The sequence below is a fragment of the Buteo buteo genome, chromosome 11, assembly GCF_964188355.1.
Source record: "Buteo buteo chromosome 11, bButBut1.hap1.1, whole genome shotgun sequence".
Lineage (NCBI taxonomy): Eukaryota > Metazoa > Chordata > Aves > Accipitriformes > Accipitridae > Buteo > Buteo buteo.
In genome coordinates, this window is record NC_134181.1 from 20,626,778 (window position 1) to 20,770,956 (window position 144,179).

At 38.7% G+C, this 144,179-nt stretch overlaps 5 protein-coding genes across 21 annotated transcripts; 2 read left to right on the forward strand and 3 right to left on the reverse strand.

The window, feature by feature from the left end:
* The first annotated feature begins 2,414 nt into the window (after positions 1 to 2,414).
* Positions 2,415 to 37,823, forward strand: SMPD3 (sphingomyelin phosphodiesterase 3). The gene is made up of 7 exons (XM_075040332.1): positions 2,415 to 3,752; positions 16,032 to 16,107; positions 23,470 to 23,625; positions 29,138 to 29,227; positions 30,092 to 30,155; positions 35,550 to 35,712; positions 37,207 to 37,823. Exons 1-7 carry the CDS (start codon positions 2,415 to 2,417, stop codon positions 37,306 to 37,308), a joined length of 1,989 nt encoding a protein of 662 aa, XP_074896433.1. The 3' UTR covers positions 37,309 to 37,823.
* Positions 25,736 to 75,857, reverse strand: PRMT7 (protein arginine methyltransferase 7). Of its 16 annotated transcripts, none has more exons than XM_075040327.1 (24): positions 75,779 to 75,857; positions 75,065 to 75,234; positions 74,186 to 74,222; positions 72,728 to 72,877; positions 70,948 to 71,056; positions 70,496 to 70,608; positions 68,456 to 68,697; positions 68,136 to 68,313; positions 66,879 to 67,006; positions 65,344 to 65,485; positions 64,777 to 64,860; positions 63,487 to 63,534; positions 62,190 to 62,279; positions 61,354 to 61,515; positions 58,920 to 58,994; positions 57,999 to 58,159; positions 56,786 to 56,882; positions 56,055 to 56,209; positions 54,810 to 54,906; positions 30,497 to 30,572; positions 30,012 to 30,106; positions 29,710 to 29,833; positions 29,049 to 29,200; positions 26,733 to 28,248 (listed from the first exon to the last, which is right to left on the reverse strand). In XM_075040327.1, the coding sequence occupies exons 2-19, from the start codon at positions 75,157 to 75,159 to the stop codon at positions 54,876 to 54,878; spliced, it is 2,097 nt and encodes a 698-aa protein (XP_074896428.1). In that variant the 5' UTR covers positions 75,160 to 75,234; positions 75,779 to 75,857; the 3' UTR covers positions 26,733 to 28,248; positions 29,049 to 29,200; positions 29,710 to 29,833; positions 30,012 to 30,106; positions 30,497 to 30,572; positions 54,810 to 54,875. The 16 variants fall into 16 exon arrangements, with proteins under 16 accessions (XP_074896418.1, XP_074896428.1, XP_074896427.1 ...); XM_075040326.1 differs by having other exon boundaries at positions 29,710 to 29,835; positions 30,014 to 30,147; XM_075040317.1 differs by adding an exon at positions 25,736 to 26,315 and having other exon boundaries at positions 28,110 to 28,248; positions 29,710 to 30,572.
* Positions 75,857 to 81,890, forward strand: SLC7A6OS (solute carrier family 7 member 6 opposite strand). 2 transcript variants are annotated; one of them, XM_075040334.1, is made up of 5 exons: positions 75,857 to 76,054; positions 76,940 to 77,317; positions 79,196 to 79,396; positions 80,284 to 80,413; positions 80,885 to 81,890. In XM_075040334.1, the coding sequence occupies exons 1-5, from the start codon at positions 75,896 to 75,898 to the stop codon at positions 81,004 to 81,006; spliced, it is 990 nt and encodes a 329-aa protein (XP_074896435.1). In that variant the 5' UTR covers positions 75,857 to 75,895; the 3' UTR covers positions 81,007 to 81,890. The 2 variants fall into 2 exon arrangements, with proteins under 2 accessions (XP_074896435.1, XP_074896436.1); XM_075040335.1 differs by having other exon boundaries at positions 75,862 to 76,054; positions 79,199 to 79,396.
* A 1,271-nt stretch (positions 81,891 to 83,161) lies between these two features.
* On the reverse strand, positions 83,162 to 113,679 carry SLC7A6 (solute carrier family 7 member 6). Its single transcript, XM_075040333.1, has 10 exons — positions 113,594 to 113,679; positions 106,687 to 107,259; positions 103,297 to 103,422; positions 101,343 to 101,487; positions 98,677 to 98,800; positions 87,787 to 87,890; positions 86,640 to 86,736; positions 86,243 to 86,392; positions 85,343 to 85,526; positions 83,162 to 83,915 (listed from the first exon to the last, which is right to left on the reverse strand). The coding sequence occupies exons 2-10, from the start codon at positions 107,216 to 107,218 to the stop codon at positions 83,836 to 83,838; spliced, it is 1,542 nt and encodes a 513-aa protein (XP_074896434.1). The 5' UTR covers positions 107,219 to 107,259; positions 113,594 to 113,679; the 3' UTR covers positions 83,162 to 83,835.
* A 13,475-nt stretch (positions 113,680 to 127,154) lies between these two features.
* Positions 127,155 to 143,495, reverse strand: LOC142036763 (receptor-interacting serine/threonine-protein kinase 2-like). The gene is given in 13 exon segments (XM_075040336.1): positions 127,155 to 128,422; positions 128,425 to 128,676; positions 130,005 to 130,157; positions 131,066 to 131,234; positions 132,026 to 132,094; positions 133,664 to 133,749; positions 134,506 to 134,667; positions 135,803 to 135,852; positions 137,682 to 137,830; positions 137,973 to 138,128; positions 138,344 to 138,497; positions 140,765 to 140,926; positions 143,454 to 143,495. Coding segments are annotated over 12 exon segments (1,620 nt in total). The 5' UTR covers positions 140,917 to 140,926; positions 143,454 to 143,495; the 3' UTR covers positions 127,155 to 128,354.
* Between the last annotated feature and the right edge of the window lie 684 nt (positions 143,496 to 144,179).

The following is a 144,179-nucleotide window of genomic DNA, read 5'->3' on the forward strand; positions in this document are numbered from 1 at the left end:
AGATTTTTCAGACTAATGTTTGCTTGCTTGCCCCCAGATTGCCTTTCACTTCTGGGAAGAAATATCTGCAAAACAATCTTGTCTTCATCTGTTCCTTTATTAAAATTTTCTTTGCCATGGTGCCTACCAAAAATGTATGGCTGCAGATCTGACATGCTGTGACCACTCTTAGTCTTGCTGATCAGGAATCTAGACTGAGGGAAGAATTTTCTTATCGTTAATGAACAAAAAATATGTGTGTGTGGTAAAGAGAGAGCTAGTTAAGCCATGTATTTTAATGCTTTACTTCTGACCTGTACAGTATACTCTGTATCGGCAGTCTGGTGTTGCATGTGTACCACAATTAAAACTATGCTGACGGTAGCAACATAAATCTGTTGCAAGGGCTTGGTTTGAAGAAACAGAAATCTAAAAGGTGACACAAAACTGAAGAATTGCATTTTTATTCTGATTCTAAAGCAGCATTGCTTTGTAAAACTGTATCTTTATCTTCTATGTTCCATATCATTGTTTTATTTGCTATTAAATAGAAATACAAATGCCCTCTGTCTCTGGGTGCCCTGCAGAATGTTTAAAATACACATTAAACTACTATTTCCTTAATTTTGGCTCCCTGAGAGCCCCAAATTTTAATTGAACTTATGCTGTTAAATATTCTCATGTAATTTTTGTCTCTCCAAGATGTCAAAAATAAACATGGGTTTTGAGCATAGTCCAGTGTACATCCTCTCTTTTGCTTATTTGGTGAATGGTTTTTATCTAGTGCTGCTTAATATTATTTACATTCTAGGTTTGAAACTTGAAACGTTATAAATGGGAATTCTGCCTTCATCAATCATCTAGCTTTGCTCCTCTTGCTGGGTAACATCAGAGCTTCAGTTTATGGAGCATGACATTGCATTCATTGGTGATACCATTCGCAAGGTTGATAAAGTTTGATTAATATGAGTACTTGTTTTCTTAAAATAATTTACATTTCATATTATCAAAACCTGTGATAAAACCTCAATTTATTATAAGTTGTTAAGATGACTTAAATTACTTCAATAAATAAATAAAAATTAAGCTGTATGTATGTTGCCAAGCTTTTTTATAAGATCAGGCCCCTAACAATTTGATGGTTTTGGTTAATCATGACATCTGCTAAATACCTTAGGTCAGAATTTCCCAACTGGTGAGACAACTTCTGAAAGACATCATCTGTCTTCAGAGGAAAGATGTGAAACTGTTTTTCTTATTTGATATATTCAATTAGTATTGTTTCCTTCAAAGCTGAAAATTGGAATTTAAAAACAATAATGTTAATTATAATTAATTTATATTTTGCTTAATTGTTCACTATATGTAAGAAACCTTTACTAGGAAATCATATCACAAGTTTTTGTGGGCTGTAGCTGAATGAAATTGAACTGCAGCTTGAAATGAACAGTGAGTATTAAATACCTAAATATTAAAGTAGTTTGACTTATTGTTTTAATAAACTCAGAATGAAAAACTTGAACCCATATTCAACCATATGAAGAGTATTTTAATTTATTTAAATCAACCCATTTTGTTTTAAAGTGCAGCAAAACAAATAATAGTTTATAGCAAACAAATATTTTTTGCTCTTAAATACAAGGTGCCTTTATCATTGTACCTCCATCACGTCTTTTTTTTTTTTTTTTTTTAAGGACTTTGGCAATTCAAGCAAATTTAACTTCAGTGATAAAATACTAGATGTAATAGTCTTTTAGAGCAGCCTAGACATAACTGCTAAACACCATTTGCAAGGTTCTGAAAGCAGGTAATATAAATAAAATATTTGTGTGAGTGGATTATAAAAGAAAAGAAACTCCAAACTATATTTCTCAATGTAAGGCCTGAAATTCATAACAGAAATGTTTCATGACATCATTAGTCATGTGCATTAAATGATCAATGTACTGATTTCATTTGCAGAAATATCAGTCCCTTGTTGTTGGAGTTGCCCTAGATCCATAGCCTTTAACAGACTATCAAAAATGCTAAATTAAACAAAAAAAGGGGAAGTAATTTAGACTGTGAAGCAACATTCGTGTGAGAAAATCTGCTTTAAACTTTTAATAACTGTTACATATGTTTTGTGTCTTTTTGTTTTTACAGATTTCCTTTTTGCCTCCGGAGTGTTTCGTTATGGCAGCCTCCAGTGAACAATGACATCCTTTGACAAATATAGATGCCAAAAAGCCAGACGAAAACAGTGGCCTTGTTTCATTTTTACTGCAACACAGTGAAATGGTGCTCTTAAAGATTTGTTATTGACTCCTACTGGAAAAAACAAACTCCTGATCGGACATTTCTTCCCCAGCCCTTTCTTCCCCAGTGTTCTTATGGATGCTTGACACAGTGACATCATGTAGTAGGCCCTGAAGTGTTGTCATAATTAAGTTGCAATGGTTTTATACACTTCCCCATTTCCCAACAGCTTTCTGTCAGTTCTGCATTCTTTTTCCTGGGGCCTGATTTTCCCATGTTACTGGTTAGCAGATAGGCTTGTGGCCTCTTTTGTTCCAACCACCTATGAAAAACGTCAAAGAGCAGACGATCCATGCTATTTTCATGCACTCTGCATCATTATTACCACTCCCATCTACTTGGCACTGTTGGTAGCCTCTCTTCCTTTTGCTCTGATTGGCTTCTTGTTATGGTCCCCACTCCAGTCAGCCAGAAGGCCATATATCTACTCCAGACTAGAAGACAAGAACCATGCTAATGGAGCCACACTGCTCACTGAATGGAAGGCTGCAGGGAATGGGAAAAGCTTCTGCTTTGGCAGTGCCAATGTTTGCCTGCTGCCAGATTCTCTGGCAAGATTTAATAATGTTTTCAATACACAGGCTAGAGCTAAAGAGATTGGCCGGAGGATCCGAAATGGGGCAAGCAGACCACAGATCAAAATATATATAGATTCTCCTACCAACACATCCATCAGCGCAGCAAGTTTTAGCAGCTTGGTCTCCCCCCAGGGTGGAGATAGCACAAATCGTACTGTTAATGCTGGCATCAAAAGGACAACATCAATGGAGTATAAAGGAGACAATTCTGGCTCAAACAACAGTGAGGATAGTAGAGAAGATAAAGGTGGAGCTGGAGAGCCAAATGAGGGAGAAGAAAACTCTTGCATTGTCCGCATAAATGGAGAGGATAATGGCCACATGTCAGATGCAGAAACAGATACCATCAATGGCCAGGCTCATGCCAGTGGCCCAGCAGAACCCTCACTGGAAGGTGATGCAGAGATCTCAAAAACACCTAACCACAAACAGAAGGAAGGAGATTCTGGGAGTTTAGATAGCTACTCTGCCTCACGAGAGTCTTTAGTTAAAGTTCGCGTTGGAGATGGTACAGTGGACCAAAGCACTGTCAACAACAAGCTTCTCTACAAAGCTTCAATCATGAAGAAGACTTCAGTGCGGAAAAAGAAACATACAGATGAGACCTTTGATCATGAGATCTCTGCTTTCTTCCCTGCCAACTTGGACTTTCTGTGTTTGCAGGAGGTGTTTGACAAAAGAGCTGCAGAGAAATTGAAAGAGCAGCTTCATCACTATTTTGAATACATTGTCTACGATGTTGGGGTCTACAGTTGCCATGGCTGCTGTAGCTTTAAGTTTGTGAACAGTGGTCTACTTTTTGCCAGCCGCTATCCTGTTATGGATGCTGCCTATCACTGTTACCCCAATGGAAGAGGAACGGACTCCTTGGCTTCCAAGGGAGCCTTGTTTCTCAAGGTAAGAGCCTTTTTGAAGCCATAAATATTGACTCTATATATGTGGCAAGCTATAAAGTTACGTTATTTTCTCTCAGTCATTTCTGTTAGAGTTCAAAGAGGCAATATTCAGATCTAGATTACCTGATATAACCTACATATAGGTTTTGTGGCCTAGATACTGTGTTAAAGTGATGGATGTGCATGAAATAATGAGGGACTTTTGGAGGTAGAACTTGACTGTAGTTTCAAGTGTCAAAATTTGAAGTAGTTTGCATGAATTTTAGTTTATTTTTTTACAGAAATCTCTTCAATAAAATGCACAAATTCTAAGCTTCATAACAGGAGTACAGTACAATGGGCATTAGTGTTGGAAACCAGCTTATTATGCATGTTGTGTGTTTATGTGGGAATAAAAAGACAACCAAAAGTCTAAATGCCAGTAGAGTAACACTGAAAGAATCACAGTGAAATGATGAAATGTATGGGTATCCCTCTGTCTAGGTTGCAAAAGGATTGTTAAGGAGAGATGCGAAGAAGAGTAAACAAACAAACAAACAGTCTGGGACACTGGGGAGCACAGAACTTTTTTACTTTATTAACACAGTTTACTTAACTAATGGTAGTGAGAACCCCAGGAAGCCTGGGGTTATAAGTGTGTAAGTCATAGAAAGCAAAAGTGAAAGTCTGCATGCAATGATTTGCTTTTCCAAGACTAGTGGCTGTTCATGCTTAGTTCTTAGGAGAATCTGGCTGTGCTCTTCATAAACTGGAAAGCAGGCTCTTCTAATTTGTGATTAATCAAGAACCAAAACTTTGTGCAGAGATCCAAATATGTAGACCAAAACCTAGACAGATCTGAAAATCTCCTAGAATACTGGACTTCAGATTTTGTGATTTTGTCACAGTTTGGAATTGGTTTCACTAACTAAAACCTGAACTTCTTTCCTAATGCTAGGAAAATATATTAGGTGCTCAAATTATATGTACTTTCTAGCACATATGCTCATGAGTCCTCAACAAAAGTCATTAATAACTGTTAGAATCCAGATAGTTAATAAGGATTAGCAGGGGTTTTGTACCCACTGTTTGTAATTTGTAAACAAAGCAAAAAATTTTGGTATTGTGGCTTGCATAAAAAAAGCAGATATTAGAATTTGCAGTCTGATAATGGTTCAGTGTTTCACACACATTTGACATAAACAAAAGCCATAGCTGAATACGGGTTTCTAAAAATTGGGTTTAAACTTTCTATACTGTACTCTTATGTGTTTATAAACAGCTAAAGGGTTTTTTTTCAACATAAAGTGCTGCATGCAAAAAATTAATATGTGTTGTGCAGTATAAATATTACCAGGGTCACAAAAACTACCCTTCAACATATGTGTATATTGGGGATTAAGAGATTAAAAAAATCTGCTTTCAGCTGCCCATTGCTGAGTCATTGATTTTGCTACCCTGTTAGGCAGGCCGCAACGTCTCCATTTCTCTTGCAGAAAATTAAGCCTCTTTTCAAAATTCCACTGGGATGATGAACTTAATTATGGATTCAAGTTGTTAAATAATGTTACAGTTGAGCAGGGAATAGGGACCAATTATTATCAAGATTTGAAGATGACTACATTCTTTTAAATATGACAGAATTCTGGCCCAGCTACAAGACCATTTTTCCTAATGTCTGTGTCATTCTGACATACTGTACTTTATACCTAAAATATTTTTCATTCCCAGTTAAGCCTATCCTGATATGAAATGACTTTCTGTCTTAATTGTACATTAATTGATCATCGGTCCTTTCTTTCTTTGACAAAAAAAAAAAAGGTAGGAATGATCCTACTTTGAAACAAAGTAGGTTTGAAGGTTGTTTTTGTTGATGTGGTGCTTAATCAGCAACTGGGTGTGTGTGAAGTCTGAAGACAGAAGTTACAGTAAGTAAAAGCCTGGTTTGTTTTTGAAGTTAGTGAGAATAAATCCATTAACTTAAGGAGTCTTGAGGTCTTACACTGGGATAGCAGCAAGCTAGTAAAGTGTATCATAACTATGGTTGGAAGGTGTCATTCTAGCCAGTACTCTGCCATTCAAAATGGACATCTTCTATCGCTGCTTTTAGATACTTCTTTTACTGGCTCTTACAATATTTTATATGCATATAATGCAAGCCAATCCTACATTAAGAGTTTATCTTGGTGTGGTTTCAAAGATAGTAAGAGAGCCTTGCAGAACAAGAGTCTCCGAAGTGCTTTCCATTCAGCAGTGGCATGGAGTTAAGTCTCTCAATCCTATGCAGACTCTGTGTTTTTAAGTTCCTGGCTCTTGTGGAAAGCCTGGTGTTCCCATTTCTGAAGTAGAAAAGACACCAATTGAGTTTTGTTTAGGAAGTATACTTACGAAGACTGTTCCCCTTGCATAGCTTCCATTTCTGAGTAGAGGAGCGATTGCTCTCCATGTTGTTTTGGGGGTTTGGGGTTTTTTGGTTGTTTTTTTTTTGTTTGTTTGTTTTTTGTGTGGTTTTTTTTTTGTTTTTTAAGTTGTGAAAAGCAAGTGAGGGGAGAGGACTTGCATATTTTGAAAATGTGGATAAAGTCACTTAATATTTCCCCTCACTGGGAGGATGAAGCCTTTATTCAAACCTTTCTGAACCTCAGGAAAGACCCAACGTCCAAATTCAGAAGAATGTTCAGAGAAGGAAAGTGTTTCTCATTTAACAAGTACAGTTTGTCTCCTTACTACAAATGTAACTGCTAGGGAGATAAATTGAAGATCTCAGAACTGAACATTTAATGAACGTTGAATTATTTTGAACATAAAGGCAAAACTGTTTTGGGGGAGTTGTGTTACAAAACAGATCCCTGCTGCCAAGGTACAAGTGTTTCACACATTTTCTTCCTTTCAGAGTAGGTTCTGTTTCCAGTGAAGAGGAAGTGATTTTCCATTGCCCTCCTGTTCCCTGCCCTGCCTTCACCATCTAGATTGTAAAGTGCAGGTGGAGATTTGGAAGGATTTGAGAGACTTCCTTAGTCATACAGAATTATTTTAACTGAGAGACTTGCACAGCTCAAGGGTTATTATTAGTCATTAGTCAGTTATTAGTATTATTATTAGGTTGTTATTATTAGAAAGGTCAATATCAGCTTAGTAGAAGGAGAAACTAAAGCACAGGAGGGTAAAGTGATTTGATTGTGCCTTAACACCTGGGGCGTCACAACCAAGGAAAGAAGTTGGAAGTAAATTACAGAGGCTTTTAATGCTGCTTCATGCTACTGACTCCACGCTACCTAAGAGCTATTGGGAGACCTGTGCAAAGGGATTTTGCTAGCCTTGATCTGTTCTCTTCCTAAAGATGTCTGCCACAAAAGGTGCTGCTGCTGGCATTTTCCTGACAGAGATCACAGGCTGGTCCTTCCGTTTGTATGGGCTGATGCTTTCCAGGTCAGGATGAAGGCATGAGGATGACATGGTTGTGAGTAGTTATTGCATAAAGCCCATTTTCTCCGTAACTGGAGGACTAATTAACATTCAGCACTTTGATCTCTTCAAATTCTAGCAGCGTTTCTGTCTCCAATCTGAGGGTCTCATTGGGACGTAAGAGGGACACAGTCACAGAAAAAATAGCATATAAGAAGGGGGGAAATGTCACCTGCATCTAAGTGACAGTTTCATGTCTGAAGTGTTAAACCACTGTTCCTAGTTGCCACTAAAGACTCAGAGGAGAAGTTAGTAAATATATAAATCAGCCAATCCATTTTCATACTTTGACAGTCTGGGCCCTTGAGAGGCTCTGCCATGACTCTCTGTTCTAGCATTGCATTTCACATTAATTTAAAATGCCTAAGAAAAGAACTCTTGAGTCTGCTTTGTAGGTTTTATAACTCCAATTGTCTCTTACTGCTGCTCTGCTACAGATAGAGGAGGGAAGAGAGACTGACACAGATGCTGTCCCATGCTGGTGATTAAAAAGCTAACTTACATGTATCTGTATATAACATGATGCAGATTGCAGTGTTCTCAGTTAACTCTGCAGCTATTGGTTTGACACATACATAATTTTAATTCACAGTGGTTTTGACGAATTTAAAGGGAGTTTTAAGCTACACATCTGTTTCAGAAACTGGATGATGATTTTGCAGTCAAATCAAGTTTAAAAGGTATCAATGAGTGCTGAGCAGAAATTGTGTAATGCATTACCTGTTTGTGATAATTGGAAGGTTTCAAAATGTCAACATTCATCTTTAGATAGAGGGGTTAGTATGTAGCCTTAGTTACATGGTCTTTGAGGGATGCTGTGTAAGTTTTGGACAGTAGTGTAATAAAACCAGAAAATATCCTAAACTTGACCTGGTGAGTTACTGAATTGGAGAGCTTGTCTATGTATTTCCAGATGTATCAATCTAATAAAGACTGTCACTTCTGCTGACAAATTTTGCCTCTCTCTTACCCTTAAATTGAAATTGCTATAACTGTAACGTAAATCTAAGCCATACAAGACATGTAAATGCTTACTTAGGGGAGGGAGGTGAAGGAAAGAGGTATCATTCTCAAAATGGCTATTAACTGAGGAGAGGTTTTGGAGTGGTTTTCCTTCCACTGAGACTGGGAGATATGGAACTATGTTGCATAGAAGGCTATTCTTCCTACTGTTCTTAGTAAGAAATTATTCTGGTTTTTGGCATCTGCTGAGAGAGAGAACTTCAGAAAAAATAGGAATTGCTTAAAACACAGTATGTGAACATAGAGCAAAAGCAAAACTGCAGCCTGAAGTGGGTAGTTTGAACAGCTAATAGTATTCTAAAGAAAAAGGAAAAAATATGTCTTGCAGTTTTTGCTAAATTTCTGAAAGAACTTGTGTTTAATATTAATTCCTAAGCTTATTAACAGATTTACTTTTCAAATTCTCTGAAAATTAATGCTGTTCTCAGGAAGTACAGTAATTGTGCAGAGAACATGTTATTATTCATTGCTTTAAAGGAAACCTAGCAACCTTTGCTTTATGTGCAAAGCTGAACTTGTTTTCAAAAGAGCTGATACGGTGGTAACAGATGGTAGAAGGAGCAGTAGCTCTGATTGCAAAACTGCTTTGAAGCACAGTTTTTACTATTTGCTACTCTCAAGGTGCCTGCTTTGTATGATAAAATGAGGGTTCCCTGAATTAACCTCTCTGATCCTCCTTTTTGATATTACTGATGCAGATACATTTTGCTTGGGTAATTTAAGCTGTCTTTCCTGTCCCATGCCAACTTTTGTGTGTTGTGGCTGAGAGTGAAGGGGCAACTTCTGCTATGCAGAACGGGAGCTTTTTTAACTAAGGATTACACAGAAAAGGGGAATGGCTGTTTTCTGACCCCAGTAAAAGATCATCTAGAGCTTTCAGTGGTGAGATTTTCTTGTCCTTGATCAGTTGTCCAGTATCTGCAGTTATCCCAAGATGTATAAAAGAAATGTCTAGTGCTGTTCGTGAATTTGTTTAGGTAACTCTAAAGCTGTGCCATTTAAGTCAGGAGGGTTACCTAAACATTTTCCCCATGTTCAGTTGCTGCTATAAAATGTTAATGCAGGAATTGGATCAAGTCCAATAAACTGCCTGAGGCTGTTTTAAAAAAGAAAACAAAGACCCTACCATGGCACTGTACCATGTTCCTTCACTTTGATATAATTAATGTTATTAATCACAGTCTTTTTCCCCTTCATTAATGGGAACAAATTAAAACTGTTGTGCAGAGTGAAATACAGGTTTGAGAGAATGTTGAGTTGTGGGCTTTATCCTCTTCAGAAGAGGAACAGCCCTTCATTCATGGCACCAATTTACAGCCACTTTACCTCACATATAAGCTTAATGAAGCTTTGCCAAATAACTGATTCTCTGAGCTCATGGAACAGTAATTGTTGTCACGTGGCACGTGGGGAAAACCAGGATTCTGAAATAATCAAGTGCAAATGTGGCTAGAAAGAATTGCAGAGCACCAAAGAGAATTTTGAGCTGACCTCTATAACATTTTAAACTTATTTAATTTATTCAATATGCTTAAATAATATATTTATAATAATAAATTAGTAATTTAACTAATGCATCTTCTTTAGAAGCTGCTACATATCCCTGAAGGCAAAAGGCAGAGCTGTCAAAAGTACTAAAAATAAGATAGATCTTTTTACACAATGTCTAAGCTAACAAAAAAAAAACCCACTACAAAGAACAGGAATAAAATACATCTTTCTTGGAAGTTACCGCTAATCTAAGTAATCTCTGTGGGACAGAAATGCTTGAATTGTGAATGTGAGTAGTTGCAAGTTTTCCTTGGCATCTTCTCTTAACAGTAACAGGACTGGGGCACACAGTTTGACTGCCTATTCCCATCAGTTTCTTGGTGCCGACTCCCCTGTTTGTCTTGGAAAATTGCTCAAATGGAAAAAAATGTCCAGAAGGGGTTGATAATCTGGGAGATGTCAGAGAAGTTGTACTGGAAAGAAAGAGAAACTGTATTTTCCATTTCTTTCTCTTCTCTTCCTCACTCTATTGTTTGCTCATTATAATTACATAGGATGTCTATAATGATATTCCCACAGTAGTTGAAAAAGGGAGGTACAAACAGTGTATTGTTACTAGTATGTCTCAGAGCATCAAACCCAGGAAGTCTGAACCACGAGTGTGTGTGTGGAGATACCACTACTTGTGCATATACAGTTGCTTTATTTGGAGTAATTCAGTTGAATCTCATGCTCCTGTATTTTAATGGAGCTTCCCTTGAACTTAAACAATATTGGCTACATATGGTAAGATGAGTATTTCTGTGGGAGTAAGTCAGTGTTCCATCTACTGTGAAGTCTGTAGCCCTGCTCTTATTCTCTGTCTGGGGTGTTTTATTTCTAAGACAAACAGTAACTTGAGGCCCCTGCTTAGATGGTGCTCTTTACAAATGCAGTGTTCATGCTTTTGTTTTTAAGGAGAGAGGTTTTCAGCCTGGCTAGTTTTTCTTCATAATATGAACATCATTAGCTTGGTTCTTGGCATGACCGTAAATTTGTTTGCCGTAGAGCTATATACTTTGGAGACGTAGCCTCTTCAGAAGAATAATGTAGGAATCACTACTACAGTTCATATTTATGCCAATGGCAAAATTGATACCTTCACAGTCCACTAAGCTGATGCAGTGAATGGTTTTGCTCATTTACAGTCCAAGATGTGATTAAACCGTAATGGCTGAAGCTAGAGCTATTCTGTGTGGCATCCCATCTCCCTGAAGGAGTCTTAATGTTGCATTCAGATTATTTACCTTTCCCAGCTTTGGGTTTATTGGCTGCATGTAGATTGTGGGGTGATCAACTCCCTGGAGCAGTTTTTCCAGGAGCACACCAAAATTTTAGCTCTCTCTGGTCTACACACCTGGATTTGCTTCCCATGAAGGAAGAGGCAATGGCATATGCTTGGACGTGTATGTATACAAACCCTTCATACTGGAGGGTACACATTTAAGAAACTGTCTACTTTATTTAGGATTTTTTTGAATGGATTTTTTTGAATGGCTACCTCCTGGCAATGTGAAGCTTCTAGAAAATGTCACTAAAGGTAAAGTTCCCCTCATAACAAACCTTTTGTTTTTGTTCATTATTGGTCAGTCTTTGAAAATCTAGTTTGATTCTTTAATCAAGTGAGATTTCTCATGTATGGCACGGCCCAAATTTTTACGCCCTAAAGAACATTTCCTTCCAAGTAGCTGATGATCTATTAACACAGCAATGACATATTTGAAGCTGGTTTTTAAGCTGGTATTGAAATACCCCTGGTATTTAGGTAGCATTTCCCTGGTTTTTGCTTGAAGTATCTGTTGATGGTTTTCTTGACATCCAGATGTAATAGAACTGTTTTGCACTGCTGGGACAGATGTGTGTAAATATAAACAGTTAAAGACAAGATACTTGTCATGTTTGCAGCTTTGTATACATATTATACTAGAATGTGATAAACATGAGATGCGCAAGATTTTCCAGTTAGCTCAGAAAATTCCCATGATAGCAAGTAATGTAACTGAATTTAAAGTTATTTTGTTCACTCTAGCTCTAAAATCTCAACTATTGCTACTCGTTACATTTTTTTTTTCTTGTCAACAAGAATCTTTCTGCCATAGCCCTGCTGGCTTGATTTCTTTCATGAGCACTGTTTATTACCTGATACCAGTCTAATTAGAGGACATACTACTCCTTGGTCCACATAGGACAAGTTTTTAATACACAACTATAGGAATATACACAATTTTGCATACTATGGCACAGTATCAGCATGGTCTTTCCAACAGCTTGTACTAATGTGCTACGGCATAGAGATGAAATCTTTTAATAAAAAGTACTTGATGTCAAGTACTTTTGTATACTTGACACAGTCAGTCCTCTGAAAATAAAAATTCAGAGCTGTCAGTTTTGCACTTATTTAATTTACAGGCAGGGGACAAATGTAAATATGTAGCAGTAGAAACTGGCATTTTGAATTCCAAATACAACCATAGTAGGCCTTCCCCTTTACGGAAAAAAGCCTCTTTCTCATCTGTAATGAGCTTCTTATGCTCCCCACCACTACCAACAGCTAACAAAGTGTAATGTTCAGTGGTGTAACAGGGATCCGAATCCACTCCTAGCTTCCAAATGTTTGACTAGTTTGATTACTTAACCTTTGCAAATGTACTGAGAAGTGGAATATATTTTGCATATTTCTGCATAATGTTGAAAAATATTAATTTGTTTCTGTCAACATTATATCATTGGGACACTTTATTAAACCACAAATATGCTCTCTCTGTTTTAATTTTACCTCTAGGTAACATTAGAATTTAACAGGATATCACATACAACTTTTTCCTCTTGTAATTATTATGCTAATTTAAAGCACTGGGAACTTATAAATGTATTTAGATGTTACCTTCCTATAAATTTCTATAGACATAGAAGAGTAGTCCATGACGCAACTAAGACTATACAATGATTTTTTTTATAAAGCAGTATCTGAAGTAGTTCCCTATAGAAGGGTAATTCAATGGACGTGTTATTGATACAGAGCTACTAATGTAGAACAGTTGAGGTGAACTTAAGTCAGGCTTATGGTGAAGCAGCCACTCTGGCTTATCTGCTTACATATATTTTCTTTTAAAATGTGAATTTAGAAGTTTCTTCTGTATGAAGCAGCAAAAATTATATTTGTGAAGCACTGACTTGGTTTGGTGGAAGTGGAACTTTTCTGCCAAGATCCACGTTGCAGGCTGAAATGAACGCTCAGTGTTGTCTTCCCACAGGACTGCCACGTAGCTACTCAGGCCAAGTCACCACAATATAATATACCCTTGAAAATGGAACACTCTAAAAGTAGCTACTGTATTTGGCCACACAAAGGAATGTTTTTATGCAGAATTATAGGGCTTGTAATATTCCAGAGGTCAAGTAGTTTTCCTGTCTGCACATCCCATAGTCCCTGTCCATCTGTGAAATACCAAATTAGACCGAATAATCAGATTTTCCTTCCTATTTTATTTCAGACCATATTTAATATACTAGTGCTTCTACTGTGGCTGGGAATTGACTAGGAGGCTGCAAGAATATTTATTTTCTGTCCTAGTAGTTGTCACAAATATTTGCCTCCATGATGATTATACTCAAAATGACTCTGCTTGGCCATTTACATTAATAGTGCCACTCAAAAAAAACCCCAAACAAACCAACCCCAAAAGTCAAAAAAGTTGGAGGAAAACGTGAAATCTGGGAGACAAGCTGCTTTGGATGTACTTCCATGCTGGCACTTTCCATGGGAATTTTAATTATGTTAATGTCTTCAGATGTTGCTTTTGAGCTTTATTTTATTTTATTTTATTTTATTTTATTTTTTTAAATTAGCAAAGTGTTTATGAAAGCCCCTTTCCTTTTCCCCTCAGGGGTGGGTGTAAAGCAGCCAATGTTCCTAGCAAGTGCGGAGCCCTAGGGCACTGTCCCCCTGTGGTGGCAACCCCGAGGGGCATTTGTTGCACTCACCCACATGCATATAGCAGCAGTCAGTCTTTCTTCTAGGCCATTTCTTGTCATTCTTTGAGAGCGAAAGATCATGAGTCTGTTTCAGTATAGATCTGTGCACACAGGGACACTGTATGATACATATTTATTTATGATTAATGGAAACGAGTGTGAGCCTATGCATAAATTGGTTGATGAGGCCTTGTCAGGCACTCCATTAAGGCTGCACAGGAAATTCTAAAGCCAATTTGAGTTGACTTCGTTTTCTCAACTGACTGTAATTTATGTTTGGATGTTCAGCTTTTAGACTTAAATCTTTTATGCTTTTTGGATAGAGACACTGAAAATGATTCCATCTGCTTTAGTCAATAAGAGGATTATAAGCAGCACATTCTTGCTATAAGGCAGAAAACTTTATGCACAGTATTTTCAGTGTGGTTGCAGTAGATGGCATTGAAAGATATACGACATGCACACTTTTTCTCTGCAGCAGGAGACACTGCAAATTTGCAAACTAGTAGAGACTTTACAATATAGTTTTCAGCATTGAAGAGAAAATCTGATTTTGAGTTATTAAGTTGGAAAATGTAATACATACACCTGCCTGCCGTAGATAGTAAAGGATATAAACTAATGATTTTCCACTTCTCTATCGGAATGGCATACATTGCATAAGAAACTTGGAGAGAACGCTCCTTTTAATTCACCCGTGACACTGTGATACATTCAGACCAAGGCAGCCTGAGGGAGGAAGAAAGAGGTCTGTGTAGCGAAGCTGCTGCAGTAGTCACTAACAGGCATCCAGTGGATCAGCATATCCTTTGAGACTCTGCTGCAGTCTTGTGAGTTTAGGAGAATCCTCTGGCTTCTTAGGGGTAGATCCACCAGTGACTGCCATGTATTTTCCTTGTCTTCCTCTGCCTTCACCCTCCCTGAAGCAGTTTAACTGTGTGGGAACAGCAATAAGAACACCATCAATATCCATTTGGAAAACTGTCTAAAAGAGGACTGAACAGACCGAGGACAGAATAATGCAAGTCATATATTACACAGTTTTCTAGCTGGAAAAAACCCTGAAAGTTAAAAAGGCATTGTTGAGTACAAATCACTGCTAAATTCACTTACTGCAGAGCTGACTTTCCAGTTACCAAATGAATCAGATGGCTCTTGGACAGCTGAAAAACAAGAAAACCAACCAAGCTGACAAAACTGTGTCTGTATGAAATGGAGCTCCGCTTGTTATTTAGAGGTGTCAGATGAAATCTGAGCCTAGCCTTGTGAAGGAGAGTCACCCATGGTTTTGTTTTCTGAGCCCTGGCTACAGCTTTCCTCTGTGGGCATTTTTTTTCATAGTCCATGCAGTGTTGCCACGTTAATTATCAACAGGAAAACCATATACTCAAACTAGTCTCTTGCCTCAATCCAAATCTTGATCCTCAAATCCTTGGGAGTTTTGATTTGCAGCTGCAGAAGTCCTGAACTGCCAAAATGTTCAATAGGGTTGAAAACCTAAACCAGAACTTGATTCTAATTTGCTTGTGTGTTCACCACCAAAGATATTTTTAAGTAGAATATGATATAGATGAGGAATTATACTACATACCAGCTTCCCTGGAAGCCCTGCCTCTTCTGTGTGTAAGAGCAGGGGTGCATGTTGTGTTTTCATCTGGTGGATGGACATGGGGACTGCTGCTGTGAGCTGAAGAATGTAAAAACTTCGCTGAGACATAGCAAAAATCCCCAATACCTTTGTAGAAGAATGTGAAAAATCCATCAAAGTCCAAAACTTGCTGTGGAATGGAGAAAACATGGTCAAAACCAATATTCATTTCACATTTCATCATTTTCCCTAGACTTCTTTTGGCATTTTTTTCTTCTGCATTCTAGTCTTAACACAGATATCAAGAATTAGACTGCTAATAATATTAGTATTATATGGGACTTCAGTGGTGGGCCTGAATCTCGCATATAAACAAGAGCTGTGATGCAAAAGAGTGGCGACACAACTGGGACAGAGAACAAATGGGATTGCAAAGAGCAGGAGAAAGTAAAATTTTTGTGTGTGTTGGAGATCAAAATCGAAACATTGAAGCAGTGGTGATCAGGAAGAAGTCAGCGTGCTAGCAGCAAGTCGGACCCAGTAAACCCCAGTGCGTGTCTCTGGTGCTCTTTTGTGTGTGTGTGTTTTCAAGATGGAGCTAGATGGTAAGACTGGTGAAAAAGGCCAATATTGTGTACAAAGGCTGCACAATCAGGGTTGGAAGTGGAGTTGTATGAGCTCTTCCATTAATCACCTTTTTATTTCTTCCTTCCCTTCCAGGTGCAAGTGGGAAGTACACCTCAGGACCAAAGAATTGTGGGATACATTTCCTGCACTCACTTGCAAGCTATTGCAGGTACTGTCCAAATTTGCCTGTCTTAGTTTTGCACTGTTTCTAGGCCTGTGGTGGTATTTTTGTGCAAAAGTAGCAAGCATTGCTCCTTCGGTAGTTCTGACAAAGTGCAGTGTGCATAGCAAATAGTAGTGAAACAGCCAAGAATGAGGGATAAACAATTATATCGCCCAACTTTTACATTTTCAGTTTCAGAGTAATTAAGTCTTATAGGACACAAACAAAAAATATCCCTTGAGACCTTTCCTTCTCTTTGCTCCCTCTTAACCAAATACTGTTATTTTAGCAAATAAATTACTGTCATCATTACTCAACAGCATTTAACAGCCCATGCTGTGAGGATTGTCATATAAACTAAAATTTCTTTGTACCTAACTCGGGCATTATCAGAAGATACCAGTTAGGACAGTTTTTCCATCAGAAATCAGCACCTGGAATAAGCCCAAATTCTCTGGTTTTTTGACTTGCAAATTTCATACATAAATGGCTAGCAAGTTAATAAACTCATTGAAAAATTCTCTTGGTCATGTTTAAAAGCAGTTCCACTATTACATTTACTACAGCATGCTCTGTGTCTTTTGTTTCATGAAACAATATTTTCTAAGGTTGTTAAAGATAAGTAAAACACAGAAACTCTTAGCAGGGAATGGAAGGCTTTTTTTTCCTTTTTTTTTTTTTTTTAACTTTTCACTGAATTATCTTAAAAAAGAATGAGATGTTCTTTAATAGCAGATTTCTGTGTCTGTGAGATATGTGGACTCCACTGCTTCCCATAACCAGGCTGGAATTTCATGTAGCTCTGTCAGGTTGTGGTGGAGCCTGTTCCTCCTCAACCATCTTATGACCTTTTATGACTTTTTTTATGATAGTATCTCAACACTCAGCTCTTCTTTTTAAGATTAATATTCAGAACAAGACTGAGCTAGATGGGTGGCCTCATCTCCATTTTACAACCCAAGTCCAGAAAGCAAGGGGAAGAAGAGTTAGTAACTTCTGGTCGTTTTATTCCATTTTTAGTGTTCTGATGCATACATTTTGAAATCAAGACGCTTCACCATTTTAGCTGTTCGCCTGAACACTCATCAATTAAAATTGACAAATAATTGAAATTCTTGGAGATGTCTATGGAAAATATTCCATGTATATCTCCGATCTTTTGCATCAAAACTATCAGCTCTATACTTAGAATAGGTGTAGTAATAAAATAAAAGCCAAATCTACAAGCATTTTCATTGTGCAAGATCAGAATTTAATTTAGCCAGGGGGGTTGATATCCTTAGTTTTACTTGATGCAACTGCAATTCTTGTGCTCCTGAGGGCTGGAGAGCATGGCATAGCCCTCTTAGACTGCCTGAAGACAGCATGTATGCTGCAGACTGAGACAAGACAGTCAAGCATTATAAAAGGTAGAACTTTGAACCCATGTGCTACAGCATGTCTAGGTTAACCCAGTTGGGCAGCTAGCATTCATTCTACTTTGTCAGTGCTTCAGTTGCAGAGAGACTGACTTGGGAACAAAACTGCCAGTCCCTGAAGTACATTAGAGAGACTGGATAGTGCTAAGGAAGATTCATGAATTTTTCAGCTACATTTTAACAATGTAACATCCTTCTCTGGTTTTCTATTTTTAACTCTGGAATTATGATGATGTACTGTGAGATTGCTGATGTGGAGCTGAAATTTGTTGCTGTTCTAGTTTAGGTTATAAACCTCCATTTTTAGTCCTGTTCCTTTTTACTATCTAGTAATCTGTTCTCAGTTAGTCTTTGATAACCACATTGTGAAATCCCTAAAATATTAAAGAGGAAGAGGGGAGAGGGAAGAAGAATGGGGAAGTAATTTCTATTTTCAAAGTCAGCCTAAAGCTCCTTCAAGAGTAGAACGCAACCTTTCATCTTCCTACTTACGTTCTTGCTTTGTATTTTTAGGCTTATGTGGTTCAAGCTACATTCCAAATAGAGCAGACAATGATTTAAGAGTCTAACTGTCCTTTGATATATCACATTAGTTTATGTAATGAAATGGAAAACTAAAGTTCATAAGTTTGGCAGAGCTGTGCTTTCTGATTTGTATCATCTGATTCATAACATCTCACACATTTAAAAAATTATCCAAAAACCAGTTCAACCATGTAAATATGTGGTATCTATAAAAACAAGCACTGTTTAAAAGGTTAGCCATTTAAATCAGCTTGTCATACATGGCTGAGCGCAGTTTGGCTTCCTTGGCTTCCCTTCTAGGATACATAAACTTACACTTAAGAGTTCTGATACTTGTGTAAGTATAAAATGAAGGGATCCAACTGCTTATGGTCAGGGATGAACTACTAATGCTTTTTTCAAGAGATGTGCTGGCTGAACTCTGTTCTGAGCAATTACTATTTTTTCAGACCTGACATTCACCTTTTTCAATAAACCTTTAGAATTAGATGTAGCTTATCCTCTCAATTCTCTACCTATTACTGAATGGTGCTCTGAAGCAGTTCTTCACTTCCACTGTGGCAACAGCTGCATTTCAGTGACAAATGAAGGGATCCTTTAATGAGACTTGAATGTAATTCTTTTCCAAGGGGCTGTTAAGTTTACATGGTTCTTTTATGTCTTTCAATTAGTCAGTGATTAATGTTCTGGACAGGTTTTGCTGCCTAGAATCCACCCAAGTCCCTTTGAGTCATGCCATTTCAGACACCCTGCCAAGCCATCAAAACAGAGTAAGCCTGAAGTTCTTCCAGCCCAGGTCTAGATGATGTAGCGTGCTGGATGCTGTCTCATAATCTCATTCCCATCCCTGCTTTGCATTTAGTGTGAATTGAGTCATTAGCAGTACAGGTACTGGCAACACTAGCACCAGTTTCAGATTCCACAAGCCTACACAGAGCTTAAGCAGACCTCGGCTCAGGACTGAGAGATCCCTCAGAGTTTGAAATTCTGACCATGCAATCAGGAGTAACTTCAGTGCTGAGCATCCTTAGGCAGTGATTCCACATATGTTTCTGAAATAATAAAGCTGGTGTACCCATACCATGGCAGCTTGCCCTTGCCCCTTCCTCTCAGTTGTGCTAACACAGCTGTTGTAGGTTGTGTTGCACTTGACTAGGGACCTGACCTAGCTGACAAGTAACCCAGCAGAATAAGAGGGGTTTTATTGGTTGGGTTTTTTTTGGACAGTTTGTTTTTATTTTGTTTTCCCAGCGTATCCTGGATGAAGTATGTTACAAGTGTAGGAGTCTGCTTAATCTGTCACACAGCCTGCCTCATGGCTAAACTGAAGCCTTTGGCTGTGACTTGGAAACAATTTTTTCTTTTGACTAGGCTTTACATCCTACACTTCAGAAGCTTTTTTTGCTCATCTTCCCCAGGTTCCCTGCCAATATATCCCATAGCGCTTATCAGTGCTGAGAACTCTGGTTTTACAAACCTCCACTGGATCTTTTAATTTCCTCTGACTAGGCCTGTCAACTGCTTTGCTCAGGCAGCACAGTGCTCCTTCTAACATCTTTCAGAGTAGGACAAAACAGTCTTCCTCAGTGTATAGTACCTACCTGCAGTTCTAACTAAAGCTACGATTTCACTTAAGCATTTCTAAAGTGAATGGAAAGGGCAAGTATGATTATCCAGTAATGAACAAAGGTGAAGTATTTATTTATGCTGGTTGAGGTTTCCCACGCTACCCTTTCACCCTTCCACAAAATTTGAAGCTGAAGGGAACTTGCAAAGAATTCGGAAATGCTGACTGCAGGAACCGGTCACAACACAATTACTTGCATTTTTCCAGGCCAGTTACCGAGGAAAAGAGTGTAGAGCAATTAGCACAAACCTGTATTCTCTGGTTAATCACTGGTGGCAGTCAGTCAGATCAGTGATTCTATCTGAATGTTTAATTAGAGCTGAAGGCTGGAAGAAGTCGTTGAATGTTAGTTTGGGGAGTTACTACCTAGTTCTCTTCTGTTAATATTTATTGATGCTATTTCACTTCAGCAGAAGTTTCTGAAATGTCTGCTCCCCTGATAGTTCTGGATTCAGGTTTGGCTTCTCCTGTAGTTAGGTGTCTGATTAGTTCAGTTATCTCAGTCTCCAAAGCTCTTGCTCATTGGGAGCTGCTAAGACTGAGTCTCACTAGTAACTTTTGCATACAGATACACGCAGTACCTGCTGTGTAGCTGCAGTAAGCTGGGTACCATTAGCTTAATATTAATCTCAGAAAACAGTAATATTCAAGTTGCATTACAGGATCCCATCTTTTGTTATGGAAATGTAGCTCACAGTTCATTGCACACACTCCACATAGTGTACTGAAGTGCAATTACTTCTATGACCTCTAGTGGGGATAATCAGACATGCCAGACTGTCACAAGTTCTACACTTTTTCTAAAAAGAAATGGAAGTCATCTGTTTCTACAGTTCCAAGACTACTATTTTTCTGTAGAGCTCTGAGGTTATCTGGTGTACAGTGCTGCTACAAAGGCTCAGCATTCTTACCGAGGGAGATGGATGTCACTATGCAGTTAATGCTTTTTTTTAATAATAGCAATGCATGTTACCAGACACCTTTCACAATATCCTCCTAGAATGTTTCTGCCTGTGTTTTGTTTTTCTCAAGGGTTTTCTGGTTTGGAGAATTTTACCTTTGTGTGTTTCAGTTCAGTGGGTTTGCTATGTTCTTCACGCTGGTCTATGACAGGTTGCTGCCTGAGTTTTATGCTTGTATCATAATGGCTGCGTTATTTTATCACTTGTCCTAATGAAGCCATGCTAGAGGGATAATTCACAGCAAATGCAAAAAAAACCTGACAGTTCAGGGATGTAAACCCCAACATCTTAGACAATTAAGCAATTTATATAATAGGGACTTTGTGGGGAGCAAGACAAGTTACTGCATTCTTGTCAACAAGCACCATGCTTAAAAGTTATGAGGAAACAAAGGCAGCCCAGAAGAAAGTACTGGCCCAAGGAGATGAGATAGGATATAAAGATTCAGATGCTGCAGAAGGAGGACAGTCCATGAATTTGAATAAGCTTCACCAGGAATGAGAAAGCTGGGACTGTTCTGCTTCAGAAGAAGGCTCAGGAAGGATCTTATCAAAGTGTGTAAATAACTGATGGGGGGGGTTTAAGGAAGATGGAGGCAGACTCTCCTCAGTGGTGCTCAGTGACAGGATGAGAGGCAATGGGCACGAACTGAAATGCAAGAAATCCCATTTAAAAAGGAAAATGCTTTTTATTGCAAGGGTGACTAAGCACTGGAACAGGTTACCTAGAGGTTATGGAGTCTCCAACCATGGAGATATTCAAAGCCTGACTGGACATGGCCCTGGGCAACCTGCTGTAGGTGACCCCACTTGAGCAGAGGGGTTGGACTAGATGGTCTCCAGAAGTTCCTTTCAAGCTCATGCTTTCTCTGTATCTGTAATGTCGTCTGTATCTTTAGTTAAGCAGAATGTATACGTTAGTCACGCACACCTTTTGTGGTTAGTGTCACCTGCTCCAGGCTCTATTTATTCCATGTGACCTATTTCTTGTGCTTTTGTCTAGCTACATCTTCACTGTAGGGCTTTCTTGTGCTGTTGTAGCAAGGGGTTTTCCCGAGAATACATTGGGTCTGGATTTGTGTCAAGCTGTGTGATTAGGGTACTATGTGAACTTGAGGTACAAGTAACTAGAAACTGTAGGTTAGGGAATAGATCCAGGAAGCACTTTCATATTACAGCCCAACTGGTAGAGATTTGTTGGGAATAACACAAGTGGAATTATTTGCTGTTGGAATTACCAGTCTGAAGAGATTAGTCACTGTCAGAACCTACTTAAAGCTCTCTCTTTCCCTGGTCATGTTCTTTTCAATATTTCTTTTAATTATTTAAGGTTGTATCAAATCATGCTTGATTGAACATTTCTGATTCGGTCTGTATTTAACTGTTGTTTTAACACCCCCTCCATCACCACCCCCTGCAGTGTTCTTGAAAATCCAACCCTTCACAGGTTAAGAGTGTGGTAGGAAAGTGAAGTTCTAAGACCGAAAGTTTGTCTGTATGCTGACGTGGTTATAGTGTGCTGCGGAGTTCACATTTTAATAAACAGTGCAGGTGGCAGGTGGAGTTGAGACGAGTGATTAACAAGCTGTGAGGATGTGGACTTAAATATTGACAGTGGCCACTGAAAGCAGCTTTGGACATACATAACTGATGTTTCTAATTGTCTTGTACACCTTTAACAGCTAGCACAAAGTAGTAAATTAGGTTAAAATAAAACTGTAGTCAGACTAAGTAATTTTGGGGTTGCTGCTTTTCCTTCTGATTGTGGCATTTGAAAACAAATCTTTTATTTTGAAGAAAAGTAATGTTCTGACTTGACGTATCATTTCAAGTCCTAAGCAAAATTATAACCGTTAACTATAGGTACAGTGAAAACAAAAGGAAAGGAAAGACAATGTGGTAAACAATTGTTTCTAGAATGTGTCTCTTCCTGCTCCTTTCCCTGTATCAAGCTTTTGCTGTAATCATTTTAAGAGAGCCAGTAATTAATTTTTCTTAGCCTTCATGTCACCTAATATGCTTGAAATTGTGTGGTTAGTTGCTATAATTAAAGAGCTGTTTTGTGTGTCAGATGGTTTCACAAACAAAAAATATTTGGCAATCACTTTCATATCACTCCTATAGAACAGGGGCACATCCTCAGCACATGCAGCCTAGTGTAACTTTCCTGCAACTGGTGAAAAGGATCCGGTTCTTTATTTCTGAAGTACTGCCTACCTAAAACTTTATCTACGCATACCTTTTTAAATATGAAAAAAGTACTTCCGATTTAGGCATTCTTAACTGAGCACAAATAGAACCCTTCATTGGATGGACTACTACAGTATGAGTAAGTTGGATTTACCATTGATGTATATTTACTAATAATGCTTGAAAGTTAAATTTTTCATGTTTAAAAATTAGAAAGCAAAGCGAAGAAAGATGAAGTGGTTTACCCCAGAACATGCTGTCCAGTTTTGTCTGAAGTAGGATTTTAACTCTGAACTCCTGATTATAAATGTAGTGCATCAGATCATCTTCCTCCTGTGGCTGGAAACGTCACCATTTTGGCTGGTTGTCTGCAGCACAGATGCCTTGTCTTATTTCTTCAGATGTATCTAGTGTGATTGATTTCAGAAGGAGATATTTAAATCACCAAAAAGCATGGTTCCTAATGAACTTCATAGCGCTTAGCCCATTATGTACTGAGTATACTATTAGCCACACCTTTTTTTTTATCTTGCACCCTTTTTTTCAAGATGTCTAGCAACAGCTTAGCAACTAATAGGTTGCTGAGTAACATGCTAAAAGGAGGTCTTATTTCTTGTTTCAGTTGTTCGTTTGTCTGTTTGCTACAGGAGATACTACTGTTCGATGTGAGCAACTGGATATGCTTCAAGATTGGCTGTCTGAATTCAGAAAATCTACCTCCTCCTCCAGTACAGCCAATCCAGAGGAGCTGGTGGCTTTTGATGTAATCTGTGGAGATCTCAACTTCGATAACTGCTCCTCTGGTAAGACAAGGTTTTCCTTTTCCTGGTGTCTACCTATTCCAAAAAGGAGTAGGAAAGTTCTTGATTCTTGTGGGTTATAGCAGTATACTCATTTGTGACTGGCTTTTGGAAGGAAAGACTTAATTGCTACAGATACTTCTAAAATGGGTACTAGCCTTGAGATGAGCCAAAGAGAGTAGTTCATACTTAGGAGCTCTGCTGAGTTACTAAGCATGATGGTTTTTAAGGCACAAGGGGCAGTAATTTGTGACTTGTGGTAGCATAATGAGGACAGATTTAGTGGTTTAGCTTTACTTGCATTAGGTAGACACCTATTGTCCTACAATTTTAGTTACTAATGAAAGACATGTATGTTATATGGGATTTTTGTGGAGAAAAAGTAGTAAATTCATGCAGTTAAAAATAATTTGATAGTGCATATACACAGACAGAGGAGATTAATGCTGCAGAGAGAACTAAACATTGCTGAATCAGTCTTGGAAAAAAATAACTGCTGCTGTGTACTTCTGGTTTTTAAATTTTAATAAATTTTTAATTATTTTTTTTTTCTGTATTTGGATGCTGAGGGTACTAGAAAAAGAACTCCACAAAATCTTAATTAAAGGGTGGTGAGTTCACAGAGATGGTAGCCTTTTCCAAACATAATTATGCTCTGTTAACAGTTAAATTGCCAACATAGAGTGCAGACCATTGTGTTTGTGTATCCTCTCTGCCTCCCTGCTTGGTACAGCTCAGGCATCCAGCAGAGCTCCTTGGTGGCTTTACACAACAGCAATCAACTCTGCTGGCTTGGAGCTGGCAAATGGATCAGTGGCACCCAGTGGCCAGCTTCCCCTGCCAGGCTGATGGCTAAAAGGCCTTTTGCATGACTGGGCCAGAACGGAAGTACTGAGATAGAAAGAGCACAAGGCAGGTACACTGAAGGGGGGCTCATCAGAGGGCTTTCGTCTGTGCTGTGTTACCAGGGAGATGTGCGGTGTGCAGGTGAGCTCAGGCTGCAGCACTGAAAGTGGGATTGAGCAATTCAGACCAGAGTTTGTGGATTAACAGGTGAATTTGTGAAAAGCATCTAGTGTGAATTCTGTAGTCTTCATAAGAAGTCTAGGTAACTGAGCCCAAGAGCAACAACTGTACCAAAAATAATTTTAAGAAACAAAAAGCAAGCATTGTCTGATCTCAGAAATAATCAGTGTTCTCTAGTCTCATGACTTGTACCAGACACTTGTAATGGAAGATTTTAGCAAAGCTGGAGAAACGTTTTAATTGGGTAGAAAAGACCATCAACCCAAAACACAGCCCTTCTGTTGTTCATTTCTAGCTAATACGTACAAAAAATAAGTCACAACTATGTGGTTCCAAGTAAACTCAGAATGGTCCGAGAAGGTGCTGGCAAGTGCTCTGAGTGGTCAAAGAATCTGTTACGCACTGTAGAGGTGAACAGTTAAGTGGTAATGGCTACAGAATACTGTAGTTAAACAAACACGTATTAGGATAAAATATAAACAGTAGCAGTGGTAGTGAGATTTTTAGGGAAGGAAGGAAGAAATGTGGTCAATAACAGTTCTTCAGCTAGCCAAGCTGCTACACAGACGGGCTGAGGAAGCAATTGCAGCAGTCCCAATGAAGGGAGGCAGAAGCTGGGGGATACAAATGGACACATCTGCCATTTGGCTGTTTCACTTGCAATATTGTTGGATGGATGGAGTGGCCTGGACGCAAAGGTGCCCATCAAGGAAATAAACAATCTGCTGCACACCAAAGGAGAGACTGCCCAGTCAGATTGCAAATCAGAAGTGAGTGGGGTTCTGCAACATGAGGAGAGAGAGAGACGGGAGTGAAGCTGTGAGGCAGAACACCCGGTCAGTATTCTCTACCTGAGAAGTTCTGGCACTCTAACCAAGATCTTGCACAAGAAGCACAGAGCATAATTAATGCTGTTGTGACCTGTCTTCTTAAAGAAAAAGTAAACACAACTATTTGCTTTTGCAAATAATAGTTGCAAACATTGCAACTACTACTAAAGAGGAGTGAAAAGCATGTTATAAAATCCATTTTATTTTTGCTACCTCTGCCACTTCTTCACATCTCCCTCCCCTTTAAAATCCACTCAGCCTGGAAACGGAAATTAAGCTGGCTATTTCATTTTTTATTTTTAGATTGCTTTCTTTCCTTATGCGCTAAGCAAAATTAATGCAACGTTTTAAAGTTTTCTCCTCCATTTTTACATTACTCATTGTTTTAGGGACATTTGTTAGCATTACAGGGAATTGAACATCTTAATTTTTTTTTAAAGCAATAATCAGCCTCCTGTAATTCTGCATGCAATTTTCTGTATTCTTTCCCACTCCACAGACTGATATGGCAAGTAATTAAAGTTTCAGTGAGTATCAAGCTTCTATTCTTAGATGTATTGACAGTACCGTTTTCAAAGATCTCCAGGTCCATGAGTGACCTTAGCTTATGACAAGTTTTCTGCAACTCAATTTTCCCCTCAGCTTTGCAGAACATTATGACAACATTCATACAGTGAATTCACACTTAGTGGGAACATGATTAGAAAGTTACTTACTGTCAGGTTGCTTTTGGACTGACTTGTGTAAAAGTCTATTATGTTTTTAAAAAGATAAAAAGCCTTCCAGTCAGGGTTAAGTTGTCTCATCAGCTGTGACTTGTCACTGTCAGTGCCACAGCTGCAAATTAATCATGACAAAATTTTAATCATATCTTGGTTTTGAGGAAATTTTGTAGACATATGATATAACAAGGGAGAACTTGGAGAAATGAACAACTGCACAGACTTCATCTTCTACTTTTCCATAAACATTAAACAAACCAATGGGCTGTTCAGACAGAAAGAGCAATTCTCTGCCTTGTGTACCTGGCTAATCTTAGGGAGGGTCAGTCCTCCGATCCTCTGCCACAACTCCAGGATACCCTGGTGTGATGGGTAGACCCTGGCTAGACGCCAGGTGCCCACCAAAGCCGTTCTATCACTCCCCCATCCTCAGCTGGACAGGGGAGAGAAAAATATAACAAAAACTTGCGGGTCGAGATAAGGACAGGAGAGATCATTCACTAATTACTGTCACGGGCAAAACAGACTCAGCTTAGGGAAAGTTAGCTCAATTTATTACAAATCAGCCAGAGTAAGGTAATGAGAAATAAAATGAAATCTCAGAACACCTTCCCACCACCCCTCCCTTCTTCCCGGGCACAACTTCACTCCCGGATTTCTCCACCAAGCCCCCCCAGTGGCACAAGGGGGACAGGGATGGGGTTTACGGTCATCACACGTTATTTTCTGCTGCTTCACCTCCTCAGGGCGAGGGCTCATCACACTCTTCCCCCGCTCCAGCGTGGGGTCCCACCCACGGGGTCAGTCCTCCACGAACATCTCCAACGTGGGCCATTCCCACGGGCTGCAGTTCTTCACGAACTGCTCCAGCATGGGTCCTTTCCACGGTGTGCAGTCCTTCAGGAGCACGCTGCTCCAGCGCGGGTCCCCCACAGGGTCACAAGTCCTGCCAGAAAACCTGCTCCACGGGCTCCTCTCTCCGCAGATCCGCAGGTCCTGCCAGGAGCCTGCTCCAGCGCGGGGTTCCCACGGGGTCACAGCCTCCTTCGGGAACCCACCTGCTCCGGCGTGGAGTCCTCCCTGGGCTGCAGGTGGAGATCTGCTCCACCGTGGACCTCCCTGGACTGCAGGGGGACAGCCTGCCTCACCAGGGTCTTCACCACGGGCTGCAGGGGAATCTTCGCTCTGGCGCCTGGAGCATCTCCTCCCCCTCCTTCTTCACTGACCTTGGTGTCCGCAGGCTTGTTTCTCTTACATGTTCTCACTCCTCTCTCCAGCGGCCGTTTCTCACACTCCCAACTTTTTTTTTCCTTCTTAAAAATGTTATCACAGAGGCGTTACCACTATCACTGATTGGCTCGGCCTTGGCCGGCAGTGGGTCCGTCTTAGAGCCGGCTGGTATGGGCTCGTTCTCTCTCGAACACAGGGGAAGCCCCCAGCAGCCTCCCACAGAAGCCACCCCTGTAACACCCCCCGCTACCAAAACCTTGCCACATAAAACCAATACACCTGGCAAATTCATTTTTCAATCTCCCTGCAATTACAAGGATGTTCTCAAGATCAAGAGCTAGTTGGAGCAGGGGAGGTGGGAGGAAGCTAGAAAGATGTAATGAGACAGATCAACTGGTGTGGATGCAGTAGCTGAAGGACAGTCAGCTGTACTAATGACTATTAATAACAAAATGGAAAAAGTGCCTACAGCTATGAACACAGTACTACTGCACTCCACATGTGTGTTCTCCTTGCTTATCAGGGAGCAGTCAACAGCTTCTTCCCTTGGCAAGAACAGCATTTTACACAGGGACATCAAACTGTGATTCCTACAGTGTGTGAGCTGCATTCTCTCTAAGATACACAGCTCAAAGTTTTGTTTCTGATGTCCGAGGAGTCAGTTTTCATGCATACTTACATATTCTGTTGTCTTGGCAATAGACAGTGACAAATATGTTACAGCAGCAGTTCCAAACACAGGTGAATATTCTGCTGATCCCAAGAGAGAGCCTTCAAGTGTTGCTAAGAAGTTTTAACCTTGTAAAAGGTGTTAGGTGCTGCAAGAAAGAAAGTTATCAGGAGCTGTTGCCAGTTTCTTTGCCATTTAACAAAAATGGAATTGTAGCAGCTGGTATTTTCAAGTTATGGTTGTGCTTGTTTCCAAGGTGTAATGATTACTATGTTAAACAGCATGCACGGAACTAGAACTTGCTTATTTGTTCTGTGTCTGAAATTCTGATGTATACATTTTTGTAGGATATCTTACTAAATAATCCTAGAAGCCTGGTGCACTGTATGCTTTAAATGCAAGGAGCACAGTAGCAATTAGCAAAAAATTAATTTCAAGTTGATGGGTCATGCTGATTATGTTTAGAATGGCTTTAATGCTGCAGGTAATATCCCAAGCAAATTATGAATTGCCTGTCCTTTCTCTTATCAGTTATAGCTTGGGAAGCATTCAGTCAGTGAATTCTTCTGAAGCAAGTAAAGCACAAGCTTTTATCTTCAACTTACTGAGATGTGTATATACACCCACAAACAGCCATTTACATTGCCATTCTGAAGTCAGTCCAATTCTCCATTGTGTCATCTATCTCAGCAGAAGTTTTGTACTGGTGTAAGCAATGCTATGTCAATGGCAGGGTAAGGAAATATGCTGGAAAACTTTCACTTCAGTTTACAGCTAGAAACTACCAAAAGATGTATTTCATAGAAAGACTTTGTAGGAAAGCACTCTTATTAGCAACCATTTGTTGGAAGTTCTGATCTAGACAAGATACTGCTGTGCAGTAGAGCTACTACTGAACTGGTTCAAATCAACCTTATGTATGTATACCGAGTAGGAAGGAGGACTTGCCTTTTCCATTGTGGCAGAACACGCCATTGTCTGGAGGTTCACAACACGTAGCTGATGTGCCTTTTCTTGGGCTGGTTCTTTCCCTGCAGAGGACAAGCTGGAGCAACAGCATTCTCTGTTTACACACTACAAAGACCCATGTCGAATTGGTCCTGGGGAGGATAAACCGTGGGCAATTGGTAAGACCTTCTCTAGCCATCAGTGTCTGAACAGTTACTTGTCTGTCACTCATGACATCTCTAAGCAGCAGGTAGTTCAGCTAATGGGCAGTAAATTTGGTGGAGACCAAATACTTACAAGGGGTATTTCTGTACCATATATTTTATAAACCTTAACAGTGTCTTGTTGAATTATAATTAAAAACCAAACAGAGATCTTATTCAGTCCATGTTCTAGAACTTATGCATCAAGCTACTTGAATGCCTTCCCACACCTATTCTACTCTTAAAATAATCTCTAGATTACTTTGGGGTGGGGGGAAGCCAAATTATTGTTTCTGTACTTTCTGCATGCAGTGAAAGCCTGCAGCTTTTGATCAGAACATTCCATTTGGTGTTCTATAAATACTGTAACTTAGGATGTAACAAAGTAACTCAATAACTCTGTGAACTTGTAGGGTTCATCTTACAAAAGATTTAATGGAACTCCAAGATATTCATACCTGGTGAACCTCAGTTGAACTTGGTGAAGTTTTAGATCAGGAATTAGACTTTCTCTAGAGCAGCAATTATAAGTGTGAAGATGCTAAGCGTAAGAAGGTGGAACTGTTTAATAATGTGGCTTTACTCTGTTGTAACAGAAAAATAAAAAAATCAGAGACACTGGGGCTGAGAAACTGGAAGGGCAGAGGCAATGTTTTGAAAGGTGGGAGGCAGTAGGGAGATCTGGATAGAGGAGAAATGAACACGAAGTGCTCTCAGTCAGAGCGGTCCCCTCTCACCCACATGGATGCTGTCTTCACACACCTGTGCCCCCAGAAGCTTCCCAAGAGGCAAGTCACAGGAGGTATGCTGGGACAGTCACATCTCCCTTTCTGTTTGCAGGTACCTTGTTGGATCCTGAAGGATTGTATGATGAAGAAGTGTGCACGCCAGATAACCTACAGAAGTATGCAATTCCTAATCCTCCCACGTGCTTTAGACAATTCCTTAAAAAGCCACTTCACTGCTTGCTATTTAACATTTCACAAATAGAGGGGTGTTTTATGGACTGTAAAAAAAACCACCCAAAAACCCCAACAAAACAAACCAAAACCAGACATAAATTTTTACTCGGGTGTACTTGGGGAAGAGGAAAAAAAAAAGGAAGGAAAAGCGTCTGCTTTTCTAAGTCTAATAGAATTGGCTTCAATGGGTGAAAAGATGAGAGCAACGGCAGTCAGTGGTTTTACGCCTCTAGAGTTGATCCTGCCTGGACAGGCCCATAGGACAAGGAACTCTGAGCACTACCAAAAAGGGTACATGGAGTTGTCCTTTCTGCAGTCTGAAAGTCTTTCTGCAGGCAGCCAGTTCCATGGTCACGACACTGTAAAGGACAGCAACAAAAGGAAATGTAGTTCCCCTCAAATAAAAGACCCATGAAGTTTAAAACACCACCCCTAACCCAACAACTAATTACCCATTCTAGAAAGCTTGCAGAATTAGATACACCTAAACCAGCAAGCTCACAAGTATAGAGAGGTGTTAAATAGCACATCAGACATAACTAGGAATATGGCTTAATATCTATTAATGATACCAGTGCAGCATTACTTTTAGGGAGTGTTTGATATTGAGATTGAGAAACAGCTATCTCTGAGTGAGTGGACTTATGAGAAATACAATGAAAACTTAATTTGCAGACGTCTTAAGATAAATTTCTTGAATACCTGTACTGTTTGTTAAATAATATTGCAGTAGAGAGAAATTAATAAGCTTTGTACATTTTAGAGCAGCACTTAATGAATGTGATAAGGCTTTCTGCACCTTCTCTACCTTGAAGGCTAGTTTAATGGACTAAGTATGTTGCTATTGTGACTAACTACAAAAGATGTTCTAGCTGTTCGTTACCAAAATATACTAAAGAGGTAAAGTTACTTGAATTAATGAGTCTCCTTCAGTTAACACAAATAATGGAAATGGTACATACAGGCACAGTTTATGGTGGCGGTTTTACTGAGCACAGTATGCTGTATGGTATAGATGGACAGTTAAGTGTATTAGGTGAGGCTACCCCTTGAAGTCATCTTTGTATCAGTTTTGAACAAAGAAATTGAATTCTAGACATAAGGTCTGGGTTTAGTTTATATTCAAAATAAGGATTTATTACAGCAAGTCACACTTTGCACATTCAGGAGCCTGCAAAATTTCCAGGCATTTCTGTTCACATATTGAAAACATGAATTTGGTACATGTGAAAGGGATTTCTGGAAAGCAAAAGTAAGGTAATTTGGCCCTACAATGAAGTTTGCAAATGCAAATCTTTATGTGGGTGTAACATCTATATTATGGTTCCAAGAGCAGGCCTGGAGCTCTTTAAAAAAACCCTGAAAACCAAGAACCCCACCTGTGTTTTCAAGCAGCCTTTTGAGACAATCTGTCACAAAATTACTTTTGGGGTATTTTGTTTTATTCCCTGAAGAGTTACTTGTATTCAGCAATTAAGTTCCACTGACAAAGGCATGACTGATAGATAAAGAGCCATCGAATCATCAACAAAGATTTATGAGTATTACTTCTGCTACCTATGTGTATGTACAGCACCTCAATATGAGATAACTGGAAAATATTTTTGAGTGTTGGTAACAGAATATACATAAGACTTTTTGCCTACTAACTGTGGCTTTCAGTTTTCTGCAATACATTATAATTCTCTTAAACTGATGAAAAAACCTCTACTAGACCAGAATTTCCACTAGCTTTTTCTGCAGAGAAACAGGGATCTGCATATGTACGTTATATATTAGAGAAAACACCACTTCCACGAGAGGCCGAGAGAGCCTGTCCTTCCATTTCTGTGAGGGACTGGTAAACATAAAAATTGCCAGTAAGTTTAGCAAAATTTAAAGCCATTAATGGAATCTGGGCTTTAAAGACATTTAAATGTTAAATAGCCCAGAAGCTGTGGAGCACTGTCCAGCTAACAAGGATCACTCATCTACACAGCAAAACAGGGTACAGCCTAAAATTGATCCATTCTCAAATTTTTCAATAATAAACCTTGATCAAGCTTTACAGACATTGAAAACAGACATTTAAATTGGTAATGTAAGCTATACAGAGAATTATTTCTTCATCAGCACTCTTCCCTAGGTTATAAATAAAATGTAGTTCACATTACTAAACTAATTAGGCCATAAAAACAGCAGAACAACTAGTTCTTAAATATTTCTTTCATGTTAAGTACAGCATACATAAAACATCGGACTAGAACATACTTGGTACAAATAATGAGCAAGTCATTTATAAATATAGAACAATTAATAAGCTAGATGTTACAATCTGGGCCCTGTCACAGTGCTGGCAGCTGCACAAGCTTCTGCTCAGAAAGGCTGCATGAAATGCACGCAACCAACCTCATCTCACAAAGATGATTGTCACCTTCAAGCAAAGCACTGGAATAAGCCCTGAACAGAGTCTGGCACAGGACAGCACAGCTAAGAAACAAGATGTAAATGCAAATCTTTCCAATCGCCACTGCTGGAGTGTGGCTCGCAATTCTGGGTGACAGGCTGCAACACCAGTAAGAAAAGTCTTCCTTAACTCGGGTGCTTCTCGCCTGAATGAGAGATGGTCCCTCGAGCTTTTTGATGAGGGATTAAGTTTTGCTTTACAGCTCGCTTACATATACTGCTTTTCATGCTACTTTGTTCATTGCAGCTACGGTCAGCACTACAAACAAACCATCGGCCAGAGAGCTGCATGACAGAATTTCAATACTTAAACTTTAGAGTTATTTAGGACTGAAGATCTTTCAAGGAAAAAATAAAGTTCCAATTACTTTTTATCCTCCCTTTGTGTCCTATGAATTAAGACGATTATTCTGACAAAATTCAGGTTTAGTTGTGAAACTCAGTCATAATCAGTTACATTCACTTGAGTTGTTAGCATTTAACTGTTAGCGCCGCACAGCCAGATGTCCAGTACTTGTGTCTACTTCCTGTAGAGACAAACAGCAAACCATGGTGTATGAAGTGGTACAAGTTTTAGTCAGATGCATGCACGTTTACAATTAGTTTTCCTCATGTATTTGAAATTAACATTTCCCTTCCATGAGCAGTTGTGCCGCTTAAGTGAATACCCAGCATTCACAGACTTTTAAAAGGACATAACTAAAGCTAAAACAAATTCATCTTTTAAATTAATGCAAATAAGATTTTTTTGCAGTAGTACCGCAGCGCTAATCAGCAGTTTCTCCTACTTTGTTAGTTAATTAGCTTTGCCAAATATAAATACAATTTTTGAAAGAGGTCAGTCCCATCAAAGAGCTTGCTTTCTTGAACCTCTAGAAGAGAATTTCAGGGAAATTAATCATTTGCAGTAGCTCTTTGTAGAATCAGCTTGCAAACGGGGCGCAGACAGTAAGCTAATTTAATGCAAGCTATTAGATGATAGTCTAAAACTAATACATAAAGGAAGCTTACTTTCATAAACTGGTTACAGTAAACTCTAAGAACCTTCAATACCTCACTACATTCAAAGGGAGTTAAGGAAAGTTCTGATTAAATAACTGTAAGACCAGAATTTTGTCATTGTTATCTTTGGAAGGCACATAAAGTACTTCTTGTATGTATCAATTGATCTAAACTTACAGATTATAACACTACTGAGACCTAATCAACTGTAGCAAGTGCTGTGTCCCCCTCTGCCACCATTCAGATCCTTCCAAAGAGACAAAATCTGACAAAGAAACCATTTGAATCTCAAACATTAAAACACAGCACGGGAGTCTGGTGTTTGTCTCTTGTTCTTCCTTCATTCTGTACTCTCACGTGCATGCATTAAAAAATTTCTAAACCCAAGCCCATAAAACCCATCCAAAGCCAAGTCTTAAAAACTGGGTGATCAAAAATATCTTATTTTTTTCCAAGGTGAAATTAAAGGCTTTGTACCTGCTAGGACCCAAGTTCATGGCTCAGTGTTTCTCCTGCGACAGTTGATGATGTAGCTTAATGGCGTAATCAACTCTTACAAGGGAAACCACAGAACCTTGAGCTCAGGTTTTGGCAGGTAAGTAAAGGAAAATGACTTTCAAGGAGGTGGTTTTTAAAGTAGTTTGTTTGTGTTTAGAACCAGATAGCAAAACCACAACCTAATCTGTCCCTCTCTGCATTCACAGTTATCATGCCAAACAGCTGCGATGATTGTACTTAATATTAGCTGTCTGCATAATACCCTACACATGCAGTTACCGTGTGCAACTCCTACTTTTGTGTGCACAGTTGTGTCTGTTGCCTTTAGCGTTCCTTTGGTAGATCTTTTAAATAGAATACAAGAAAGTAAACCACGTTTCCTTTTAAATCCAATACAACAGCAAAACAATGGAGAACAGCAGAACAACAGAGAATTATTCTAAGAATAGAGTGACAGGGACCTTTGTGGATTATCTGGTCCAAAGTCACATTCAAAGCAGGGCTAACTTCAAACTTAGATCAAGTTGCTCGGGACTTTAATAGTCTTCTGTGTAAAACCTACTGTTAAGGTTTAAGCACCCAAACTACAAATTTTAATGGGAGAGCTGCAGGTTATTTGCCTGAACACAAGACTGGTACCTAGAAAACCAATTCTTAATTTTGACTGCTTCTGCGTATGGGCTTGGGCTGGGTAATCTCCACACAAGATGGGGGCAGTACTAACACACCCGCTGAGTAAGTCCATCTCTGTAGAGGAGTTTGAAGAGTGTCACATACAGGAGTCAAATAAATTAGGCTGTCATTAGTAGTGAAGTAAGAGCTTGAGGTCCAAGACACAGCAATCTGATGCTGGGGCTTGCTCAAAACCAACTACCCCATGCCCAAATGTGTGTTCCTGAAAACCATTCCTCATTCATACTCTGCCTGTAAAGCTGGCTGTCTTCATTTCAGAAGTAGTTACTCTGATGAGAATGGAGAGGTTTGTATCACAGTGTTCTGGTTTGTTGTGAAGCAATCCATGAAATAGTTTCCTCCTCTGCTAGATTCAACAACACTGGAAATCAGTGGAGGGGCTGTGGGCTGCAATATACTACAGAGAGCAGGCAAGCAAGGTCCTCCTCTCAGATGTTTGTTCTCCTGGCTACAAGGGTAGGTCCACCAGTACAGCACCAGTAATGCCAAACCTGCCGCGAGGCTTTAAGAGCAGTGTCAGCAGCTAGTACAGGTTTGTATTACAAAACACATTTGGAAGACGACGTGCTTTACAAGTTTAACAGTTCTTTTGGACAGGCATTACCCATACCAGGGGTTTGGAGAGAATCTAGTGTAATGCACAAAGGAACAGAATGAGCAAACATTTAAAGCACTTGTTTTGTTTTTTAATGAAATAGGGTGCTGGAAAGTGAAGAAGGAAGGAAAGGATACTTAGTCTATCCCACCAGCAAGAACCACAGTTCCAGTCAGAAGGGGAGGAAGGCATCATTGAAAGGAAACGGGAGGAGGATTGACTATATGCTCTATACAGAAGAAGGTCTCTACCTGGAATGGAAAGTGGTGAGTTTCAGAGTTCACAAAAAGAGCCATAACTCACACAACAAACTTGTCTGGATGGCACTGCAGCCTGTTCTGCTTGCGTTCAGATTCATACTGCACGGAGAACCTGCTGCTTTGCTATTTTTTACTTCTGCATGCAAGTACCAAGTTTGTAAACCTATTACATAAACAAACCTGAGTTTAAGGATTCTGATAGCAATGCTGGTAGATATGCTGCTCTTCAAAAACAAACAAACAAAAAACCTTGTTTCCATTCTTTAAACTTTTGCCAGACTAAGTGTTTTGGCTGATGCTTTCCATGCCAGCAGTATCAATATTTTTTAATCTTTTCAAGAGCCTGGATGTTCTTTTATTGTGCCTCTGAAAACCTACCTAAGTTACAAGTCGGTGATACACAGGCAGAAGTTGACACAGGCTAACCAGAATGAGAACTTGCGGTGCACTGTCTGCTTCCTGGTGTAGAACCTTGCCTTATACAGCATTCCAGGATGAAAATGAGAAACCAGTTCGCACTTATTTACCATGCCCCATTGCAGTTGCTGCAGAAGAGTAGGCAATAGAGCAGTTCAGCATAGCTTAGTGCACGATACCTCCATCTGTCTGTGCTGTTTGCATGCACTCTGTGGACACAGCAGTTTGGCCACTAAATTCTTTTAAGGCTTCCTGTTTCAGACACACAAATACCAATGGCGCATCTGTGTGGTAAACCCATTCTTATATTTTGCACAAACAGCAACAAAACCAGTATTTGAATAGATTTGACCCAGATTAGGTCTTGATAAGGCTCATGCTGGCAGCATAAAGAGAGCTAAAATATCTGCGCTTCCTGCAAGCAATTCACAAAGTACTGGCAAAGTAAGTATCTGGCCTGTAGGAGGGGACAACTGCATTGTATAAAGTAAGCATTACGGTTGCTCCATCCAGCTTTCAGAAGCTGGGAAGCATGCAGTATCTCCTACAGAACTTTAATTTGATCTTATGAAATGTTGCCAGAACAAAGGCTGAAATTCAGAGATGCAAGGAGCAGGGTTCCTAATTCCCTTAAGTTTCCATGAAGTTTATAACACCTCAATCTAATGAAGACAGGCTTCCTTTTTAGCTGCATGCCTTATCTGGTACAGTACGGCCAGCCCTTCCTCCCAGGTGAGTGCCTCCTTACACACATGGATTACCTACTGCAGCACTACAGATAAGCCTGTCTGGAACAACACAGATGCTACTGTAAATGGAAAGAAAAGGTACAAGAGATTTCATCCAGACTAGTTCATCTGTGTATCGTATAAATGGTTCACCTCATCAACTGCACCACACTGCCATGTCCTGTGTGACAGATAGTTTACCATTAGCCCAGCCAAGCTAGACTGGTCCCATACATCCACTAATACAGTAAGGTCGCTCAAAATAAACTAAAAAGAGGCATAAAAGCAGAGTCCTGGTGTGTGGTACAACAGATCAGTTTTCCAGTTCCTTCTTTCTTTTGTTTTCCTTCTGCAGGAAGTGGAAGAGTTCAGCTTTATTACCCAGTTAGCAGGCTTGACAGACCACCTACCAGTAGCAATGCGTCTCATGGTATCTACAGGAGAAGATGACCCTTAAAACTGACCAGCTTTGAGAGATTAGGAGGGAAACGTTAACGATACTAAGAAAATATCAGAGGATAAGAACGAACTATTCTGGTGCCATGTTAGGAAAGATGACCAGACCTGACCCGGGCTAATCCCAGAATGTACCAACAATGACGGATATAAAAAGGGAAGAAATGGAAGGGGTTGTGGCCAAAAGCCACATCACAAGTTGCTCAGGCAACAGGGCAGGCCTGTACTACAATGCTTTCACTGTGGACCGAACGGAGCCAAGATGGAAGTCCTAATTCCTTCTGAACCAGTGCCATTCTTACTAAAACATGTTTTTATACTAATATATAGCACAATTTAGTTTGTAATTAGTCTGTGAGTTAGTGCTGCTCAATGGTTTTTTGCATCATTTCTTTGTATAACTAAGAAGCTAAAGCTTTTTTCTTTTTTTAGCCTGTTAAAAGTTGTAGTAGCGTGCTTGCATCAGTAGCATGCGCCCGCACTGCATGCCACTCTGAGATAAAATAGTAAGATACCATGGGGAATATCAGAATGGAAGTGAGTTCAAAAATCAGATACCAGCCAAAGCAAGGCATTCTGGGACTGGCAAACCCTTCTGTCATGACAGATAGGCCTTCAAACAAACAGACAAAAACTCTATTAAATTTGCAGACCAATACTTTCCTGTCTGATTTAAGGATACTTAAAAGATCTGGAATTAAGACTTTAAGAACGCAGTTCTACCCTTATTCCAACTGTGTTCCCACTGAAATCATGAAGTGTTTTGTCTGAATAATGACTCCAGAATTGGGCCTTTAGCTTTCTAAGCGCAACTTATTCCCTTAAGAAGAAATATAATTCCCCTGTAATGTCTTTTCTTTCTTTCCCATACATGGGGCAGTTCTGAATTACAGTATGGGATGATATGTATGTTACAGTAGAGTGAATAGATTCCTGTAGTACCATTGGTAACACCAGAGCCAACATTCTGCCTTAGCTAGAAAGAGTAAGTGGGAAATAGCTTGTAAAATGCATGCTAGATATAGAGTTAAAATAAATGTAAGTGACATTTTGGGGGAAAAAGTGTAGAACAGCGTATGATTGATAAGGCAGGATAACCTAACAATTTTCTAAAGGAATCAGTACGCTTAAACGGAAAGCGTAGCATGGCTAGCTAGAGAGCAGAGAATAGAACTGTGACTCTCAGCCTTAGGTATCTAGGAGCAGAGGGTTTGCTTATATCTGTGAGACACAATTCTCCATTTGTTATGCACTCACAGACTTTAATAGGGGTCCTGCCATCTAATTTGTATGTTCCTTCAACCACAGCTCTTTAATGTGGGGCTCCCCTCTGCCATCTTATCCCTGTAACCTGACCTACCTAGCCTCTGTAACCTTAACAAAAATAATGAAAAGTTGAGAATCAGGTCCATAATGAGACTTGGCTTTTTTTTTTTTTAGGGATGTAAATTCAGAAGGGTTTGTGTTGCTGGGAGAACAATGAGACTCCTTGTGTTTTAACTGTTTCTTCTGCCTACTTCCTGTTCAATTTCAGTGTTATTTCCTCTTGCATTACAAATTCCCTGCATTAAAAAGAGAAGAGTTAATCTAATACACTTACTCCATTAAGTAAACTCTTTTAGTTACACTGGCCACAAACTCCTGAAGATGCTTTTGTTTTGGTTTAGTTTACACCTGCTAGGAATCAGCTTGAGCTAAATCAGAATAGATTTAAATCGGAAATCCAGTCTGCGCAGCGTCTGATACTGGCTCAATTAGCTACAGTAAACAGTGGAACTTTTACTTAGATCAGCCTGATTTTGCAAGTAGAGAAACTCTTAATCGCCATGAAAGTACTGGACTAAGAGTATTGGCTAATTCCAAGTAGGTAGTAGGTCACTGCTCACACTCTCCCACTGCACCTGGTCTTGACAGGTTTTATGCCTCATTTTCCAGTCCTGGCATCCCTTCAGCAGAGACTGCCTCTTAAAAGTGTTCTGTGCCAAACCATGGGGTAGTCTGCAAGTGTAACCCATGGGGACTCAAAAATGGAACCAGACTCAATTCCCCTTTTTGATAAAATTAGGAGTTCAAGTTTACAGCATCAGAGACTTTAGTGTACTATCCCAGTGCACCACCAGTTTGCCACTTTGTATGTTTCTCTTTATACAGAGGGTGCACGTATGTGCAATGTGTTTTTCTGGTTTCTTATCTCTCCACCCAATTCAGAAAAACTTGTACCTGAAACAATGCTTTTAATCCTATTTTCTACCTTGCTTGTATTTTATTAACCTTTTTAAAAAAAAACCAAACAGTATCAGTAGCAACTTGTGTGCTGTCCAGCAGCTAATTTCTCAGTAGTAAGATTAAATATAAGGTACAGTATTTTTAATAGCTTTCCTAACAATGTAAATTACAATTTGATATCAACTTCACTAAGTATCAGTTGCAGGAGCTGCATTTGACACTGTGTGGGATATAATCATAAAACTACTGCCAAACAATGTTACATTATTTACAGTAAAACTAACATGGTCTAAATTACTTTTAAATTAGTTCTGTGGCTTTGTGCTAACTAAAAACCAGGCACTTTTGTCAACTTTGAGATACACTGAGAAATATTTTTTCAAATTTGAAGTAAACTGTTTTAGATTTCTATGTTCTTAGTTTCTCAGTGACCAAGAAACTGATAGTTGTAAAATGTTCTCTCTAAACAATACAATCACATTTAATCAGTCTAGGTAGTTCTTACTAATTTACTGTCTTAAGGATCTAACTTTGCAAGAGTGATGCTGGGAGGTACAGCATTGTGGCACCACTGTACAGATGTTCCTTGCTTTTCTGCATTCATCCTGTGCCTTCTGATGCCTTGGTATGCTTGCAGAACTCGGAGAGGGTGTGTACCAGTAAACTGTAACAAACAGGCTTTCCTTTCCAGAAGAGTAACATCCTGGAGAAGAACGAGTTTTGTCTACACCACTACTACCACAGTTCATATACTATCTCACAGAGAATCATTTAGACAATGCCTGTACCAGCAGGATATCAGTCATTACAAGCCTTAGAGAGATACTATGTAATAGAATATTTGCATTTAAAAAAAGGGGGGGGAAGGGGGAAGCAGGGGAGGGAGAACATGCCCAGGAAATCAAACCCTGGATAGCTTTTTCAGATCTCAGTTCCACATCGCTTAAGGATAGCATGACCCAATTTATTAGTAGGAGGTTATTTGTAAGAAATTTGAGTTAAGCTTACTCTACTATGCTTACCCCACTTTGTACAGGAATTTCAGGTATCTTCAAGAAGTGGGTGATAACACTATGCTTGGTTTAATAACTGCCACTGAACAGGGATACTGTAGATGAAGCATCATCTGTTTTTATAAAAGCTAGATAACATCTTCTGTTTCTCATGTCCACTTTGCATTTTGCAACAGCACTTCTAGAACAAGTGAACAAAAGACACAAATAAGGACAGCCAAAAACTAAGAACTTCCAGAAGTTTCAAGGATGTTGGGTCCTTACAAAGTTGGTATCTTTAGATCACTTCAAAAACACAAACTATAGAACATAGTCTCTCAGGCATATTCAGATCCAGTTCATCTGTGCACTGTTTCTCTGAGGGATGCTTTACACCACAGCTCAGCCACTGAGGACCAGGGTAGTAGCACCTAGTGTATAGCTTTGTGCTATGTGAAAAAGCATTTACTATAACTAATTCAAGTGGTGGCCAGCTCGTTTTATCCCATCACAAACTGGATGCTTAATAGAAACTGTCGAAAGCAACCAAACATGAACTGTACCACAGACTGCCTCCAAGAGAAGCCTGCAGCCTGCTGAGGTGTAGCCTGCTGTAGGGAAACCCTTGAGAAAGCCATCTGGTATAACAAGTTTACCTATCTTGTGCTAGTATTACAACAACGTTTTGTCCCAGAAGCACTCTCAGCTAGCCCGGCTAGACCCTCAGTCCTACTTGTTGGGTAAGACAGTAAGATTTAAGGAACTTACAATTCAAATAAAGATTGTGGTTTTTTAAAATGGCCTTTGTTTGGTGGTCCAGATTAAGCCAATCTGACTGTCCCCAGCTTGGTCTCTGAGCTACCCTGGGATCACACAGCAGCACATCAGTGTCAGCACATATCATCAGCTCAAAAATGAAGCATTTTTACCTCCTCCTGCCACCATAGGTTGAGAACAGAAATACAATTCAAGCACTTTGAAAAACTCCCAGTTTTATCACCATTACAATGAGGGTCAAATTGTTACTGAAAGTCTCATTTTTCCATGCCGTCTTGTTTTAAATATAATCTTGATGCTTTTAAAAACTTGTATTATTGCTGAGGTTTAGAAATCCTATAAGAATAACCTTTTTTATTTCAATGATTTTTCGGTATTGTATCCTTCTGGAACCTAATGTTTTTATATGGTAAGCACACACCTTCTGACATTTTGTTATAAATGTATTAAAAAAATAAAAATTTAAATATTTTCATTGGTTTCTTTGCCTGCAAGAAAACCACAATCTCAGACCTGATAAAAACAAGGTATTTTGAACAATAGGGAGGGGTTTTTGTCTTTTATTGGTGCTGAAAGGAATAACTGGTTGATGCAAACAAGATAATAAAATTTCAAGGCTCGAATGATTCTGTGCAGTCCACTTTTTCTAGTTTTGTAATGTGGAGTCTGACGGCACTAACAGAAATCTGACTCTAAGGTGCAGTCTGGTGGGTGGCTCAAGTACAGTCTTACTGTGCTGTGCCTGTTCTAGTGAATCTGCAGAAAATAAAGGGTGAAAGAAAGGAGTGCTTTTAACTCACCCTCCACCTTGGCCTCTACTGCTCAAACATCCCCTGCACAGACACACCCCGCTCAGTTTTCAAGGCATGCAACCTTCAGGCAAGCATTCACAGTGCCTGTTGCAGGCTGCAAACCTGAACACCGCCTCTTGCACCAAGCCCATGCTTTAAGTACAAGGATATGCATTCTACTAGCATTCAATGTAAGACCACTTCACAAGAATGATTTCTTATTACGCAGTTGTGCATCTTGACATCTCAACAGTTACCTACTCCCTGAACTAGTGGAGAGCAGGGTTTTATCTTTATACTGTCAGTCAAAGATAATTAAAAAAGAAAACACGCCCCTGCCCAGCACACACATCCTTAAGAGATCCAGTGATTTAACAAAACAACGTCAAGTGAAAAGAACCCATTTTACTGGCTCAGTATTTCTGAAGAGGCCTCAAAGTCCTTTATAAAAGCCAGTAGGGAACCCCACCTTGAAGAATTTATTTTTTCCGCAAGCAGAAAGGAAGAAATCAGTGCAATGCAAGTGATTAAGGAAGAGTACAGTGCACAAGTTTCTTGTCATTAGCTCAGGAAGGAACCACTCCATCTTGTCAGACAGGATGTTAGACATGGATCTCTGCAGCTTTCTCCATCACTGCACAGGTGATTTTTGTCTGCATTCTGATGCTACCACAGCATTATACTTTGACAGACTTCATTTTCCAGTGGTGGATTCCTAATATGTTCCTCTCCTGCAATATCTGATCTATTTTTCCATTGTTACAGTTTGCATTATTATGTAAGCAGCTCATGAGTGGGTTCCCCTCTATGAAGTGCTATAGAGCCACAAGGTAAAACACAATAATTTCTTGTACAGTTTGCATCTTCCAGACATCTAACCAAGAAGAACAAGTACAGAAAATTGTAACTCTTTCCTGCTCCCTCTGCCCCAGGAGTTGTAGCGTAGTTTATTATGAACTCATGCCCACAGCTGCCTGTCAGTCAGCACTATAACTGCAATGCCATCTGCCTCTTTGGCTATTGTACAGATTCTCTTGGCAAAGCACCTATTAAAACACAAACCTCCCTATCCCACCAAAATTCCTGCTCAGAATGCTGCTGAAACTGTTACTCTTCTCTCCCTTTTCTTTGACTATTTAATACTTTGACATAACCAAATTCAAGCTGCTCACCTACATTTTCATGGCCTTTCAAAAGACATGCTTTTACCCTCTAGTGTTGTTTTTGACTACTCCAGATTTCCCATCTACCACTCCTCAAATCTGTAAGCCCTTCGTATTTTCTTCCATACTTTCCCTGACATTTAAGGAAGGCTTCAAGCAGCCATTTGTGACATCAGTGAGTGGGGCTTGCTAGAAAGACTGGCAGCTAAACAGCAATCCTCTTTCTCATCTTTTACATAATAGCAAATTTAACAAGTGCTCCTTACAACCATTAGATGTGAACGGGAAGAAATGTGCATTAATTGCTGGTAAGATTAGAAGAAAAAGAGAGGAGAAAAAAAAAGTATTTGAGAATTGTTACACATTGCGTCTGTGTACCTAAAAAGATCACGGAATCTCCATCAACATTTAGTCTGGGGCATATATTCATCTCGTTCCCCTCCTCCCTTGAACCCCCCAAAACCCCTTTACAGGTCTGATGAACATTTCATACTATTGCAAATCATACGAGCTGCTGAGGTTGTGCTCAGCCCTACAACATGCCGCAGTGCCCATGCCAATACCATTGCCTTTCACACTGATAGAGGCCTTTGCGACCTGTGAACCCAATCCACCTGCCTTCATCGTTTGTTATGTCCTCTCGCCCTCCTCCCATCTGACTCACAGACTCTTTGGGGCAGAACACCATGTCGATGTCCTCCTGTCTTTTATACAGCACCCAGCACTACACTGCAAAGGAAAATGGTTCCTAGGCACCAAGAACCATCTAAACAGTAAACTAATCAAAAGAGGAGATTAACCGTAGTAGAAAAATGCTACAGCCTTCTTTAAAGGACGAACTGAATATAATCCCCTAAAATAAAGGGATATTTTCCCAACGTTCCTATTAATAAACTAGCTTTCAGCTGGCTTTCCTGTCTGTAAATTGCATAATTCCTGGAAAACAGCATCTGCTTACTCTGTTCCTCTGGAAATGTCCATAAACTGATGCTTCACCTTCCCTCACTCCCCACATAAACATCTTGTACTCACCAACACACACTTGTGCAGTTTCCACCACTGCCAAACCCTCTCTTTGCTTTTTCTCTGTAAACCTTTGATGTCTCTAAAGCCAAACCCAGCAGAACAACTCCAAACCGCTTCAAGTGCCACGGTATGGTTGGTAAGCCAGGTGTGCCACAATACCCTTTATCCGTATAAACACTGCAACAAAAGCCTAAAGCTTCGCAATAGTTTTCACTGTTGTGCTATATCTGTTACAACAGGTTTTTTCCAAAGCTCTGCTAAAGCTCCTCATGTCATGGCAGCGTGTGTCCAAAGCAACCAGAAGCCTTAAAGCCCCATTCCTATTCGCAAATGTTTTGACTCTTGCAAATCCCAGCAACGAGATCATCAGCCTGATGAGCTCAATAGAAACCTTAATGTAATCCTGAATGCTGTACTGTCATTGGTAGACTGACTGTTGATATCTCTGACCGCTTTCCACCCTGCTAAAACGCAATTTGCCTCAGAGATAGTCACATTAAACACTGTATTAGCTAATAACTGATACAAATCCTTCTGCATTAATACAAAATGGAGGATGACGGCCAAGACATTGCAATGTTAGACCAGAGAAACAGAGCTGCCTGTAGAAAGGATAGTAGCGTGTTTGTAAAGCAGGGGGGGGACACACCCTACACATTTAAACTGTGAGCTGTGATTCCACAAACGCCTAGCACAATGACTCACCCAGAGTTCAGGATGCAACTATGGCAAGAACTCCTCTATTCCATAACAATACTTCTGTAATTTTAAGATTCTGGATGATGCAGTAAAAACAACTGAAGGGGTTTCCAATGCTGCCACAGCACCACATACTACAGCACCTGCATGGGCAGCCTCTAAAAACTTTGTATTTGAAAGAAGCAATGTGGGAGTTCAGAACCTGGAATCACCCAATGGCAGTATATGCTGAGTGGCTCCCACTGCAGTGAATGGAAAGAGATGAGCATGATGAGGGAAAGATGATGTCACTCCACATCAAATTAATGAGAACAAAGGTACCTGATAACAAGAGGTTCATGAACTTCTGAATTAGCAGAAGACTGTCAGCTTGAACACCCTGGACCTGCTACAATTTGGGTAACATCCTCACTACCTTATTGGATCTAACTAGGTATAATTGTTACCTTCTTCGTGTTTGGCTGCAACAGGTTCTTAAATACCTTTCGAATGCCAATCCAGAATTTTGAACACCTAGCAAAATACAGCTGGATCTTTCCTTACAATTAAAAACTTCTCCAGAAGTCAACTGCCACACTGTCACCAGCTTCAGCAAAGCCAAAACTATATGTTTTATATTGCTTAATAAGGACCTTCAGGATATCAAGGAACAAAAGGCAGTTGCAAGGTCCGCAAGACACCAACTGAAAAAAAATCCTAGGCCTAGCATGGTGCCAAGCACTATGCTAAATATATTTCTAATGAAAGGTGTATCACACAAGACAAACTAATTTTCAGTATGCATCCTGGTCCATTATCTCAGCCTCAAAATAAGACTGTTATGAAAGAGGTATTTAAACTCTATTTTCTGTTACTCCTTGGTTACATACAATTTCTCTTTTCCATATTTGCCGAGAAAGCTATTTATAGCCACAGCAAACTTGGACTTTTAAAAAAAACATGTCTTGTATGCCACAATAAGCACATAAGGAGGACTTCATGCTGTAGCTACTTCATTAATTATTAGATTAGTGTTCTTGGAACTCTGTGGCATTTTTGAACTAACAGTGCTTATCCTGGTGAAATTACTCTTGCCCACAGCTGACCTTGAGTGTCCTTCCACCTCACTGCAAAAACCCTTGGCCTCACTGTTCTGCATCTGTGTGTTCCAATGTTAGAGCAAATTAGAAGCTGTAAATGTAGCATTTACTATACCCTGACAGAAAAAAACGTCGAGTCTGGTTAAATGCTGGGCAGTGGCTCCATACCCAGTGTAAGAAGTCCTTGTCCAGGCCTGGAGTCCCAGCAGCTGACAATTAAAAGGTTTCTGACCACAAGACCAGACAAATTCAAAACCAGCTTCCAAATGACCACAATGGAATACAAAACAAACAAACAAAAATTCCTCTCCAAAACCCCACTGCTTTTAAAACAGTTTGATGTATTTTTAAAGACAGATTATATGCATGAGCCCTACTACAGCAAAGGACTATACAGAGCAACCCAGAAGGTCTCACTCAGTCCTATGTTGAAGACAGGGGAAAAGTACTGAATTTCTTCTGCTTCTGGGTAATGCTTATTTACAAGTGCAAGCATAATTATCTGTTTGGGACCTTCAGTTTATTATTTAAAAAAAAAATAATTGATATTTTTATTAATGTTTTAAACATGGACAGAACTGGTGCTTACTAGCAGAAACTCTTCCAAGTATGAATAGCTCCCTGTCAAGGCTCTATGTAAGAAGACTGACTTAAAGCAGGGCAGGGGGGAATAGAAAAAAAAGGAACGGAAGGAGGAGATACTCCATCTGCAGACACACTATAAAGATATGACAGCATCTAAAAAAGTAAGACCATTAAGAAAGATTAAACCAGCCTTAGTTATTTGGGAAACATTTCACAGTACAAACACTGCTGACTAGTTTTGTTGGTGGGAAGGATGACTACACCTTGCCTTTAGAGATACTTTTTTATTAAATCTTATTTTAAATATAGTTATTTGATTAGCTGTTGCCCAGCCAACCCAGGGAATGCAAATACAGACTGTCTCAAAAAGAGAGTCAGAGCTCTCAGCTTTTAAGGGGAGGTAAACAATGGAGCACTGTATCTAGTTCCTAGCTAGAAGCAGAGACACAAGCGGAATATTCTCCCCGTAAGCAAAGGGATCCAGGCAGCAGCATCCAAGAAAGCAGCAGGAAGCTGGCAGTGGATATAAGGCTTGCATCGACCTGAACAGATGATCTGCTGTGAGAAAATACCTTTATTTATTCAGGCAGACTACATGGCCTAGCTGACTGGCAGCATGACAAATACAAAAATGGCAGCATTCTAAATTGGGACTCATCCTGCCATTGAGGGAGGCTTCAAAGAAAAAGAACGGGCTAAACAGCACCTAAAAGGGCAATGTCACGTCCTTACTGCAAAACTCCTGTTGATACCTGATGACTGCCGCTGTAGAACACGGAACATACTGCTAACCAGACCTGCACATTAGCATATCCACAATGGATCATTAGAAGAGTTCAACTCTCCATAACCCAGCCCCGACACTAACCTGGTTTGGGAAGAACTGCTTATATGATCTGAGGTGCTGGTGCCCCTTTTGAAAGGGAAATGCTACTTATACCTCTACCCTGCTCTTTCATTCATATAATCTATAAACATCAAATAAAAACTATAGCCTGGCAGTGCAGGCATTGCACCCAAATACAGTAAGAGATTGGCCTTGAAGAGCTTCCTGTCTGTGACGAGCACAAAAGAAAACACACAGAAATTAAATGTTTTGTCAGTATATACTCATGAAACCCGTGGAGCAGAGTGCCCTGCTACAACAGACATAAAGCCTATTTTGTATTGAAATATGAAGACATAGTCTTTCCTAGATTTTTCTCTGCCTTCTTCCCTTTTTGGGGACTCTTTTGATGTATATTGCAGGGTATGTGCCAAGACGACGCAAGAAAAGGTGAAAACATAACATTTAACATGGAAGTTGACCTTATGGTTCATTTATTCTGCTGTGCAATATAGAGGGAACTGATAGTTTTTGTCGAGCGCTAGTCTACATTATGCAGAAAGAGAAGGGTGGGGCAGGAGAAATCTAAAAAAAAAAAATGATTTAATGCATGAAGGAGAAGAAATGCAACTTCCCTAACAGTTTCATACAAAACAGAAACAGATACTAAGCCATCATAATACAATATAGCAGCATAGTTTTCACCACAAGACCATAACATGTTAATATGCTGCCTCCACCAAGATCTTCATCCTATGCCTAGAGACTCAGGATTAGTGCTCTCTAATGACACACAGGCTTCACCAGATAACTTTGCTGTAATCTTACCACACTTTCACCATGCCTCATCAGTGCCTTCAGATAAAGTTTTGGTTTTATGCTTCAGTTCCAGAAGCTTAAACTTTAGGTGAAACATTTCTGTATGCAGAAACAGCTTTTGCTGAAGAGAAATGCAAGTCCCTTTCTAATTCTGGGAGACTTCCTGGCTTGCTTTTCTGTTAGCCTCTGAAACCTCTGCTTTGCTTTCGGGATAGACTGCCTAGTCAAGAGGGCACAAGGGAGGTTGGAGGAATAAAAGCGATTGCCATTGATTTTAAGCAAGAACGAGGCTTAATGAGGAGCAGTGCCAACAGGGTCACGTAAGGGACCACCACTTAAAATCTCCTGACAGAATGAAACTACCAGATTTGGAGCACAAAGACCATTTTAACCACTCAGATGAGAGCATGCTACTGAAGACACAGTGACAGAGATAGCTGTATATGTAGGCAGCTGAGGCTAATCAGTGTCACTTAACACAGGAGGTATGATAAAGCTGCTACGATCATTTGTTTTTAAAATGGAGGAGAAAAAAAATGTTTTAAAATGAACCAGGGATGACTAGACTTTTACATAAAGAACCCTTCCCCTAAGTCTTCAGCCTTGCATGTATAGATTACAACAGAATTAACACTGAATTTAACCCAAAACTGGGCTTGGCAACTAATATTTTCCTTTTATCCCCCATTGCTCTCTCCCTTCTTCCCGCTAGGGCAAGGAAAGCTATGATATAAATGCTAGCCATAACACAAAGGTATCATAAGGGGGGCAGAATCCACAAAAAACCCTTACTCTTTGCCTTTTTGTCAGTCAGCACGGTTTGAAAAAATAGCTGTTTAGACTTAGTGTTTGTAAAGGTATATCTAGAAGAAAAAAAATAAAGTTTACAGCTAAATTAGACCTAAAAGCAACTGAACTTCAGTGTTACTAAAACAAATGAAAAAAATGAAGCCTTTCATTTTATACTTCTAAAGAAAGAGGCTATGTGCGTTCAAAACATTTTTTGCTCTTCCTAAGCTTTCCACCAAAAGGCCACAGGCCAGAGGCTCCACTTACAGGAAACAGTCTATGAGAAGTATTATGGAGAACTCTTACAACAACATCAGCTGAGGAGATAAGAGACCCTAAGCACTACTGCTGTTTTAAAACACCAGGGGCATGAACATCCAATACTAAAGCCATTGGCTTAGTCCTCATCTTACTCACTACTTGGTACAATGTCCCAGCATGCCAGGATACACACATGGCAAGCAGCAAGCAAAATTATACACTATCAATGTTCTTCTCATACCAGTTCATTACCTATGTGTGTCCTTGGTTTCCTCAGTCTGGAAGTACAGAAGCACTCAACACATGAACTTTTGTTTCTGAAGTCCCTCTATTACTTCTAAAACAAAGCAGGCCTCTAAGCCGGCCAAAGTTTGCTCCCTCGTGCAAACCTGTGGACTGGAAGCAGGTAGTGACACAACTTATTTTATATAGGAAACAACCAGGCTCCCTGGGAGGTGCAGACCCGCCGGAACAGCAGGGCCGGCGGGTGCAGCGAGGTCAGCCACAGTCCGGTAGGAAGGGCCACCGCGGCGAGACGGACGAGGGCCCGCCCGGCGCGCCCCACGACGGCGGCCCGCGCCGCCCTGACTGGAAACCGCTCCAGAGCTTGACGCCCAGGGCCGCCCGCCGCAGCGCAAACGGCTCGCCCCCCCCCCGCAGGACGACACCTCCCCGGCCCGGCTTACAGCGGCCTTCCCGCGGCGCAGACACGAGCCACGGCGGCAGGAAGGGTGGGGGGATAGAAGGAGAACATGTCTGCCCCCTCCCCTGAGGCGGCAGGAGGCCAAAATGGCGGCCGGCCGCCCGGCCTGAGGAGCGGGCTCGGCCAATCAGGAGCGGGGCTCGCGCCCCGGGCGGGCTGTGGGCCGGCGCGTTCCCGAGAGAGCGGGGGCGCGCGGCCGCGGCGGGCCCGGGCGAGGGGCAGCGGCGGAGCCGCGACGCTCCTGTCCCCGAGACCGGCGGCGCCGGGAGGGGGTGCCGCCAGACGCGAGGGGCAGCCCTGGCCGAACGGCCGCCTGCCTGCCTGCTGCCCCCTCACCTTCCGCGTTGGGAGGCTGCAGGGGAGTCGGTTTATTGCTAGTGGGTTCTGGATGCGCTCACGGCCCTTTCCACCTGAAGCCAGGGATATGAGCGTCAGCCCCTCCTTATAAATGACTCTGCAGTCACCTGTGAGACAACCACATGTAGACCTACAGCACAGCCACTTCAACCCCTCCTAGAACTACTGCAGTTGAGAAGGAATAGGACATTTTCAGGTGCTGCAGTGAAAGGCATTTGTCTCTCCCTCCCACCCCATTCACTGCCGCAGTTTGATTTATTTGCAGATTCTCAGGGTTGTGAATAATTGGTTTCTTAGGCACTCCAACATGAAGCAAGTAGTCACTTTATGGGAGTACAGATACAGCAGGATCCATCAGCCTTGAGAAGCAGGAGTCCACCCAGTGAAATGCAGCACCCACTCTTTCTTCCAAAGCACCAGTGCAACGCTTCACCCAGAGTGACGTGCAAGGCAAGAAAGAGCAGAGACTGCGGAAAATAACATGGGTGAGACAAACCCCACAGCAAACAGGCTGCTGCTGCAGTACATTATGGAGCTGCACTTCAGCAAAACCCAGAGGAAGAACAAGAGGTTACGTGGCCAGTCTCCTGTATGTAACTTCAGAGGTAAGATACCCTGGGACTGTGCCCGCACCGCTGCAAAGAGCAGCATCAGCCCTGCAACTGCAGGGCTTTCCCTTTGCACAGAGGAAAATAATCAGCTCTCATTCTTTCATTAGTGCCCTTGTCGACAAAACAGGCATCTTTAGGGCTCTCAAATCCTAGACAGAATCCTGCTGGGGAAAAAAAAAAAAAGAAAAAAAAAGAAAAAAAAAGTGGGTAATTTCCATGACAGCATTTCAAAACAAAAACAAAGCCCTACAGCCTTGTAAATATATATAAAATACATATATTAAAATATAATTTATACATAATATATATATTTTATATATGTGTGTTAAAAACCCCATGGTTGTAATTACTGAGGTATGCAAGGATTTGCTGCCTCTGAGCCTTTATCTGCTGTATCTCGGTCAAACCTCATAAGGCTGCATTTGAAATCACACTGCACTAAGGAAACAAAATGATTAAAGCAGAGCAAGGGAGTCAGGGGATTAGTTTACTCTGCATGGCCTTAAGCAAGTCATTTTTAGCTCTGAGGCCCTAATCTTATAGTGAGCCTGGGGCAGATGAAACACTTCAACACCCACACAAAGCACACTTAGTTTTTTTCTCATCTGAAAAATGGGGATGACAACACATACCTCTCTCTGAGAAGCATCTTAACCTCCATTAAGAGCCTGGAAACGTGAAGTTTTAAAATGATTAAGTACCAAACCAAATTAATATTCTGCAATGCCACTGGAGTCAACAAGGTAGAATGACAAGACAAGCACCCATTGTATTCAGCTCACAATCGTCACTGGAAAAATCTAACACTGGGAAGCTGTAATAGTCTCTTCCCTTCCTAACAACCAGCTGTAACTACAAATAGAATACAAAAGATGAGTGACTAAATGAATTAGTCCCGAGCTGCATCCTCTATCTGGTTAAATGCAGGAAGCCTACACAGAGCAGTTTCAAAGGGACTAATGAAGGAGAAAAGCAAGCTCTGGGATCTCAGTCCTTGAATCGCCCAGCCTTCAGACAAAAGGTACCAGTTCTGCAAATAAAGGAACAAACTTGCAGCTGCCACGACTTAGAAAACACCCTTTAAAATGCAGGACTTGTCCTTCATTAAGACCATGACAATTTCACTGTCCTAAGAGTATTACTCATTCTGTGTATTCAGCATGAGATGCTTTGTTGCCTGCCTGCTTTTCATGGTAGGTGCAAGTCTGTATTAGTCTTACTAGCAGTTGTCACTTTTTATACTAATTTTCCATTTCAGTGCATGTATGTACAGTGTATCTCATAACATCACAAGTGTTTTATTTGCACGAGGCAGGTGCATTGCAAGTCTGTGCACTTTTCCTTATTAGAAGTAAACACCATCTGAAAATGCACTACAAAGTTAGAAGTGGATTCTCAGCACCCTCTTGTGGATTTGTAGAGTGATAACCACCAATTATTAGTAGAACTTTCATGACAATTCAGAGCTACAGAAAAGTTATTATTTTTGCAGCAAAACTACAACAGGGAAGTTAAAGGTGAATGGCAAAACTTTGTAGTTTATGATTATTTTTAATACCTGAATAAAACCTATGTCTTTAGGCAAAGCATCTCTTGTGCCACATTAAAAAAAATCTGCCAGTTATACACTGGCTCTCAGGCAATATATGAACTGTAATACTGTTAGGTCAGTGGTGGCAGGGGATCCTGTTTCTATTAAACATGCATCTATGCCTGCAGGCTAGTCAGGATCAAAGCTCTTGTCATTTAGAAAAAAAATTGCCTGTGGTGGCCACAAAGAATAAGTTACTTCCAAGAGAAAATAAGATTCTTGCTCTGCTTATTAGGATGCCAGTAGCCAGAAGCTCTTCCAACTCAGCACATCATCGCAATGCTTCTATCAGGTCTGGGAACAAATAGGAGTCTGAATGCTGCTACTGGGTAGATGTGTTTTTCTGATAAAGTGGCTTTCCTCCCCCATGTGTGTGCTTGCAGTAAAATCCCCTGTGGAAGAGGACAAAGATAGAAGTACTTTTTTGTTTTGTTTTTGCATATGTGTATGAGGAATGGCCAGTATCCCCCTATAAGCAGCTGTTTTTCACGATTTACAGATCACACTGGATTTTTAAGTCCAACCTGAAGAATTCACAGAAGTCAAGGAAGACTGATACATACACTGAATACTCCTAATTACACATGAACAAACCTCTTCGGAGTCACCTAGATTCCTATCAACACAGCTATGTTTTTTATGTACCAGAATTTAATGAGTGGTGTGACTTATGTGAAAACATTCAAACCACACATGGGGTAAGGGTTTAGCTTCAACCTAACAGCTTCCAGCATGTTTTAACCAAATCCTCAAAGCAGTTTCAGTGTCTGTCTAAATGCATAAGCATAACAAGCAAGCATTAGTGATGTTGATCACACTCACAGTGAATTAAAACATGCACAAGGTTTCTTGAGAACATCCACCAGACTTTGTTCCTCTAAGGAACCCACAGGTGCTAAAATATGCTCAGCATTCCAGCTTTCCAGCCTTTTTATTTTTTTTGGACAGCTGCAATGCAATTACTGCTCCAGGTGTATAAAAATTTAAGATTGTTTTTCCTCACATGCAGATAATGTGATTCATATTAATTGTCACAGTTCATTCTGGAAGCACAGTTCTACAGATATGCTAGCTACTACATATAGCCTATGCCCTTCACTCTCACTACACCCACCTCTAAGAATGTCAATAGTCCCAAGTCTCACAATACCAAAGGGGTTTAAAAATACCTCTCAGTCACCATGCCTAGTATCTACCTCAGTGCCCACATATCTTCAACATTTGTAACAGTGATAACAAAATACAAATTCCCATCAATGTAGATTCCCTCCCTTTGGCATTTTAGCAAATTTATCTGTGGGTTTTTTTCGGTTTTTTTTTTTTTTTTTCCTTAGAAAGTATGATTCAGGCACATACATAGACAGTTATCTTTGAGAAAGTTAACACTACACATTAAAATACTGTAAATTCAGTTGTGGTTTTGTTCCATCTTACTTTTATTTTTAAAACATAAAAATTCTAATATATTGCTGTCTATTAGTTCTGTGTTCCCTTCGGAACACTATAGGCTTCTGTTAAATACAGAATCATGTGTGCAGTTAAACACAAAGCACCTTCAGCAGCTATTCCTACTGCAGAACAAGAACAGCAGCTCATGCTTTCTGTGTCAGGCCATGAGCAAACACAGGAGGCAGCATCTAAGTTTCTTCTGCTGTGTTACCTCCTCCAGGAGATGAGAAGCTACACAATGCAAGTCTTATGCATTCAGACCTGCACAACTGTCTCTGTGCCCTTTTTTTTTTTTTTTTTTTTATTATAAAGGGCCAAGCCTTTACCATTTAGAAGGCTTGGCCATATTATTGTTTCCTTTACAATGGTACAGCTTATGTTCCCAACATATAACAAACAGATTTGTACCACCATACTTTCTGTGGGCTAGGCACAGTGTATCAAAATTAGGAACAATTGTTTGATGAACAGTAACCTATATATTCCAGAAAAGTTTGTAAGAAATGAGAGTCTGAAGTTAAGCATCTTACAAGTACAGTATTGAAAAGTGAAATCCACAGATCTCAGTATGAGCTTCAGGGTTTCTGTTCTAGTGAAAAACATTAATCATGTATTTCATTGCTGCCTTACATCCATTAAGTGTAAAGGCCTTTGTCAGGAAAATAGTTCTGAAAAATTGAGGAATATTTCAGATGGCTTCCAGGTCTACAAATATGATCACACTCCTAGGAAGAGAAAGAGGAAAAATTCCTACTCACCAGAATTATTTGTCATGGTGACCAGGAAAGCAAAGTGGAGTAGGCTCCTGCTCCCTCATGGCTTCTTTATGGCATTCCTTTCACTTTGCTGAAGTCACTGCTCAGGGGAAGTAGGAGTAGCTTTGGTAAGCAGTTATCCCTGCAGCTGGCTGGCTGACATAATTTAGGACAGGCAGTACATTGATTTTCTAATTCCCTTAATAGGTCACACATACAAAACGGATACACCAATTGACTGTTCATCTAAAGCAGAATTAATTGCACACACATGGTCACACACTACAATGTCTGCCAACGTGATTTGGAATGCAACTAAGAAAACCTCAGTTGTGGACATGTGCTATTGCAGAACAACACACAACTTGGCTAATCTGGCAGATACTATTTAGACCTCTAATCGAATGAGTATAAGGCCGCATTTTTGATCTTATAATGCATATTACATATCTCCTAAAGATTTGCAAGTTTTTTAGACTACAGCTCTTTCTTTTGTTTCTGGTCAGGCAACCATCAGGTTGTCACTTCCAATTAACCTGAATATGTACATTTTCTAATTTCCAGTTACACCTTTCCAGACTTCGGTCACTGTTTGGCAAATGTCTCTTCAGAAATGCAGCATCTCAGACTCCAGCAGAATGTCAGTGCAAAAACAATGTCACTTTAATTCACTGACCATTTCAGTTTAATACTAGCCACAACTTACACAAGTCTGCAAGCAGCTAAACTGTTTCCTTCTCCCTATTAAGTGTACAAATATACATATGTAGCTTGACTTGGGATTTCTTTTTGTGCACTCTGAAGATTATTTCCCATTTTACAGTGACAAGACCAAAGCCTAGAATTAGATGAGTTTAACTCACTTTTATCTAATGCTAGTGTAAGGTTTAGGGTTTTTTTAGTTTTTTACCCACAGATATGCCATGCAATAGTCAGTAAGTCAACTGTTTTGTAGCTCCGTAACATTTTTCAAAACCCCCAAATACCAGAGTTTTACTAAAACAGATAATAACAAGTATGTGTATATATGTACATAAACCCTGTCAGGAAAACCTGCCCTTAAGAAAAGGTTCCTCTCTACCTCCCCAACTATATATTTTGAAAACAAAACTAAAAAGATTTCAAGTACATTTCAGAACAGACAGTTTGCTCTCTGAGCACAATAAAAAAATCCCTCTGCCATACAAAAAAAAATACTATGTGAGTTTAATACAATTTAGGAATACGAGTAAGAGGAAAGTATTTTACAATAGCTTAAAATCCATGGCAATCTCTCCTGTCTTTGTGTCGAAATTTATAGCATACGAGACAGCACTAGGAAGGTCTGACAGAATTTCTGATTCAATAACAGAACTGAAGAAATAGACAGCTTGCTTGCAGTGGGGATTCCATTCACAGTTTCCCTATAGGAGAGAGTTAAAAGTGAAAGCAGTCAGAACTCTATGATATTATTACTAGACAGTAATAATACAGTAAGAGTTCTTGTTCCCAGTTCCGATACAATGATCAGATAGTTATCGCTTTCATTGCCATCCATTCATTCCATTGCAGGAATACATAACTTGAAATACCATATGCTACACTGCACAGTGACACCGTAGAGGAAAAAAATTGATTTGGTCAAAGAATATTTAGAGTACTGAAAATAGTTACTCCTTCCCCTCAAAATTTTTGCATTTGTTAAACTGAGAAAAGGAATTTGTATGAATAAATTCTACTTTGAGCAAGCATCATATTTAAGTTCTGAATGTGGTTCCAAACTATGGAAGCATTTGGATCCAATTCAGAGTCTCCCATTTTAAGGTACATCTCCTGCTCCTCCCAAAACCATGAACAGATGCCTCTACTAGTTTTGTCTACATAGTATTCAAACAGTGTAACAAAGAGCACTACATAAACCAAGCATGCCCAACAGCGACCCATTTTTCAGCACTGTAATCCTATAGACTTTGACATAATAAATTAGACTAAAGAAATACCTTTTCATTTGAAATTTGCATCAGTCCTGTACTAACAGAGATATCAGCAGCAAGATGATATTCCATCCACAGAACTGCTCCGTGGCTCTTTCCTTTTCTGGGGAGAGGTGGAGAATCAAAACCTGTTACTTTATACAACACCGACGGCTTAAACACTACATCCATTCCTCACATAGTTTAGGTGAGAGCTGTAAAACCATGAATAACTTGTTTCTTTGAAAAAAAGTTGAAGAGCTGAATGATTTGGTAAATGGGTAGCAACTTTTAAAGTATTTGCAGATATGAAATCTAAAATAGACAAGGAAAAGGAGAATATGTTGTAACTAAATCTGCTCAGAACCACAGTCATTTAACAGGCACTCAGTAACATGGCATAAATTATATGGCATATTTGGAGAGTACTTCCTTCAGAGACCCCAGCTCCTATTGTTTCTGAATTTTGAGGAAATATTTACCACACATACCATCTCACTTCCAAGTGTCTGCTCCACAAGGAGCACAGAGGTCATGCTAGCATGTTGCCTGTAAATACAACAATGGGTGCAAACGCACAGAGACCCCATGCAGATGGTTCTGGATTTTGTGAAACCTTGAATTTTGTTTCATAAAGAGAATCATATGATTACAGCACTGTTTGAGTTACATAAGCTCTAGATTGTTAAAAATAGCTTTCCCATTTTTTAATTCTTAACAGCATTTCAAGTTTGAACAGAATTAAGTACAATCTGTAGTTAGATTATAGTGAAAAATATCTCAGAAGACATGACAAATATCAAGATGGTCAGAATTATAGTTAAAAGGAAGAATAGCATACACTTTAAAGCTATTAAACAGAATAATTTGGAAAGCTAAATAGGAGCTTTTTCTGCAAGAACTCAGCAACAGGGAACAAATGCAAAGATTAAAAACATCCAGACAATCGTTTATCTTCTCTAAACTATAAATTAATCTATTTAAGTTTTAAATCATGGTAACATCTAGAAAAATGTTAGTTTTTAAATACATGGATATTATCTAAGAAATTACCCTTATTGTTATAGCTTATTGTGAATGGCCACAGGAAATTTGTGTCAGAGCAACTTCCACAACTTTAGGTCACATTATTAAATGTCAAGTATGTTCCCACTAGTTAACTGTAATACACAAAGAGCTTGAATATGAGGTAAAAAAAATGGATGATGACAAGAATATTTATTGCAATGAGAAAACTCACCGTAAAAGATTTACAGAACCCTCTGTGCCAAGACCATGTTGTGGTACAGTCTTTCTGAAGTCAAATGTCAAAACTTCCTGAGGGTCAGAGAGTGACTTGCAAGGATATTCCCACAGAGGGTGAGGTTCTGCTTCCCTGGATTCCCTAAAATTCAGAGAATTCTGAAGAAAGAAATAAAACTACCTGAAAACAATCCAAAGGCACACAGTCCTTGTTTTCAAATTAATTATGTGTCCTGAACCCTGAGTATTTAAGCAATAAAGCTGCAAAAGGACAGGATTGCACTTCTTAGGCACAAGGAAAATATGTACTACATGCATGAACTAATTGCTACAACTATGGTCCTCAGTAGTGAAACAGGCACTTTCAAAATACAATGCATTTAAATTTTCTTCTCCGTTGACATGAATTCTACTCTAGAACTGCCTATACTCCTCCACAATGACTATAAAGGCAATCTAAATGGTTAACTCAAATACAGATATCAACCATACAGCTCTAGAAATTGATACAAATAAATCTCACTCTCCACATCTATTTCTCAGGAGTCAAAAAGCCTTTTTCTCTTTCAAAAGTACCTGCAAGGGCAAGTAAGGGCAGCAGGATTTGTCTATGAACAATTCCCAGATGATTTGATTTCAAGATCAGAGTAAAATTTTGAGAACTGTATTTTTCTTTCTGAATGAAGTATCTTCAAAACAGTGTGAAGTACTGAAGAGCTTGACAAATGACAAGAAACATACAACCCCAAAACCCATACCACAGAAGTTACTGTTTTGCAAGAACAGTATTGCTATTTAGCCACCATATTTATGAAAAACGAGAACAATGGTGTTCTGCCTAATGTATAAATTTTTCTACAGTCATTAAATACTTTTTTTTAAGCCAAGGTGAGTTTTGTTATGTTTTGCTGAAACTTACTTTAATCATATCATCCATAGTCTGGACATCGAAACCTTCACAGGTGCCACATGGACTCCGGATTCTCCATAAGTCCTAAAAAAAGAAAACAGGATTTTGTTTGGTTTTATTAACGTAAAAAGAATAATTTTAGCTGTAGATTAGACCTTTGGTAACAAGCCAGATAAAGACTCTTTACTATCTATACATTCCTAAACAATTAGAACTACTGCAAGAATCAGAAGACAGTGTAATTCTGGGAAAATATTTTGCAAGTCAGTTAATTCTTTAGCTAGTTAATTCTTAGTTTTCAACTGCTCTAAAGAATGTGCCACATTTCCTACCATCTCTATGCATAGTTTACTTTAGAGGAGGTATGGATTTGCCAAGGTTAAATCCTTACAGCCCCCCCATTTCCACTACCCAGCACAGGTATGTGCTCCCAGTTGCATTAAACATCTTACAGCCTATTGGACTACCACACTTCCCTTTAGCACTCTAAAGATTAGTAAAATCATTTTAGGCACTTCATACTATGCCTCTCATTGACTTTAGCAATCCACTGGACAGACAATGATTCAATACAACTTTTGCCTTTCCTTAGACTGCATTAATTATCTCTTAATAGAACAAGAGCATTAACTAGCTGTGGATATATACATTTTATTACCTGCCTATTGTTGCACTTAGCAACTTCAAATGTTCCTGCTTTCCAAGATGGCAGCAGGACTACTATAAATTTAAATAAATGCTGTTACAATTTATGCCTGAATACAGCATGGACTAGGATCTCTGAATGGTATGCCTGACAGAACTATCAAATCAGATAGGTAGCATCCTGCTCCCTAAATGCAATTATGGACTAAACAGGTTTATAACTGAAGTAACGTCATTCAATTCTTTCTCCTGGATCTAGCTTTTGCTAATTGCTTAACTGTAATGACATATCCCTATTCTGACAAGACAGAACAGCCTACAGAACCAGTTCTGCAGAATACCTTACAACACGTCTCTTCCTTCTGTCTAACCAAGAACTGGTAAATGCATAGGTTATTTAAAAAAACCCACAGATGCTAGTCTTTGAGTCTAGATTCTCCACTGAACAGAGGAAAATGTGAAATTAAAGCAATAGCTTTTGGAAGAGCTTAATGGAACTAAACACAGGTTAAATGTTCTACCAAAATAACTATGTGGAATCATCTCTGAACACAAACCTGTACATAAAAGTGTAAAACAGAGGTTTGGGTGACATGAATGTCACTCTACATTCTGCTACAAGATTGCTAAATAATCTTAAAGTCATCACTTGGCAGGCTTCAGTTTCCTCAACCAGGACATGAAAAGAATAATGCTTACTTCCTTACAAAATTCTTTGAGTTCTAGGGAAGCAAATCCTCTAGATAAGAAAGCATGGAATTAAAATTAACTGCTTATTTCAATCTGATTACTGTTGATTAGTCTTAAACATCTGCTTTCAGATTTACATTATTTACTCAGTATAAATTTAAATTCTCTAAATTTTTGCAGAAAGCAAAAAGGTATGTAAAAACATGCAGCACAGTTGATTAGTCCCAGAGGGAAAAAGAACGTACATATTTTCACATGCACAAATCAAAGGCAGAAGTAAGAGAACAAGGTTAAAGAGCATTTGAATAAGGAAACGGTTAAGGGCTCAGACACAAAACTATGCAGCTAGTGAAGCAGAGGGAAGAAAAGAGAGAAAAGAGCTGGCATTTTTAACAGATAAACTGAAGGTTATGTTTATGTGAAAATACATTAGATTATAGGCTGGTTTTTAATTTACAGATATGTACAATTTAGTTATGCAATTTCAGACTAAAGAGTTCCTTCACTTAAGCTACTGGACAAAAACTCTGCATATTAATTATGAAAGTACTTATTTCCATTGTTATTGTAGGTGAACTCCACAATCTTTACTGACCAAGTCCTTAATAAATGCAAAGAAGTTTATACCTTTGTACAATTTCTGGAAGATGACTTTTCAAAGTATTTTTAAGATGTGACCCATATTATGCTCAAATTTAGAAATGTGCACAGCCTCAAGTGGTTAAAAAAAAAGAATATGCAACTATGAATCCTGCCTAGTCTTATAAAGCATCATTTTAAAACCTGTTATTTTGCAGAATATCTAATTTTATAAATAATCACAATTCTCACATGCTTCAGCAATATCTCTCTAATCTAAAGAACTATTTAAAAACATTCAGCCCTTTCATTTAAAATGGTAAAGTTATTCAAGTTATTTTTCTGACAAGAGATGGCTGAAATAGCAAAACTCCTCTTCAAGATGACAAATATTCTTTTCTCACGTGGCAAGTGCAAAACATATTGACGTGAATAGTATTAAGACAAGATAAACTTGTCGTTAAAAAATCCTGGCAGGGTACTCAGTTTTAAGTGAATCTGTGTAATGGATAGCTCTGAACAATCTCACCTGAAATTCCACAATCATCATGTGCAAAGACGCAGATTGAGGTAGGACGGTGACGTTGTTGGTAAGGTGACTGGTCACAGCTGTCCTAGCATACCAGAAATACAGGTTATGCCACGGCAACAAACTTGTAGTAAAAAATGGCTCTCCCACAAGAACAGAAATCTTGGCAAAGAAAGAAGGAGATAAAAAGCATTAAAATAAAGAACAACGACTCAATAACACAGGCTGTTTGTATCTTCAATAGTTGAAGATGCAATATAGCAAGTGAAGTCAGCTAGATAAAAACTTCTGCTGTTCCATAAGGATTTAATTAATGCATACTGCATACACTGCACAACAGACATATTTTTGTGGTTTTAGTTAGCAAATTTTAAAATCAATTTTCCCACAACAAAGTTTGAGAAAATATTGCAGTTTTAGGTTGGAAGGCTTTGTAGTAAGAGTCATAGAATTTTGGAGTTTTTAATTTAAGGTTGTTAGTACTTCGAAATAGACTGCAATCTTCTGAGTGGCTTGAGAAAGAAGAGCTACAGCCTAGTAGAACATATGGAGTTAAACCAGTTTAACTGCCCTTACAACTGGTATAGATTATATGCAGGAAGGGAAAGTCATACCCTTTCAAAAACGAAGTGAAAACCCTCCCACAGTCTTTACACTAAGCTTCATTTAGTTTCAGTGGGACAAGGTATGAACCATCTACTCATTACACTTTATATGAGCTGGGATATAATGGGATTCATTGTGGTTACAGTAGCACAGTAGGAAAGCAAGATTCATCTTCACTTTCCACTCCCCACTACCCCACTGCAATTCAGTATTGGACAACTGTAACATACCTTTTTGTCTTCCAAATGAGAAGTCGTCAGCAACTCGGGACGTGCTTCTATTATTTTAATTTTATCATCAAGATGATTTGCTTTAAAAAACTGGGAAAGAAAAAAAAAAAAAGTAGTATACTGTCTTTGTCAAAAGCTACAGCAGAGACTCAAACCCATACTAAACTAATTATTTTATTAAAATAAACAAAAGAGAAACCAATAGCCCAAAGAGATTTTTGAAAAACTGCCTACCATAACTCACCAGGATGATACAAGTCTATTCTTGAAGGGTGCATTGACTTAGAGCCAACATGTCACACCTAGTGAACTAAAGTGCATGCCCTACGTATTCCTTCAATTAAGTACATAAAAAGGCAGGTAACACAGAAGTTGCCTCATCTTCATTCATGTGTACTTTGAAGCATATGGGAAGGACAGTCAAGAAAGATAAAAATTACTTCAACCATGAATACATTGCGTATTTGGCTTCTGTTTGAGACCAGGTTTGCATCCTAATTTGCCTACCATTAATGTTTTTGTACTCCTAAGCCACATGCTGAGATACACCTCTTTCAAATATATAGTGCCAACTAAAACACGACACAGATGAACGAAGACTTCGGGAAGCTGCTTCCAGTCACTTCTTAGGTATCAGCTGCCTCTCCCGAACAGCCTCCACTCCACCAGCAGGGCCTTCTGTGCTCTGCCCCAAGGAAGCAGCTGAAACATCACTTGCAGTTAAGACCCACTGCTTGCTGTCTCCTAAGAGCCAAACAGCAGAGCAGGCATTCCCAACTTGTCTCAGCTGGAAGACACAACTGCTAGATGCCACTTCCCAGGTAAGACTGGTGCCAGCTACGGGATGCTCTCACATTCCACTAATCCTCAGAAACAAACAGCTTGGCTTTTATCACCAATGCAATGAGGGCAGCAGAGCAGTAGCTTAAGCAGACAAGCCGACAGGCATCTGCAAGGAGAGATCAAGCACTGGCAACCATAATTCCCGCTACTCAGCTCAACTTCCCCAGTGGCTGATTCAGCTTGTGGCTAAAGCTATGAGATTGGATATATCTCTGACAGGATGTATTCCTCCAAGTATTTGCATACAGCTCCGTACAACTACTTGGAAAAAATCAGAACTCTTCCCCCCAACATATCCCACCTCCCACAGTCTTGTCAAACTGTATGATCGAATACATTTGTTAAACTGATTTAACCTCCAAGCAATTGATGCAAGGACAATCAAAGGCATCAGCTGTGGCCTTAGAAACGCCATGAGTTCATTTACTGCTTTAACAGAAAACTGAATACTCACTTTTTCCATGACAGAACAGGCCACAGCAGAGTTTTCTAATGTAAACACCTAAAGAAAATACACAACAGTTAGTCAACTAGCTTTATAATTTTTAGTTGAATATGTACACAAACAATGAAGGAACTATTTTGATGGCCTAGTGAACATAATTCATAAGAACCATGCATCTATTCCACAGCTCGCTGTCATGTACCTTTTTAACAACAACAAAACCACCCCCAATAACTATAGGCTAAATAATGCTCTTTTCACAGCCATACGAGAAAAAACCCAACAGAATGCAAATATTTATTTTCCATTTTTAAGATGCACATAGCATATTAACATTTGCTCTAGGCATATATATACTTCTTAACAAATGCAAGCATATTGCCAGTGTGCTTAAATCAACCTCCATTAGTGCTTACTCCTTGTAAGCATTGTTTAACATGATCTGACTGTATCAGCTGGAAAGAGCTCAGATGTACAATGCAGCACATCAGCCTTTTGAACTTAGAAAAAAAAAATTGGGTTTTATTCAAAATCGGTGAATAGTTAGGCAATATGCTGCTACAGGGCTAGGAAAATATTATTGAAGTCTTTGTGTATGCCCTTTCATTTCCTCTCTCCTGGTCATCTGTGACTAGCCACTACTAAAGGCAAAAATACACGGGCCATGGATCACTAGTTTAACTCAGCATGTTTGTTTATTTCTATGAATTGCCAAGCATCTTCCCCAGGATTATATTACATTACACATTCCCAGATATTCAGTCCAACTATAATAGATTTTAGTTTGAAGAGCCCTGTAAGAGAACACATCAAGTATATACATAAGTGAGACAGCCAGGTAGCTCTCATTTACACACAGGCTCAGTATTCTTACTGTTTCCTATCTTGCTGTTACCGACCTTCCATTTCAGACTAGATAATAAATGCAGTTATGGAACTGGAACTATACAAGCAGACAAAAAAACCTGCCAGACATTTAGATCGGCAGAAAGAGTATTTCCAAAAGCACCAAGATCCAAGATGGCAAACAGGAATCAGTGGGGAATGAGGAACACCACTTTTATTCAAGGCTACACATTGGTAAACATAAAAACTGGTAATGATTATCTCCCTAGACTTCAGCTTGATCAGAGATGAATTTAACCTCCACTTCAACACAATGGGAGGCTCTTTCTCACTTGTCACTGTAGAGGCACTGGAAATAATTAAATAATGGGCTGGAAATGCTGAGCTATATGAGAGAACTAAAAATAGCAAACTAAAATGCAAAGATCAGAAAAACAGGAAGAAGTACTATACCTGCTTTGCTCCAAGATAGTGAGCCAGCACAGGCAGTAGACTGCCATCACTGATACAGAGGCAAACACTATCTGTTTTCAGAACCTACAGAAATTAAACAGTCATTGTTATTCCTATTCCAGATGAAAAAGTTCTCCAATTCTAGACATTTTGGTGGCATATTTTCCAACTTCATATGCTTCCATATCAAATAAAGACTGGGAGATACAGTGATTAATATAACCACTTCAAGCAGAACAGAATAGTGTAAGAAACGTTCATGTAATCCCCTTGTTTTAGGTCAGAAAAAGTTTGCATAAAAATGTATTGGGTGTCTTTATTCAACTACTAATACTTCTTCTAACAAATACACAGAGCTGCTACAAATTCCTATGCAAAAATGGCTGCTTACAATACCAAAGTTTTCATGACAAAATATAACTTATATCTGCTGATGTAAATAAAATCTACTTTGTCAGCAAAGTCCTTTAGCAAGGGAGAAACAAATTCCACAAATAATTACTGCAAATAAAAAAATACATGCATCTATCACAAAAGCCAAAAAAACTACAGGCAACATGCACTCACTTTCATCAAAGACTTGATGTATTGGGATGTTCGGTTCTGATCATTTAATGCCCCAAAGCGCGGTCTATTCCAAAGAAGATGAGCCTGACATCTACAAACAGGACTCTCAACACAAACATCTGCTTTATTCTCCTCTGCTCCTCTGCAGAAAAAATGTCAATAAATTGTATTGCATCAGTAACATGTTTTTGCAAACAGGTACATTTATGCATTTTAGCTAGTATGCACATCAGTGTATATGGAGTCCACTGTTGTTCAAATTTACTAGTTCTGCAGGGACCTTTTTTTAGCTTTGCATTTCCAAATGAGAAGAAGGGCAAATTTTCACCTTTTTTAAAAAACAAAACAAAGAACACCCCCCCCCCCAAACTTTCCCACTGATTGTGATGGTTAGGTATTTTAGGCTTTGACTTTTTAGAAAAAAGTTACTCATTTGGATTCCTAAGTAAAAAAGGCACACAAAATTCAGGCATTAACTTTTAAAGCTGGCATTGATTTTTAAAGATGTTGGCTGCTATTGTAATCACAACCAACATGATTAAGCTCCTTTTAATTTGAGCAAAAGGCATTAATCTCAAAAATACAGTGCTGACTAAGAAAATAGAAAATGAAAAGAAACTGAATGGCAATTATTTCACTCCTTTACTTATACGCCAGCTCAGCTGAGCTATATTTCAGGATTTCCAGGAACCTGCCATGAGTGTTTTTTGTTTCTCTGTCACAGAATGCCACCAGGTATAAGGCAGGAGCCTGCAGTCCAAACCTCAACTGTTTTTATGCATCATGTGTTTTTTTCACCTGTGCATTCCCCATTGTCGTGGTTTAACCCCAGCTAGCAACTAAGCACCACACTGCCGCTCACTCACCTCCCCCCCACCTCCCCGCAGTGGAATGGCGGAGAAAAATCGGGAAAAGAAGTAAAACTCGTGGGTTGAGATAAGAAAGGTTTAATAGAACAGAAAAGAAGAAACTAATAATGATAATGATAACATTAATAAAATGACAACAGTAATAATGAAAGGATTGGAATGTACAAATGATGCACAGTGCAACTGCTCACCACCTGCCGACCAACACCCAGCTGGTCCCCGAGTGGTGATACCCCCCCCCCTTCCCAGCTCCTATACTAGATGTGACATCCCATGGTATGGAATACCCTGTTGGCCACTTTGGGTCAGCTGCCCTGGCTGTGTCCCATCCCAACTTCTTGTGCCCCTCCAGCTTTCTCGCTGGCTGGGTATGAGAAGCTGAACAATCCTTGACTTCAGTCTAAACACCACTTAGCAACAACTGAAAACATCAGCGCGTGATCAACATTCTTCTCATACTGAACTCAAAACATAGCAATGTACCAGCTACTAGGAAGACAGTTAACTCTATCCCAGCTGAAACCAGGACACCCGTGAAGTGGCTTTTAATAATTTTCTAGTCTTTAGGTTCTTATCTTGCTCTTCTACAAAACAACTGCTCTAAGAGCAGCAAATACTTGAGCTTGGAATAAAACATCACCTGTTTTCACACACACATATTGTTACCTGGCTTTCTGCAGCTTATACCACACGGAGTACTCATCACGACAGGCAGTCAGGTATACCGTCTCACCCTGGAGAACTGGCTCCTCATTTGGAAGAAAATACACACACTGCATCCAGTGATCTCTCCACTGAAAAGGGTTGATAAACAAAACCTTTAGAATTAACTCATAAATAGTAAATGGAAAGTAAACAAATAGCAGGAAATCAATTAGTAAAATGGGCATAACTTTGAAGCACTGATGTACAACTAGTTGAAAGAATCTTGTTCACGTCAGCAAGGCTGAATAAGGACTAATATCATATGTTGAATAAATGTACTTTATATAGATTTCTTACAACAGAATAAGCCTGAGACCACTGACTTGCTGACTAGCTAAGCTTGTATTTTAATCAAATGAAAAACAAATCCAAAATAGACTTTGCATTTATTAATGCAGTGTCACCTCTATAGTTCACTTATGTTAGAAACCTGTACTGAATTGCTGACAGTGACCAGTGGTTGGAGCCTCATGCATCAAATGAGGTCACTCAGTGTCACTCTGATATGACAGCACAACTATTTTGTGTTTCAAAAAGCTATTTTCTGCACTGCAAATATTCAAAGCTGATTGCTCATTCCAAGCTGAATGAGTGCCCTAAAGCTTGATAGTTTCAAATTTTATTCTCAAACACAGTAAGTGCAATCATTTTGTAGCTTCCTTTTGACTAAGTTGATCCTACTAGTAAATACATTCATACAAAAACATGTGAATCTGATTTAATAGTGATCTCCTATTCTTCTAAATATCCAGTACCAACCCAGCATTTTCCCACACCAGCCTTTTTTATGGGAGGATAAATATATTACCATAAACTTAACACTTACTTGAAAATTTAATAGAAGAACTACATGGAAGCAAACCAGAGACTAATATTTTGACCAGGGATAGAGACTAGTTAAGAAAAATATGTGAAAATCTTTGTTTTATTAAAATAAAATGAAATTAAATAAAATGAAGTGTCTGGAAGAGAGCTTCAGGTTTTAAGCTTTATATTAAAGCTTAAATGTAAGTTTTACATTAAAGAAAACCTAAAACAGGTGCATACTAAAGATAACATTTCTATGCTTTGCTTGTTTAGCATCTTCCAATACATAAAACATTAGCAAAGTTCCTATACAGTTTAAGGGACAGCTGCTTAAAACACCCAGTATGGCCTTTACTCAAGATAATGACTCGTAGTCATCTGATGATAGTATCTGAAGGCTCAGTATTTTACCTGGAAAGCAGAAGTGGATTTTACCCAGTATGGAGCCATTGTGCAATTTATCTTCCCAGACGGGTCCATGTCAATATCCCACCAGGAAAGTACGATTTGTGCCTTGCCAGATTTTACAGGCTCCAGCTGCACTCTATAGTAGGTAGAAGCACTCCTTACTGGCTTACTGAAATCCACACTGCAGAGAAGGATCAAAATTTTAAAAAGAAATAGTTCAGCATTCTGCAGAAATTCTCACCAGCTTCCTAAGCTGACTACACAACTTATATAAAAGGCTTAACAGGAAAATTTTGTTTTGAACAAAACAATGCCTACCTTACCTGAACATTGTCACCACATCACTAAGGATAGTGAAGTCATTCGATGGCATCTGGTTCAGCTGGATATCACAAACAGAAGGAACACCTGGACAGTTCTCCATTTCTGAAGGGGAGACAATAATTTTTTCACCATCCTCTGCTTCGACATGAACAGGCAACAATTTGTTCCAGGACCACATTCTTTTGGATTCCACTAATTGGACGTACACTGTTGCCCTGTGAGGCACTGCCTCACATCCTTCCTGAGTGTTCAAAACAAAGGGTAAATGCATTCAACAAATTTAACATATTAATATGCATGAGAATTAAATAAATTGAAAAAACAAAAGTTGGACTGGGAGCTTTGAAATCTTAAACACAAATTATTTCAGAGACTTCTGTAACATCAAAGCACTTTCACTTTGTCTCTATCTGTAAAATATGATACATGTATCTATCCTGTTCAGTGTGGTTCAGCAAGGCCAGATTACTTTATTAACCACGCAACAGTATCATTTTACTAGCCTCAGTTAAACATGTATTTCCATTCTCCTTCTGAGATGAGATCTATCTTGAGCTTCTCAAGGCAGATAACTACTAAGCTATCAACATCAAAACAACTCTGTGATTGCAATGAGTAAATAAGAAAAATAATGGCTCAATTATTTATTCAATAACAACTCTGTATCCATGTTTAAAGGGTTGAAAACACGTAAGTTGGTCTAAAAAAGCACTGTGAACTAAGAGCTAACTGTGAAGTCCAAGAACAATGCTTTTACAAAAAAGACTAATTACAATTTAGAGTTGAAAGCAGTAAAAAGTTATAGAGTACTACTGTTTATATATGTAAAACTGGTGAAATGAAACTTAGAAACCTAAATAAAGTTTTGCCATCCACATTTTGATTAAAGGAAAAAATTAGAAAGGGTAAAAGAGAAAGCCCTAAAATTATACCCAGAGATTATGTGTCAAAAAACCCCAGTGGATATTAATTTGATTACAGTGTTTACAGTATTTCCACAATGTTGTGGTTTAGCCCCAGCCACTAAGCACCACACAGCTGCTCGCTCACTTCTCCTCACCCAGTGGGATGGGGAAGAGAGTTGGAAAAAAAAATGTAAAACTTGTGGTTTGAGGTAAGAACAGTTTAATAGAACAGAAAAGAAGAAACTAATAATGATAAGGATAACAATAATAAAATTACAATAATAATAAAAGAATTGAAATATACATAACAAGTGATGCACAGTGCAATTGCTCACCACTCACTGACCGATGCCCAGCTAGTTCCCGAGCAGCGATCCCCTCCTCAGCCCAACTCCCCCCAGTTTATATACTGTGCATAAGATCACATGGTATGGAATACCCTGTTGCAGAGTTTGGGTCAGCTGCCCTGGCTGTGTCCCCTCCCAACTTCTTGTGCCCCTCCAGCCTTCTTGCTGGCTGGGCATGAGAAACTGAAAAATCCTTGACTTAATATAAACATTACTTGGCAACAACTGACAACATCAGTGTGTTCTCAAATTCTTCTCATACTGAACCCAAACATAACACTATACCAGCTATTAGAAAGAAAATTAACTCTATGCCAGCCGAAACCAGGACACACAGGCAAAAAACACGCAGAGTAAAAAAAAAAAACCCAAACAATCAGTGACTGGGAGGTGAAGCCCCTCAAATTTAGAAGAAGAAAAGAAAAGAAATTCATTTTTTAAAACATCTTGGGAATTATTTGTCATTGGAACAGACTACTAAGAAAAGCTCCAAATCAGAACTGGATGCCTTTCCGAAAGACATTTGTTAACCAGCAAGTTACTGGTTTTAATACAAAGAAACGAAGTGTAATTTCAGAGCCTGTGATTTATAATATGTACTCCAATAGCTTTATTCTAGGAATGAATCAAGTAAATTATTCACTGAATAAGAAATTAGCACAGCTGATGATGTATTTATAAATGATATAGAAGCCTAAATCAAGTATAATCGCTATGCCACTCCAAAAATGACAGAAGAGTTTCTCTAGGGATAAATCTGACACACTACCAATTCCTGTTTTGTTACCTGTACAAGGTATTTATGTGCATGCTCGTAGGTTGGCAAAGCTCCTTCTCCTATCAGCTCTGTATCAAATAATTCTGTTACCAGGATGTTTGCACGACACTGCATATCTCCATCTAAAAGACACAATTTCATATTGTAAAATTAAGACTTTATGTAAGTTTTTCAAGAAGATGCTACACTGAAAACACAAGTCATTCAAAAACTTTTTCCTGTTAGAAAACCTGCTGAAGACTGCAAATTATTTTCCTTCAGAAGTTTACTATGAAATACAAATGACTATTGAAATACTATTACAACACTTCCTTTTGAAGTAAATTTCCAGTGTTACTCTCTAGAGAGTAAAGAGTTTGCTTGTTTTAATTAAAAACATTTGGCAAGTAAGAAAAAGACATATTCCTTCATGGTTTTGAGGTACTTGCTAATTTTTTTTAACCCTAGCCTATTTTTCTCACCTGGCCCAACTGTGACTTCAGTGGAGTGCTTGTTGATTACCTTGATCTTGTCACGAAAACCATTTTTCTCTACTATCTTCACAGCAGCATTAGCCATGGGCTTGAAAACCTGTAAATAGCAAGAGTGTAACAAACTAGTAAGCTAACATTAGCTTTCAGAAATGAAAGGACACCAACACAAAACGCAGCATATCTAGTCCTGCAAAAATTTTAACATCTTCTGTATCTTTTCCTATGTTTGAAATTCATTACCATGAAACAAGACATCAAGCCTCACTTCAAAAGTTCATAGAGCTCCAATGTCACTGTTACAATCAGCTGTCTCCAAAAGCTTCTCCAATTTAACTTGTGAAAGACAAGAATACCCATTAAGAATATTTTAGCGTTTACATTAAACAAATTTGTTATTTTAAAAAATAAAGACATATATGCATCAAGAGAGGCCCCAAGAGACTTATATGTGCTCAAGCTATAAAACAAATAATTACATAAAATAAAAGAACCCCAAATAACCAGCACTGACATGGTCACTTAAGCATGCCAAAAATCTGCTTTCAATAACAGCGTAACCGTGAAGAGAATTTTTATTTAATTTAGAACGAAGTAGAGAAAATATCTAGCTTGAAAATAGCAGAACAATGAAGAATGTGGTGAAAGGGCTTAACATCCAAATCCAGTTTTTAAACTCAAAAATTTTAAATATTCTACTCAGCCACACAGCCTGACTACTTAAGAAAAGAAATTTGTGGCCACTCTGAAACCTAGCCTAAGTTCCAAAACTGGAATAATGTATTGCTATTAGAATGCCAATACAGTAGCTCTCAAGACTTTTCAGATTAGGCTTTTATTTTCCATCATGGGCCTCCCTTCCTCCCACAAGCTAGTGATCCTCCTCTGCCAGAGTGGTCAATAAACTACTAAGCAGAAGACAAAAGACCCCTCCTACCACATCACTTCTGACACTGCCTCTTCCCTACGACTGGCTGTGAACAAATTTATTCTGGAGCTTATTGCTTCCTCTGCCTCTATGAAAGATGACTGTCCCTGAAAAATGATCATAGGATAAAATCCTAGATTAAAAAAAAAAAAAGGTAAATTTTTACTTGGATATAAATCACAGTGCACCCTTTCAACTATGACCTACAGACAAATGAATCTTCTCTTTGTTTTTTCAGATGTGTAAAAAAAAAAAAAATTTAACTGGCCAAAATGTTCCCATTATCCTTAATATAAGTAATGATGGTTAATGACCATCAGGATGTTTCTTTTAACTGCCAATACAACAGGAGATGCTCTAGCTAATCACAAAGAAATGGAAAAATAAGTTTGAGACAGTCTCTTCATTAAGATGGGGTCCATGTTATGACTAAGTGGGTCTGAGAACCCATCTCCAAGAGCTGAAACTTATGAAGATCAGCAATGTAGTTTGAGAATACTCACATTTTTCAAAAACATTAATCAAGTTTTCCATATTACACTTGAGTTTTGATAAGTAGAGAAGACAGAACACTATAAAACTCAACTTAATAATGTTCATCTGTACATTTGCAGAAGCTATCCCAAGAATGAAAAATGTATTGTCTTTTCAACCATACTCTTGTAAGATCTAAGTCTTTTTCACACACATAAAAGCATCAAACTCACACTTCAAAAACCACAATACAAAATAGCAAATGCACCCACAGCACTGATCATTCAGACAGAACAACTGTGCTAAAGCTCTAAAAAGAGGTTATGAACATGCATGCAAAAGTATGTGCAACCAGTAACAAATGCTTACCTCAACTGCATAGCAGAAATCTGCACCTGCTGAAGCTGCCATCATAGACAGGAGCCCTGTGCCAGTCCCTATGTCTAGAACAATTGCTTTCTCACCTCTTTCTTTTACTCTGTTCACTGCAGCACGAATACCTTGATAATACTTTGTATTCTGTGGAGGAAGGGGGGAAGAGATCAGCAACCTTTTATCTATTTATACTTCTAACTTTTGTGGAGAAATCTTGTATTCTCAGATTATGAGATTATAATCAGAAGAAAGCCTACAGGCATTCTTTATGCTATAGTCATACCAAAGCCATTTTCAGCAAAAGCAAGTGTTTTTGGAGGGATCAGTCCACTTAAAGCATGTCAATTTTTATCACACTATTCACTCATCATTGATCAATCAGCTACTTGCAGTGCATACATAATTTACAAATGCAAAACATTTTCTAGATATAAAAATAATAGTAAGATCCATGTGAGATATTACTGGTTTTCTCATTATTTTTCCCCTGCAGCAGCACTCAAATAGTCACACAGTGCTTATGACAGCAAAAGAGCTGAAGTATCTTGGATTTAGATTCCCCTCTCCATGTATTGGAAAACATTAAATACCAGCTTTTGGTTAAGTGCCATTAAGTAGGGCTACATGCATACCAGCAATAACAACAGGGAAAAAACCAAATCCTGCCATCTGTCAGCTACAGTATATTTATTGAAATATATGCTTATATTTACTCCATAACAGTCTATTGTATGACACTCCTTTCCAAATAATACACTATCTTTGGACCTTATAAATTTGGAAGGTCTGCTGGATTCCTCTCCAAACCATTCTAGTTAACACTTTTGATACATAATTCCAGTAGAGTTGTTTTAATTACTTAGACACAACTTGCTGTCTCTACATGGCTTATTAAATACCTGATCCCTCTGGCATGTTTCAACTCAGTATGAATTCAAGACTCATAGTATAGACACCATAAAAGTCTTTAAAAAGGTTATTGACTAAATGGTTGACTAAATGGCTAGAGCAGAAAGAACATTTAAACCATTCACTCCAAACTTTATCATGCCTGAACATATGGTACCACAATTTTCTCAATCCTAAGCAGTAAATAAGAGCTAAAAATACCACAAAATAATAAAGATAGACTTTACTTACATTCCTATAAGAACTAAGAAGCCTAGATTCACATTTACAGCCTTTGAAATTTCATCTAATGAGCTCTCTGTCAAAAATGTCAAACATAGAACAGCAAAAATCAGCTATTGATGTAAATATCATGTTCTGCCATAAACAACAGAACACTATAATCAGATGTTGGTCTAAGAACAGGTCTGGTATCTTAAAGGGTACAAATGTGATCATTTCATCTTTCAGAGAAACCTGTATAATCATGCAGTGACAACTATTCAAGAGAAAGGAAATGCGTATTTTCTCACCATTCAAAAGTTTTTTTGCTCCTATACTTACTCTGTCTTTATCATGAAGCATATCTGCATAGCGTGACCTACAAAAAAAAAAAAATTCAAGTCAAATGCATTACCTACTGCAAAGCACAACAAAACTGCTAGATCTTATATAGCCTCCTTCGTTTTCTCTTATTAAGGCACCTGGTCCCCATGGCCCATAAATGCACAGAAAACTGACACACTCTGAGGATCTGAACTGTTTCCCAAATTTAAGGAATAACATCATTTCAGTGATATGGTCATCAGCATATAAATGAACTCATTAACTGCTGGCATATATCCTCTCTTCAGCAATGGACCCGATACATGAACCTATGGACAAAGAGCTGTAAAATAACAGCTGGGACAGATGGAGGTTCATTCAGAGCAATACATAGCAATGAAAGACAGCCTAATAATGGTCTATCATTTGTTACCAAGACTTAAATTTCTTTGGTTCCCATTTCTACATGGGTTGCACTACTTAAAAATACCCCAAAATCTAATCTTCCCAATTTATCTGGGTGTTACATTAAGCTCTGAAAAAGTCACTACAGGAACAGAAAACTGGCAGTTATTTGTTGTACTTGGGATTTAAAAGAAATTTAGTCAATGCATTTTGCCACAACTCAGTCACTGTCAGCATTAAGATAACCACCTCGGAAAACATTTAAAAAAATTGAGAAGGAAACTACTTGGAGAGTACTGTACAAAATTCTACATTTACAGTTCTGCCCTGTACAACACAGGGCACTGTAACATTTAGACCGTCCTACAGTCTGTTCATCTCGTGCCCTTGGAGCTTCTACAGAGACAAACCCCAAAACTGTCATAAAAACAAGTTGGGTTTGCTCTTTTTCGTAGATTTAGTGGAACGGCAAGCTATTTTTTTCCAGCATACCTTGCGATTTCCTGATGGTAGTCATAGTTCTCATCCTCTTCTGACCACTCCATTGCACCAGTGGTTGGATTAGCTCTTCCACAAAAGGTCTTCATAATCAATCTCAGTTTGTGTTATTTATGTATTACGTGTGGTCTTGCTGCTTTGGCTTCAGTGTAATACCCAAAATACTAGCGGTGGGAAAAAAAACAAACACAAAACTTCAAGTGAAAACAACAGACATCACTTCATCTAGGGCAAACCTGTCACCCAGCCCTGTTCAGGAACTCAGCCCAGAAAAAAACGCCACCGGTCAATTCTCAAGGAAAAACATCTGTCCCCAAGGCGACGCACGTCGGGGCGGGGGAGGCCAACCGCCCCCTAGGGTGTCAGGAGGGACCCGCAAACTCTGGGCAGCGGCAGAGCCGAGGGGACCGGCGGCCGCAGTGCCCTCCCCGCCGGGACCCCGGGCCGCGGAGGGGAGGCCCAGGCCGGAGCCAAGCACCTGCTCGACGCTCCCCGCGCCCGGGCAGCGGCAGCTCTGCCGGGGCCGGGCGTCGCCTCGGGACGGGCCCGGCCGCGAGCAGAGCAGCCTAGGCCCGGACCGTCCCCGCCTCAGGAGGGAGCTGCGAAGGGAAACGGCGAGCGCGTTCTTCGCTCTCCCCCGCCCGAAACCGGCGCCGCCGCCTCACCTCCCCCTCGGGGCCCCCCGCCGGCGCGGCCACCGCCACCTACCGCCTCAGCCCGCCGACCGCCACCCGCCCGGCGTGCACCGCGCGGCGGGAGGGCGGGGGAGGGGGCAGGCGAGCCGCCGGCCGCGCCCGCCCCTTCCCGCCGTGCCGCGCGGGCGCCATGGAGGCGGCGGCGGTGCTGCGCGTCAAGCGGAAGCGCGGCGGGACGGAGCCGGCCGAGGCCCTGCTGCTCGCCTGCAAGCGGCTGCGCACGGAGTGCGGCGGCGCCCAGCCGGTGGAGAGGAGCCTCTTCAAGCTGGTGGCGACCGTGTCCTCCAAGGTACCGCGGCCGGTGTAGGGGTAGGCCGGGGCCGCGCCTCAGGCGGGCGGGGGCGGTTTGATGCGGCCGGGACGCTTCGTCGTGCTCCCGCAGGGGCTTTGGCCAGCAGCCCGCTCTCTCCGGGTTTACGGTGGCGCTCCGCGCGCCTCTTTGCGGACCCCCCGTGGCTGCGAAGGCCTTGCTCGTAGCCGGGAGAGCAGCGTGTCGATGCGAGGTGCCGTCCTGTGCCGCTCCAGAAGGGCACGGCGGCCTCCCCTCCCCTACTCTCTGACCGGCCGGTTGCGCAGCAGCAGCGTACCTGCGAGCAGAGCAGGCTGTTAGAAGGAACGTAGCACGCAGTGACCACCGGGAAGAGCTGTGCTCAACACTGACCTTTCTGTACTTACCACAGAATAGTAAGCGAAGCCTCAGTTTCTGCTGTTTGAGGTGCTGAAGCTCATCAGCCCTACAAGGCTAACTTCCATCCACTGTACAGCCTTTTATGCTGAATAAAAGTGGTCGTTTCTGGGAACTGGTCTTTATAGGAGACTGTAAAGGATATTTAGCCTTAAATTTAGGACCATCACAGTCTTCCAAAGGCACGTGGTTTTGTTTGGAGGGTTATTCTGTACCACGAAGTATATTGTTTAAAAATCAAATTGAAACAGTCTTAAAATTTACAAATATCTTACACTTTTTTTTCCCCCATATCAAGAGAATATGATGATAGTTGTGTTGCTTAAAGCAGTAGTAGAAGCTACTTGAATGTTGTTAGGAACGTTGGTACCGCAGTCCTCAAATAGGAAGCACCAGTAATAGCAGTTACGAATCACTTCTAGAAAGGAGTGTGGCTTACTGTGTTGATGGTGTCATTATATTCCTCCTTCTTTTTGTTCCTCTACCCAGAATGAACCAGTTCAGAAATATGTTCAAGAAGTGATCACTCGAGACAAAGCGGCTCAAAGTCTGCAACCCTCTTTAGGAAGCACTCAGCGAATCATACAGGAACTCCGCTCTTCCAAGCAAGTGAGAAGGAAGGAAAACCGTTATCGTGTGATAGCCAGCCATCGACCTAACTGTACTGAAACAGTTGCACCTGTCATAAATGGCGAGGCATCCATTGATGGTGATAGATCAGACTCTGAAGCAACGGAAGATGCTTCACAAAAGGAGAGCGGTGCTGTTGATAAGCAATCGGACTGCTGTGGGAAATTCCAGTTGTTTGATATTGAACAAGAAGAGGAGGTGGTGGGAGACTCCAGTGTAATTGCTGCAAACCCACAGGTCAGCAAACGAACTTAGTGTAATTGAAGTACTTTGATATCACTGTTGACTGGTACATGTGGGCAGACTGACTGCTGTGGAAGTTTTTTTTGCATTGTAAGTATTCCACTATTTAATAGGAGCTTTAACTAGATATTTGCAAGTTGGAATATTGTACAGGGAGTAACTTTCATGACGATTCTTAAGTGCACTGACGTTGAGACAGACAGCTGTGTGGAGTTGGCTGCTACAGGAAGGGCTTGTACCACCCCATTTTTTCTGTGCCATGTTCTGATGTATAATTTCTCATGTTCATCTGTCAGGTGGATCTCTGAGGTTTTTTTTATTAACTTCTCTAACTAGAAAAGAAAAAATCTAATTCAATGTCTTCTCATCTACCAAGATGCCTAGGAGTGTCACTTGTAGGCAAGATTCATTAAAGGAAAAGATATTTTAGAGCCTCCCCTTCTCATTATTCCCATATAAGGTTTTACTGTATATTTTGTTTTTAGCAGAACTCTAGGTGTTTGGCAGGCTGCTTAAGCCCCTACATCCTGTTTTCATTGGTATTAGGAGTTACGTGTGTTTTCAGTTGGAGGAGCATCTGCTCAGTATCTAGCATGGTTTTAAGTATGAAGAAGCTCTGCCTTCTGTGTAGGGTTGCCCTGCAGACAGAGTGTTAAGAAGATTTTATATTAGAGACTCGTAACCATATGGAAAAGAGGGTAAGAGGGTGGTGTATGCTTTCTTTAGTAGTTCCTTCACTGTATGTAAGTACAGATGGATGCTTTACTTATGCAGCCCATCACAGCTCTGAGGAAAACTTCAATGCTTCATGTTAAAGAAGATAGCCGGGTGAGGAAGAGCCCAACCAGCTGTCAGTCTTCAGTGTTTCTTGTAGGTTATTTCACGGCTTTGCTCTCAAACTTTAGTATGAACTCTTGCTTTCTATGAAGCAAGTAGCTCAAACAGATCTTTGAGATCTGTTAACTTACCTATCACTCTGCTGATTAGAAGAACAGAAATGAAACTGACGTAGCATCAGAATTTTCCTCTTACTTTTTTAGAGCTAGTCGTAACCGCTGAAAGCAAGGAGTAAGCTTTGTTTTTCATTCTGTAAGTGAATGAAAGGCTGGTGTGTAGCTGTTCCTCAGAATTACTTGAGTAGTTTGGGAGACACCACTGTGGATTGGACAAGATATTCTGAAAAGCTCTAGCAGAGAAAAACTGGCAGCAAAAACCTGCCTGTGTAGACCTTCAAGTGCAGGTCACTAAAGCAAATAAGTACATTTTATTAGGAAGGAGAAAGCCTGAAGAAATTTCTTCTTGTGTTAATGTTGAAGTGAGGAAACAAAGGAAATAAAAAGTGTATCTGTAGGGCCTGTCAGCCTTTTCCTGTTAATCTGTCACATTTTCATTGTTTCTTCTGCACACTTTGTATACTGTAGTCTGCTTGCATATTATCCATGGTACTGTATGCACATCTTTCCTGCAGTGTTGCAAGTGTAATGCTCTACAAAGCACAGGCTGTCTTAAAACTTGTCTTTTCAACAAACATGTCATCAGAAACAGACGAACAGTTGTACAGGATTAGTCATACCCCCTTCAATAGTTTCTAATGAACTTGTCTCAGAAGTTTTCTCCCATTATCTGAAACAAGGCGTGGCAGCACAGTACTACGGTAATTGGAAAATTCTTTGGCGTCTTTCTGTTCTAGGTTGCTAATGTTCCAAGTATCAGCATTCCAATGGGAAAGTCTTTCGGTCTAAGATTGCAGAATGTCATCCTTAGCTAGGTGTTGGCTACTGTCTACAAAGAAAACTGTTGGCTGTAACTAAGACTTCATGTGCATGGCTTCAGTGGAAATATGCATTTTTTTATATTTTGTTTTTTCCTCAGCAGAAGACTGATCCAGATGTGATTCTCTGCAATGCAGTAGAGATGATACGTGAGCGTTTAAATGTTTCTGAAGATGGTAAAGAAGAACACCATGAGAAAGAAGATGAGTATGTTTATGACATCTACTATATGGAAACATCAGCCCCTGGTTGGATCCAAAATATCCTTTCTGTACAGCCCTATAGAGAAGAATATGAACTGGTAAGGGTGTGGGAAAACATCTTTCTTAAATAGAAAGGTCACAAATAAACATGCTTAAAGTCCTATCATCAAAAGTTGCCATGCCAAGAAGGATCCTTTGAGTTACTACATGTATACGCAGTGACTTCTGTGTTAGGCTTTTTGTAACTGCCAGTCCTGTGTTCTGCAGGTTACTACTGATTCAAACAAATTATGATATGACAATGAAAACTAAAGGGATAGTGCTCGGGTACTCAGAAGAATTTTTCTGGCTTCAAATTGCCAAATAAATTTTGGCACACAAATGTAAACTTAAGTAATTCACATCTCACTTGTGATTAGGAGGCAGCAATTAAAATGTAGTTGTAAATACAGTTGAGCGAAAAAAGGAGCAAGGGGACACACACACCTTTTTCAATATTTGAGGACTTGACTTTAATCTTAACACAAGATACTTTCTTGTAGTAGAACTGTCCTTCAGTGACTGTGGAGTTAGGAAGTTAAATGTAAGCTTTTGTCTTTCATTGTATTGGTACTGTGATCAATAGACTTGCATATTGGGAACCTGAAGCTACTTTTTCTTTTCCTTGATCTATTACACTACTGCTGAAGTGAGCAGTATTAATTTAGACATTAACCTTAGCATTTAAATGCTGAAGTGGAATGTGTAAATGCATGACTTAACTGATTTTTCACCTAAAGCAGATCACTATGTTATGGTGAATATAGTAACAACACAAATCTTTCTGCAGTTTGCTTTGTGCAACTGCAGAATTACTTATGCAAGCAGTAGATAAGTATCTCTTGGCTCTGTGTGATCTGTGTAGTACTGTATAGGTAGATGAAAAACCGCTTAATGCCAAGTGTCTGTATTTACAGTGAATGTTATGTTTTGTGTTGACATGCAGGTAGATGATGATCATGTTCCAGGGGAAATATATGAAGATGAAGATGATGAAAATGATGAAAATAACTGGCGTAATGATTATCCTGATGAAGACGAATTCTTACCCGAGGAAGATGGTGATGGAGAAAAAGGTATGCCTGTCATAAATACTGTTTGTTTTCATGCTGTGCACATATAAATCTCATCCATTTTACATGCCATTTCTAAAAAAGCAACTAATTGAGCACTACTGGGGTAGTGTTCTGCTCTTATAATGGGTTAAATCTGCTTAGAAAAGGATCATCTTTCTTGGAACTACAAAAGATCTTAGTGTTTTTGCAAAGTCAAAATTAAGAACTCCATTTCAGGCTGCTGCAATTGCAAAGGATTGCTTGTTTTGAGAAGGAATAGGTGGCTGGCTCCATACGCTTGTGAAATACTGCCTCTGCTTTCTGAACTCCCCATCCCAGTGCACTCCAAGCACAATTCAAACCTCACCTAACAGAGAAGTTGTTTAGACTTTGTATTTGTTAGTTACTCAAGAAGCTTAAAATAATCTGATGAACGTAATTGTTTAACTAAAAAGAAGGGATAATTTAAAAGTGTTGATGCTCTCTCTTTAGAGTCTGAAGAGAGTTTCAGTGATGAGGACCAATGTTACAGAAGAAGAACATGGAACAAATACCGACAGGAGGTTCTACAGGAATTTGGATATGATGAGATCCAGGATTTGGATTCTGACTAACAGCCCTTTTTTGAAGATGAAATGCACACTGAAGATGAAATTCTACTGTTGCAGTAGAACTGAAAATCTAGACAACTGCTGATGGCTATTCATAAAAATGTTGAACTGGAAAAAAAAAAACAAACCACAAAAAAACCCTGGAAAACCACTTTTTGGTAAAAGTTGTGCTCATTGGGACAGTAGGAAACCAATCTTTACATGGGTGAGCTTTAAGCTAAATTTTTGCCTGTCTGTCTTCTGAAACTGTTGGTGACTAGCATAGTTCACCCTAATGCTTACTGACTAGGCTTGAGTATTAGGTACTAGATTGGGATTCCAGTAAATGGGAGAATGTCTATCAATCATCTGCGCTGTTACTATCTGAGCAGCCAACTTCAGCTGGTAGGTATTAAACAGAGGGGTGTGAATATGGCCACTTGACAACACAAATTTCCATTCCAAGCAAAAGATACTACATGCTTTAAAATAGATTTTTCTGCCCATTCTGTGATGCTGAACTTCTTAAGGAAATTTTTTTTTTTTTTTTTTTTTTTAAAAAAGCTGCATGGCCAAGCATTTCTATCTGTACTGACAGTACCTCCACATTATATATGGAGGTGCTGTTGGCAGCAGCCCTTCTGGTCATGACTAATGTGTCAGGTTTCACAAGAAGATCAACATGTCTGCTGTGATAGCAAGTGGAAGTCCTAGAAAAAGGCAGTCTGTCCTAGTGCTTTCTACTGTATTTGTTCCTAAGTTTCAAGTTACTTTCTTTATAAGTGTTTGAGTATTTAAATGCCTTGAACTGTCCATTTTATTGCTGGATCACTCTCCAATAGTAATTTTACTATGGGAGTAGAACAATATATGTGCATTTAAAATGTAAATAAAGAATTTTTGGCTAAGTTTTCTTTACTCATTTAAAGATCATATGAGTTGATACAGCTGAAGCCATCTCATCATTTTAACTTGCATTCATTCATCTTTAAAACAATTATTTAATCTTGCCTGTTTGGACACACAAAGTATTGTAGCACTCTTCCACTTGAGTCTGTAAAAAATAGCTAATGGGGTGTTAGGTCAATGTCATTCATGAGCTGTAGGTTGCAGCAGTGACTTTAGGTCAGTTAGTTCTGGCTGATGATGTCAAGCTAGTGGAGGCAAAATGGTTTTTTTCCTTCATTTCACAGCAAGGTTAATTTGGCTGTTAACCTATACCACAACCCTAGCCTGTTAAAGCTATGTTTGCCCACTGGACAGATGTCTCAATTTAGATAGTGAATTCATTCTAATCATATGCAAGATTAAAAAGCTGTATTATAATAGCTAAATGCTAATTTTCATTAAATACTGAAAAGACCCTCTGTTTACATGCCAACTGTGCACAGAGTTCCTCAGCTAGCATTTAACTATCTTAAATCCCAATGCTGCTTCATAAAAGTAGCCCAAGGCTCCATTTTATGTTAGCCTTCACCATCTACTACCATTTGCCATTACATATAGCTTTTTGTTTAAGATGGATAACGTGGGTCAGGGAGTCAGTGCAAGAATCCAAATATTCTCACTATTATTCAAGTGGCTGCTACAAATGTGGTGCAGCATTTGAAGTGTGCATCGCTTCAGCCATAATCTTGTGATTACAAGATTTAGTTCAACTTAAAAGCACAAAAAACCCGCACCTGTCGACAAACTCAGGTCAACTGAGGTAAACATTCTGAACTAAGATAAAAATTCCAGGTATGTTTTTGAAGTATATCTCATTCTGCTAGCCGAACAGGCTGGCTTCATGTTACCTTTTGTTGCACCAAAATTCAGTATCAAAGCATCCTGATGTTAGGCTTACGGCTTTAGAATTACAAATAGTACTAATTCCTAGTTTCTCTCCCTGCTACTTAGCTTTCAAGATACAGTTGCTGCCACAGAACTTTTGCTATAGAAGAAAAAAAGAAAGTGGTTTGTTCTCTGAGTTTTTGGATGGTCATTTTCTAGTGAACAGCACTGAAATTTAGAAAGGGAATTTTCTGACTGTTGAGGTAACACTGCTAGTGTGTTCCCTGAAATAGTTCAGAAACAAATGCTTACAAGCTTCAAACTGAACATTTTAATTTTGGAAGTTTCATAAAGCCTATCAGAAGTTGACCATGTACTAACAAGCTAACAGTAAAGAATCATCAAATGTTAATCAAATCTTTAATGCCAGGGTGCTTTGTTGATTAAGTCCTTGCCACAGTCAGATACCACATTTCCACATGGCGTATGGAATAAAATATCTTTAAGGCAGAAAGGTTGGTTCAGTCTTTAAATAATGTAGCACACCTTTATTCATTCTTCTGCTAATAATGACAAATTAGGTAGTTCGTTGTGACCAGTTGTCTTCTGGGATAAGAACTGATAGCACAGCAAATCATTTCATGCAAACAACCATCAGAATTAAGCTGGAAATGACTTTTGGTCTTTTGAGTCAAAATGGTTTTCAGTCTAACTTAAAAATGCATTACTTCACCGCCTGGTTCTGCAGAAATCTAATTTGATCCATTAGCTCTTACCATTTTAATACCAATTCTGAAGAAGGAATAGTATTGACGCATAGCTTGTGTGCCTGAAATGAGTAGGTAATCATTATCCAATGAAAACATGCCCTGAAAATATGCCACAGTTTAGGAGGGTGATGCGAGGGCACAATCTACATGGGAATCCAACTGCAAGTAAATACTTTTTCAGTGTTTCTGAAAGACCACTAGAAACCGTTTTCTTGTTTTCTCCAGTTCCATCTCTTCCCTTTTGTTGTCATAATTGCTTTATCCTCCCTCCTGTTTCTTGTAATGGCTTTGAAATTTAGTTGGATTTGATTTATAACTTCTTATCTTCATTTGTGTCCATCTCTGTTAAAACACAGTAACAGAGCAGCTGCATGTTTCGTGTGACTGCACCTGCATAGGAAATTGGAGATAAATCAGAATAGCCACCTAATCTCAACTCTAATTACACAACATGCATCTGACTAATGAAAGTTAGTTGTCAAGAATGCTGCCTCTTCTCTTAAGGCTCCCCTTCTCTTAAGGGAAACAAATTATAAAAGTTAATACAAAAAGTGTCTTCCATTCATTTTTTTTAAACAGATAATGTTTAAAACTTTTGTTGATATCCTAGGGTGTTTTTTCTTTTAGGTATCCTGCCAAGTAACTGAAGTAAAATCTTTTTTCTCTGTAATTAAGAGTGTAAATATGGTAGAATAAAAAAATAAATAGCACACAGCAAAGTGACAAGATTACTGAGTATTCACATATTCACTAGCAGCTGCAGCACCACATTCTGGTACATTCTAAGATTATGCCATAAACCTTCCTTTCCACATCCCTTATCATGGTTTTCTCACATACATGACAATAGTGCACTGCTGAAGAAAAATGTATAATTTAACTGCAGCAATTCAATAGAAGGCAAAATTCCATCTGTGACTGACATAAAATCTATCCATCTTCAAACAACTGTTTCAGTAAAGCAAGACAGTTAGCTTGCATTACCAAGAACGTCCAGCCCTTTTACAGTCATCAACCTTGCTTAAGAAAAAGATTTTTCATGTGCTTGATTAAAGAGAAATGTATAAAAACTGAGGACAAAATCTGTAGAAAGTGGATGGTCTTTTAAATATACAGTAAATAAAATCTGTGTGTAAAAACATGTATAAAATTGATATAGCCCTTTACTGGGTCTGGCTGGGATGCAGTTAACATTCTTCATAGCAGCCCATATGGTGCTGTGTTTTGGATTTGTGGCTCAAACAGGGTTGGTAACACACCAATGTTTTGGCTATTGCTGAACAGTGTTTCCATAGTATCAAGGCTGGGTTTTTTTTCTTCCCACTCTGCTCTCCTTGCAACCAGCAGGACGGGGATGGGCAGGAAGTTCAGAGGGGAGATGGCCAGAACAGCTGACCCAAACTAGGCAAAGGGATATTTCATGCCATATAATGTCATGCTCAGCAATAAAAACGGGTAGCAGAAGAAGTGCGTGCATGTGTAAGCGTGTCTTCCAAGGTGGCCGTTTCTTGGAGACTGGTTGTGCATCGGTCTGCTTGTGGGGGGTGGTAAGTGATTGCCTTTGCAGCAGTGGGGTTTTTTTCCCCCTCTTTCCTTCACTTACTAAACTGTCTTTATCTTGACCAACGAATCTTCTCACCTTTGTTCTTCCTATTCTCTCCCTCATCCTGCTGGGGGTGCTGGTGAGAGAGCAGCTCTGTGGGTACTTAGCTGCTGGCTGGGGTCAGCTGACCATAACCCTTTTCATCAACATACCAAGATTCACTTATTTAATTTTCCGCTGTCCTAACAACATCTCCATCTACAAAGAAACTTACCTAAAATCTTGTTGATAAACTGAGGTCTCCTTGATGCAGGTAAATAGACTCCCAAGAAAAAGACTGGAATTCCAGATAAAGCAATGGCGATTCCAATCAATGAATTTATAGTGTCGCTATAGAGTGGCACTACCACCAGAAATACTGTACATATACAGAATATTATTGGGAAAGCCACACTCAGCTGCAGACAGAAAAACAGAACAGAATGTTATTGAAATACTCGTTCTCTACAGTTACAAACATTTTGGTGGTGTTTGGAAACTTCTCCCTCTCAAGCCCACTTTGTGAAATTATCTGCTCTTCCTCTTATACATCTGGCTATTTGGAACCATAAGCAAATTGCAGAATTACTCTTGAACAGAACTGCTGCTAAAAATTGCAAAAGTAATTAACTATGGTAATTCTGCTGTGTTGAAAGAAACTGTATAGCAGCATGAAAGTGTTTTTTTGACAAATCCAATGAAACTCAGGAAACAAGAATGACCTTTTCATGTAGAGTATCAAAGTATGAGAAGATGATAAGAGGATCAGATATTGAGCTGAAATACCATCAGCATTAAATGTGGTCCACATCAACAGAATTAATTAAGCATTCCTAATTAGAGATTTCTAATCCAAGAAAAAAGGCTAACTACTATGTTAGCCTATTGAGACATTCTCCAGTTGACAGAGAGAAGGGATACCGATTGACTAATGTACAATAAAAGAACATACTATTACAACAATCACTTATTCTTATAGAGCAGACAAGCTAGTTTTCATGGTACAATATGAAACGGAAGCCATGTTTTATGTCCTGATCAATTTGTAACCTTTAGACATAATACATACGGTCAAGATTTTAGATGGTACTTTTACAATATGTGGAATTTTAAACAATTCTGTAATAAGTATTACCTTAAGAGGCCTGGGTCTATCTGGTTCCTTCCAACGTAGATATAATTGCCCAGCAATAGACAGACCAACAAAAAACCAGTAACTGAAACTGAAGTAATTAATAAGCTTGAAGACATCTTCCACAGCCAGGTAAATAAGGGTCATAGCACACTGTCAGAAAAGAATAAGAGATGAACAGCAGAAGTTTGAAACATATTGTTTATGCCGCTTTTGCCTTAAAGTAACACCTTATACTCCTTGGTGTTTGGCATGATTTTATGTCTCAAAAATCACTCTCAGAAATCACTGTGATCACAGCAAATCTGAAGCACTCTCTTGTGATTTTTTTAAAGCTTTCCTCTAAATAATTCATATAGTCAGTTCTGAAGAGCTGAAAAGAGAAGCAATAATAACTTACGTTGAAGAGCAGTGCTGGCACAGGTGTGAACCTCCCTATGTGGATCATAGACAACAGATCAGGAAGGTGACCTTCTCGAGATCCTACAAAAAATAGCCTGGGAAAAAAAAATAGTCAGGAAACAGATGTGGAGGCCACAGGTGAGAGAGAATGTATTACAGAAAAAGAACAATACCAGCCAAAATAAGTATTTACACCACTGAATTTCTATCCTTTAAACTGGAACATGGATTCAACGCTTCTTATTAAGATGTACTGCACAACAACCATTAAAAGATAATAAGCTTTTAGAAACATGCTGTTAACATCCATTTTTAAAAAACAATCCTCCAGGTAAAACAGAAAACATCTACAGTAACTGAAATAAATTTCTATTGTTCTAAAAATTCTAAAAGCTAATGCTGAAAACATTCCAGCTTATAGCAGAAGAGTTTTAATGCCAACCAGAAGAGATTGCCAGGTCTCTAAAAAGAGGTCACTCAACCACATGCTCAAAAAACAAACACACATTAATTATCAACTGCAAATTGTTCTGTATTGACTACTTCACCAGATCATGTTCATATTTGTTCTCAGTACAGAGGCATTGTGCGTACATTCAATGGACAGGAAGGATCTTAAAATGCCTGAATAAATCTATTTAAAACTTTCACTAGACAAATCCACAATCAGTGCTCAGAGGAAAGCTTCTATACTGTATCCTAAGTTTTCTGACTGCAGCTTAATAGCAATAACAACTTTTAAAACTTTTTACTTGAAAAAACCCTTAAAGATACTGATTTTAAAAAGTCAGTAAGTTTTCAGTAAATATATCTGAAAAGAACTTGCTAGAATTATTGTATCAAGTAAAATGGAAGAACATTCAATCCAAATAACCAGAAGGCCTGAGGACTCACCACACAGACAACATTCATTTGATCTTTAATTGTACCCTGCATACAGCTAGGAATGCTTTAGGGAAGTAAGGCAGCGTTCAGGGAGTATGTACACACACGCAGAGGTTTATTTAGGTCTGTAATTTTATTGTGGCTATTCACTATAGATTTGATTACAAAAGTATTTTTGCCACTCTCATAATAGATGAGCATAACAGTAACATGTAAAAATACTTAGGAACATTTGTCAAACAGAAAGTGATATGCACTACCTTGATGATGCTAGAATTGAAGCATTAAGTCCACCAAAACAAGAAAAGGCTACCGCAATGGGAATTGTCCAGCTGAAGATACCAAATACCTGGTCAGCGAACGTCTGATGAAAGGGAAAAGAAAAAGGAAACATGAAAATATCTGCAACAAAGTATACGTAAAACAATGACATCAAAGCTTTTGTAATAAGTTGGTATGGAAAAATAGTAATATAGTAAGCACAATCCATAACGCAGCACAAAGAAGCACACAGCTTTTTTATTTATTCATGGATTCTAAATAAGCACAAACTTCTTCAGCCAAGCACCTGAACTCACATCTTCTGCTCACAAAAATAATGCTCACAAAGGAAAACAAAATGTTTTTAGAATTTTCTCACCAATCCTGATATATTTTATCTAACTGAACTACAGAACTCAAGTGTAACATAGTGACTACAGAGAATAAAGGGCAAAAATATTATGTATCTAACAACAGAAGTGCCATATTGCAGATGATAAACATAGCCACCATCATGCCTACTGTTTATAGACATTGGGAATCTATTTTATTTTCCTTCTTTTTAAACTTCCTAAGCAACATCTTTTTTTTCCTTTAGCTCCACAAGCAGGGCCTCTGGGCTCTACTCTCACAACATGGCAAATGACAGAGCAAGTATCTTACTAGCAGTCATTTGTTAATGTTGCTAGACAATACTACAGGCAAACTGTGGTGACCTTCCACGATAAAGCTCTGAAACCAAGAGGCCAGGAGCATCAAAGTTTCACAGCAAGTGGTAAGAGTAGTCAATTGCTAGTGATCTGGGACCTATAATGAAAATGGGTATTAATTTGCAAGATACTGTCCTGGTCAATTCTGTTCAGCCTCCTGGATGAAAAAAAGGCAGAGAGACTTAGAATATCAGACGAAATGTTTGAAAAAAACAAGAAATTTATTACATGAACACTGACAGCTATTCTAAATCCCATCTCAGTCTGAGCACTGTACATGTCTGAACCTTAGCATGTTTGGAGTTAAGCAGAAATCCGCTCATGCTGTGTTCAGAGGACGTGGATGGAAGCCTTCCTATCCCAATTCTACCTACTGCTAGCTAAATTACTTCCACGATTTCTTTTACAGAAGCAACTAACAGTCATGGTAGCAGAAGGATCATGTGTACATCAGACAGCATGAGATCATTATTTATAAAAACAGAAAGGTACATACTTATGTATAACTGGTATTCAAACAAACCACAAAGATTTTGTGGGTATTAGAACATTTTACACCTCAGCAGGTAGCAGTAATCTAAACCTTATTAGGAACCTTTCTCTAAATCACTTTCTTAGCTCTCTCTTGCTTCTATCAATTTCAAGATTCTCAGACATAAAAAGCATATATACTAGTACAGCTTTGTGCGGGTCTGTCTTTTCCTTTACAAAAATTTTCTTCAGTTTTTACTATTTTAGTATTTTGAAACACCTCCCCCTTGACCTCCCCTTTAAACTACTGGTCTTCATCATAACATTTATGAGCTAACGAGTTCAGTCAAAGTGCATTAGCATTCAGAACTGGCCTTTGTTTGTAGCTTATAAAGTTATCTGGATTTAACAGTGGTCAAATTTTTATTTAATTACTCCAGGAACAAGATCACCAAGAGCAGTGCATTATGATCCATTTTCTGAATGTTTTTGTACGTCAAAAAAGCCTAAATGACTTAATACAGATTTTTTTTTTTTTTGTGAAATGAGTGATTGATTTTCATGAGGCAAAACCCTGCATATAACATCAATCTTTAAACCATAAAATGCAGAAAAATTTACTGACATAAAACAAAGCTTGGCCAGTTAAAGTTTCCTGTTCTTTGTCTGGGTTGACAAAGTGCTTTGTTCAGCACGTTATCCAGGCTAAGGTTCAGAATCCAACTCTGCTTAGCTGTATACTATCATCCACACTAAAAAGCAAAATTTATTCCATCCTTTTGTGTTTAGTTGAGCCTCAGCAAAGGCAGATAGGATTTCCTGCTGCTAAGGGACAATGCAATAGCTTACAATCACTTCAATGGGAACCTTGCCAAAAGGTTCAAAGTCAATGCATCAACTGTGTTAGTCACCCTGATTCTTACTAAAGCACCTCTCCTCCTGAGCTCCTTTAGTTTATATGTATTAGCATAGCTTCCTTCAAAATGGAGCTTCAACACAGGGGCGGAAAAATGCACACACACAGATTCCCACAGAAATTATAAAAATTAACACGAGGGAAGTATCAAAGAACTAATCCATGTATGAATTCTATTTCATGCTGAAATCAGAACATCAATTTAGCAAAAGACCATGCCATAAGAAATGAGTTCTGTATACCATGGCCTTACCCATTTTCAGTCAATTGAAACTGCATAAGCAAATAATAATTTACATTATTGTATATAAAAGTTTTCTGCTGCTCAAGAATAAATAATTACTAGAACCCACTTTGCTTCTCTCAGATTCTTATTGGATCTAAATGCAGCTCTGAGAAACCCGTCTCCCAAAGCAGAATGTAAATCATAATGATCCAGTGAACAAATTAAGACAACTTCTCCAGAACAAGTAAGAATGAGGACGAGATGAAAATCCTAATAGGCAATTGTTGTAATATTTTAAAGCATGATTTAAACCTGGACTGCTGATTTCCAAAGCCAAACAGCAAGTGAAATAACTAGATGCCAAACTTAAAACACTAGAGCATTTTTTTTTTTAATATACAAAGCTAAGATACAGAACTCACTCAACAAGATGTTAAGACAATTAAGATGTTTAGTAAGGTCGCCTAAAGGATAAGCACTTAGATAAGTAATATTAACAGCTAAAGTTAAAGAAGAGAGAGAAAACATATGAATATAATCTTATGCTGCAGGATGCAAATTAGCTAATATGTCATTTGGAGAAACTTTCTCCCCCAAAATGCACGTTGGCATTTGTTCCTTGCAAGCATTTCCCATTTCCTTTTGAAACATTTAGTAATGGGCCAGTGTGGAATAACAGATGTGGGACTAACTCAAAGGCCATTTCTATCCTGTAACGTGTATCCAATCTTTCTAAGATACGCTAATGTTGTTTCACACATCCTGGAAAACAGCAATCACTCATATGAGCAGTAAAAACCACAAAGACTTAACACAAAGCTATGGTATCACTGACACAAATTATACACAGATCAAGATGTTATAGACTCTACATATTCTGGATGCAAGCTATATGATGTATAACAACTGCTGATCCAGCTCAAAGCCTAAATAATTAATTTCCCTAGATCTGTACGAGTCAGACTCTTTAAAAGAGAGAATAACCTAGTGACAGCCTTTACCAAACACTGTCATTTCCAATGTACTTTTTAATGTTGTAGTTGGGATTCCTGAGTGAGCAAAGGGTGGAGCATTAACTTCAAGAGCTTTACTTTTCCTGAAGTGAGGTAATGGAAAAAAGTATTTTAATTGAGAATGATCTAAAAAGTTCAGCTTGGTTTACCAAGTAGATCTGCCTGCAAAATGATCTTTCAGCAAAACAAAGTTGAAAGGTACCTGAAGTTCGGCTAAACTTTCTAGTGATATTAACTAGCTTAACATGACAAGTATAGACCCACCTAGCTTTATGCAGGTGTTTTCTGACAGGGTTTCACCCTTATTTATAATATAAAAATCAGCCAAGTTCATGTATTACTATTCAAACAAAAAACACACTTCTATATTTTTTACATATAAAAAAGTACATATAAAAGAGTACATATTTATAAATCCTTCCATACTCCCATTTTAACAGATGCCAAGAAATGTCTTCTCCAAAGCTAAGCTATACTCTCTTGTGAACAATGACAAAACCAAAGATGTCTACAGTTTCTTGCAGAAAGTGTTACTGAAGTGTATGTAAGTAAAAGTGGGCACAATAAGGATTCAACTGTATGCATATGTCAGAGCGTTATTTTCCAGAAGAAAGAAGGGCAGAGAAAAGTACAAAAAGCAATCAAGTTATCAAGCACATACAACACGTGCACTGTACCAAGAGGAAAAAAAAAGGAGGAAGGAGAAGAGTTAGTGGCCTCTTTCTGCTAAAACTGCAATTGTACAATCATGGATCCTCCACAAATAAGCTAGACCTGGGCTCTGAACTGAGCACCTGACCAATTTCACTTTAACTACCCCTATTTCCGGGAACAGTGAAGTGCATGTATATAAAAACAAATGAGCTGGCAACAGGGGAAAGAATGGAGCATTCGCAAGGGTATGCGGAGGATGACAGAGGAGCCTACCTGGAGGCAGCTATAGCAGAAGCATTTAGTCCACCATAACGGGAGAAAGCCACCACTATGGGGATGGATTTCTTCTCAGGTTTCTTCTGAGAAAGTCTAAAGAGCAAGAAGGATTAAGAGATTAAATTGTCATCTCTGCTATAGTCTGAAAAGTCCTGTAGTCCAGACTTGAACTATAACTGCTTCTAACAGCTAGGAAACAGTAAGAGAATTCAGTGGCTGGTAACAGCACTTGCAGTTACAGATAAAGTCCTTTTATGCCCTCCCATCCATTGGACATGTAAGATATACATATATATATATACATGCACACTGTAGAAAGACATGCACCTGGAATTGTTCCCCTTAGTTCTGACTTTTTTTCCCAAACCATCAACAGGGAATCATAATGAAGGAAGAAGCTTCCAGTCATGCACTTCTCAGCTGAACTGTCCTTATTTCATCATGACTAAAATGTTAAGTTACTCCGAGAAGAATGGTCAAAAACTGAATTACAGCTTTGTTTCAAGACATGAATGACTGATTTAACTACATCTTATTTTTATCTTGGGTTAGTTTCATCTCATGATCATCTGGTAACTTGTGAATGGTTTGCAAGAACACTTTTTTGTCCTTTTAAAGATCCAAACAGTTCTATACAAACAGGTTGAACTAAAAGCAGCAGGAATTGGCCCGCATAAAGAGCTGCCACGACAAAATACACAGGATACTGCCTCACACCCAGTAATTCAGGCACACAGATGATTAGAAAGACCCACATTTATGTTACAAATCACAAGATGAGTACCGTTTCATCACACTTAGCTGCACACAAAAAGTGCACTTAGAGGCACACAAAAAATGTCAGACTACACTGAGAGCATATGGAGCTGCGAGCACATGCTAGGCTGGCAAAGCACTAAACAGTATTGATCAGGTGGATAAATGCAAAGAGAATGTAGCCTAACATGAATAAGAAAGTTACACAAAACTATAGCCAAATATTATGAGGTGTTTCCATTAGCAAGGCTTAAAAGGCAACTACAGAGCATCTTTGTGTAGCTCATTTCAAGATCCTATCGCACATGCAAGCTTTTTCCAGGCTCAGTTCTATAACATTCTTACCCTGAAAGTGATATAGAGCCATAAGGAGATTAATGTATATAAGCAATCTGACCAGTATCTTGGAAGTGCAATTAATTCTGCTTTGACTTCTCTCTTGAGGCAGAGTATAAATACATTCCCAAATTGCAGGAAGATTTGGCAGTCAGAACTACAGTCTGTTTTCTCAATTTTTGGCTTCTCAGGCCTTTAAGGAGCTACCTCCTAAAGGAAACAAAGAAACTCTGATTTATGGCAATCAGGAAGCCACACATGCAAAAAAGCCACTGAGCAGATGAAGTTTTCTTCCACTGCCATAGATTAAATTTGTCAAGATACTGTATGACATCTGTTCAGTTTGACCAAATTAGATTTAACATCACATATATTAAAGAAAGGAAAGAGAGTGCACATCAACTGAAAACAGAGTAAGAAAATTGTGAAGGTGCAAAAGAAGGCAATTTATATGTTTGGGTTTCCTGTAATTCTTGTGTCAACCACCATTCTGTTGATTGATTCTACTCAAACAGACCTAATTCTGTCCTTGTATTATTGGCAATGCCTTTTCTTGGAGAAAAAGGTACCAGTGCAGTGCAACGTCCAGCATGAAATTCTCTCTTCATCTTTAGGTCACTCAATACAATCTTACGGTAAGAGAAACAAGCACTACTCTACTGCATTAATATATTGCATGTCTACTGCATGTAACATGTTTCTTCTGCATGGCCCACGTTAAGATTACAGATGCCAGCTCCAAGAGTAAAACAGTTTTGTTCACAGAGGTGCTGAAGATATTTGACCTAAATCTTCTCAGGTGTTCGTACTGTTCTTAGCATTTTTAATAGCTAGCTGTAGAATAACGGTTCAATGTTTTCCAAAGTCTCCTACATTTCTCATATTGAAAATATTATGTAGCACTGTTTCAAGTTCTGGCTCAGCTTTTCAGCTTGGCCTCCAAAGCCAGAGAACTTCCACGTAATTGGCAACAGGAGTGCTGCATTGATAGTGAATTACAGCTACCTCCAAGAAAGAAGGCAAATGACGTACTAAACAGCTCTCTTCTAAAAGCAACTGCCTGTCCCTATGAAGAGTTCTTCATTATAAGGTACAGAATGTGCATTTCATCCAAAGGAACCTTACTGGGAGGTGCCAGGGCAAGCAAAGAAGGTGGACATGACACTGGCAGCCAAAGACAAGCAGATTTTCATCTTCAGAAAAGAAGCAAATGACTGGCCAAATGAAGGAAGAGAAGTAATACCTAAAAGGTCTAAGAGTAATTTAAGAATTTCTGGCTGAATTCAGTTAGAAGAAAGAGACTCATCATTTGTTAAACTATATACCAAAGAAGAATAAACCAGCTAAAACACACAGCCTCCCATATTCCTGGTTCATTGAGGGAGAGGGCATGTCGAAGTGAAGAAAGTCTGCCCTAGAATACAAGTACACCAGGGTAAATTGGATTGATCAATGCTAGACATGCAAGATGGTATTCAGAGATGCAACTGAAGTTGTCATCTTTATCCCCATCTACCAAGAAAGCTGTACAGCTCCAAGAAAAATGACAGCCGGCTATGCAGGCCAACGAACTATTTGCTTCAACCAGGAATCATTTTTAGTTTGTCCAAGAAGGAGTAATCTGCCAAATATTACCTGTTGTATGAACTCAATGAAAACACCCCAGACATGACCAAACACAGGAAGCAGCTAACAGGCTATGCACTGGCAGCCAGTATGTTCTTTCCTGTTAGAAGATGAAGCAGCCCAAAAAGTGCTTGTGGAGCCAGCTGCCCTCTTCACAAACAAAAAATACAATGGTGCTCTCAGATGAAAAAAATATAGTTGTTCAGTGACAGAGGAAGAGGAGAGAGAATTTCTGCTTTTATTTATTTCTTTTAAGTGTGTTTGTGCTACAGAATAACTGCTTCACATGCAAAAACCAGTAAGGGTTGTGATGGTTTGCCTAAGGAGGTAAAACAGAAGTCAACTGTGAAACTGACAGCAATCTTTGAAAAAGGAAGCGATTTTTACATGATCAGCAACCATCTGAAGAGCATTTGCAGAACTTCTAAGCTAGCTGTTGCTGTATTATTTAAATTACGTCAACAAAAAAGAGCTAAAAAAATTAGTTTCTTAGCCCCAACACTGAGACTATACCATAATGAAGCTAATACTAAAGTAAAAGAAGGACATTTTATCATTTTTTTCTGAATCATCCCTTGTTCACCTCCCAGCCACCAAGAAAAACAGTACACAAGGTGATGTGCAAAGATACACTATTACTAGTATTTCTTTTACATACAACTTTTACTCTCATCATTTAGAAACTGGAAATAGCTTTCCTCCCGCTTTCTAGCTCGAAGCCTCTTGACTGAAATGAATAGGAGAAAGCTACTCCCTTCCTTCCCAAAATAGCAACAAGGAAAGATTAAATTTAACTGCTGCTTTACTACACAAAAGACTCTAAAATGCAGCAATATTATTACCATGTTTCTTTAAAAAATCATTACCGTAATTTTCACCCTAAAACTACATAAAGCACAATAAGGAAACTACAGCAATCTGTATCATATATCACATGTAGAATATGTGAGCAGATCAACATGGCTCATTTTCATCAGATTAGTTTTTTGAATGGCTTAATTCTCATCTCCTTTCTTCATTCATCCACTGACCACAATGCCCTAAGTTTTCTAAAAGATTCCACTGAGGATAAAACTCTCTTCCACCACTCAGAGAAATTTCACCATGAAGATTTTTACATTTCTGTATTAAATGGAGGGTTTTCAAATACAGACCATTACAGTCATTAGCTCTTTTTTTTCTTCCTATTCACTAGAAAGCTATGGGTGCATTATGAGTGTTTTAATTTGAACTGCAAGTGCACCTTTGAAGCAACTCTCCCCAATACTGCCACTTACTGCTTTTTGGTTCACACTGTTTAATATCACAGCTAAAGGGAGCTTGCCTTTTAGAAGAGGCTAAATTGGAAGATGAACTTCAAAAGAGTACCTACTGCACTCCCACCACACATAAGCATTCAGTCCACAGGACCTCATTAGAGGTAGTCCAAAGTAAAATACCCCTGAAGTATGAATAGTGTGCATGTCAGGTCCTCAGTGTCAACTGTTCCACTCTATTGACATCCTTCTGGAGGTCCACACTACTTGCTAATGTATTAGTAGATCAAGCCTAAAGTTGGTTTCATAAAACTGGGTAATTAAATTTATATCAGCAATGAGTGATGTATTAGGTATTAAACTTCAGCTGCACTTTCACCTTATCATTCTAAAAGGCATATAAGTAGTGGCAATCAGAAGACCATTGTTTGCCAGCCAGTGAGACATCTCAGCAAAGATGAGCAGATAGAACATTAGTTAAGCTTTTAAGTGCAAGTACTTGGCAATCCTGAGATCTAGTGAAAAAGCACAGTTCTAGACTTCCAAAGTCATTCATTCGGTTAAGTTCCATTAAAACTAGCACAAACCATAAATCCCCTAATAACTCTGGAAATCACAAACATATTTTTTCATTCTTATCCTGGTCAGCCAGTATCTCTGCATGCAATTAGATTGATTAAGGTCTTGATTCCTAAGTCTTTCTTTTTTCTCTTCCACGTCTGGATGCATTCTATACTAGAGAAGACGACCTGATCTGTCCAGTTCTGAGAATTACAGTTTCATATAAAATTACACAGCACGTGTATATACATAAAAGTATATACACACCAAAAAAACCAAATATATACTCACTTTTGGTCAAGAACAATGTCAAAGAACAATTAAATGAAGTGTATATAAAATCATAAAAACTTAGGCCTGGGTTTCACAGGTGTAGTAAGGTTCAGGCATCCGTCATCCCTCCTTTATCTGGCCTCCGATTGCTGCTGCAGTGCTACCACTTCCTGTGTACAGCAACACACATTGGACAGGCCCACAGTGAATCACTCCCCCAGTCTCCCAGGGTGGATCAGTTTTCCTGATCCCATTCACCACATGGCTGCATAAACCTCTCTGATGACTAAGGGCAGGAACAGTAGAGTACGCACAGAATACTCTTAGGGGATAGGCTGGATTGGAGAATTTCATTGCTGTCAAAGAAGTGTATTTTCCAAGTCTTTGTTAGAAAAAAAACAATAGTGTGCTGCTTTACAGAGGTCAGGACAGACAGTGGACTGTGATTGGCTTTTAGTTTTGTCTGTATTAATTAATTATAGACAAGAATTAAAAATTCCATTATCAGTCACTGGAAGGTACTTTATATGGGATACTATAGCCTACAACAGAAACAAATATTCCTGGAGATTTTATTACCCCTTAGCTTATTCAAAATGAAATATTTTCTGTCCATGTCTTGTTTTGTTTCATTCTGAAGCGTTTTACCAAATGTTTCACAATATATTTTATGACAGTTTTGTATTTTCATATTCCAGCTAAAATGAGGCAAAGAATTAAAGTTTATTTTCAATACATTTTGAAATAAACATCTGCATAATTACATTTGAAATAACAAGTTACAGCTCACATTTACCATAAACTATTTTGAAAGCTTACACTAATCAAGTTTGAAAGAAAGTCAAGTAAGTGCTTTTGCAGAACCATCTGCTAAACACCCAAAACAAGAGTTTGCTGATTTGTTAAGCTAGTTTTCAATCATAATAATTGGGAACAGAGTGAATACGTCCTTCATTTTGATGTATTTAAAACTCTCTGCCTATTGTCCAACTACTTAAATTTTAGAAGCCAGTTGCAAATCTAAAAGGGAGGAAAGCTATTTCTTTTCCTCCAATTTAAATAGCCAAAAAGAAGATTAATTTTCCAAGTCTCAATTCTAAAGGACATAGTAACCAGTACTATCCAATTAATTCACTAGCTAGAGGGTGAAAAACCCCCTTCACTATTGTTGAATGATTAGCTTTAAGTATAAAACATGATTTGACCAGCTTTTACTTTAAGAAGCTTATATATTTTAATTGGATTCAAACTTCCATCCATATAAAAAAATAATGAATTTCAATATATTAAAAGTTGTTGGAATTAATACAATATTGGAAAGACAGTGATTTATGTTATTAAAAAGGAGATACAAAGCTAAACTTTGTCATAGCTGAGCTGTGATATATCCATTTACAGATTTGCATTGCACCAATTACTAGCTCAATAGAATGTAGCTCCATCCAACACTGTTCTGCATACTGCTCCAGCTTTCTAAATACTGCAGCATAAAGGAGCAGAGAAGACAACCACATACTAATAAGTCTAATTTACAATCAGCTGAAAGTGCACAAGTCTAATTAGTGTCTTTGCAAAATACATTACACGATGCATCTGTGCTTGTTTTAATAAATCTGATACTATTATTATATGTGATTTCATTAACTGCTTTTCTATTTAAGATTAAATTGCTCATGATGAGTTGTTCTGTCCTCCTGTATTCAGTGAAGTACTCTAATAAACTAGGGATTTTTCCTGTTCTGTTCCTCAAAATGAAATGCATCCCTAAAAGGTGAAAAGTGAATAATATAGCAAAATACCACATGGCCAACTTACCACTGCCACAGCATCACTAGAAAGAACGGCTTTGACATCCAGCACTGTATAGTAAGCTATATTGGTCATAATATAGATAACAGTCACAATTGGCATAGACACTGCAATAGCCAGTGGCAAGTTCCTGTAAGACAAAAAGAAAAAAAACTAAACCCCACAACCCAGGGGAAAAAAAAAATCCATTAATAACAGAATAAACATATATTTGCATGCTTTACCTTAAAGATAAAGTGTATGAGGATGGAATAAAGATTTCAAAACAAGTATCTCTGGAAGAGTTTAGTTTCTTTTAAAACTAGAAATTCTAATATAGAACACTGGAAAAAAAACCCAGATTTTTTGCAATAACTTAAAAACTAAATTATGTGTAAAAAGGGATTCTATGCAACTGCTCTTCAAGTACCCTAACTTCAGGGTTTCCAGATCCGTAAAAACAGCCTTCAAATTTACATGCTTTAAATTATTTCCTACTGGCCATGTTAATTACCACAACTAGAACCCAAAGGAGCAGAGCTCTGAGTCACTGCAGTCATTCTCCCTGGGGAATGCTGCTGCTCTTCTAGCACCTACTTCTAGAACTGATGCAAGGAGATCCACTAAACTGAACCACACTGATCTTCTCATTTGCACTCATCACTGCAGAGAACAAACTAACTGGGCTGTATAACTGCAGAAAGTACAGACACAGAGGGCAGATCCAAAATTGCTACACAGCTGTGAATCTTGGGATGTGGTGGATCTTACTAGCAAACATATGTCTAGAAAGTAATACGAAAAAAGTCTAGAGTAACATGAAAACACTGCAAACCTCTAGATGTAAACAGGTAAGATTTAATTTAAAGCTGAGAGAAATTCACAGCCCTGAGTCTGCAGCTCCTCAGGCAGAAACTCTGCAGAGCAGAAGCAGAAGCAAACTTTCAGTTTTAGGCTTTGGCTTTTCTCAGCCTCATTCTTTCCCCAAAGCTTGCAGGGATATTCAAATGTCTCAAAAGGGAAAGCAGAACTGAGAGTGTTACTCTCGCATTTGCCCAGTTTGAAATCAAACATGACATGGTGACATGGATGAGCATTTGCCATGAACACAGTTTTCAATAACAACAACAAAAAAACAACAAAAACTCAACAAAGCAGAAAAATGAAATGCACTTAGGAAGTTTCCTCAAAAATTTCCTGAGGCCCAGAACTCCAGGTGGGTCTGTCTGATGTTGTGGAAGCAGAGAAACAAACACACACCACAACCCCCCATATACATCAGTAAATTAGTAACTGGGAGTTCTGACTCTGCTTCCAGGTTGCACACTCACAGTAAGACACCTGTGAACCTCAGTGCAGAGAAGAAACAGAATTAGAAAACCACTTAGAAATTAATTCAGAAATGTTATGTAATGTAGCAAAAAGCTGAAATGGCATTTTAAGGACTTTGCATCACCCAAGATTAAAGCCAAGGGACTATTTCAAATTTAACTTCTGGATTGCAACTATTCACTGGACAAGCATGAGGGCACTATGAACCAAGTGAATATGAAAAATATGTAATTCTTGGAGTAATTTTATAGAAGTCTAAAACACCTCATTATTCCCAAGAATTGTCAATGTAGAAAGCTGAAATCTGAAGTCCACTTTATCAGCTACAATTGTTACCAAGAACAAAGCTTGTATTAGGCACTGATGCCTATAAATAGCAATAGAAATTTTCATCAGCTAAATATCCTGTAAAAAAAACTATTTTTCAAAACAATACATCTAATACAAGAGTTATCCAACTGATAACACAGAACAATACACTAACTTTAAAAGGCTGAAAAGGCATTGCAACAGCACTCAGAAAGGGGAGCTCTTTCAGTGGAAAAAAAAAACAATTTGAAGGATCAAATGACTGATGCAAACACAAAACATATATCTCTTCTGAATACGTATAACAAATCTTTGCAAGACAATTTAAGGAAACACTGTCAACCTGAAATTCAGTCTGACTAAAAATAGCTATATTTGGAGTTAAAATTCTTATCTGCTATTTTACCTTTTTAATAGGTAACTTTCCTGGTTAAATAAATGCACAGCATAGAACTCAGGGGTAACAACAAACAGCAAAGTCAAAATCAGTTGGGAGAATTGAAGAAAAATCTCTCTTCCATTCTTTATCTTTTGGTTGTAACAATCTGAGCTGTTGCTTATAATAGGAAGTAAAAATGATCAAATGGGATTCTATTTTTAACATAAAGGTATCTGCTTACAGACTCACAACTGAACAAGATTATTCAGTCACACTTCTAGAGCATAAATTCATGGAAAAGGTAACATTCTTAAATAAGAAATCAGAATTATTGCACAGATAAACATAGCACGGACTATACTTTGTTTCACTGCAATATTAACACCTATTGTAATAAACAGTAAAACATCTTGAACTGAAAGCTTATCAAGCACTGAATACAGCATCCTGCAATCTTCCAGACTTATCTTTTTTTTTCCTCTTTTTTTTTTTCTTTTCATTTTTAATGGAGTTAAAAACTAGTAAATCTTTGAGTGTGGCTGTTCACAGCCTTACCATCTAAGTGCAGAGCAGTTCTACTCATTTCAGTATAAGCTCAGAACTCGTTAGTGAAAGACAGCCACAAACAAGCAATTTGGGAAATACCCAGATTTAGAAAGCTCAAATCATTTACCTTTCCGGGTTTTTGATCTCTTCTGTTACAAAATTGAGCGTATCCCAACCAGAGTAAGAGAACAAGGCAGAATAGAGTGCGAGGGAAATGTCTCCGATATCAAAAGAGGATCCCTCAAAAGAGTTCTCAAAGTGCGATGAATGTCCTGCGTGTGAAAGAGATGCTATGAAGTACAGGATAATAAAGTACAGCAAGTAATTTTTTTCAATGTGACACACAAATACAAAAAACCTCACAAACCCTAATTCCTTCAAAGGCGCTTATTAAGCACTTTTGCCAATTCTACTCTGTGATTCAGCCATGAGAATATACATAGCATTTAAACTACTAAAAATTATGCTCTGTGGATGACAATGTTCTATAATTAAACACCTAGTTTGTCCACAATGGTACAAAAAGTTCAGGAACATTAAGCTCAGACTAAGCTACAAAGAACTGTCAATGACAGTACTCAGGCTAAGGGTATTTTTTATAACATATATATTTATAAAATAATCCACTCTATATATTTTTAAATTTTCAATCATTTAGCCTATACAGAAAACAAAGATTCAGTTTATTTAGATAACTACGACAAAAAAAAAACCCAAACCTAAATGGATGTTTTAAGTCTTAGCTATTAAAAATAGAAAACTGAGAATAATTAACAGAACATAAAATATTATTGTTACTTGAGATAAAATTTTCCCAAGCTAAGAGAAAAAGCATATTTTTTTTGTGCAAACTTTTGCCGTCTTTTGACTTGAAGCCAATGAAGACAAGCTCATCAATACCAGTTTTATATATTCAGACTATTTTGCATATACAGACACACACACAAAAACACTGAATACAGAAAGGTGAGTTACCATGTAACTCCAAAACATGCCCTGTACTATGCATCGTGAAACATTTAGACTTCATCAAAACTGGCCAGGCAAATATTTGAGGCCTCTAAAATGCCTTCACTTATTTCTCTTCCCTACTTTTTATCCTAATAAGACATTACTATTGCCTTGGCACAGACACAGGCAGAGTAACTACTGAGTTAGAAATTGAGAAGGGAAACAAATGTCAAGGAAGTTAGTAGTGAACAAGCTCAGTATCTACAGAACAAGGGATGGGCAGATGTGCTAAGGATTAATACTCTAGCAAGGTGCTCACATATGCATATTCTTGCTCCATTCACAATAATTACCTTGCTCATGGACTTTCAACAATAACCAGTTGGAGCAAAGGACACAAATTGCCAGATTGCCAAGGAAAGACCTTTAAGGCAGCTTTGAAAGCAGGGTAATTTTTTTTAAGCTAACACACTAATAAATTCTCCTGAAAGGAAAGGCTAAGAACAAAACTAAGTTCAGAATTCTTCTAACTTGAAGGCCCAACACACATACAAATTAAAAAAAACCACGACACATAAATCCAAAACCCCAGCAACTTTCTAATTCTCAACAGCTATAACAGAACTCAGGATCTGAACAAAAAAAGAGCTACTGTTTCACAAATCTACTTACACGTTCTTACAAATCTATTTTTGCTTTAAGTTCAGTCACTTTCAGACTTGCACAAAATTCATTTTGTAAAAATATTATTCAGTTGATCTCATTGTAAAGTAGTATGCTCCTTACAGAAATTTACAGCTTCCTCTACTCCCATCGTATTTTGCTAACTCTGTATTTTGCTGTTTTCATTTCCTTTATTATTCCATACTGCAGGCTGTAAATTGCTCAACATTGCTGAGCTATCAGTTACCTTCTTTCACACAGTTCAAAGTCAACTGAGATAGGATAGCTTCTCATGATATAATATCATGATAATGTCTAACATTGGTATTATTGGTGTTTTCAAAGTAGCTATATTATGCCTGTACTGAGGCATTTGATAACACATACAGAGGTATTTGACAGTCTTTAAAACAGTTACTCAGTTTAACTGATAAATACAAACCTTTGCTTTAATTTTGTAAGCTTACCCTGGCATATTTTAACAAGTCCGGTTACAATGATGACAATAAGAGCAGTAACTTTAGCATAAGTAAATATATCCTGCACCCGTGTTCCCCATTTAACGTAGGCACAATTTATAAATGTTAGAAGACCTGGGGGGAGGGGAAGTGGGGAGAAGAAAAAAGAAAAATTAAAATACTATTTGAACAATACTCAGTTTAACTAATTTTTCAAAGATTTTAAATTACAATCTAAATATGCACTTACCTGTTACACTTAGGTTAAACTAAGCAAAATATACTGATACTGAAAACACATTGGTTGCAACAAAACAGTAGAAAACAGATGTTCTAAACACTCTGTTTCAACAGATGGAAGGAAAGACCTTCACCTTCTCTGATTACATGCCCATTTTCCTAACACTACCTCTCATCAGCTGCATTCTGCAACTATCCTGAAAGTAAAGAAACCATTACATGAAATAATTCATTTCAATGTATCAATATTGTTATGATAAATGAAAGATTATCTAGAAATTCCTTTAGGTAAACATATTAAAGTAGTTTTTGAAAAGTTTTTTTATCCTTCCTTGTTAGGCTGAGGATGAGTTCAACATCCATGGAGTACCTGCAATACTGAATATGGTCACAAGTGATTCAATACTCTTTTCCAGTTGTATTAAACTGTATTACTAAGAGAGGTTAGAACAGATCTGACCGAATAACATGCTTTACAGCTAATGCAACATTAATCTGGATTTTAAAGAACTGGTAGTAAGTAATGAGTATTCTGAGTATATTTCTCTGTCTATCCCAAAATAAATTAGTATCAGACGTACGTCACAAGATTGTAACGGAACTTGAAATGAGACTTTCAGATTTCACAAGTACATAGCACGGTTACCAAATAGAAAAGTAATAATTTTAAAAAGATAACAAAAGAAAGGTAAGGATCTCAAAAGCATGGCACTAGTATACTAGACAGTCTGGCCAAGTGGAATAGCTGAACGAGACTCCACTGAGCTTGGCAAGATGAGGGGAAAAAAAACCCAGTTGTATCAAATTTCAAAAGTCAGGACTGCTGGCAGCTCCTGAAGAGCCCTCAGGAAAAAAACAACTCTGCTTGGTCTCTGCTCTTCAGTACTAATGATCAGTATTATCTATGGAGTATTTGCTCACAGGGTTTATTTCGGCCATTAATTATTTTTTTTTTAAGCAACTTTCATTGGGAATAATTATTGTTAACTCCTTAGTGAGTTAGGGCTTGGTCTCTACTTCAGATGAAATGCTAGTCTGTCTCTGCTATCTTAAAAGAAAAAAAAAAAGAAAGCTAAGAATCTGAATAAGCCACATCCCCTCCCTCTCTCTCACTAAAATTACTCTCTCATGTTTTCTTCAACTTAATTATCATTAACCTACTTAAAGTTCCTGAGAACTGTCAAGTTTAGTTCTGTAGCACCAGATGCCACCTCTATTTGCCAAAATGATTGACAAGTAATGCTGTGTAACACTAGGAGCGATTTCACACTAGATCTACTATTGTTATTACTACAGTTTAAAAAAAAAAACAACAAAAAGAAACTCTCCAACAAACCCACCCATTCTCACATACAATCTCTTACCTAACCAATGTTCAGACTTCCACTCCCAGCAACTTCATTAATGAAGTATTAATTGTATCCAGAGCTAAGGATTGGACACACATCAGCCCTGCCAGGCCAGGGAGAAGTGTAGGCTTTAACAGACCAGCTACATTAAGTTGTAGAGTAGGAGTGAGAGTCTCAGCACTGACCCCTAGAGCAGGGTAGAACAACCATTTAAACCATAAAATGGACCGTTAAAGTAAGTTGTTCCACCTACATGAGAGTGATCTTGCTGTCACATGTCTCCACTAAAGAAAAAGGTGCTAAATCCTCTCTCTTAGCAGCAAGTGTAGAAGGCATCACGTTGCCTTTCTACATCTACTATATAATTGTTTTAATCACTTTGTCTTAATTTCTTGCTTTTTGACAAACTGCTTTTTAGAAGGGCTAACTCCCCTCAAATGTGAGATACCTTACATGGAAGAGCAGATTCCACCACACTCCTGAACCTGTGCCAGGATACCTTGGGACAGTATCTGTTTAAGGAATGTGAACATGACATTACATGTTCTTCATTTCTTTCCTGAAGTTGTCATAATGAAGTGTGGACATACATTTGGAAGGGAGGAGGGAGACACAGGGAACAGAACTGAGTAAGCTGACAGATTTTCTGGAAGAAGTTTGTGATTATTCTTCGCACTACCTGGACCTGAACCAGCACATTAGTGCTTTTCCAACAGTAAACAAATTAACTTACAAAAATGGAAAGAGAAGCTATAATGTTCACAGCTAGTTAGAGGTCAAATATTTGAAGCACACACTGCTGCTCTCTCTGTCTTTCCCCTCTTCTAGTCCTGCATAGACAACTGTAATAAGGAACATTAGAGCTATTTCAACAGATTCCCTGTTGCCTCAAAAAGGAACCAGCTAGGAGCCGCACATCTCCTCCCTGTAGCATATTGTTGGCAGTAAAAAACCCCAAGTTCTGTATTAGCTTTATGATAAAAGCATCATGTCAATAGCGATGGCAGGCTCCACAGCACATGGTGACTGATCAGTACATGATGAAGGACATGACATGACAGACTTTCTGGAATACATTTTTCACTGTTTACTGTAAATGTAAAATATGCATATAAACACTTTCAGTAGGAAATACCTAAAATTAAATGACACACACAGTACAGTCATACAGTTTCACTCTCTTGATACAGCAGAACAGTCCTGATTTGAAGCACGTGGACAGTTGTTCTTCTATATTGACTAACAGAGCTGGCTATCTGATTAAAAATATTTCAATGCTTTATGTGCATACAAAATTTCCACTTTTCAAAACAGCTTTACAACAGGTACTGTTGTACTGATATTACAGGTAATCACAAGCATAAAGAATAATCTTGAATGAATGACCTTTTGAAACCCTACCAAAGTAATTACTTAAGTATGTCTACATTGAGAAGCTATTTTAAAATAAATTACACCAGAATTTATAGCATAAGAGCTATTCTGCAACAACTCTTAGACCACACCAAAAGTATCTTGAGGTTTCATTTAATATACCTCTCTGCAGGAAAACAAACTTTTTCCCCATTTTTGCCATGTAAGTAAACTTGGAAGAGTTAAATACCTTGTTCTGCTTCTGAATGAGAAAATGGTAATTCACTGGGTGAATACCTGTGAGTTATTCATGTGCTGGAAATTGTTCTTTTCCCCACTGTGACTCAAACCATTGCAGATTCAGTATGCAACAACTCTGGGACTTGGTAGGATTTGTTTTAATAAAACTTAATCCTGGATAAAAAAATTAGCATAGTAAATTTCAAGAAATACTTACATTCACAAGCAGCTGCTATGAGACGGCAAGCCAAATATGGAGGATCACAAGAAGGGAAGAAAGGTTGAACTATATAGTTAGCAAAGGTGATAGCGATAATCGCCTGACTAGTTGGCTCAACAATTAGGAGTGAGGTCCACAAACGAATAAAAGCAATGAAGCTCCCAAAAGACTCCAAGATATACGCGTAGCTGGCTCCTGACTTTGTAATAGTGGTTCCAAGTTCAGCGTAGCAGAGAGCTCCAAAGACTGAAAAAATCCCTCCAATTGCCCAAATTATTAGAGACAATCCATAAGATTTGCTGTAGATGAGAACTCCTTTGGGAGAGACAAAGATACCTGAACCAATCATGTTGCCTACTATAAGGCTTATCCCATTTATCAAAGATATTTCTTTCTTCAGTTGCATTGTATTTTGGTTTCCATCCTGCATTTCACAGCTGTCACTTGGATCTGTCCTGTCTGATTTACTGACGGGGCTGTATTCAGCCAGTGAACTATGTGACTTCGTACAATCTGTCCTTTCTCCCATTGTGGAAAGACTCTGAATTCTCCAAGACTCCAAATCACAATCTAAAACAAAATATAGACACCTGAAATCATTACAAAATTTTTTATCCCAGGATTTTCTTGCCAAATATTCTCTTCACCTTTTCACCCTATGATTTACATATGTAAATGGAGAAATCCCTTTTTGTTAATTCTTATGTTTCCTTACACAAAGGTAAATCTATGCATAGTTAAAATAAACTAAAAAACCAACATACACAGAGCAAGAGACAAATTCCATTATAACTTAAGCTGAGAAAGGAACTTCTACCTTTATGAAAACAAATCAAAACAAAAACATAGGAAGGACAGAATTGAGGGATTCCAATGTTGAAAAGGAAGAAAGAACAGATAGAAGCAAAGTGAGGTGATACAGAAAAGCAAGCAGAGGAAGACCAAGCTGGAAGTTCTAAGCATGAACATAAGATTTATTTCAGTACTAAAAAAATCAATCAATTTATTGGACTTAACACATGTAAGTTATAAGTGATATAAGTGGTCTAGTAACAGGGTTGCACATTCTATTAACACAGCATGGGCTCTTGCCTAGGGTTAATATGAAGAGATACTTACTCCAGAATCCCCTTGATTCAACTCTTGACTTTTAACTGATACTACAGTTCACTCCCTCCCTCCTCCACAAAACCGGTCCCAGTTCCCACTGCCCCATTTCTTGGAGTTACCTCAGAGTGTAGGCTGTACGTGAAAAAACCCACAGTACTTTCTATCCAAATTATTCCATTAGCAACTGTATTTAACATTACCTAAGAACACAGAAATGAAATAAGCATTTTCCTCTGCTTCAGAATTGACCATTTGGAAAAGAATCACCTTCTTCTCAAACCCCCAGGAAATTCTCCCATGCCTTCCAAAAGCAAGTTACTGCTAAAAAAATTTATCAGCACACGAATATACTGGTAATTAGCAGTAATTCTAAATAAGGCCCATTTTATATAAGTTCAGGAAAGAAATATTCTATTCAAGGAACAGTCTTGTATGGAAACCAGCTTAAATTGCAAATGTACCTTTGATTACTAGTTTATCAGCTGCACAAAGAATAGGCCCTACATAATTACCAGAATGCAGTACCATTCATTTGCCCTGCCCCTCATTAAACCCTCTGTGTACACTTCAGGCATTTACTATAGAACAGAAAAATTAAAAAGTCTGGGTCAATTAGAATAAAGCAGCTGATCTAGCAGGGGGAGGGGGGGGAAATTCTGTGCTTCTTTGGGCTAACACTAATTTTACAAAAGGTTTTGTTATTCCAACAGTAAACTTGTCAACTAAGAGAACAAAAACCCCGAGTATGGGGATTTTGCAAGGTCAGTATGCAATCACCCAAACTACATACGTATCTATGCATCTAGCGACATACAAACATACAAGGTTTTGCTCATGCAGTTAGAGGTACAGCTTTCTGGAGGGAAAACTTAATACTCATACTCTTCCTTTATTAAAAAGCCAACACCTGTATACTACAGTACAGAAATCCTGACGTGACATCCCTGAACTAGAATAGTTTTAAATATGTGAAAATGATAAAGAATATTTTCAATCAATAAAAAAGTAGATTCTACTGAAATGGAGTACAAACCATTTACTGAAACACATTACATCATTCATCTCCAACTCATGAATCTTCTGGCTTTTTTCACATTAAAATAGAGACTATGTTATTTTAAATCATGTAAAATGAAATCAGCTATCTGTTTAGTCGGATGCCTTCTGATTAATTTTCCCATCAATATTTCAAAGAAATACTTTAAAGATGGTTAATTACTAAATATATATTTTATCATTTATACATGAGTCAACATCTTATCTAGTGTCACACATACATTACAAGCCATCAAATTTCACACTTTTAATTAGACTAAAAATTTTTAACCTTCCAGAAAATAAACTTTGTTATTTCAGAACTTAAAAGCTGGAGTGTTATAATGAGGCATCTCCCAACAAAATTACACTCATTAGGAGAGAGGTATCCACACAGTCTCTACAGGTGAGTGTGCCCAAAATGGCAAAGGAAAACAAAAGCAAATTAATCTCACCAGTTGTTACCAGTTCTCCTTGTTATTTACTCTTCCATCTATTTTGTGCCAAATTCATTTCCAACCACATACTAGCCGATTTTCTGTTATTGGTGTAATAGAGCTAAGTGTTCAAAAAGACATGTGGCCTATGAGCTTGTAAGATTATTTGGTTTGCCTTACAAGAAAGTTCAGTTATTACTGTATAAATGAATATAAATTATTATAATAATCAATTGCAATTATGATGCAATCATCAGAAAGCATAAAAGTGTAAAACAGCAGGACAAATAATCAAAGTAGATGTCTTCATGACTAATTTGACCATAAGAAGTGCATTTAAAGAACACTTGTGACCCGTAAAAATAACATTCAACTCCAAATTTAGTCTTTTCATTTCTATTTTGACTTGGACAGTAGTTGCAAATCTATTTCAGAAGGCAAATCACTCTGAAAAATGTCAGTGGAAAAAATAAGAATACTACAGCTATTATTATGACATCTGACTGCCAGTTTGAAAATATTCCATGTTAATTCTCAGCCCTTCCAGCTAAAGGATAAAACTGAGTAATGTGTTAAGAACTGACTCATGGATGTAAAACATCATTTTAGTGATAACTACACAGCTTTACGATTTCTTCCTGCACTTGTCCTAGTCATCATTCACGTTTCTTCCTGGAAAGTACGACTTGGTCAGAAGCATAAACATTACTTTGAATAATTGGGCATTTTGATGATTTGATTTGATTCAAATTAATTGAATCACTCAAATCAAATAAAATCTGATGTATTCATACACAGGCAGTTTTGCACTAAGAGTCACCGTGATTTACCTCATGGTCTGAAGTTCAGAAGTACATTTAATTACCTGTAACCACAGACCCTGTCACTGTTCAAATGCCTGCAGGTCAATTAGCAGCATGTGGCTGCAGTTCTATACAATTTTATTACTGATGACCTTGACTGTTTCTTGCCCTACTCTACCCAGGAAAGAACAACCACAGTATCTCTCAACCTAGCTTGTTTTGTCCCCCCAAACTCTTTCTCCCTCTCTGAGTCTGCTTTTGTTATTCCCAACTTCAGGTATCTGCTGACAAATAGGATTTGTATGAAGGTGTGTGCAACAGCTCACTCAAGATCTGGCATTTCATTCTCTTCTCTATCCTTGTTTTGTATCCTTAAAGCCTTCAGGGCAGGAATTACTTATTTCCCTAAGTCACGTGTCTTATTACACCACCTCTATGGCAGAAACAAAGCTATTGGCAGTTTTTTTCCTACAAGCACTTCACTTAATCTTAACTGAAACTAAACTCAGCAGCTTTGACCAACTGAAAAAAAAACACCAAAAAACCTACAAAGGAAGAGGGACAGCAGGGACTAGAGAAAACTGAAGCTACGTCAAGATTAGCAATATAGAGAAAAAAACCACATGTATTATAATTCATGATTCTGTCACAACACATTACTTCTGTGGAAACAGAAGACAGGCTTGGAAGAGAAGAACCAGAGACAAATAATATGTATTTTCTACCATACAACAGTCCTACAATACTGCAGCTAAAACCACTGTTGGAACAATCTCTAATGCTGCCAAAGTCTTGCCACAGGACTGCTATGGCTAATGCAGGCTTACGCCTTCACCCAAGCTAACACATGGACTTCCTCATTGCTCACCCTTGGGCAATACAAAGCCTTAAACGCTTTTTTGTGCTGATCATTGCAGCTGTGAGGAATCTTTTTGCTGATATGCGTAAGATTTTTTTACTGAAATGACACTGCTGTTGATACAGAAATCTTTAATACAAAATCAGGACAGAGAGACCTGGAACTAGGATCTCTTCATTGTCTCACCAAAAATATATATTCTGATAAGGCCTATCAAACTTTGGCCATGTACCCAGAGGAGCTAATGAAGGTTAATATGCAGTTAGCAAAGTACTAACACTGCATTACAGGATGGCCCTCCTTCAAGAGAAGGGAAAGAGGAACCATCTGCTAAGATCCCCTCTCTCCCACTCAGCAGGGCAGCAGCTGACCTGTCATTTGTTCAATTTTGGGTGAAAGTGGGCTAATGACCAAAGTGAAATACCAAACTGCTAAAAGCTTACTACCTTTTGCTATACTCTTGTACAATAACTGCTCATTAGCAAAGATTTATAGTGTTCTTGCCTCTGTCTTCCACAGTTGTCTTGATTGCATAAACCAGCTTTTGTTGTAACATAGCTTTACATATATACTTAGACTATTCACATATACCAGCTGTAAAACTCCTATTTCTGAACACAAAGATTGGCCCTTAGGGTAAGAGTCAAGATTGCCCTACACAGGCAAACAGCATGAAAGTCTTCAGGGAGTTAAGCACCAACAGAGCAAAGGCTGTTAAGTCCCAGAAATGCCTATTCCTTGCAATGTATACATTTAGGAACCTCATAGTCTGAACATTTAAGTGGGAAAGGCTTAGAGTTTGTCTAGTATGCATTCTTCTTGTTTCTGGTGAGAGAAGAATCACTTCCCTGCCATACATACAGTTAGCAGACAGGAAGCGCTTGCAACAAAAGCAATTCCCAATGTAAAGATCTAATCTGTTCAACCGAGTCTTTTGTGCTCACATATGCAAACACAACTTTAAAACATCTTTAGCGTTATAAAAAACAACATAAACCTTTGATCGAATAGAATTGGTTGCAACATCCATTTTTTAAAAAAGGACAAGGTGTGTTTATCATGTAAAAAGGTATGAAAGAGAAGTTACTATGTCAATTATTCACTTGTTAGTTTATCAGTGATGGCAGTAAGCCCTGACTATACAGACCTGTGACACAGCTGAACAAGAGATGCTCAGCAAATATGCATACTATCCTCATGTTCAGCCAAATCCTGAATAAGACTATGAACATTAAATGAGGGAAAGACCTATAATCAGCTCACAAACAGATATTCAGTTACAATGTCTCAGAAACTTTTCAAAATTTCCTGAAGTACCAATCCTAGGCAAATCCACCTAAGTCATATTAACCTAGATTTCAAACCAAGTAACTTCAAAGTTAGGGAACTGTGCTAGCTACAAGTGGAAAATAACATGCCACTATATCCTTCACACTTCTAATTTATTTTTATATTTCAAAGGGAAAAACCAGAAGCAAGCTCACAACAAGGGACTTTGTGGTAGACAGTCTTGATTTAGACAAAAGTGAGGCTGGGAGTGCATGAAGCAGCTGCAATGAGAGGAACATCTGGTGATATTTATACAATAAGCCCCAGGTAAAGACAGAAGGGACAATAATAGAGTTTGTTAAAACAATTTATCTTATCTTTTATGCTGGGACACAGAAGTAGGAACCTCTCAAAAAGAGGAAAAGTAAGGTCAGAAGGCACACGCTTACCTACAAATCCATACCCATGTGCACTCTTAGCTGTAACTTAGTCACACCAAATCAGCCTGCGTTTCATACATGTCACTTAAAAAAACACATAATCAAAATCACTACCAAAAACCAGTAAGCAAAGACATGCTCGCCTGAAGGCAGTACTAAACCCACTTCAGTTCCCTGCGATCGCTAGTGAACAGAGCAGTTACGATTACAGGCACCCACCACCAAAAACCATCCTGTTACAACCCGACCTGAGTACCAACCCTCATACCCCCCTGCTGCCAAAATAAATAAAACACGTGGCTCCAGAAAACCACCCTCAAGTCGGGATATGCACGACACGACGGGCTGTCGCCGGCGGGAACGGCGTGAGGAGACCGGCCGCCAGGCTCCCGCCGCCGCGCGGCAGGAGGGAGGATTTGGGGTCACTTCGCCCCTCGGTGGCCGCTCCTCCCTCCCCAGGCGGTGGTCACCCTGTTGTCCTTTATAAAATAAGCGAGGTTCAGACATATTTCGCGCCTCCTGGACAGCCCCGGGAGGGAAGCGGCTGCCCAGCGCTAGGCGGCTGGGCAGCCGCTTCCCTCCCGGGGCTGTCAGGGCTGAGACACCCGCAGGTGCTGCCACTGAGGCACCCATTTAAAAAAAAAAAAAAACAACAACCAAATCCACGGCATTTGTCGCATTGCCACCCTGCACACCTGCAGCCGGCCCGGCTCGCCAACGCCGCCGGCCCCGGCTGCTGCAGGGGCGGCGATGGCGCGGAGACGCGCCGGAAACCTCCGCGCACGGCGTAGGCTGCGCCGCCGGCAGCCCCCTGCGCCAAGCCGGGCTCCTCGCCGCCCCGGCAGCCTCCCTTCCGAGGTGGGAAGGAGACCGCGCCTCGCCGCGGTGCCGGTCGCCGGGGGCCCCGCCGGACTTCCCCGCCGGCTGTGGCGGCGCGGCCGCCCACGTTACCTCCGCTCCTGCCGGCCGCGCCGTTGCGTGTCGCGGGGATGCTCGCTCGTTGCCACACGACACGTGATGGCCGCCGCTCCGCTCGGCTCCGCCCCGCCCCACGGCCCCGGGCCCGCCGTCGCCGTCGCCTCCCCTCCCCTCCCCGGCAGGAAACGCCGCTGCCTCCCGCCTCGTCTGCCTGAGGGAGACGCCGCAGGGCCCGCCCTGCCGCCCGACCTTGCCGGGTTTACCTCAGCCCCGCTGCGCCCCGTGGGTGAGGAGGGCGGCGAGCCCTCGCCCCTGCGGTGACCGTCGCCGGGCCGGTCACCATCCTTCCCCTTTTCCTCAGGCACAAAATGGAGAAGAGGCTTAGCGCTGACGGTACGAAAACGGCGCCTTTTCCACCCCGGGCTCACTGGAGGAGCCGTGGGCCCGCGGCCTGCCCCCGGGGCTGCCTCAGGTGGAGGTGGGCCCAGCCTGCACCCCGAGGCCCCCGTGGGGAGGTGAGGGCCGCGGGGACACAGAGCTCCTGTGAAACCCCGGGGGGATGACAAGGCACAAAGTTACACACCCATGAGTTTGCTCAAAAACGAGGGGCCTAAGAGCGTCGAAGGCCTTAAATCTGGTGATACTTTGGGGTACGACTGCTAGGTAGTAAGTGCCAGCCATAGCAGATATGGAAATAAAAAGGGAACCCCTAAAACACTACCGTTGGCATGTCCCTGCCCTCAAGAGGGGCACAGCCACACCCAAAATTTGGGTCCAGTGAAATACATCTAATGGATCTCTCAAAATCGTGATTAAAAGCGCCCTGCGGTGTGGAAAATAGGAGTGAGTAAGCAAGTTGCCATTTAGCAGATTTATCTGGGGTAGCGTAAGGAAGGCTTTCTTCTTCGCCTTCCTGTACCAGGTTAATAGTTATAGCATGTCTAAGCCAGTGAACTCCAGGCTACAGCCCCCTCTTAATGTTCTTTTACTGCCCTTTTTGCTGTTCACTGCTAGGAAAAGAGAAGGTCAGTGTCTGGAAAGACAATGGGGCTCTGGAGACATGATAGTCTTTCTCTCCCTCAAAACAATCTAATTATCCCTCCCATGGTCCGTGATTATTATCTACAGTCTCAAACAGATGAGTCAAAGGTGGATTTTTTCAATAGGATATACCAGGGTAAAAACCTTAGCGGCAAGTAAAAATTATAAGGCTGTAAAAGAACAGGGGAAGGCAAACTATGCACTGTTAATACCCATAAATATGCCAGTAAATGTGATGGTGGAGCACAGCTGTATTGCCATGAGGCTTACATTTCTAATTTCCATACTACTTCCTCTCTCAAAACTTGTTTGTTTTATCAAGGAGGGGGAGGGAGGGGGTCCGTCGTTGTCACAAGAGAAAATCAGCATACAAAGCAACTGCTGCCCTCCTCTGTATCTGCAGATATTCCTTACATTGTGTTTGGACAATGAACGAAAAAAGTATTTTTTGTTAGAAGTTGGCTTTTTACATGCACATATGGGAGAGAACTACCTTAGACTTAATTTCTAAACTATACAGCACCATAGCAAAACAAACTGTCATTTGCAGGTCATAACCTGAAGGAGCCTGGTCATCTCAGCTCTTTAATTATCTTTGTTTCAACTCTGTTTGGCTTTTGTCGGGTTTAGGTCTTATGCAAGTACATGTAGAGCTATCTACACTAAATCTATTACCGCCTAAAACTACTGACAATGTTGCAAAGCAACAAACAAAACCAGTCTGCCTTCTTCTGGGAGCTTAACAGCCCTGATACATGAGTTTGTTTTTAAGCCACTTAACAGAACTGATAGAAGACAAAAAATGCAGAAGACATCCCCGAAATATAACTCAAATTTCTACAATATGAAACTAATTGATTGTCATTATAAAGGTAATATGAACCAGAAAGCAGTTATTAGATGGTAATAGTGTTTAGTTATTGTTACAAATATTGATAGTGCTCTATTTTCTGTAATACTAACACAGCATCTTTCAGGTAGACGGGTACTTGCAACAGTCATCTGGCACATTAATCAAGAAATGGATTGAGTGTGAATGTAAAAGATGCAGCTGATTTCAGTTGTTGCTAGACTGCCTTTTAAGCTCTCCCATAAATTGAATCTACTGGAGACAACGTTCATTCCTCCAGAAAATGGACTCATAAAATGTGAGCTAATTATAAAATTGCCTTTAGGAACAAGAAATAGGTGAGAGCTGAAAAGACATAGGAAACAAATTATTAGGCATATGCTGGAAGTATAGAGAATGACATTTTATTTTAGAACCTTGAAAAAGATTTGCTGGAAAAAATGCCCATTTGGGGATTTCAAAATAGAAGTTCACCCTTTGAATTCTGAAAACTTACAATACTGTAGAGGTTGGTATGAGAGACCCAAGTTAGGACATCATCGTAAGGCTAGACAACGCTTCTAAAGTGTTTGCAATTGACCAGAAGCAAATTTCAGAATAATCATCCAAATAAATATTTTTGTCCATTTTGGCAAGGTTCATAACTTTATAAGTTACTTCTTCAGTTTTACTATGGAAGCCAAATGTAAGTCTGGACTCCTTACTTTACTTCTTCTTGCTACAGATTACCTCTACGAACTGTATGCCTCATCCCTGATCCTCCATAAATGGCCACTGGTAAATTATGTTTATAGAGGAGTGTGCATTCTCTAAGCGCTACCAGAGAAAACCTAAAAAAAGACTTTGTTTCCACTAGGGTTTTATCTGGTACTAATTTAATCAAGTTAAGATCACATCTCTTTTAGCCAGTGAGAACAAAGTCAAACTGAGTTTTTGCAAGTCTGTGAGTTTTGCCCTATCTACTTTTTTTTTCTCTAATATTTCCACTTAAATACATCTTAGAAAATGTTCAACTCAAAAAACTTTAAGAATAAACAGATTAAACACCCCTAAACAAACCACGATTGAAGTTGCATCAGACTAAAGGAATCCGAATCCACAGGATATTCATTAAATGGGTTTAGAACATGACAGAGCCAAGGTAAAAATTACTGTTAAATCTAAGTGAATCTGAAGCCCAGCCATCAGCTTTGTGCATGTTAGCAAGTTCATTCTGGTGTGCAGGGTGAGTTTAAGCATCCTTACTGCCTAAGTCCCCCAAGAATGTATTGCTCATGCACTTAATTCATGGAAGAGTGAGCATGTACTGAGCTCCTTAAAGGTCAGCATTGAAGGTGTATTGTGTATATAAAAGTAGTACTCATTGCTACATGGAACTTATACTATTAACTATCATGGAGATGTTGCTTCCAGCCATGTGTTTCAGTGTTTATGTTGGTACCTTTTGAAATTTTGAAATTACAGAGTGAGTCTTAGGACCACTTTCATGCTTCTTTTGAAATGTACATTCTATGAACACAGGAGTTATTTGTAGGGATCATAAAATGATCTGGGACAGTAAATCTGTGGCTTTAGCCAGATTGCAGCAAATGACAATTTTTATAAGTACTTAAAAGCAGAGATTCTTTTTAGTAGTTTTCAACCTTCATCATCTCAAATAACAGCATCAACCATTGTACTCTGTAGTCTTTCAGGAGAGCAACAGAAACAGTTTAAAAATAAGCGTAAGTGCCTCAGTTTCGTTTCTTTGGTTAAAGCTGAGTGACTTTGTTTACAAAAACAAAGTAGCTGATCCTTTGCCTCTTCTTTTTACCTTCCTGTTCCCATCATACAAACTTCTGCTGTAGATGGTTTAATCAGAGTAAGTATTACTTACAAATGAGAGTGACTACAAGCACGAAAATGGTAGGCAATTAAAAAAAAAGTCTAAATTTAGGCTTCTAAATTTATCTTGCCCTGCTCCTAGCTGCATGTCTCCTCCTCCTCCACTGGCTTTCAGCACATGACTGGCTCTGGCACTTGCCTGGCCCCCTCTGTGAGGCAATTCTGCTCACTAAGCTGGCAGAAAACAATACTTTCGTGGAGGTTAGTTTTTTCTATCATAATCACAAAAGTACAAATGTGGAGTAAGCTAGGAGCAGAGAGAAAAGGAAGAGGAGGAGGTAGTGGAAAATGTCCCTATAAGGACCAGAAACTGTGGGATGACTCTGTCTTGTCCAACTGCACTCCTATTTAAATACTCTGAAGATTAACATTAGGCCTTCTTTTATGGAAAACTTGGCTTCTCTATACTGCAGGGCTTTTTTAAAACAGACCGTAAAATAAGCTTTAACATCCCATCTTTTAATTTTCTTCTTCCTATCTGGTTCTGTTGCCTTTCAGGTACATTTTCCTTTTCACTGCCTAATCCACTCTCATCGAAGTTTATTATTTGCTTATACTTATCATTGTTGCACATAATTACAAGCTCTTTTTGTTCAGTGCTGTCCATGCTGCAAAGCAGAAGTGGGAATACATATCTTCTAAAGTATGGACAAGTTTTCAAATGTTATCAATAAAACTTTGCTAGGAGAGCAAAGAAAGAACAGCAAAAAAATCCAAATCTTCAGGTAAATTTCAACGGACTCCAGTATTTTTTCAGCATTATTTTGATTAATGCTCCAAACTTTCTATTTTCATATTACTTTTTTTTGCTACTGTAATCTTCTCTATTACAAGTGGAATGTGCAATATGTCATGACCCCCCGTCAATTTTGGGGGTTTATTTGGAAAAAATAATCCTTTGTAATTATACTTATTTTTAAAGAAATGGTTTGACTTACTTCTTTAGACAACTAAGTCATTTAAGTCTGAGACCCTACCCTTTCGTGATACAAATTGTCTTATCTATGTTGAATTAACTTCATAAGGATCTGGCTATTTATTAATGAGAGTGTGTGAATCACTGGCTTCATTTTCTTGGGAAACAACATGGCAGTTAGAATCATTGTTTCACCAAGACTTAAAAGCTGCAGGCGTTTTTAAAGGTAATGCTCTTTGTCTGTGTCTGTTTTGAAGGGTAATAAAAGTGATTATGTATAAAAACAAGCTAAGGAGGATTTCTAGCTATAAAAAAATAGCTTCTTAAGAATAATTTTTTTTTTCTTGTTTCAGGTCCCAAATTAGTATGTGGCTGTGCATAGATTATGAAGTCCTTAGTGGTAGCGTTTGCAACCCAGTTTCACAGTATTTAGATAAATTCCTTTTGGACGAGACAGTTTGAAGACATCTGTTGTTTTTTTATGTTATGCAACTCTCAGCCTTCTAATACAACTGCTCAGACTTTCTTTAAAACAGCAAAGTTCCTTTCTGGTACAGATTCCACTATGTTATTGTCAGTCCTTTTTTGATATGCTTTCTTCACTTGTGGTACCTGTCTTTCTCCCTGATTAAAAGCAGACAGATGGAAGCTTAGAAGATTCTAATAATACTCAGCAGTAGTTACACTGATACGCTGTTTGTAAGCAGCTGGTTACTAGAGGCTGAAGCCAATGTCATCAGTTTGTTTGTGTTATCATGCTGAGTCCAAACTTTGCAATTTAAATTCAACCAGATGTTCCTTAGCAGAGCTACTTTGAATTCAGCATACTACAGCTCCATCAGTTCTGACCCACTGATGCATCTTTGCTTTCAGTACACTCCTGTTACTTTTCTCCTCATTACTAGAATTACCCTGAAATGTTTGTACAATACAAATAAATTTGTACCTTTTATAAAAGAATTCCCTCCCATTTTATTTAGAGAACTTATACACAATACTTTACAGTGGTGGGAATAATTGTTGGGTGAACAGATGATAAGGACAGCCTTTATTCCCAAAACTTTCAGACTTTGGCAGGATTCTGTAGTTCTATTTGCTCCAAATTTAGGCTGTCTTTAAAGTTTTCCAAAACATAACCCCAAAGACCTTTCTGTATAGATTCCCACACAATGTATGCAAATCAAATACACCTTTGCATGTTGACCCGAATCAATAGATTTTACCTATAAAGTGAACAGGTTAATGTGTACTCCTTTAAACATGCGGAAATAGTGACAATTAAACAAGTCCTAATTCTTAAGTTTATATAGCATAGGCATTCCTTGTAAAATAAACAAAACCATGTTTGTTTCAAAATATGAGATCAGAACCCCCTTGAAGTTTTTGCTGAGTACTTGCCCAAGACTGCATGTTCCATGAGTAAGATTTTCAGAATGTCTCAGTATTTAAAAGCACACCTTAAAAATTGAGACGTAAAATATTTTAACTTAAGAGATTCTTGAAGATTAGGGAAATTGCATTTTATTGAAACAAAGGAGGATTTATTGCTAGTCCATTTGCCTTTGCAGTAAATAGGATAGCCCTATTAATGGATTTAGTCCAGTTGTTCCAATTTCTAATCCATTCTTTGCTAATGTTAGAAGGTATTCATCCCTAAAATTAAAATTATCATTGGCTTTGCTAACTTTTCAGAAGTTATTTCCCAGCTGTCTATTTGTGTTTTGCACTTTGCTCCTTTGTTCCACACTTGGCTCTTGATTACTTAGTGCATACAGTGTCCCACAGAGCAAATCGTAGTGGAGTAATTAAGAACTACCAAGAGTTTCCCAAGTTATGCAAGATCCCCACAACTATGAAAAGCCTTTTCAGCTTCCCAGTCACATACTGTGAAATGCCATAAATCAAGCTTTTGAAAACACTCAAAGCTGTGCTGCAGATACTTACAGGTATATTTTAGTTTCAGAAGAAAGTAATTACTTTTGTTAAAGTTTGTGGCTGTTTTTTTCAGTACTATTTTTCTTAGTTTAAATCCCACAAGCTAAGAGCATTTTGAATACCAGTAACATTGATTTAATGAGACATGATCACTTATGCAGCATGGGTGACAGTTGTCTTTACTTTCACATGAATCTGGAAGAGTAAGTGAAGTGAGAGCAAGCACTTGGGCTTCTATGTCAGAACTCAGGCAGTATGATAAAGAAAACAAAACCTCATGGTTATAGGTGTCATATTACTACTTGTGGAGGTCAGGGAGATACTTTTACCTCGGTGTCACTACCATGGGAAAATAGGAAGACCTCAGCTTGTTTTGAAACTATAGGAGATGGCCAAGTTAATTGTTAAGATGAGTCATCAGTGTCATCTCATGCAACAGTAGTTGGGGTCCTGTAAGCATCCTCACCTCACACTTAAAGTGGTTGATCATGTAGGTTGCTCAGTGTTACGCTACACGAACAACTCTGTATTTATCCTTATTGCAGAGGACAAATTTTATTACTGAAGTGTTTTATCATTGGAGAAATTGTTCTTTTGGATTATTCTATGCTGGAATAACATTGACTGTAGTTGCCCATAATGTTTTGCCATTAAAACAAGAAAACAAAGACAGATTTACATTAGGTGGTTGTACTGAAACAATCAGAAGACAGCTGCATTGCATGCTTTTGGAGTTAAATCCAGTATATACCGAACAGTAAAATTACAGCTGTGAAATCCTGATAATTAGATTTTATTTTGTTCTTCAAAAAGGCTTCCTTTGTGCAAGAAAAAACATCTGTGATTAAATAGTCAGCTGTAAAAACAAACAAGAAAAATCCTCTCTACATGCCCAAGCATACCTTAAAGTAACAAATCCATAGTGAATCTTTACTGCTGCAGTTGTCACTATGCAGAGTAATTGGTACAGTTGATTGGCACTGTTTGAAGCAGGAGAGGCCTGGCCACAGTATGTGCACCTTCTCTTGCTAGTGAAGACGAGCATAAGGAACACTGAACAAGTAATGACAGCTTTCACTGCTGGGAGCTAGCTTGGGCAAAGACAATGACAATTGCCATCAGATTTAAAAAAAAAAAAAAATTGTCTCAGGCCAGCTAAGAACATGGTGGGCTTGGCCGTGTTAGATTTACAGTTGGACTCGATGGTCTTTTCCAACCTAAATGATTTTATGATTCTAAGAACAAATTAAATTGTTATATTGATATACTAGTAATGGAATAGCAAAAAACATTCCTAATAAACACATTAAATTAAAATAAAATGCAACAGCTGAGGAATTCAAACCCTATTATTTATCTCATGCCGAAAATGAAATCAAATACTATCCAATTTTGGTTTTGAAAGACTTGATAATGTAAAACAGCATCCAAATCTCTCTTCTCTTGAATATTTCATTAATTCTACACCTGAGATATTTCTGTAAAACAAAGCTGCAGCTTTGATTACAAGCATACAATTCATTTTAGTGGAGAGAACAGGTTTTAGCCAGAGATGCCAGACTGCATTTGAACCAGCTCTGCAGGGGTTAGAACAGAAGGGAGGAGACAGGAGTATTGGCTTGTTTTGCAGAAAGCTTCCCTGAGTTGAAATATTTCTTTGGCTGTAAATCATTTTGTCTCATACAGGGTTTAGCAAAACTTGTCCAAGATGCAGACTATCAGAAAAACAATCAAATTTCTGTGTAAGGTCATACTAATTCAGCACAAGCAACATTCTGTTTTTTTTCTATGATTTTGCTTGCATTCTAACATTGTATGTCATAAGCTATTCTTTATGTTCCTGTGATTTCATGCAAAAAGAGTGAAGAAAATATATTAATATGAAGAAAATCCCATTGTAAAAATAGACAAAGGGGACAAAAGAAGGTTCAGGGTAATAAAGAATCTTAAATAGTTTTAATTAATTTTTCTAAATGAAAAAGATTACATGTTTTAGTGGCACTCTCAGCAAACATTTAAGGGATTGACAGAAATCTTGCTTGATACAGATTTAATAAGGATGGAAAAGATTTTCATTGTATTTGAGAGATGACCAACCATGATTTGCAGACAAGCAAAAATGTAGGAGTGCCGCCTTTTCTTTTTATAATTCAACAGAAATACTGTAGAGGGTGGAAATAATCTCCATGGCGCTCTAATTCAGGTTTTTCTCTATTCCATCTTCCTGATAGCTGACTTGATAACAGGCACATGACTTCACAAGTAGATTTTAGTGAAATAAATAGTGATTGAGTTACAGGGCAGTTGTAAATATTCATGTTATGTAACTCCCAGCAAAACCCCACACATTTCTCCCTTAAATCACTTTAAACATTTGTATTTTGCATAAATAAACTGAACAGGCTGAGGGAACAGGCTTAGCAAATCGTTGGTGTTTATATTCATTTTGTCAACTAAAAAGCTCTTGTTCAGGTAAAAAAAGTTCCATGAATATTGCTAATTGGTCTGGGTGTGGGAAAGGAGACTGTCCTCCTAACAGCCTTTAAATCTTTTTGAGCACCTGCTTTAAAGCCACTCCAGAAACATACAGCCACAAGAACAGACAACTGGTTGGTGCCAGGTCCTCTGTTTCATCACTGCAAGTTCACTGCCTCTGCTCCAGACTCTTGTATCTTCCCTTTGTCTCCTGTTTGCTAGACCAAAACAAACACAATTTTATCAACTTGTCCTTACGTGTCAGGTTTCCTCACCGCTTATCAGCCTTCCTCTCTCTTCTGGGCTCTCCTCAGTCCATGCTTAGAGCTGAATACTGTTTTCCAGCTAAAACGTTGCCAGCATGGAATGGAAAACAGTGGTTAGTTCAGCAGCTTGCACACACACACAAGTGAACATGGCAGGCACTCACCTCACAGTGTTTTCCTTCTAGTTTCCTGTTCTTTTGTGACATGATGCTATCGCAGCACATTTAAGTGGCATAAAGACAGTTCTGTTGGGAACATATTGTGCAGCTCTTCCAAGGTGAAAAGTCTCATACATCTGGGTATTTTTTTTTTTATTTTCTAGGTGTATTCCTTAGTCACTTCTCTCTTTTTCCCCAGGTAACATTCTAATGAGCTGAAAAAGCTTTGAGCCCTTTTTGGTGAGAGGAAAACAAATATAATGTAGGTGATCATTCTGTTAATTAATATGAACAATTTTCCTTGAAATCTAAAGAAAGGACTAGCTGTACAGAACTTTCTGGAGTACAGCCAGATTACTTCTGATAGGGTGAAATTCAGCTGTGCTTTCTGCTCATACAGAGATTGTTGTTGCTATGTGGAAAGTTCAAGACCAACAGTTGGAAATAGGTGTTGAAATACTTTGGAATGTTATCACATTTCAAGGGTTGAAGAAGTGTTTATTCTAAATCACTACCTTTTAATTCAGCCTGGCTGAAGGAGTCCACAGTTTCTTCAACTGATGCATCTCTTCTGTGGAAGAGGAAAGGTCAACCTTAAAGCCCAGCAGAGATAGCAGTTTGAGGCTATAGATCTCTGCAACTCTTAACTGGGTTGTATTCTTGGCAAAGAGAAATTAAGGCAGAAAATAACAAAATAGTGATCACAATTTTCTGTCATATCAGCACAAGAGCTCGCAATAGTACATCTGAGCTTCTTGTCTACCATTTTTGTCATGTTGGGATTAAACAAAATGCAATGCTGCAACTACCAGCAGCAGCCTTTCTTCAACGCATCCAGAATTTAACTGTACAATTACTGTATTCTTGCAGCTACACTAACTTTAATGTAACACAAATAACTCATTAAATATGTTCTTTTCAGACCTTGTCAGGTAGTTTAATTTATGGTGGACTTACCTTCAAAATCCCAGTTTTGTTTAACTCTGCTGACATACCAGCTGTCAAGTCAACCATGCACTCAGTAAAGAGAATGTAGTACCAGACAAGGCAAGCAAGGGATTGCTTCCTTTGATAAAGAACAGAATCAAAACTATGCCAAGGCCTTTTGAGCTCCAGTATAATATTTTGCAAAGGGGGCAGGAAAAGAATGAAAGGGAATATAGTGCAAGACAAGATTTCTTCACGTATAAAAACCCCAGCAGTCTTAGTGAAAACATATATTACTGAAGGAGAGCATAGTTAATAGCTGTATAGCACTACAATCAATAAATAGCAGTAAAGAAACCTAAATTCTCTCTGCCTGCCTTGATGATGTTTGGGTCCTTCCATAACATACCAGTCCCACAAGTATTTATATATGCACTTAACTTTCCTTACAAATCTTCACATGAATAGCTCAAGTGACTAAACTTGCATAAGCAAGAAAATGTTTACAGGGTTATATAGAATTCAGACTTGAAATAATAAAATAAGAATCCTTGAGGTTTAGTATGTGTTTTGGTTAGTGCTTTAGTTTTTGTACGGTTTAGACTACCTATCTAGTGTAAAATTCTTCTGTGTACATTAGCAGTCCATTAATGCCTCTTTAAAAATTTTGTAGATTAATATTTTATGAATATGCACTTGTCTTCCTCTGTTGTTCTCTGGAACTGTTTTTAACAGGCACTGGTGACAAATATTGAGCGGTATTTATAGCTTTGTTTTGGTCTCTACTGGAAGGACTAATCTCTTAGACATTTCATTCCAGTACCTCAGATTAATTTTCCACAAATTAACCTCAAACAAATTCTAGTGCAGAGGTTCTTACATTGCAGGAAGTATCCCAGCTAAGATAAAGGTGTTGTATAGATAGGAAAAAGGGCAAGGGACAGTCACCTTTTTACAAGTCAGCAAAAGATAGCTGCAACCAGCATCAAGAAGAAAAATATATTACAGTAAAGTAAAAAAAAAAACCCATCTGCCTACTCCTCTTACTGTTCCTTTAACAAACCTAAATAGCTTCATAGAATTTGAATATGAATATTTTTAACATCTATTAATTCTACTTTTGTCTTTTCTGATTAACTGCAAGAGAGTTTTACTAATCACTTTGTATGGTCAGTCCTGAAGTGACTTCTTTTTATTATTCCCTTTGCTGTTTTCTAGAGCTACCCATTTTTTATATGTCCTTCCTGGGACTCTAGACATCCTTCGCATTCAAGCCTTGTTTCTTCCCATAGATACTGAAGAACAGTTTGAGTCTTCTATCTTTACTCTTGCTCAGTGTCATTTATTTTATATTGTTTTGTGATATCAAGAGAACTGCAGAACACAGAGACAAGGACAATAGAAATCTTAGCTAATGAACTAATGGGTACAAGTAGAATACCATAAGCTTTAAGCAGTTTGATACTTCACATCAGTGATCAACTGTCGTGGTTTAACCCCAGCCAGCAACTAAGCACCACGCAGCCACTCACTCACTCCCCCCCATCCAGTGGGATGGGTGAGAAAATTGGGAAAAGTCGTAAAACTCGTGGGTTGAGATAAGAACGGTTTAATAGAACAGAAAAGAAGAAACTAATAATGATAATGATAACACTAATAAAATGACAACAGTAGTAATAAAAGGATTGGAATGTACAAATGATGTGCAGGGCAATTGCTCAGCACCTGCTGACCAACACCCAGCCAGTCCCCGAGCGGCGATTCCCTCCCCCCACTTCCCACTTCCTAAACTAGATGGGACGACACACGGTGTGGAATACACCGTCGGCCAGTTTGGGTCAGGTGCCCTGGCTGTGTCCTGTGCCAACTTCTTGTGCCCTGGCTGGGCATGAGAAGCTGAAAAATCCTTGACTATAGTCTAAAGAGTACTGAGCAACAACTGAAAACATCAGTGTTATCAACATTCTTCACATACTGAACTCAAAACATAGCACTGTACCAGCTACTAGGAAGACAGTTAACTCTATCCCAGCTGAAACCAGGACATCAACACATTACATTAATGTCTTTTTTACATAGCCAACACATTATAGGCCTTACAAGAGTATGTATTTTTGGTGAGACAAAATGAAATGGTGCTAGTTTCAGGTCACTGTATTCTAGTTTTGTATCAAAACTTTTTGTATCAACAGCAGTTTCATTTCAATAAACTAGTAGCATCCCTTCAAAAATACCACACTTAAAGATTCCCAACAGCTGCAGCTGTTAAACCACCCCAAAATTTAAATGTTTATATTATACAAAGGAGAGTTATGGGGAAGTCTATGCATTTGGCTACATCAACTTAAGTATGTTTATAGCAAGGCTTTGGCAGCAGCATAGCTAGTTATGACAATGCTTTTAGCCAAAGTATCAATACAAAAAAATCTCAAACTCATGCATTGATTTCAGTTGAGCAAGGTGGCAAAAATCTGGTTGTGGATAGAGTTAATTATTAAACAACATATTTAAAGAATTCTATTCAGGCTCTTTTGAATATTAAATAACAAATTTGCCTTTGTTTTGTAATTCGTTATAAACTGTCTTGGGTAATCTTCTAAAAAACTTGGGTAAGCATGATAGTAATAGATCTAACTCTAAGGTCACATCCTGTTACAAATACTTACATTGGAAAGCTAGATATGAGGAGAACAAATATCTGTCTGGAAAAAAGGATAACTTGTGCTCCCACTGATTTGATGCCAGTTCTGCAATTAACAGTTAAGACTGGGCTTCGGTCTGGCATCAAATTATATTCTCAAGTAGGCAGCTGTTTCAAGAAAAGAACCAAAACCATAATGAGAAAAAAATCAACATAGCCTGCCAGCTGGCCTATCTTTCACAGAATTATGAAGTGTCCAGCAGAACAAATGAATGGAATAATTTCTGAAAGCTGATAATTAAGTTTCAACAATATTGCTACTTTCTCTTAAATGTCTGTAAAAATTTCCCACAGGTGAACAATTACCTGTTTTACTCTGATTATGCCTTCTAAACAGGCAAAACACCATGACAGCAGTTCTTTTCCTCACAAGCAAGACATCCTTTTTCAGCAGAGACTGTTGAAAGTTTCCATTTAAAGTATACATTGAAAACACTTCAGTGAAGTAGATGTTTAGCTCCTTTAATAGGCAAAACTATTATAAACATATTCTGATAGACATTGCTTTTAATTGTAACAACATATTATCTCAAGGCAGTCTTAAAGTTTAATGAATTTATGTAAAAAGAAAAAAGTTTATGGTCCCAGCAGCGTTATAGTATGTGATGTAACATATTTCTTATCTCTTAAACGTGCCTAGAAAACACATCATCACTGTATTTAAAATTGTACCTGCCAAACTACTGAATTCCATAAGCAGTTTGAAACCGCAGAGAGAACAACTGCAACATAGGGAAACAGAGTAAAATGGTTTTGCATTTGAAATACTTGTAGATTGTATAACAAGTTGTCATGTTAATCCATGACATGTTAATCCAGTGCCATGAAGCTTGAAGGAATCCCACTGTGCCTTCAAAAAACCCCAGCATCTTATATAACCTCATTTTCATTATAATCAAAAAAATCTTACTACTTTCTTTTACCATTCAGCAGAACCACTGTTTCAAAATGATCAGCTTCACACCTCTTCCTGGTTTAATTTTACATTTGAACTTCAGACATACTTAGAGAACTACATGGATGCAAGGTATTAATGTTTTTCCATTTAGTAAATACTTCAAGCCCCACCTCTCCAAAGTGTTGCTATCAGTGCCCCATTTTCAGAGCATGTGACCATTTGTGAGTGAAAATAAAATAATTTATTGCATAATATAAAATTTCCAAGTCTTACATAAGGCCCTGTTGAAGAAATATTTCTTGATTCTCTTAAGGCTTTCACTCTGACAGCTGGCTCAGATATAAGCTCAGAGAAAGGCAGTAACTTTTTTCTCCTCCTCCAGTACCCTGTTTGCTATCCTTATTTGGAAGGATTTAATAACAGCCATTCTTCCATAGCATGACCTCCAAAAAGTCATGATCCAGGTGTCACCTGTCTTGAACTGTATTTGGTCTGGCACACGTTGCACTCCTCCCATCTCTGAGGTCCAAATCAGAATTTGTTATACCAGTCTTGGTGATTTCTGCAGGCAGTGGTTGACTTGACCTTTTAATCCAGCTAGCTTTTTTTGCTAGAGGACTAAAATCATGGGCTGTAGGAAGGCTTGACTTCAGTCAATGGGCTATGAGGAATTAATGTGAATCATTGCCATTCCAAATTACCAGTGCTCTGATGCCTGTAACAAACTGCAAAAAAAAAAAAAGTCACAACAGCAGCCTATTTACCTTAGAAGGATAGTCTGGGCAGTGGCTGCCTTGTCCCAGAGGACTAATTTGGTCACTGGAAGTACAGTCACTACAACTTGTGCTGCCCTCTCTCCAAGGCAAAGGCAAGTGTCCAACAATGCCCGAGCACGCCCAGTCACTGTGGGATAAGAGGTAATTGTTTCATAATCCATTCGGGACAACATTTGTTGTGAGCGAAGGACATCGAGGATGTGGTTGAGGCGTCCTTCTGTCATGCAGCTCAGTATGGTCTGTCTCTGGCAGGCTAGTATTTGACAGCAGTTTCCTTTGCAGCTAGGATCTTGAGTGAAAAGGAAACAAAATGAGATACACTAAGTGCTCTTTTCTTCCAGAAGTTGTTAGCAAATGATAGCATTAACACCAGAAATACAAACTCAGTAGAGGAAAGTAGTAGGAAAAGTTAGTTTATTTGTATTCTTTGTTCAAAACTAGTCCAATGTATTTTCATCTTTCATTTGAAACTCTTGAATATCAGATTACAGAAGATAAGTGTTTCTAAAGATTATTAAGTGCTCAGATTGTGTAAGGGGAGGAGATTTTCAGGTCTTGTGCTATTCATCTAGCATCTGTTTCAAACTTTATGCAAAGCAGCTTGGCTCGACATAGATGAGAAAACTCTGTCCTGTAGAAAGTGGAAGCACAGATAATAGGTAGTTCACAGTAGTAGGACTGTTTGCAACATGTAGCGTGAAACTGGGAACTTGAATATACGTCAAAGCTGAACTAGTAATGAAAGTAATATGCTTGGCAAAATGGTCGAGAGCTTTGGGCTCTGTGTCTTTTCACAAACTGATTAGAATACTTAGTACTGATATTAGGGGTTTTAGTGTACAGTAAATACCATACACCAAGAGAAAATTAATAACCGAAAGCCATTGTTGCTTTGGAGAACATGCCTCTGTCATTCTGATTCCTGATTGTTGCCAGTAGAGTTCTGCAAAGAACTTTTCCTGCCTGAACTAGTCTGTTGTTTTATCCAGAAATTACATCATCACTCAGAAGTAAATTGAAGAAGGATGGCCAGCTAGGTGCGAGAACTATCATAGGCCAGCTTGCAAAAAGTTAGCAACAAAAGCTCACAAAGCTTCACCTACAAGCAGAGGCAGGCTTCACAAATCAGAAACTGGCCTTTTCTGCCTCTGTTCACTAGGAAAAACTGAGACCACGTAAGCAATGAAATGAATGATCCCTCCTTCTCCTAGTCACTTGTTTCTGTAGTCAGTAGCTACTTTTGTAGAGGTATAGAATACACAGCTTAAAATTACAAAAAAGGATTTTCCAGACTTAACTAGTGTATTTCACATTCAATGTGCTATAATTTTTGTATTTTTAGTATGGTCTTCTCAGAACTGTTCTCAGCCTGAATATGACCCTGGAAAAGGACAAGCCAATGTTCTCAGTGGCCAATGCCTGAACTTCCAAGATCATAGGAGCACACAAATAGACTCATGAAACATTTGTATCAAGTTTGGACCAGTTATTACATTAAATACCTGAAAATGTGCACAAAAGTTAGAGAGATCTGTGTCCTCCAAACTTTAAACAATTTAATCACTAAGATCTGGCCAAGGAGAATATTGCCACCTCAAACTAGAAATGGTGTCTTACCTGTCACTGCTCGTTCAAGATGCCTAGGTTGTGGTCTGTGCTTAAGAGTCAGTGGTGGGTCATTATGCTGTCTGCTGTCTTTGCCTGTGGTTGAACCAGATAAAGGAATCGTGCAAAAGGAATTTGATTTTCTACTGTCAGAGCCTGGGTGATCTGGAAAAAGTTTAAGATGAGTAAGATCAGACCCTTGAATTGAACAACAGAACATTATACATGTCAGCCACTGCAGAAGACTGGAACTGAAGACTAACCTGAGAGCGCTTACTTATTACTAGCTGTTCTTTGGGCCCTTGTTAACACATCATTATTCCTAGGAATATTTTGGCATATATTACTACCCACATCTGACTTTTTCAAACTGTCTGTAGGAATTTGTTTCTGAAGTTACAGAACATTGTATTCTGTCCATAAGTCTGATGGCTGTTGATCACAACTAAAATGCTTGGAAATGCAGATGTTGCTATAAGTGAATTGATTTCCTGTGGCTCAACTTTTGTATCCAAAGACATGAGGAGTACAAAAAAAGCTTTTAAGGAAACATAAGTCTTTTTGACACAAATTTAAACACTTTGATAGGATAAATCCACAATGGAAAAGTAAAAAAAGTTATTTATATAGGAAATGGTGATTACCAGGAATCATTCACGTGTTCCTGGCAGCACAGTCTTTTTAAAACATATGTCTTTTTCTTACGAGAAATTACAAAAAAGCAGTTATTCCTGGTGGCACAAGGCAGTGTGGTTCCCAGGAGGGACTTGTTCTATCAAAAGCAAAAGGCAATATTTGATGTGCAAGGGAAAGGCAGCTGTACATTACAGGTCAGGGTTCTAAACAAAATTTAGCAAAAAAGGCTTTTTGATCTACACACTTTATCAAAAGGTATTGTGCCATCTCTGGTTTTCTGCAGTGAACTTGTGCTTCAGATGATACCACTAGAGGGCACAGCTGTACTCCGAGAAGGGACAGTTTTACAAGGAAAATAACATTTGTATATGGAAAACGTGGTAATATTTATCCTTTTCTTAGAATATCTGGAGCTGAGTATGTTTCAAGGTAGAGACCTTTCTTTGTCGTTGCATTCTGTGGCATAGTATTTGCCAGACCCGTCTCAAGAACATTTTCTCTTCCTGCATTTTTTGCACTGCTATCAAGTAGAATAGTTGACAAGCTTTGCACTACAAAAGGAATTTTCTTGCTGATTAAGTGGTTGGTTTTTTGTGGACAGATGACCTGAAAAAGATCAAAATAGAGAAGAATTATCTTCTTGGAATCTTTTGTTCCAAACCCTTTTCTAAGAAGTTTTCTCTTGGAATAAGGCAGTCATATCACAGGGCAGGGCAGGTATGCAGCTGTTGAGCATACAGACGTACTGAATTCAGCTTTAGGTAGTTACCCTGAGTCACCATGGCAGCACAGATCCATAGGCTAACAGTCCTAGAGTTTACTGCGGTCCCAGATTGCTTCTGCAGCCTGTGCTGCCAGCAGCCATGGTGTCACTAGAACTTGAGCTGTTCAAAGCTAGCTCTGATCCAAGCATGTGAGCTTCAGTTCTGTCTCTGTATCTTTCAGTATTGGCAGGCTTGCCACAAGTGCCAAAATCACTTTGAAAATGGGAGTTAACTGTATTTTGGAGTTATCACAAAGCAGTTGGTGTTGCTCTAAGAAAACTGGTTGAAAATGCTAGAATTCGGCCTAGGAGTTTTTCCAGCCATCATTTTGAACACAGTACGAGAAAGGCTAGACTTTTGCAATTTCATTAGGACCTCTTCAAGAAGCAGAGGTTCAAAGCAACTCTTAAACAGAGGAGGTTGTTTTTGCAAGAGCAACATCAGAGTCAGCTGCTTGTAAGAAGGTAAAACAGTGTTTTTTGTTGGTTAACTGGATGGACTTTTCCTGGTTACGAACAAAAAGGGTTAGGGATATTTTGCCCCACAGTGTTTGTATTATACATTGTTAGGGCTGGCAGGAAAAACAAGCAGCTTATGAAGTACTCGTGTAAGACTCTCATGCCAACTACTCACCTCTGAATTGCATGTGCCCATCTGCAATGTGTGTATTTCTGAACCTTTGCATGCATTAAGTGCCATCTCCTGGAAAAAATAGCACAGTAACTCCAGTAAGTATACATACAGTTTGTTCAATTCACAGTTGTCAGGAGCAAGAATTTATACTGACACTAACAATTTATACTGACAATATATATTATACTTTAAGATACACTGATACATAGTTAAGAGTGAATTCCACAGAGCAGTTTTGCATTTTAACAGATGTAAGTGGGCATAGAGTCTGACGCAACTCTACCCTGTTACTGTTTCTGCTGTTTCAAATTTATTTTAAAACCCAGGTTTGAATCATGCAGGGAAAGGTGAAAATAGCCCTATATTGAGAGAGAGAGAGAGAGAGAGAGATTGGACTAGCTATAACATGTTTTCCTTTAAGTATCCAAGCAGCAGGGCTGTCCTGTATTTAGTATGCCAAACTGTCTGCAATAAGGATGTGTCAATACTTGTAACTTTTTTTTTCCATTTTGTACATCTACAGCAGATTTCTTAAACTGTTTTTCAGTTTATATGCTTCAACACTTACGAATGAATCAATTTTCAAGAATCTCCAGTAGCATTTTCACAGTCATTTTGGACATATTATCGGTTCAGTTGTTTGAACAATAAATAGTGCTCTTTGCTAATTTAGCAAATAGAAAAAGAAAACCTTTTTCAAGGGATATTGAAGCATCAGATTATGGAATACTTGGCAGTACAATCCTAAATAAACTTCGACAGTAGTAAAAAGGACTTGGACTATAACTATGCCACCTATTAAAACATTGATCAAGTCTGTTCTATAATCCCAGGATGTGATTGCAACATGTAGAAATAATCCAGCATGCATTAACATGAACAACTAGCATAAGCACAGCAATGAAACCGACAACACAGCATGGGTTGTATAAATCCAGATGGAGTCAGAATACTTGTTCAAGGGCTGAAGCATGTGTCACTAGTTTCCCCACTGTGACTAAGTTACTAGAAAGGATATAGCTATATTTGTGGCAGTCAGATTTGTGCCGGATTTCCCATGGCAATGTAGACGTATACGGAGTTAGCTGTATCCCTCCATTGTTGGCCATTCCCCATCCATTCCTGTGGTATCAGAGAACCCTCTTAGACCCTAGGAGAAGTAGTGTCTTCTGCCTGAAGCACGTCAATTAAGAAGCAGTGAAGTGTACAGAAAAGTGCTGATGTTAGTATTGCTACAACAGGTACAAATGCTGTCCAGGTTTTGGACTAAATTTCTTCCGACCAGTACGTACAACAAAAATTGTCCTTGGTTCTAGCCCTAATCTGATCTACTTGAGGCTGATATTTGTTCTCGCTCACATGGGTTTACCAGTCTGGCTACAGCTGGTGACCGAAAAGAAGCTGCCATATTTTTATAACTGCAGGTAGCAGTTGACATAGTGTCTAGAGAACCTCACAATATTTATTTTCAGCAATTCCTGAATGAACCTGAAGTGCTAAAGGGTACTCTCCAGCTCTCTGGCATGTCCCATAAAACAATGAAGACAAAGCCTTTCCTGGCTTTGGACCACAAAGATTGCTATTGAAAGAATCAAGTAATGTCCTTGTAGGAGAACAAAACTTAAATTTTGCACTAACCTTTGCATCCATCAGATTGTAGATTGCAGTGGAAATTGCCTCCTTATTTATACTTGTCAAAATTCCATTTAGAAGGTCTACACATTCTGCAGGGGTAATAAAGCCTTTAAAATACCACATTATGTATGAAAGTGCATATATATTTAAGCATCAGCATATTGCTAGTAACTTTATTACTATGGTGAGTTGCTGGATGAACTAGATGAAATTGGTTAATACAACTTTGACCTCATACCTCCTCTTGGTTTCCTTTTTGAACTGATTTTAAAGAATGGTTACAGTCATATTAAAATCACATTTTCTTAAATGTTAATACAGATGTAGTGAATTTACTTGCAAAAGGTTTACACATGACTGTATAAATCTATCACAATAAAGCTAGATGCAAACTGTTTCCTTAGCACTTCAGCTTTGAAAATTTCCTCAGAAGTCCTCAAATATCACAGTTTTGGCTTTTCTTGGCTATCTTTTTAGAAAGTGATGGTAAACATAACAATTCCACTAAAGTAAACAATGTTAGCACACTTCAAAGGGAACTGGTTATGCATTGGAATCAAGAATGCTGAAGACAGGTTGATCATTGTTAAACTACTATATATAGGTGATAATATCCCTTCCTTTATTTTTACTCATTTTTACTTTGCACTAAACACAATTTTGGAGATAAGTAAGCCATTTCTGGTAGGAATCTTTGGTCAGAAAAAACACCTACAGTACTCTGATGATCTAAAGACTACTTCCACTTCATTTGTTCTATCGTTGATTTAGAGTGCTAGAGCAATGTTCCCAGCAAAACTATCTCCATTACAAATCTTGCAAAGAAAGCAAATCCTGAATGTTACCTGGAATACATGGTCTATAATCTGGTTCCTGATGCCAGCACAGAGTGATAAGGTGCAACAGTCTATTCCTCTCAGGCAAATTGCTTGGTATAAACTTTTCTGAAATGCCAGGCCGCAAACTGCTGCAGATTCCTGTCAAAACTTCCAGCAGGGTTGTTTGACCTGCAATATAGAAGAAAACATCACTTCAAAAAACATTAAAGACCTCAGAACTCTCTTAAAATGATATTCAGCATAAGTTACCTTGTGTATTTTAAAACAAAGATTGCTTTTTTAAAAGTAAAAATATATTAACACTCTTGTAAATAGATATGCTAACCTTTAACAATAACTACAGGTACTTATTGCAACAGGACATTTCAGGATAAAGAACTCTGTCCAAATAATAAGTTACAAATGGATATGTAAATATGCATTGTAAACTACATGCACAGATACCTCAGGAATACATGTAATTATTAGGGGCATATTCTAAGCACATAGTTTTATATAAAGCCTTTATTTAAAGCCTGCATTATAAGAATATAACTTCTATTATACCCCTCCACCCCCCCCTACTTTGGGCAGCCACGAGATGGCAGCCATAAGCTGTATGAACGTTAAGATACTACTCTATGCAGTATTTCTAAAAGGTCCTCAGCCTGTAAAATACAGGAGTCCTTCAGTCAGTTTTGCCATGCAGAATGCAGCCCGTAGCAAAGAAACCTTTCGTTGATCTCTCCGTGAAACAGGGATCATTCCTAGACTGTGACAATTATTATGCAATGCTTTGCAAACTCAGTTCTTTAAAACTGGTCACACTTTCATCTAAGAAAGTAAGATTCCCTGCTTGCTTAAGAGGATTCAGTATGACCTGGCATTTCTTGATCAGGATTTGAGACTCATGGCAACTTTAAAAATGAGCATTCAGGTAATCTAGTTAGCTGCTTGTCACTAAAATATTCCCTGATTTTAAAGTGACAACTGTCAAATATAAAGTGGTATTCTTCCTCACTAAAGATAAGTGGAAAACCCAACTCAGTAACAGAGTGCTTCAGCAAACACAGAGAGGTGATACAAGTGGGGTAAGAAGCTATGCCTTTCCCCTTCAGAAAGATCAGCTTCTTCGGAAACACTGAGGGTATTTTGAGGGATTCTAATTTTTACATCCCATGTGATTTGTGCTGTAACATTAATAGAAGGCAGAGGGACATCTGAAAAGACAGAGCTCTTTGTATCATAATTTCCCTGCAATAAGGGAATTTGTGGGAGAGATTAGGGCAACACAAAGTCTGACATGAATAACAGAGATAAATACCTTCAAAAGGTTTCTGTCTGCTTAGGCTTTCCCAACACAGCATTCCAAAACTGAAAAAAACAGAACAGCAAAAGACCATTCATTAGTTTGCAATCTGTATCTATGTTCTCATTTCCAAGAGAAATTTCATGGGTTTAAGAGAAGGGAGTTTTTCAAGACAAAATCTGTCCAAGTCTTTCCTAATTTGACAAGATCCTTTTTCCTGCATTATGAAGTTTCAGTTTTCAGCTGAACTGTTCTTATAATAAATCAGTTAGAATTAAATTTTTATTTTTTTTTTTAAAACATAGGATCAATTAGAATTACATTGCAGATTACCACCTTATCTCCATTTGCTCCTGTGAATTTCGAAATCTTCTGTTCTGCTCTCTCTCTATCATTTTTGTTTTGTTTTCAAGTAATTTAACTAGCAACTGAAAGAGCTGGACTTTCAGGAGGTACTGACAAGCACATCAGTTAACCTACCAAAAACTTGATTCTGACCCACTGTGTGTCTGTTTTCTTTGGCAAATTTTGATGGGGCTCCAAATACCTTTTTCCTTTTCTAACATCTTAGGAAGTATTCCAGTGATACCATAGATCTACATATGTAGCCCACAACTCAGATCGTATAAAATACAGTTGTTTGATAAAAATCTCAATCTGCAAAATCAGAAGCAGAAGCAAGGAGGCTGCTGGAAGAGAGAAAGCAGGCTATGGATGAGTCAGAAGCAAAGCAATCAAAAGGGGAAGAAGCAGTTCTAGGATAAATGTACCTGCTTACTCATATAGCTTGCTGCAGTGCTGAATTACAATGTTTAAAAACATCCCCTCTTCTGTCTTATTTCCACATAAAACCTGAAGGTGCTTTTACTTAAATATCCTCAAGGAAAGTATTAATGTAACGTGGGCATACATGTAACTTACATGTACTTAATATTTAACATATGACACATACTTTTGTTTTCTCTGTTGCACCACTGTCTCAACATACACATATCTCATGCACTGAGTCACATCTGAGCATCTAAAATTATACAAGAATGACACATTGGAAAATGAATTATGCTACCTGAAAATAAGCCTCCACTCTTCCTGCGCAAAAATCTTGTGTTTATGAACAACATCAGATTAGTCACATCATTTATAGGTCTCCTCAAGTGTATGCATTGTTTGACTCATCTTAGAGCCTACCTCTGTGACAAAAAAGCAGGAGTTTGAATTTGTTGCTTCTATAAAAGCTCTGAAAACAGAAGAGTGGTCATGCTTAAAAGTTATTTATAATGTTAGTCCACAGGCTCTGTATGCCAGTTGTAAAGACCTATGTCCGTACAGACAAAAGTTGCAATATGAGCATGTAATATATACAAAAGGAACACATGGCAATAGGTAATCTTCCACCTTTGGATAAATGACTTCGTTAAAAAGTATGAATGCTTGAGTGGCTCAGTAGGTTATTGCAGCAGAGATTCCATAGGACCTTAATGGGACACTATTGAGGGAAATGTCTTATTTTTATCTGGGCCTCATTTAGGCATGAAATGTTCTTCCTGAAACTAAAGCCAACAACAGTTCATGCTTAGAAACTATGTGAAGTAGTTATTAGGTTTCTAAATGTATATGAAAGTTTTGACAGCTACGTTACCCTTTTAAAACATTTGGGTCCATTATATAAATGTTTATATGATGAACTTTGAGAACAGTTCTTAACCTTGGTATATTATTCACCAAATATAGGGAATTTCAAATTTAATTTACTGCTGTAATTGGCCTCAGGGAATACTATCGCATTATGTAGATCTGGCATTTTTACTGTAGTGTCTTTGAAAATAAGTATTTCAGCAGCATTGTAGAATGTAACAAGGACTGGGTATGACCTGCCCTTAGAAATTCCATTCACCTGTAAATATCACCTTCCTGGGAAGGAAGGCCTCCTTCAAGTATTTCAGGAGGGAGATACACTAAATACTGGCAGTTTCTCCGATTGCAGTTCTGCAGGTCTGACCTCAGTTGCTGACTCCTCCAGTTGATTAGACCATAATCTGATATCTATAGAGATGGGACAAAAAAATAAATTTTAGTAACAATACCTCAAGTCTTGGTATTAAATGTTGACTATTAGGATAAATATATGCAACAATAGGACAATCACTGTATTTTACATTAATAGGCTAAAAGTAGAAGCTCCTACCTTGGCTCTGTACTGCGTATCCAAAAGCACATTGGAAGGTTTCAGGCTGCAGTGGCAGAAAGCAGGTTTGAGGCTGTGAATGTGATGCAGCCCTTCAGCCACATCCGACAGGATCCTTATGAGTAAGGGAAATGGAAGTTCTGGGTACAGCTGATGCTAAGTAACACAAAATACAGGTGTTGGTAGTGTGAAATTGTTACAATTCACATTTTCATTTGACAATAAACAGAAGTACAATACAGAAGCTAAAGATACAGAAGCTAAAGAACAGGTTGACTGTGACTACTGTCCATAATTTACATGCTGATTGTTCTCTGTTGGCTGACCTTGTAATTATTTTTGTCACAGAAAAGATGACTTCTTTTATGTACCTCATGGATGAGCGAGTGGAGGGATCCATTGTTCATCCATTCAGTCACTATACCCACAAGTCCACGGTACTGGTAAATCCCAAGAGAAGGCAGGAGACGTTCAGACTCATAGCGTCTGACACTTGCTATATCCTGAAGTAGCAACTTCCACTCCCTGTTAAAAAACAAAAAAGCATTAGAGGCAGGTTAGACTGAAGGGAATTTCAGCTGGAGATGAGATAGTGTAGGATACGGAAATGAGAGATAATCATATGATTGAACACAAGCTAATATAATTCTACCAATAAAACCAGTATTATATCATCTTTCCAAACAATTCTAACAAAATGAAGCAATCCCTTGGGTAGTGTATTTTTCTAATATAACATGACAGACCTCTGGATGCTTTACTATGAATGTAAGAGCACGGTTTAAAGCAAGATTGAAGTGCAAAGGCAGGAGAAAGCTGAGTTATATGAAATGCTAGAGTAAGAAAAATCAATTTTTTTCCCCTTAGTATCCCCAAGAACTTGTGTTATATCCTTCTGCTATTAGCGAGATCCACATTTACAGGGAAATTATTTTCTTCCATGCTTATCTAATGGGACCATATTATAGAAATGAGATATGATACAGCATGTCATAGTCGTATATAAAAGTGAGGCCAAATTCAGATTTGATGTAAACAGTACAACTCTAGTGACTTTGCCAAATTTAATTCAAACTCAACTGTGGTTGGACTGTAGACCTGAATTCAAACAGTTTATTTACAGCAAAGCTTTGATCATCATCAGAAGAATACAGTTTTGTTATCTAAACTGCAGACAGTTACTTGTTCATGCACAGGAAACACTGAACTATCAATTAAATTGTGCTTTTTTATGGAAGTAACTGAACTTCTGCTACAGGTTCAATTTTTGTTAATTGCATGTTTTATTTTAAAGATCTGATTATCTCTACTCTATGGTACTTGTGAGCTGAAAATTCATTAAAATTAATTCAAGATTCAGTTGATTTCAACAGACCTGGAACTCATTCTCATTATTCTAACCAGCTCTTACATTGAGACTTCAGTTTCGGTTTCTCATATTTACTGTGTTGATTCACAAGCCTGTAAACTAATTACTGAAAATAATTCACAGCCCCACCTGTTTTAACACTTATTTCCACAAATCTAAATATTTATCATCAGCACACAGTTAAACATTTTGCAGCTGGAGTAAAACACAGTTTATTCTCCCAGCTTTCCTAAACACTGTGTAGTGTAAACAAGAGATCAGAATGGTAGAAAGAGAGACATGAAAAAAACAGTGGCTTTAGTTTTAGGGAAAAAAGTGTGAGTGAAAAGATGTCAAATCAGGGTAGCATGTTAAATTCAAAGCAAAATAAAATGTTGATTTCTGTAACTTTAACTGTTTTGTTTTGGGGTTGGTTTCTTTGATTTAAAGAAAATGTGGATAGGGGATGGAGGAAACTTTCTTTAAACAAGCTACCAAACAAATAACATTTGTTCAGATTACAGAATTGCTGGACTTCTATTGTCCAAAAACCAAGCAATCCTCCTCCCCAACCACAAAAAAACCCCACCAAACCTTACAATTCTTAACTGTTCCCAAATTCTGGCAGCATGTGGTTTTTGAAGTATCACTGAAAATTTAAACTGTCCATTTAAAAATACTTGTATGAAATACTGTTTTTTCCTCCTCTGCCTTTATAATGGAACAAATTAAACACTATGTATTCAAGTAGGACCCTTTTGTATTTTACTTTTAACAAAAGCCACTTGAATGGCAGCTTTCTCAGTTAACAAGACTAACTAGTCCGTGGATGCACATCAGGCACTCCTTTTGATAAACAGTCAGGTCAGTGCATTCCCTAAAATGCTTTGGTCTTGCTTCATCAAAAGTAGCTTGTGGTTTTTCCTGGAAACTTTCTGTGGTTTTGTTGCACCCTGGAATTTTGTGCTCAGTAGGCTGACGCCTGTCAGTTACTGCTCATTTGTTTTTATAATTAGGACATGTACACATCTCACTGCCCTGTAACCATGACCATTATCCCTCCCTCCTCCTGTTTCTCTACACTCTCACCTGTACGTGCTGGTTTATGTTAAGTTCAACTGAGATCTCTTCAGGGACCTCCAGAAAGATGTGATACCATAGCATGCTGAGTATTACTGATCAGGGGTTTGTAGACATTATTATAGTAGAGATAATTAATGACTTCAGGATTGAGCTCTACTTTTATAAAAATTTGTAAAAAACCATACAGCTTGTTTCTCAGTAGAACCTCCTCCTAGCTGCCTCTTGGCTAATCAGGATTTCTAGGAATGGAGATGTCTTTAGGAATCAGATGGTCCTGGGCATGCCATGATTCATTCTGGTGCCATCGCTGCAGGTCTGTGCTGCCCACCGGCTCGGTTACTTGGCCAAATGAGACACATACCTCCCTGTAGTGTCCTGGCTGGTCAGCAGCTTCACAGAGATGTGAGTGTTCCAAGAAATATGAAAGGCTTTGAGTGCAAAGCCTGAGCCTGTCCTGGTCAAGGTAAAGCTATCCACATCTTCCTGGGCTACTACAGGTAATGATTTGGCCATTTCTTGATGGCTGGCTTGGGGGAAAAAATGGCAGAAAAGAAAAAAAGTTTTAAGAACTACTTTATGTCACTACTACCAAAGCACAATGAAGCTGCACCACCCCTTACTTCCCAAGTAACTATTACCCTAATCCAACAGGCTTCCTTTTACCACTGTGTCAGACTTTCCTTATAAAAACAGGAAAAACACATTAATTGCAAAGGAGTGTCTGGACCATAACTTGCCATCTGAGACTGCAAGGTGCTAATTAATTGCTCGTTATTATTTCCATCTGATGACTTTGAAATGTTGGGCCAGTATTTATAATATAGAATGTGATTTTAAAGTGATGCTGAACTATGTAGACAACAAACTAGTATCTTACGGTTACATGCTAGACAAACATACAGTTTCGCCCCTCCTCAAAAAAGGCAGTTATTCAGTAACTCATGTCAGTGTGTTCTGCATCATTCTTGCATGTATTCTTTAATACAGCATCACATGTAAATGCAAAAGCAAGGCAAAAGGCAAATTTCCTGCTGCTGTAAGCTGGCAGAACTCTGCTAAATGGACTTGTGTCTTCATAGCAGCCTCTAGTTTGGCCAATACTCTCAATACATTACCTCTCTACAGCCATCTGAATGTCTCAGACACATTGCATGGCAATGCATGTGGATTAGAGATAACCTCTGCAAATCATCACTGTGTTACTATGCAAGTAACATTTTTATTTACATCTATGAAGCTACATTAGACTAGAGATAACCACAAAGTCAGAACCACAAAGCCAGTAGTGAAAGAGGAAAACAAGCAAGCCGAGAAAACAGATGGGATAAAACCATTGGTAAGGATTACTGCAAGATCAGTGGTCAGTGAGTCAGAAGAACTCAAACTGGAATACTCCCTTGAGGGTCCAGTAGACCAGGGTTAGAAAAGGAAACACAGGAGGGAACTGAAGCAATAGGGCCAAAAATTTGAAGTAACCAGTAAGGACTGTTGAGTGTGAATTGTGTTCTTCTAGAAGATGATGTGTTCTACAAAGAGCTCCTGGGATACAGAAGGCCTGAAAGTCTTCTGACTTTGAGCACATCACTTGTACTCCATGAGTAAAATAGAAAAAAAAAAAAAAACAAAACTCAAAACAAAAAAGACAAACCCTGATGATAAATTAGTCTATGCTCATGGCTGAACTGCTTCTAGTTCATGACCAACTTATTTTCGGTTAATCTCAGTAGCTCAGCTGGGCCACGCAGCCATGTTCACAATCAGAGGGGTACTAAGCTCAGTTTTGCATCTAACCACAATCAAAATGCAAATAAAAATTCAGCAGCTGATTTACGAGTGCAGCTTTAACTGTACTTGATTCTGATGGGAAAGCACAGTTGAACTTTTTGCTTTTTGTTAGATTATTGTAGTTTGAAAGCTTAAGTGCTTCACTTAGTTTCCTTAAATAATAAATCCAGTATGGTATGAGGCTGATGGACTGGTTAAGAGTTTCATGAAATTTGAAAAGATTCCTCTGAATGAAGATAAGTTTCCAAATGAGCCATTTATCCTTTAAAGTTGTAAAGACAGACCACACAGATCTACCAATCTTAAATATAAAGGAGATAAACAAAAGGCTGTCAGGAGCAAAATTATGTCTCATTTTTGCTATGTACTCTGATAATCATTTAAATAGCCAACAGAATTTACTCAACTCCAATCATAGTACAAGGAAGATCAAACAACGAACATAGGATCTAAACCATTCCTGAAAGTATCTATTTTTATTTAAAATTGAATCAAGTAAAGCTGTAACAGTTTTTTAAACTCTTACTAACTGGCTACTTAGGTAAAAATAAAAGCTAGCCATCAGCTCCTATTTTGGATTTGCAAAACCTAATTTAACTAGAGATTTTTAACTAGAGACTTTCTAAAACCAAAACAAAAACCACTTCGATCTTTCAGTTACAAACCATGACATATCAAGCACCATTGTCCCTGTGTCTGAGTTTGTACATCTGTTCCCACACCTCAGAGAGACTTGCTGATAATCTCCAAAAGAGTTTAACCCTAAAATGAGAAATCTTTTATTTATCTAGGGTGCTACCCAGATTCCTAAAACAGCTGGAAAGACTAATCATGGAATATGGGACTATCATGGCATTACAGATAACAAAGTATCTCTCTACTCCCTAGATTGCAAGTTTGGTACCAAAGCAATTTTTTCAATAGTTCTGCTCTTGTGAATGCTTTTTCTCCTAGACCCCTTTAAAAAGTCAGTGTCAGACCACAAAACCAATATTTCTTAGGTGACCTTTGCAATGAAGGGTTTCATATTATTTTTCGCTAAGACACTGAAAGCCTTAGATAACTTTGTCATGTTCACCTAGTAGGGCAGGCAGGGGCAGGAGGGAGACTACCATCAAACAATTTATTTCAAGTTTCTAATTTTACAGGGAATTTTTTAAAAGTAACTAATAATGAAGATGTTTTCCTTAGAATGAGAAAAACGCTACATTATGTCAATATTCAGATGTCTCAGTAAAAGAAATTGGAAACAAAAATCAACTTACCTCTGGAAATACAGGCATAAAACCCATGGAACAGCAGAGCGAAACTGCTACAGATACCAAGTGCAAGTCAGCTTTGAACTGCATTCAAACCCTGTGTGAGTCAGCTGTTGTTGATCTCTCCTTTCATTGGCTGCCTGCAAACATCTAAAATTTCCTGTTCAGATATACAAGCTGTAACTCTTTAGTGACTGCACATGCGTTTTCACAGGCTGATTTCTTAACTGCCTGTAATTAATGAGAGGAATTACAGAAAAAGAGGCTGGATAGCTACTTTTTTTGCCACAATGAGGAATTCCAAGAAGGAAAGCTACGCAAGAGTGAAAAACACCATACTGGATACAGCCCAGATACAGAAGCACGTAGAGCTGCTTGCAGATGGTGCAGCTAATGCTTATGTCTGCCGTAGATCAAACCAACAACACAAGTACAAAATACCTTTAAACTTTTTATGTCAAGTTGATCTTAAAACAGGATGAAAATTGCTGGGTTTTTCTGGTTACAGGGTGCATAAGCATAGGGGTCACATTAGGTTGCAAAGAAGAAGTAAGGATCAATTTGCTGTCAAGTAATCCTGCTGAAAAGGATGTAGGGGTTATGATGGGAGTTAAGTTGATCATGAGCCAACAGTGTGCTTTCATCACAAGTGGGGAAAATTGCATACTGGGCTACGTTGACATGCAGTCAGCAAAGTGAGAGAAGTCATTATGCCTCTACTCAGAAATGGTG

What these genes read in the sequence shown, in the direction of transcription:
- SMPD3 (XM_075040332.1), top strand. Translation starts at nt 2,415, where the DNA reads ATGGTTTTATACACTTCCCCATTTCCCAACAGCTTTCTGTCAGTTCTG. An exon ending in AGGGAGCCTTGTTTCTCAAG is followed by an intron (nt 3,753 to 16,031) that starts GTAAGAGCCTTT and finishes CTTCCCTTCCAG; the next exon opens with GTGCAAGTGGGAAGTACACC. An exon ending in GGATAAACCGTGGGCAATTG is followed by an intron (nt 29,228 to 30,091) that starts GTAAGACCTTCT and finishes TTCTGTTTGCAG; the next exon opens with GTACCTTGTTGGATCCTGAA.
- PRMT7 (XM_075040317.1), bottom strand. Translation starts at nt 75,159, where the DNA reads ATGAAGACCTTTTGTGGAAGAGCTAATCCAACCACTGGTGCAATGGAG. An exon ending in TGCTTCATGATAAAGACAGA is followed by an intron (nt 72,878 to 74,185) that starts GTAAGTATAGGA and finishes CTTCCTCCACAG; the next exon opens with AATACAAAGTATTATCAAGG. An exon ending in AATCCACTTCTGCTTTCCAG is followed by an intron (nt 67,007 to 68,135) that starts GTAAAATACTGA and finishes AACCCTTTTCAG; the next exon opens with TGGAGAGATCACTGGATGCA.
- SLC7A6OS (XM_075040334.1), top strand. Translation starts at nt 75,896, where the DNA reads ATGGAGGCGGCGGCGGTGCTGCGCGTCAAGCGGAAGCGCGGCGGGACG. An exon ending in TGGCGACCGTGTCCTCCAAG is followed by an intron (nt 76,055 to 76,939) that starts GTACCGCGGCCG and finishes TCCTCTACCCAG; the next exon opens with AATGAACCAGTTCAGAAATA. An exon ending in TAATTGCTGCAAACCCACAG is followed by an intron (nt 77,318 to 79,195) that starts GTCAGCAAACGA and finishes TTTTTTCCTCAG; the next exon opens with CAGAAGACTGATCCAGATGT.
- SLC7A6 (XM_075040333.1), bottom strand. Translation starts at nt 107,218, where the DNA reads ATGGGAGAAAGGACAGATTGTACGAAGTCACATAGTTCACTGGCTGAA. An exon ending in GAGATCAAAAACCCGGAAAG is followed by an intron (nt 98,801 to 101,342) that starts GTAAATGATTTG and finishes TTTGTCTTACAG; the next exon opens with GAACTTGCCACTGGCTATTG. An exon ending in TGCCAGCACTGCTCTTCAAC is followed by an intron (nt 86,393 to 86,639) that starts GTAAGTTATTAT and finishes CTTTTCTGACAG; the next exon opens with TGTGCTATGACCCTTATTTA.